General features: G+C 40.1%; 1 protein-coding gene and 1 long non-coding RNA gene across 4 annotated transcripts; one reads left to right on the plus strand and one right to left on the minus strand.

Annotated features, from left to right (window-relative positions):
• Positions 1–21,219: 21,219 nt before the first annotated feature.
• LOC125318170 lies at positions 21,220–109,214 on the minus strand. Of its 3 annotated transcripts, XR_007200292.1 has the most exons (8): positions 109,116–109,214; positions 108,250–108,314; positions 107,986–108,161; positions 27,589–27,705; positions 27,353–27,482; positions 25,599–25,763; positions 23,895–23,998; positions 21,220–23,074 (listed from the first exon to the last, which is right to left on the minus strand). It is a non-coding gene; the product is annotated as an uncharacterized LOC125318170 (long non-coding RNA). The 3 variants fall into 3 exon arrangements; XR_007200311.1 differs by lacking the exons at positions 107,986–108,161; positions 108,250–108,314; positions 109,116–109,214 and adding exons at positions 44,712–44,858; positions 46,227–49,539; XR_007200306.1 differs by lacking the exons at positions 107,986–108,161; positions 108,250–108,314; positions 109,116–109,214 and adding an exon at positions 44,712–49,539.
• A 1,378-nt stretch (positions 109,215–110,592) lies between these two features.
• On the plus strand, positions 110,593–113,892 carry FZD8 (frizzled class receptor 8). Its single transcript, XM_048288556.1, has one exon. It carries the CDS (start codon positions 111,247–111,249, stop codon positions 113,248–113,250), a length of 2,004 nt encoding a protein of 667 aa, XP_048144513.1. The 5' UTR covers positions 110,593–111,246; the 3' UTR covers positions 113,251–113,892.
• The last annotated feature ends 608 nt before the right edge of the window (positions 113,893–114,500 follow it).

The raw sequence follows: 114,500 nt of genomic DNA on the forward strand, positions 1-114,500 counted from the left end.
AAAGCTGCTTCTTAAGTTTTACCTCTATTAACTTTTGCTGGATTGCTGTAGTCTTCATTACTGTTGTCCCTCAAAATATCACCTTCACTTCAACTGTAAATAGCCCAGGAAAATAGTTCAAACCTTAAAGGAAAACTTCCAAAGAAAAGATATTTTTTCCCTCATAACTGAGACCTTTCCCAAGGGAATAGGCCACTTTTGGGAGTGTTAGTGCTTCATGTTTGTAGCAATGGAAAAAAAGTGTACAGAAATAATGGGTTGGCTGAGTTTATTATGAAAGGATTGCTCCTATTAGGAGATTCAGGGCAAATAATAGTCAAGATAAAACAAAGTTATGTGGGGAAGCTTGGAGAATTTGTACTAGTTTCAATATCTTTGCTTCCATCTTCTAAATTGCCAATTGTCAAATGTCATTACTGCTCAGGCTGCTGGCTGCTCATTTGATTACAGCGTAGCTCCCTCTCTGGAGCATGGCTCTGTCAGTGTATGAAATCATAAAATGTCCTTGTGCAGGTGCAAAAGCTCGGGAGAGCATGAAGATGATAATTAAAGTATTTTGTTGCCTTTTAAATACATAGTTACATCTACAACAAAACACAGAAATACTAAGCTGTTTGCTTCTATTTGTCCTGAAAGGATTTGAGGCTGCATGTTCATCAGTAGTTGCCAAGAGTTCTTGCGCAGTTTAATACTAATTTATGATGAAGCATACTAAATGAACCACAAGTTATTTAAGAAAATGAAATAAGGAAACTTTTTGAGGTTTTAGTAGGAAAACAGACTGGAGTGCGAGTAGTCTGATGTAAATGAATAGATGGCTTCAATGAAAATGAAAGAGAAGAAAACTCCCTCCTGGGGTTCATTATGCCTCTTGAGCTGTTGGTAGTAAAGTTAATTTTTAAATGCTTTGAGGTGATTAAGAACTCAGGCATCACTCTAAATGTAAATAAGTCCTGTTTCATTTCCTTGCAGTTAACTGATTGCAGCAGTCACCAGCTACTTAGCTTGCTGATGTATTTGAGATCTGTAGTCTAGTTCATAATTAACCCTCTTCATATGAAGTGAAAATGTTAGCAAGCCTGTTGTTGAACATATATAACCAGGATGTGACATATTCACTCACAAGGGAAATAGAACGTTTATATTTGTAAATCATGAGGGCACCATTTGAAGCAAAAGTATCACAGAACAAAAACCAACATAGAAATTGAGTTTGTTTCCTTTCACACTGGATGCAGCTTAAAAATGCAACCAAACTATATGCAGTTTAGAACCTACAGCATAAACAGATGAATTATTTATAGTAAAGTTAAGAAAACCAAGCTTTTAAAGCTTTACCTCTTCCTCCCCATCAGGTCTACTAAATAGAAAATTTCAAGAATCTGTATATGAATATCACAAATGAAAAATCTCAAATGATAATCCATTTTTGTAATGCATATATATACAAACAATTAAGAATTAACATGAATAATCTTGCTCAAGGCAGTGACTGGGACCCTTGAAATCCGTATTATCATTCCTATAGCTGGAATTGAGATAGTTTCGTGGCTAGGCAAAAGCTTCAGAAGTGACTAATTCTGTTCACCAGTTTGTAATTACCTAGCGTAGGACATTCTAAGCCATAAACTGTCAAAATAGCTCTACTGGATACTGAAATAGTGAGGCAACCAATACTCATCTCTGGGACAAGCTCCCCAGCTTGTGGCCATGGATCCAAGCCTGTGGGGGTTCAAGAGGCGTTTGGACAATGCTCTTACATAGTCTTACTTTTAGTTTGCCTTGTGTGGAGTCAGGACTTGTACATGATAACCCTCATGGGTCCCTTCCAAGTCAGGATAGTCTATGATTCTCTCTAGAATAAAGACACAGGCTTTATTAAAACAACACAGGTCTTCAAGTAGTCCAAAGGCCAGAAACATTGGGTTCAAATCATAGCCCCAAAATCTTGTAGTGAAACACCTGCTAGTCTATCACCTGCTACCAGGCTTCTTGGTGATCCACAAAGGCATCTGATATTTGTCCAAACATACTATAAATACTTAAATATTTCAAGACAAAGGGAGACCTACAGAGACTTCTAGTTCAATGTCTACCTGCTAAGTCAGTCATTTCACATGTTTAGTCAAATCAAATTTAAGCCTTTTGTTTAAACTCAATTCCTTTTATTAACTTGAACACCAGAAGAACTGTCAAAGGAAAATGTACACAAAATAGACATGAAACTTTCATAGGTCCCCTCTAAATCAAAAAGCCAGAAAAATCTCACATCTGATAGGTACACATTGTCGCTGTTATCCCCAGAGAACGACAAAAATCACGATGTAAATCCAGGTCAGATGGTATGGCCGAAGCAAGGGCTCCGCTCCCTTTAATGAGAAGCTCATCTTTTATAGTGTGGTTTGCAATAAAGAAATTACATGATTGGCCTATTCACCCACCACCTCTCAAGGTGATAGGTTGAGCAGTAAGACACCCATTTCCAAATATTATTCTCACAAGACTGAAAACAATTCCACTGTTCCCACAACAACCTGCAGGTGTAGAAATGGTTTACATTCTCTCAAACTGCTGTCCATCCAGTTGCATGAGAACAAAAGCTTTCACAGAGAAGCTGTGAGAAGCTGGATTTCTCTAACTACTTTCTTATGAGAAAGAAAAGTTTCACAGGAAAATTCCTCTGCCAGCCCTTGCTGGCATCCACAACACATCTGCCTTGCAGAGAAAGAGATTGTGCATGTAACCATGGCAGATCAGAATGAACAAAGAAGGAAAGTAAGATCCATCAGCAAGTAAACTAGCGAGAAACTGGTAATTTCCAAATGAATAGCAAAATGCTGAAGTCATTATAAATAAGGTCTACAGAAATGCAGTTGCTCTTTTCCCAGAACAGGTATTTAACCCCAAACAGCTGAAGTGGAAGAGGGAGAAATGTCCTAAACCAATTAGGATAAAGACTTCCTAAAATTGCTGACAGTCTGAGCTTAGGTAGAACCTGCACCACCTAGAATCCTATTTCTGCTCCAAGATTGTCACAAATTCATTAGTCAATTTACTGAACCAAAATTGACTACAACCATTTTGGAAAGAAGATCTTTCCAGTGAATTTTACTCCCAATTTCCATTCTCCTACTGAAAATTTTCACTCAATCTTGTTTTCAGATTAAATATTTCATTCCAGTCTTACCTGACAAACACCTTGAATACGAATTAACAGCTGGATTGCTAATTCTTTCCCTCAAGAAACTACAAAACAACATAGTAATATCCAGCTAATGAGTAATCTTTCACCACATTTTAACTACTAGCTTTTACAAAAGCTACCAGAAGAGTTTTTCTTCTCCCCTGCTCTTCTCCAACTTCTATATCAAATTACAGCTAGTATTACTTATGTGTCTATACCTCACACTTGTAGCTAGAAGAATATAGGGAGGGGAAAGGGGTTGATCCAGTCGTTTATTAATGTCAGGGAGCTTCAGGCTAGATCTATTCAGTGGGGGAGAAACATTGTTATTGCTCTCGGTAAATTGGGGCATGTCGCGTCAATCTTGCAAACAAAATTCTCCAGTTGTTCACATTTGCTAAATAAAGGTTCTCTGGCCAGCTGCCTGCTGACAGCCACAGAATTACAGCAGCAAGAAACATTGCATATCTCTCAGGCACCCGCAGGGAAAGCAATGTTGCCCCATAAAAAGGTTCACAGCATTTCCAAGTAGTAAACAAAAAGGCACGAAGGAATCACTAGAAAACACACTTGAAACAGGAGTCTGATTATATAGTTACATACACATAATATTTGTAAGGAGGAGCTGGCTGTAACATCTCCAGCAGGCAAGGTCTTTTCTTTACTTGAATTCCATATCCTAAATATGGTTGACTTCATAATTTATTTTTTAAATTATGCCAAGTTTGGAAGTTAGGCTTGAATATACCTGTACATGGATATGTGTATTCAGCGATTGTGAAGATGCAAATTAATCTATGATATCTAGATTATAACCAGAAACTGATCTTTGAAAATAACTCTCAAAGCAAGGTAATACCTGCCAGACAGCACACTTCGATATTCATTTTAGCAAGCACAGCAGTTACTTACTTCTATGTTTGAAACTCAGGCCCTCTACTTTAAAATCACTTCAGAATTCTACATCAATGCCCTTATTTGAATCACATTATTAACAGGAGGATGTTCTCTCAAAGGCCAGAGTCGTAGCCCATAATAATACCAATCAATAAATGTGGATTTAGAAGGGTAATTTCTGCTACATTCTGCTTACCAGGGATCTGATAAAAACTTTCAGTAACTGTAGCACCCCATGAAAAGCTATGCAGGCCAAAAGCAGGTAATTTTGCTTCTTTTGCTCTGAATTTTTCATAGGGCTTCTCTTTTGTGTGCTAAATGAGGACAGACTCTTTGCATGGAAATTCCCCACTCCTCAGTCTCCTCCACACACTATGACAGACCCATTCCCACAGAAAACAGATCACATTCACTGTTTTCCTCCACAGAATCATAGAATGGTTTAGGTTGGAAGGGACCATAAAGATCATCCAGTCCCAACCCCTTGCTGTAGGCAGGAACGCCTTTCAGTAGACCAGGTTGCTTCTCTCTGGAGCTGCTCAGTAACAGGCAAAAGTGAAGCTAAAAGTCTTCTCATCTCACTGACTGCCAAAGCAAAAGTACTGGAAATCCTGGTAGGCCTTTTCACCCATCTGGATGGTCAGCTTAAAGCAGAAGCAGTCAGGAAGCCACACAGCAGGTGGATGGACATGAGAAGGGCAAGGTCCTCCCTGTGCTGTGGAGCAGGAACCGCAGTCCTGGGGTGTGTTCACTGGCTGCCCTCACAGCTCAATCCAAGACATGGCCAGCTCCCCACTGGGAACAGGGTACTCTCCCTTCACTACTCCCTAAAAGCAAATAGTCATCCCAAAAAACATATATTATTTTAAGCCTTTAGATTTTTAGAGCAATCTTGTTTTTCATAGAGCTGAAAAAGGTGTCTAACCAGTTTTGAAAGTTCGCAAATGGCAACCAGTATGAAGTGTACAAACCTACAGTAAGTGCTAGCACCTTGGTGTAGTTGAAATAGTCAAGTATTCTTTCACAATACCTTGGCATGGATCACAATTTTCTTCATTGTACCACTTCATTAACCTTTCCCATGCCTTAGCTGTCTGGGGTAACAACACGTGCTTGTTCAGAGTACTGCTGACATTAATAATGAAATGCAGTAAGAACAACATCCCTTCAGAAGGGCAGGAGCACACAGCCTTGATGCAGTGCCCAGGTTTGGCTTCCCCAAGTGAAACTCTGGGGGAACGCTCAGCCTCAGCAGCCCTCAAGTGCAGAGCATTAGTGGGTGCTCAGCACCTCTCACAGTATGAGCAAGACTGAGCAGCTCTAGCCCACACTGACTGCCTGAGTTAAGATTTCCTCATCTTATCCTCAAAGCTTTTAAAACCCTGATCCTAACAGAGGTCTTAGGAGACTTTTTAATCTTCATACTTCTCAAACTCAATTTAATTTAGCTGCTTCTCTCAATCAAGTCAAAGACTTAGAGGGATTTGAGGAGAAATACAATCTTCTTTCATTAAAAGCAGGGTCTTATCACAGATCTTTGTGATTTGTATTGTCCTGGCAATAGGGGAGATCATGTAACTGGGAATGTTTATTTTCTATGAGGCAATTAAGTTGGAGAGATATGATTGTAATTCTATGTGCTTACTTGCAAAACTGTGTACTCACTTACACCTGGGCTGGGCCTGGTCACTCTGGCACCAGTTGCTGAAGTTACTTGTGCGTGCACATATCAAGGGCTTTGCAAGGTCAAAGAAGACCATTCAATTGAGATTTGAAAAACCTTGTCAGTGTAAAAAAAAGTATTACCAATTTAAGAAAAATATTGCATTTTTCACATCCCATTGCTCTTTTCCCATCAAATCTACAGAAATGAAACATGCACAGAACAGAAACAGAGCAGAACAGAAAGTTCATGATTACATATGAAGTGCTCTCCTCTTCAATTTAGAAAGATAGAGTTTTTTCTCATGTTAATTATTATCTGAATTCATATCCCCTTTTATTCTGCACCCTGTTTTAATATCTCCTGAGCAAAAAAAAAAAAAAAAACAAACCCAAAACAAACAAACAAAAAAACCACCACCACTACCCCCCCAAAAACTCCCCAACAATTAACTTACATGACAGAGAGAAGGTTGCCTGGACAAGGCTATGACTTGCCAAGTAAGGACAGCCACAACTGCTGATTACAAAAATGCAGTTTTCTGTTTTGACTGAGGATGAGCTTTTCCAGTAGAATATGATGCCAATTAGCATTTACTGTACATCAAAAAGACTGGTTCTTAACCTTTTGTGACACTAGAAAGAGCTGAGGACACTTCAGTTAGTCATATGATATACAGGTACTCAGTTAATCATAAAGCACAAACACCCTCCTCAGATAATCACAAAAGAACTGCTAATTATGAAAAAAACAGATTCTAGTGGGGAAAAAAAAAACAAAAACAACCATTTATTCTAAAACTTTTCTCCTGGGCAAGGTGATTTCTTCTCTTTTCTTATACTGATGTTTATTACATTCAGTCTTTGCTCAAGGGATTTTCTTCCACCAGCTTACTGTTCTCAGCTACATCTAATCTTTCACACCTGTTCAGATTCTTTAACCCTTAAAGTTAAAAATCCTGCACATTCATACCTCTCTTAATTAACTTCACTGCTTGTATCTGAAATCATATAACTAGGAGGAATTTGGTATGAAAGTTGGTTCTTAATCACTTTCATCTATACCTCCTAAAATATGATACAAATCAACCCGTATTTCCTGGTTACCTGCTTACCTGAGTTCTCCCACTCCCAATAACTTCCACCCAAAGACAGGCAGATGAAACTGATGCCAGTGAAGTTTCTGGTGACAAAAAGAAACAAAGCAATCAGAAGCATTTTTAGCCCTAGTGCGTTCTCCTTAGGACAGAGGACTTATACTATTGAATTAGGATTAATTAGTACAGAATTATATACTAGTGCTGAATTAGTAGGTCATGAGTTCATCAGTGTCAGTTAACATCATCTTCAACATAGGAAGAGTACTTAGTCCTGATCAGCTGCAAGCTGTCCTCAAATTCAAATACCAGTGTTGTCCTGCAGCATCAGAAATGTTCACAGAATCTAAAAAATTTGCACTACATCTTGAAATGTTTAACAAGAAATGCTGCATTATCCCAGATTTGTTTGCCAGATTCTACAAGCATCCCACAGAATACTGAATACAGCTAAAAAATGAAATGTTGTGGTCGAGGTAAGATATCTAGAAGATGGATTAAAACCTCTAGGTAAAGATTGTGGCCAAAACTACCATTTACGTGGCACATTGGGACTTCCACCACAAGAGTAAATTTTGAAGGTTACAAAAGACTACAAGATAAAACTCTCACAAGCCTGACTACCTCCTGAAACCCTTGTTTTCCAGTTAGCAATATATGTGTACATGTGTAGGGATGCTCATGTACTTCAAAACAAAAAAGAATTCAAGACACATTATTGCTTCACCTTTTTTTGGAAAAAATTTAATTCAGATGCAGCAGGTGTTACTTATGTTGGTTAATGCGGCTGTGGAAGGCAGGACGCTGGGTGGTATAAGGAACCATATGATGCACAGTCTAAATTGAAATGAGTTTATCAGGGTCTGTCTCTAGAGACAAAGTGATTATTCCATCAAAATGATTATTCAAAAAGAGCAGTCTCTGACAGGGAAAAAAACAGATTGAATGAGGGTCATAGGGGGATAGTGTGCATTGTTCAAATAATGATAAATAAGCTGCACAAAAGGGGGTAGAACCTGAGGTACCAGTCACAGCAATGGAATTGCCTATTTACTGGAAGAGGAGAATTACCGAGGTGAAAATCCCCTGGTAATGGACAGGGCAAAAGAGTGCAGAGAGACAGACAGACCCATGTGAAAATCTTAAGAACTCCCTTGACAGGGATGGAGCAGTAACTGCTGTCTCCAGATTTACAGGCAGTAGGAATGGAGCCACACCAATCAGCCAGAACCCCTTTTTTCCAATCAAATTAAGGTTTAACAGAGTGCGTGTGTGTGTGTGTGTTTGTGTGTGTGTGTGTGTGTGTGTGTGTGTGTGTAAAATGACAGATTACATACAAATTGCTCTTCACTTCTTAGAATTACAAAGTTGGGGTTCTGTTCCTATTAGTGCCTTGTTTTCCAGCACACAGTTACCTAGAGCTACTGGTGTGTAATTACGTGTTTCACAGAGAGGCACATTTACAGGAAGCCATGACTAAATGTTCCTACTAAATTAGCCTCTCATGCATTAGTCACTCTTTTCATACAAGAAAAATGGAGTTTGACTCTTCCCTCGTGTTAACACCTGTTTTGAATTGATCTCATCTCACTGCCTCTACATGTGATCTGCCATTGCAAGTAGAAGACTCTGATCTGCTGTTTCAATTAACTTTTCAAGATACATATTTTCCTCCAAATATTAATGGTATACAGAACAAAAAAAAATGAAAAAGTGATGTTTATATATATAATGTCATATTTCAAATGAATGAATGATTTAACCAATGTAAGCATAAGAATAAACTTCCACTATGCAGCAAAGGAATGCAGAATATGAGGGAACTTTTACATCTTTCACATATATTTTTATGTACATAGCAATGCAGGTGAAATTTATATAAATAATAATACAATTCTTATGGCCAGAGAGAAGAGAAAAAAAAAAGGTCTATAAAATATTTTTCCTCCATCACTAACCCAATCCAATTCCAATAAAGAGACTAAGAGGGGCAGGGTGGAGAACCTTATTCAAATACATTAGGATTCCCACTTTTTTCTTTAATATGGCTGACTCTTACTATAGAATTCCCATGCAACTTGTCAGCTGCATACATACTATATGCTATCAAAAGTTCCCCTTTATAGCTACATCATTAATTTTATATGGAGGAACTTTGCTGATCTCACCTTTATATGAGACTTTGCCTTGCATAGGAGTAGGTAGAAGGGAATGGTGAATACAGAAGACAGACAGTTGTGTTATTTTGTGTCTGCACAGCACAGTGGAGTCATTACCACTGCAAAATGTCAGCAGCCTGCAGGAGGTTTCTCTTTCCCCCACACAGTAAAATGAAAGCAGATCTGCACCTCCAGATTGCATCCTTCCAATGAAGTAGACAAAGAAAATATTACTTAGCAATTTTCTTTCTCATATTAAAAATAAAGAATGGTAAGTCTGGAAAAACATTTGATTCCATAGGAGTTTTTTAAAGATGGCAGGGCAGACTGAACTGTCATTGTGACAGTGCAGTATTAGTATATTTTTTAAAACTGCTTATGTTAATCAATTGTGTCAGTGAAGGAGGAAAACTATGCAAAGAACTATTGGCTAAATCACCTGCAAAGGGTTTATATTGACAACTGATACTTTTCCCAAACGAAGCTCTGAGCTGAGCATCACCCTTTGCAGTTTTTCACAGCATAACTCTGGGTTCCCTCTCTTTTCACAGGGAAACAATGGGTTTCAGTGTTGCTCCTCTTCTAGCATTACTAGGATTTCACTTTATCCCATTTCAGAATAAATGGAGCTCATTAAAAATATCTTGTGCTGTGACTTCAGATTAAAGATGAACCCAGAAAACCACTATATCTTAAACAGAAAGATAAGTAGGTCTAGAAAAATAATATTTCCTCCTGTCTGCTCTCTCTTCCTTTCTAAGATAATGAGTCTGAGGAAAAAAAAGTTATCTATTTCCATAAATGAATATAGGAGAGGGACAGTGGGCCTTCTGTGAATGTAAGTTGACTAGTTGGGCGAGATATGTTTCAAAGACCTTGAGTGCAAGTCTTTGTTTTTTGAGAATAAGCAATCAATCAACCAGAGCACACAACAAGACCTTGTTCAAACAATGGATAATGCTGAGCGCTTCAGTCACACAGCTTAGATTGGACAAGTAAGCTTGACATTACCAGCAAAAAAGGCAAAGTCAACAGCATAAAAGTCACCGAATAAGACAGTTCAGGGAGGTCTCAAGCACAGGAATGTTAATATACGTTCAAATGGACAGAGGGCTTTCTTGAGATTTTTCTTAAACAAAATGTTTATTATTTAAAGCTATCAAAACTTGCCTTGAAAACTAGATTAAATAAATCCCTCATATTTGAAATCTCTATGACTAAAGGCCCACTTGTGTTAACTTTCATGAGAGTAATAGTATCAAGATTATTTTTTCTTTCTGAATGTATTTGTATATGTTTTCTAGATTTCATTTACAGCAATAGCCCTCATTTATCAGCTGCACTTGAGAGCAGGCCAAATATGAACAACAGCACAGAAAAGAAACGGTTCACATGATTAAGAAAAAATTAATGTAAAATCTTGTAAAAAACAAGAACTAATTATTCTGTGTAATACAAACATCTCTTCCTATTTCTCTGTCCAGCAGTTTCTCAGATATGTCTTTCTGTATTACAAATGAAATTATAAGTACTCTCAAATTTTGCAGCCAGTAGGTCATGACAGTTTTCTGATTACCTGGTGATGGATGAACTTGCACTATTTACACAGGAATTCAGGGTGGGAGGGAGGGAGAAAGGGAAGGGGGTGTGTGGTGAGAGGTGAGAGACCAGATATAGAGAATGATTTCACATATTTGAGTTAATGAACAATAAAAAGATGAGATCATTTGCAGCCTGTGAAGTATACTTGAGAACAGAGCTTTGTTCAAGATAAAATTTATGGGTCTGCTTTACTTGGTGCTAACTGAAAGTCCTACCACATGTAGTCTTCTTTCTCTAACATTTTCTGTGAAGGGAGTGAAAACCTTCAGATTAGACAAGCTATTAAAGACCATAAGATCATGTCAGCAGTGGTAAAAAACATCTATTCATAACCCAGACTGTTACTGAGAACCATTTGTGCACTGCATACCAGCAGCCCATTCCTCAAACCTTTAGCTGCTCGTATAAGTTTATTTTCCTTGAGCCCTTGCACAACTTTTTTGCTCAAAATTTCTGTTATGTGTCTGCTGAAACTCATGCATTTATCTTATTTATGCATAAAAAGAAAAGACTCAACCAAGAATATCAATTCGATTTTTTTTTTAATACGATCTAGTACATCTTTTGGTTTTGATAAACTCAGCATTCTTGCAGCTACACAAACAGAGGGCATTACATCTCCATAAATAAGTATCAGTCTTATCTCATTTATTTCCATGTGCACAGGAGAGACAAATGCTGGAAATGGAAGTCTGAGGTATATTTCACAGTGGACAGAACCAGGATGTATTTCCTTCTCCTGTGCTGCTCTGGAGCAAGGGCTCTCCCAAGTCCTCAGCCTCTGTTGCGGTTATGAAACATTCATTTTGCACAGGTAGAAAGGAACTAAATTACACACTGATCACTGCATTCAACTGCTCCTTCTGCCAAAAGGGAAGGCACTGTGCTGAATTTTAAATTACATTAATTTTGTAGATTTTCAGAGTATGAACTGTTAGATGCCCAATGCACACCAGGGGCTGCAGAAAGGCAACAGATTTTTGGTTGCTTGAGATTTCAGTGGGTGAATGGCAAAAGCAATAAAAGCTAATTTTCCTCCATTTAGAAAAAAAAAAACAGACAAAAAGGAAGTTACTGCCTATGATAAAGTCTAGAAAATTTGTTGTTAAATGTATATTGACCTCTAGGTATTTTGAAGCATTCTATCAATTGAAAGACATAAATATACAAATGGAAAAGGTTCTTATCCATTTAAGCACTAATGATAGACATTTTTTTTAATGCAATTTTTAAATTCTAAGATGACAGTGATGATTGTGATGAGGATGATGATTAATATTATAAGCTAATAGAAAAATTTTTGTGGGATACTGTTATTCTGATCCATAATCAACTCTCCAGGATTTTTTCCACTAATTGAAAACTTTGGCTAAAGTATTTTCAGTTTCATCCCTCATTTCTTCTGGCTGGTTATAGGGCTTCCCCAAATGATTAGCATGACACACTGGCAAATGGGTGACAAACAACACAGTAGATGAAAATTTGTCTACACTCACAGAGGAGTAGTCAACAGTTCAAAATCTAAGGGCTAATTAGTGGTGGTGTACCCAAGGAGCCAATATGGAGGATGACATTATTAAATGTCTTCATCAGTGAGCAGGATAGAACAAATAAAAAGGCTGATGGCTGATGTCAAGCTATGGGGAAAAGTTTCTATGCTGAGGGGCTGCATTGCCGTGCAGAGGGGCTTCAAAAATCCAGAGGGCTGGACAGAGAGGAAACACATTATGTTCAGCAAAGATAAAGATGGAAATGTCCCTTGTGGCAGTACAAACTGGGCACGGACTGCCTGGCTAATAGCGCTGCAAGAGGAGCCTGGGAAGGGGTGCAGAATAAAATGCTGCCTTCACAGAGAGCACAGCCAGAAAGACAAGGGCAATATTGCTCCTACTCAGCTCTTGTGGAGCTGCATCTAGGTCCAGCTTGGGGCTCACCGATATATGACATACATTTTCAAACTGGAAAGAGTCCAGAGAATGGTCATTTAGCTGGGGGCTGGAGCAGATTAAATCCAAGGAGAAGCTGGTGGAACGTGTTTGCTCAGCCTGGAGGAGTGTAAGGGAATTTAATTAAAGCCCCTGCTATAGGAAAAGGAGTTTGCATGAGGGTGGAGCCAAACTCTTCTCTGGGGTGCTCAGCAAGAGGCAACAGCCACAACAAGTTGCAGCAAGACAAGATCTAATTGGACATAATAGGATAAAAATGTAGACTGAGAGTGATTAAGCACTGAAAGAGGTTGTCCAGGGATATGGTGGAGTCTTGGGAGATTTTGGAAACATGACTGGACAAGGTCCTGACTAACCCGGTTTAAATCTGAAGTTATTTTAACTTTGGGTTGGACAGTGTAACCTTTGGAGGCTTATTCCAACCTATCTCTTTGACCCCAACTCATCTTATGGTTACCACCATCTCCAAAGGTTGGAGATGGTCTGTGGTTCCTCTGGCATGCCAAATGAAAGCACAAGAGAGAGCTGCCTTCAGGAGACTGAGTGCAGCTGCAGCAGGATGCAACAACACTTTCAGACGATCAGCTGGGCCAGAGCCCTTCTATACATCCACTCTTCTGCAGTACCTGAAGAGCATCAAACATTTTTGGAGTTTCTGTAGAGCACAGAAGATTCTGCTATGTACAGGGGTGAACAGAGCCAGCACAGCGGTTTGCCCAGGAGACCTGAATTCTTTTATCCTGACCTGTTGTCACAAGTTTTGTTCAATAAACTCACTGGATCTCTCTAGGAAGCCCCAATGAGACAGTTTTCACATTTACTCAGAGATCAGTCCAGTGAAGTCCAAGTCCTTTGGACAGCTTAATAAGATAAATATTTATTAATTTGAGTTACTATAATGGCAGAAGTGTTTACTGTCTGTGAGAATTGCTTCCTTTTGGTCTCCTCCCTGCAATTTTCTACAGCTGGAAGTTGTTCTTTCCTTCACATTGCCTGACTGCTCTCTGAACTCCCCCTCACCTCTCTCCATCCTTCCTGTGCAACTGGCATTATACTCTAATTTCAGTTGGTTTTCCACTCTGCTGCTACTTCACCCACTCTCTTCTTTCCACAGCCAGCCTGGGAGAACACCCACCTGCATTTTTATGGGTTTCACATGTATCTCTCATGCCCATAATTCCTGCTACCACTTTCTGCATTATTTTGCTTTGTCGGTTTGGATGGTGTGTCAGACCAGGTGCTTGGATGCTCATGGGAATGGGTGTGGTGAACAAAATTTATAGCTTATGGTAACGGAAACCTCTTAACAGCACTGAATATCCAAGGTTAGGTAAGTGCAAAATGCAGGAATTACAGGACCAGGCAAGAATCCATGAGGGAGTAAAAGTAATGAGATATATTTGTATTTCCAAGCCATCCTTCCTTTGAGCCTGACCCCTGGCAGCCCCTGCTCTGGTGCACAGCAGTACCAAATAGCCATGGGGCATGCTGTCCTGCAGCAGAATGAAGAAAACTCTCCCTTCTGCAATCTGCAGCAGGACTCACACAGGCACAGGAGGGCTTTCTCGCTTCCCCATATTGTATGCTCCCCTAATCAACACACAGTCAAAAGTTACTGGCTTTTACAATTACGTTTTTTTAAAGAAAAAGAAATAAACTATAGCTTATTACTCAACACCAAATTTGTGGAATTGTCTTTTTATTAGCAAAAGTTAATAAAATCTCTGAGAGCCCAGATTAATGCAGCCTGGTGTTTTAGAGCATGACAATTGTGACTGCTATTGAGTGTTAGAGTAGGCATGAGTTGCAGATGAAGCTTTCTGCATGATAGAGACATTCAGAAATTTTCTCTTCTGATTTTGCTCACTCCATGAGTGAGATCATCTTGCAATCACACACACATACACAGAGGATGAAGACCTAAGCCTCATCTTAGGAAATCTGGCTAAACAAATGAAAGATGGAGAGATGGAGCAGAGAGGTATAGTTAGTAGTCAAACAGATTTTTTTGCTTGGCCTTTTTTTTTTTTTTTTTTTCTTTTTAATGAACACATAAATTTAGGACACTTCATCCTACTTGTTTCTGGGTAGCTGGCCATTTTCAAAACCCATGACTGTATTCATTTTTGCCTACCACTCTACAGGATTTGTAGGTGGCAACAAAAGCTTAGGAATTTCCTCTTGCAACCCCAAGTTTCCAGTGAAGATAGCAATATATAAATGCAATAGTTTGAACTTCTTTATAAAGCCCATGAATGTAACCGGTTCTACTTTGCACCTATCAGTCTGTCTGTTGTTATAATTAGAGCAATTTTTGAACATTAACCCTCTGAAAACATCCATCTTGTAGGTTTTGAAATAAATACAATAGTATGTTAATAAACTCCAGCAAAAAAAAATCCTGCTCCCAGCTCCTACACATGTTCACAGTTGTATTTTTAGGTATATATAATAGACAGCAATCTTTGTTTGGAAGCCAACACACACTTCCCCAGTGAACTGCAGGATACGCATAAATAATCAGGGCTGGAGAAAGGTCATCACACGGCTAGAACTGGGGTTAGCAACAGCACCAAGCAAACCAATTGTTCAGAAAGCCTTAAGCAAAGCAAATCAAGCTAAGTGCAACATAACTGACTGTGCTGAAAGCTGAAAAGACTTTATCATAGGGATGAGCCAACCCTGAACCTTAACGCTAAACAAATTTTATTAATAGACAAGTTATGAGAGAATTTACACAGTTAAGCTGTAGCTCAAGGGAATAAGTGTGCAAAAACAAGACAAGGAGAATTTAATAAGGCCCAAGGACCACCAGCTGAGCCCATGAGAATCAGTCAGTAAGAGCTTGGTCCCAAGGTCTCCTTGTTACTGCAGTAGGGAACATATTAATGGTATATATTGACTTGCAATAAGAGATTTCTGGAAATGTTTCCCTTTTAACTTTTGCAACATAAAATTTACTTAACAGCAAACTGTGTCTGTTTCCCATCAGAAAAATAAAATAGATTTCATCAAGACCTACTTGCCCAAAAGCTCGATTTCTGAAACTGAAAAACTTTCATTACAATGCATTTGGGCACTGACTCGTGGTCATGTCATGATCTCTGTGTTGGGCCAGAATCCCTGGACAAATTTACCTGCACTCATACCTAGGGACTTCCATGCTACAAGCAAAGCCTCTGCCCAAAAGGGGGAAATGTCTTATGGAAGGCACAGGTATTTTCATAAATAATAAGCCCCTCACAGCAGCCCATAAATTGTGCCCAGAGTGTATAGCACACTGTGAGTCACTGCTCAGCAGGAGGAAAGGTGGGAGAGGAGAAAATAGGATTTTTGGAGATGTTATACACTTTGCAACTGAATTGCTGTATGTTTTAAACACAGCTTCACAACACTAATTAGCAAGCTAAGCCTTGTGATTTCCTGATAGATTCCTAAATATCTTAGAAAACCCCTTAGGGAGAATTGTAAAAGGAAGCAATGCCACAAATGGACTGTAACGAAACAGAATGAGTTTTGAATATTACTCCAATCTGTCCACAAAGTCTGCTTTCTGTCTGAAATTTCTTCTGTATGTTCTATATGAAGGAAACATATTTGCTTGGTTTTTTGCTTTTCTTTTCTCTCAAAAGTTTCCTGTAAACTAGATAGCACATCTTGCCCTGACTTCTGAAGGCATTTTAAATTAATACTGCATACTTAATCTTGTCTTAACATGCCTTTTGTTTGGTTTGTTTGGGTTTGGTTTTTTTTCTTTTGGTCTCGGAGCTACATTTGATGGGATGCAGCAGTTGTACAACCCTGCTGATTAACTGACATTACAGGAATGTTATGAAACTTAGGTAACTGAAGTTTGTAAAAAGCTTTACAGAACTTAAAACGAAAGCGGCTTTAGTTTAAGTAAGAAGTAGTGAGTAGGAGGAGAAAATGGAAGGACATCTGATGAAACAATGTATAGCAAAACTAAAGAACAGAGGATCAATGCAAATCATAACTAGATGAACACCCATTTTAGCTCTTTTAACAGAATAGAGTGATTGAATACCACATGCTGGAGCCTGATCTCATTTACCTGAACAGCACTGACAGGAGCAGAGTTACTCTTGATTTACACCAACACAAGCAAGACCAGAATCAAGCCAGGCAAGAGCCCTAGGGGTACCCTTAGAATGAGAAGAAAAGGAAAGAGCTCCACACTAGACAAACCCACCAGCCCAGGGGATTCCTAGCTTGAACTACTTTTTATATGACAATTGCCAGTCCTGTGGCAAAACTGCCACCTGGTATGTACGAAACCTTCCAACCATGAAGAAGAACAATTTTCTTCCACAAAGGAAAAAGACAGTGTTTGGGAAAAGACAATGTCTAGTCATGGTCAGAAAAAATGATCTGGTAAAAACAGTTCCTCCTTCCTCATCAGTTGAACTCATTTCCCGTATACCTGAAGGAAATCTGTTTATTTTACTGACACAGGCTATTTTTCTTAGTCACTTGCAAGCTGGATGTTCTTTTGAGACAATTCTGAAGCACAATATGAACATTATTTTAAATCCCCAACAACAATCCTGGTGAAGCTTCACCTGCAGCCCAAACAGCAGTTGCATGAGTTGTGATGGAATTACAGCACAGCTGGATGTGAAGAACATGATTGCACTGAAAGGGGCACTTGCAGCTCTTGAATAAAAATTAAATCTGCACGTGTCTGATGGAAAGGTCACTCAGAAATAGCCGTATGCTGGCAAAATCTTTCTAGGGTAACTTCAATGTATATTCAACGCCATGGAAGACAGTAACTATTGAAGAACTGTGAAAAACAGCAAGTCCAAAAGGGAAATATTTGGACTTACTGCCCACACAGGTCCAGCTGGTTTCTGAACTGTTGTTTGACACAGATTTCATCTTAACATTTAATCTGCAATTTTTAAGTGAGTATTCACTTAGTTCTTATCACCTGTAGCAACTACCTGCTTCTTATTACAACATAGCATGGAAGAAAGTGTCCCCATACAGTTATCCTTGCCTTACACTCCAGAATTCCATTTTCAGCCTCAGACTGCGTTGCATGCTACAAACATATCCACAATAGCTTGACCAGACAGTGCCAGTCTTGAAAACAGAAATCTGGGGAAAAGCCAAGTATTAAAGACAGATCTGCAAACTTCTATTCAAATATCCATATTTAGGGGTCATTATTCTTCTTCAAAGGCTGTCATAAAAATTGAAACTATTTCAGATGCCTGACAACAGTTGTATAAGACAATCTAATACTGCCCTCTGCAATACCTTTGTTCCCTTGATAGCTGTATGTGGCAGACAAAAATATTTACTAATTCTGCCTGTTGCACCTATAACTGATTTGAGTTACTCTGCCAGAAAAGTAACCATCTGGGGAGGAATTCTTGAACAGCAAGAGAGTACCAAGAGCAGGGACCAAATGATCAGACTAAACCCAAAGCAGGATTCACTTTTCTATTATGGTGTTTTTAACACATTCCTCACACTAAGTCCAGGATAACATAATGTAGTTTTCTTTATTAAAAATAGTCTTTAGAAACTATACTCTGTGGGTTTTGTGTCTACCAAAGTACATGAGCACTAAATTCTATGTCATGTTTTTCACTTTTAAGACCCCGATCAGCAAACAGTTAAGATCACTTGCTTCAAACTGTCTGTCATTTGAAGACTTCTTTTCCTTTGACATACAACTCTAATCCTTGGAGTATTTTTCTCCACTAGTCCTTTCTTGTTCTTAATAATAAATTTTAACCCTTTCCGTCGTGCTTATTTGAATCTCGTGTATAAGGAGATTGAAACATCTGAAGTCTGTTGCTTCTCACCACAGGCGAGGCAACATTGCCAAAACACCCCTCCTGCTTGCTCAGTGCATTTCTGCTCATCACCTTGTGTCTCCTGCTGTGTGTTATAGTACCCCCTTCTCCTGCCTGGGGTGATTAATAGATGACTACTTTCTTCTTGGGTTTCAATTTATTTGGTTCCTCAGCAGTCAAATCCCTTCTTCATAGACCTGGAGAGCTGCTCCCAGTCACAGCTCTTCAAGAAATGCTCACCTTCACTCACATGCCATATTACCTTACCTAGCCTTTCATTTGATTTTCCTGGTCTTTATTCACTAGACCCATACTGCTGTATTTGAACTAAGGTGGCAGCAAAAAAAGGGACTGATTCATATCTTGCTCCCTTCTAATTTGCCAGAGTCTTCATACTTTCCGCCCTTTGCTCTTTATTTGGGGAGTTCTCTTTTCATGAAGACAGTTCTTATCAGCCAAATTCAAAAAAGCCCAGACATCTTCCTTACATAGCTGGCTTACTATTCACAACAATCCATCCTTGTATCTGAGATGTCATATAGTGTGGTTCTGATTACACTTGCACAGCTGTAAATATATTTTCTTAAATGGAGTTTTTTCTGATATGAACACATAATTTCATAGCACAGCTATTCGCTTTAGCTAAAATAGGGATTTATTATTGTTTTGTAAAGAGAAGATGCTTTCATTCTGACCTAGATAAGAATCTCTTTCTCTTCCCTTCTTAAGACAACTATGAAAATGAGATTGTAAATCTCCTATGGAGAAGAGACTTGGACAAATCAATAATTTATGTTATGATTTTGAGAGACTTTCACCTTGAGGAATTGCCAGCCCTCTCGTAATTCTGTAGATCTTGTTTGAAAATGTTTTCCATTACTAATCGGGAGAACCTTTTTTTTTCTTTTTATTTATACAAGGCTCCTTTGATTTTCAGTGTGTGACACTTCAGAATGAAAACGGTGTCGCATTAATTAAAAAATGAAGAAGAGAACTCTTACCTTCCTTCCCCTTCACTTAAAATCCAAGTAAAACGCTGGCAGGCAACACTCAGCATGTAGTGCTCTACTTCCAACCATGAACCCCTTTTATAGATTTCTGTCATTTTAGCTGCTTCTGGCTAAAATCACTGGTTATAACAGTGACTTGGAAAGAAAAATGAGCAGAGAGTTAAGAGCAAAATGGGGGGTAGGTACACATAGCAATTAAAAAACTTCTACAAATCTCAGGCAGAGAACATGACAGTCATATCATTCCTAAACAAGACCCTGGCAGTGACAGGTTTATGCTGAGGCCTTTGGGGGGAAAAAACACATGAGTTTATGTCCATGCACCTTTCTTTTAACCTCCACAGCTTACTAAAGAGCAGATTGCTACATCAACAGCTCACTTCACCAAATCTCCCATTGTTTGAAGAAATCTGCATCATGACTTGCAGCAGCTCATTCTAGCCACTGGCTTGCTTTGTCCTAGAGATTGGGTAATTAATTAATGGTCACCCATTCTTACCCATTGCACCATAAGTTCAAAGCACTCGCTGCTGAGGTCTGCCCACACGAAGTGCACACACAGGAGCTGCTGGAATGGCATAACCAACAGCAGGGCCGGGACCAGCCTCATGGGATAAGTTCCACATTTCTGCCTTGGCCACTGCAGGCAGCTGTGACACTTCTGAACCATGCCTGGAGACAGCAGATGACCTTCAGGCCTTGTGGAAGTTGTAGAACTTGAGCCTTACTGCTCTATGCCAAGTAAATTGACTCCCTTACCACTTTATATCAAACCAAATCTAAGACATGACAAAGGGCTAAGAAATCTGGAATAGGAATTAGGGAGGAAGAAAGAAATTAAGGGCGAGTTCTTTGAGCTAGGATTTTGAGTGTTAGCACTAACTTCCAACTCCAGTGGATTTAGACTTTGTTTAAAATGAAGCACCACTCTGCAAAATTTTTACAGTTTTCAGGGATGAGATTGCTTCCTTTGTGCAGATATTTGACTATCACTCCAAAATCTTTCTCATAATTCACTGCTATCACTGTGGGGAAAAAAAATTCTGAGCTACATGATGTTGGAAATATTCATCTATTTTGGTTCACAATCTGAAAAATGTAAGTCCATATAGTATTGAAAGCAAAAACAAAAAAAAACCCAAACAAACCCATTTATTTTTCCCAAACCTTCCAAGTCCTGATGAAGTCTTTATATTGTGATTTTACGTAACAGGACATCACATCTAAAACAAAATCCAGAAACACAACTTTTCTTCAAAACAGAAAGCATGGTTTTATTCAAAAATTCTCTTTTTCACACACTATTAAAACACTGTAGGTAATGAGTGAACTGATAGGATGACAAAGTTTCTGGTCCCTGGACAATGTAAGATAATTCAACCCTTATCTCAAGATGGAAAATAATAACTGTTGGGTTTTAAATAACACCACAATTTGATCAAAACTCCCAGGGCACATCAAGTTACACAGGGAAAGGAAACCCTACAATCTTTAAAGATTCAGATGTATAGAATGGGAGCTGTATAGCTCAGAGTCCCTCCTAACTCGTAATCTCACTTATTCCCTCCCGACTTCCATGTTAGAACTTTCCTTTTTTCCTTACCTCCCCGCTCCTACAAAGCATCCCAGATATCCACGTACATACAGAGCATTTATGGCAACAACTCTGTGACTAAGACAAACTGATTAATGTGTAACATGATCTTAAAAAATGCATGTGAAATCTGCAAAAGCATCAGTTGATGAGTAATGAGTACTTTCATTTTGTCCCTTTTTTGCATTGAATGGTCAGTTTATCTAACAAAGAGCATCAGAATAAATCACTTGTATTCTGAAACCTAGATAATTCATCTCGCTAAACAAGAATTATTTGAAATTAAGCAAAGGACTGGAATTCTCCCACCATATGATGGCATGGGATGTACTGTTTAAATATCAGGGCATCCAGGACATTTTGATATGTCATCTGAGGCTATAAAAATGTAACATAAGAAGTAAGCTTCCATCTTAGCAGTCACCAACCAGAAACTTTTTAGGACTCTTCACTGACTTTAGAAGACTGGTGTAGAAATTATTCATTTTGATATCTGGAATTGAAATGTGACTATTTTACAAAATGTAAAACCAAAAAAAATGTGCCATCCTTTGTCATGCCTTTGTTATTTCACCTACCTGCTCATTATCAGAAAAGTAATATTTAAAATCCTAAAGAATCCTTAAAGGGCTCAAAGCATCCTTTAAGAGTGACAGAGATGGGCTTTTATTTGTGCAGTGGTGCATGATGAGTGTTCATATAGGCAACCATGGGTATATTAGAACTACTCATTCAGAAACCTCAGGCATTGGTGTCTTTGGATATTGTCTATGAAGTGCAACTTTAAAAAGAAAAACATGAAGGAACTATCTACAGTTCCAGTCAGCCTGGTAAGATGAACAATATCATGTAAGTTGGGTAGTTATCTCAAAACTTCAGCACTTGCAAACACTAGGTTTCGGAAACCACACTGAGTAAAATCTAACATAAATTGCATCTGCATGAAATTGTTCAAGTAATTTTGAACTGACACATTCCTAGTAATTCCCAGCCCAATGTGTTTTTGGAAACAATTAAACAAAACTTGTTTAAAAATAATCTGTTGATGCATTTTTTCCATCTCTTCCAACAAATATTTCCACTCCAGAAGTTTCACCGTGGTTTTTATAATGTATGCTTTTTTTTCACCTGGGTCATTTCTTACCTATGTGAAAGTTCTACTATCTCACTTTCTGCCTTCAACAGTCTGAAAACTTTAGAGAAATCATTAATATTAAGAAGAATGCCAAAGACGATAGTTTTCTCGTCTTTGTTTCTCTTTTCCTCTGGGCCACATAAGAATATTCAAGTCAGCAGAGACAGTGTTGCTCTTTTAAAAACCTGCTGATTTAATATTTAGTAGGTGATGGATTCCACCTCAACAATCAGACTCAGAAATAAAAATAGTCTGAATCCCACTCAGTGCCATCCACAAATCCATAGATAGAAACCCAAAGTATTGTACAGCACAACATTTCCTGCTCAGTAAGCTTGAGACAGGCTGCTGTGATTCCCTATATATACACATATATTCTGAGCTGATACCTGTCAAACCAGCCCCTGGTTAAGTGGCAAGTATAATATAGCTTCCTTTCCCTAGAGGTAACTGTCCTCATTACTGAAGCGAATGAACCCCTAGGTATATCTTTAAAATATTCATCATAAGACAGCTGATATTTCAGCCATATTTGGCTGGAATGCTACTTTTTGGGGAACTTAGGACTCCGTAGTCAATTAACCTAATATTTTGGTCACCATCTAATATATCTTTTTAATCATAAATCATTAAACATTTATGTTAGTCTGTAACTTGTTATTCTCCTGTTCAGGACTGAGCAAGACATGGAGACCAGGGTATCTCTTACTGCAGCAATATCCAATAAAACATCTGGACTAGCAAAGCTGAAACTTTACACTTTTCCTCCGCCGGAAAACACCAACTTCTCCAAGGTGAGTCACGTTATCCAGCACAGTTCTGTTTCCTTCACACTTCTCAGAGTCAACACTTCAGGCTGTGCAAACCTCCCTCTGCCAGCAGGTCTCAGGAAGACCATGGGCAGGCAGGGGGAAATAACACAGGGGCCAGAATACTCCCCCAGAAATCAGAACAGAGAAGCTATGTACAGAGAGAAAGAGACAAATAGAGCAGCAAGTTATGCACCCCAAACATTTCTATGTTCAAACACCAAACAACGTTTCTCCATTCTTACTTCTTTCTTAAAACAAATACTATGTTTTCCCCTGCCTACTCTTCCCAGTTTTTTCCCTACCTGTTCTTAATTACAGCCACAAACTTCTGTAGGTCCTATTCCACATGTCCTTCCACTGTATCTCCTGGCAGCACAAGTGCCTGCTCCCTCTTCACTTTAACCTTCCCCAAGCCTTCCCTGTCCTGTTCCATGCAAGGCACATAAGGCAGGCACACAAATGAGACGAGCCCCACCAATGCAGGGGGAGAGTGTCACCGACATGCAAGGCTGCACAGGAAGTTTACACAGCACTTGCTCAAACTCTGTAAGCCTTCCTGACACCAGCTCAGCATTCCAGCACACCAGCATCATTTTTAAGTGATTTCTCATGTGATTAGTGCTGTCTCTCCATTCCCACGTGCTACTCAGACATTGGTGGCAAAAAAAAATTCATTCTTACTCTCATAAGGATTTGTTTGTCAGCAGAATCCCTCTTTAGTTTTAGTCATTTGCTTTGTTTTAGCCTACTTATCTCATTATGCTGGTCTAATTAAAATCATTTGCTGACAAATATTGTCAGTAATGTAACAGTTGGGTAAATTAACACTGGCTTAACCTTAGCTTTGTTATCAGCTTAACTACACAGCACTGATTGATGAGCATTTTAAAGCAGGAATTCCTTTCTTCAGGTCAAACACAGAGAAGGCAAAGCTGGAGATTTGAATGTGATACATCAACAAGTTTTACCAGAAGAAAGTCAGATACAGTTGTGCAGAAGTCAAACCAAAATCACGGCTCCACAACTTCCCTTTCAAGCTTGGTCATAAAAACAAAGATGCATTTGGCCCAGCCTGTTAAAACAGCAGGAGCAGAGCTTAATATCTTGTTCTAAAATTACTTTTATAAGAGTATATCTTGTAGTCCAATTCTTATTTATTGTTTTGGCATAAATTGAGTATTTCTAGACAACAATTATTCCTACAGACAAAGCTTAATTGCAATATTCATCACCATATATGTCTAAATGATAGGGATGCTGAAGTGTTTTACAAGCACATCCAATTTTAATGAAGTTCAAAAGAAGAAATGTTTATTTATGGATTAAAGTACACAAAGATCTGCTGCTCACACTTTCTGAAATACTGACAGCTTTTTTTTTTTTTTTTTAAGAGAGAAAGAGAATGCAAGGGAAGGAAGGCTTCCCATCTTGTACATAGCTGTGGTGAGTGGATCAATGTTCCCAGCAAACAGGCAGAGATCCTGGGTCTTTTGACACTAGTTGAGATCAGATGATATACAAATGAAGTCTGAAGACAAAGTTGCCTCTAAGAGGTTGCATCTGGTAAAAGGGTGGAGATGTTGTGCTGATAACCCATTACAGCTGCAGGGGGATGTCTCAACATGTCTTGAGAAAGACTGCATATTTCTCTGTTTGGGGCTGAGGTTTGCTACTGTTCAAATTAAGTGACATCATTTTAACACTCCTAAAGAAGAAAAACAGGTAGACTCCAAACCAGAACAATATCCTGTAGAAAAGTGTGTTCTATTTAGTAGGTTCTTATGAGAAAAAAAAAGCATAACTGCATATCTAAAATTAGCCCCTCTACTGAAGACCTAAATTGAAAACAACTTTAAGAGAAGATCTGAAGGTTTCAGAGCAACATATAAATGTAACAGAACTATGAAAAAAAAAATCAAATACAGAGAAAAATCCAAGTTTTGGATAAAAATTTCAGAACAGTCTTCCTCACTTCAGGAATTTGCAGCCACCACCTACTGAAGGAGAGCTGTTGCTGTTGGTCTTCAGAGTGATCTATTAGATGAGGGTGCACAGAAGTATTACCGGGGGAATACCAACCTCCCGGAGATACAGATTCAGCCTGCTTGGAATCAGATATTCGAAAAGAAACTAGAAAACTGTGGCTGTGCATAGACTTGACAGTGCTCCACTGGAACAACCAGAACCCAGGTTTGCACAAGCTCTAGGAAGTTAACTTGCACAAGAAATCCCAACTGTTTAAAAAAACATAATTCGGCTTGGGGAGCAGAGTAAGTGGGAAAAGGGAAATATAACAGACAGATAATCCTTATTGCTCTGACAACCACTGCTATCACTGACCCGCTGTCAAACCATCCAAAGCAAGAAAATATACAATCTGCTGCCATTATTACAGTCCAGTTCTCTATGGATTCAACCACAGGAAGACAGTAAGTCCAGAGTTAGGCCTCAGCTTACACTACATGGACTGAGAAAGAAAAAAAAAGACAATTTTTGCTAAGCCCGCTAACAACACGTTGCTGCTCCAACACACTGCCTCAGGCCATGCAGCCTCAGCTGCACCATCTGCCCTGGAAAGACTCCAGGGAGGAAAGAGTAGTTGAGAGTGTAACAAGTTGAGGATCCAGTGTAACCATGACTGTTCTGTGCTACAAGTTTAGCTTAAACCTCACCTCCCCAGTTCCTGCTTCTTGTTCTCAGACACCCACTTTGTTAAATTGTGGGTTTTGATGTGTCTTCCTCTATCCAGACGTCTTCATTACTTGTTTCTCTCTAAGAGCTGGTTTCATATGCCTTCCCAGTGTGTAACCTTCTCGCTGAATTCAAGGGACAGCATCCTGGGTAACAGCATAGTGAAATGCCACTTACAATGGAGGCATTAGGCACCAGAAATAAAACACAAGTCGAGACTGTTTTTAAGAGCAATACAACCCCCTCCAAGATCTTGTGACATCAGTTATCAGAAACAGAGATAAAATGCTTTTCCTATTTTCAGCAGCAACATTCCCATTGATTTTAACACTGCAGGATATGCCCCTGTGCACTGAAACAAATCACCTGTACATGAAGGCAGTCAGGAAGAAGTGGCCTCCAGCAAAGCAATTTCTTCTCTTTTGGTTCTGAGGAGTAAAAAGATCTGTCCCTTCAATCTGTATCTCAGTCAAGTCACCCAAAAAGAGATGTAATGTCCTGGATCACACTCTTTTGTTTCCCTTTCCTTGACACCTTACCATGCTTCCCATTTTGTTTATACATCTCCATTTAATTCCTGACATGCGAAAGTTACCAGCTTTTTATGAGGCCATAATGCAAAGACTTGTGTGCTTTTTGAAGGTAGACAGTGTTAGCTAAGGAATGAAATCTAGTGGTCTCCTAGGGGGAAGAAGGCAGTATGAATCAGCTGCAGACTTAATGTGAAAACATTTTGGATAATGGATCAGGGAGCAGATTGGGGATGTTTGTGTGCAAATCTACAAATTCAGGTGGAGAATGTGACTATTGTGCTGGCAGTGCAACAAGACACACTCGCTTTGTAATGCTCATTCACTAGAGGGAAAAAATAAGAGTGACTTGTGAGCTGCCCTGCCTCAACCTGCACAGCAGAGGAGCTGTGGCTGTCCCCTTGTTACACACTGTACACCCTAACGCCCCTTCTACTGACATCAGAGGCAGCAATTCCCGTGAGGCATCTCCACGTCAGGCCAGGAAATGCTCCTGGCAGTGCAGAGACTGTTGTCCTAAAATCCCTCCATGCTCCCAAGCTATACTCATCTCCATCTGACAGGGATGGATCCTGAGGTCTGAGTGTACACCTGAAATATTTTGCTACTGTCTCCCTGACATCAATGTCAAATCTTAAATTGCCTTGAGCAGAAGCAGGATAGGAACCTTGCACAGCATCACATGAGTTGCTGAATGACAAATGTACATTACCTGGAAACTGCCTTCAAAACTCATCTTAAAAAGAGACTTTGGAAAATTCTGACATTGTTTTCATCTTTACAGATGGATTTAAAAAGACACCTGAAAATAATTTAGAAAGCTGCCCATGTTTTTTACATAAATATACATTATTTTCTGCTTTTCAATACACAAATCCTGATTATTTCCACTGGTCTTACTGCTCTGCAAGCAAGAACTGCTTCTCTGCTGCTAGCTCATCACATCCCCAAGGTAAAGGCAGGACCTGTTCTTACATGTTGAAAACTAGCACAGAGCAGAATTTAATGACCAGAAAAGTACATTACACAGGCAATTGCAAACATTTCAGTACTCAGGATTTTGAAGGATGTTATTTCTATAGTACAGTTATGTGGAAAGTTTTCTGAAATATTCACATGTATATTTGAATCCATCCTTGTGGCCTGGATGTCCAGCAGATGCATTACAAAATGTGACTTGCAACTCTTTTATTATCAGTGCTTACCACGGCCAAATCCATGTCCTCTGACATATCTGGTAGAATCCCATCATCAGTTCAGGGAATATGAAGTGATACCCAGCAGACTAGAAAGGATACAGGTGTTCAAACACTGCAGGAGACAAAGTCAAATTTCCTAGGCCAGGGAAGAATGTAAGGAGACATGAAGGAGAAGGAATGAGCAAAATGTCCTCTTGCAGGAGATCCATGTGGGCGTGGGCACATCCCTGCCCTTCACTCACAGTCAGTTTGCAGACTGAAGCCACTGTTGCCTCCTTTCTGCTCCTGGAGAGGGATATGCAGCTTCACATGACGTCTGTCAATGAACATCAAACATGCCGTGAGGTTCAGAAAGGTAACTGTAGGGGGGGGAAAAAAAAGAAGAAAGCAGCATAAAAATACTCTCTCAGAACAGAACAGGTCGGAAGAGCAGTCAGAGGATGCAGACCCAGCCATTCACTGGCAGTTCTTACCCAGTGGTATTTATCCCCTGAGGGCCCTTTGGCAGCTTCTGCTGAAGTGACCCATTTGTTGCAGCCCATATCCAGGGAGCATGACCTGGTGCCACCACACCAGCACCAGCTGAGCACGATTTCAGATGTATCATAGAGCAGAAGAGTGAACCAAGCAGGGAGACCTAATTTTTATTGCTTAAAGGGAGAAGACATTAGGAGAAGCTACCTGTAATGACTCTGTCCTCAGCATAAATGGAGGGGTTTACAAGGGCTTTGCTCTCCATAAACATATTTAGAGGGAGAAAGTTACCAGTTTGGCACATTTTGCCAACAGTGTGACCTATTCATATTCCACTGTATTTTTCACAGGTGCAATGTGCAAAAGGCAGACATCTGCCCATGTGAACAAAGACAGTAAGACAGAGATGTCCTGTGACATCACAAGGTACTCCTCAGAAAAACCTATTAGGAGTTTCAGAGGCTGTAAGGAGGAGGAGATCCCCTGCTCACAGCATGCTTGCTTTCCTCTCCTGTGATCATACCAGAACACTGCAGAATGTGTCTATGGCTTTCCATGCATGGAAAAAACAATGCCAAGAACTCTTTTAAGATAACAGTCTCACCAAGTGCAGTCAAGAGCTTAATGAAGGCAGCTTTCACAAATAAAGTGAAGAGCTCTGGACACAATCCAGAAGAGGATGTTGGGAAGCAAATTACTGCACTGACAATAAATTGGGTTTCTATGTCCAAATTTTAAAGTAACTAATTGTATTTTGTGGTTATTTCCCTCTGTAACAGCCAAGAAACATGAAGGGACTCTGCACAGAAAATTATAATAGTTGCTTTACAAAGTGTATCTGAAACTCCCATTTCTCACATTTCCATCCTTATGATTGAGATTCACAGTCCCAAATCCTTCCATTAAATTACTAACCAAAAAATTATGCTATTGCAATTAGTACAAGCAGTACAACAAAGTCTGTGCAAGTTTAGATGCAATTTAAAAAGTACATTTATTAGTATGTACCAGATGCTTTTTAACTTATCTAATCATCTTAAATAAACAGCATTGGTCAACTACCTATATTTAAAAGCAGTACTACCCATGACACAAATGGTGGTATCCAGATTATGACAGGCACTGAAATCTGTGAACCAGGTTTCCAGGTTCCTGCAGGTGGAGATCAACACGGCAAGCCAGACACAGCAAAAATCTGCACAGAACACAACCACAGGATGAGGGCAGGTTGGATGGGGCTTTGAGCAACTTGGGGTAGAGGAATATGTCCCTGCCCATGCAGGGAGGGTGGAACTAGATATTCCTTAACATCCCTTGCCACCCAAAATGCTCTATGATTCTATGATTCTATTGGTATCCTTTCGTTTCCTTAGCTGACCTTTTACATCTGTCTATTCCTTTAGGATCTATTGCTTTTAAGGACCACTTTTATTCTACTTTAGGGAAAAACTATTCTTTTCCCTAATGAGAATAATCTGTTGCTACCACTAGTCACCTTTTTAAGAGATGCCTATTCAAAGGCATGATCCAGAGACTCACATTAATCGCATGAAAAAATAGTAATCTCTGGCATACTGCAAATGCACTGAATGCTTGACATTTTTATGATTATGCTAATGTTGTGACATTTGATGTGCTTGTTTTTGAAAAAACATCATGCAATTAAGTTCTCTGAAAGAAAACCAGAAAGAAACAGATCAATCACTGAGAAGGCAGAAAGAATGAAAACTGCTTCTATCATCTTTAGAAACAAATGCCTGCTAGTTGATGGCAAACATTTGAACTAGATATTTCAGATTTTTCAGTTTTACTCTGAAAGTAAAGAGCACTGATAGGGTGACTTTCAATTTTTAGCACAAGCAGTGGCTTCACTTTCACCTCTTCTCTCTACCTTTGAAGTATAATAGCATTTGTCATAAAATGACTCTTTCCATCACTGAAAGAATTACAACTCTTAGAAAACTATTACTTCCCCTTAGTCAATTCCAAAATATGCATAACCCAGTTAGGTCATGGAACCTTGCTTTTAACTTCATCCCCTTTTAAAACATGTTGTCTGTCTCAGTTATATCCCAAATTAAAGTAGGAGAGAGATAAGATTTATAAATGCTAATATAAATAATTTCATAATTCCTCTCCCCCACCTACAGATCCGAAGATAAACAGGAAGAACCGGAGAACTAAAAGATGCTCTACTGAAACAGCAGAGCGTTTGATGGCAGGAAGGCTACATGGATCCGAGCTGTGGAGTCAAGAAGAAATACAGAAGAGCAGCAGACACTGGAGGAGAGCCACAGGGGGATCCAACTGCTTATTTTTGGTAAAAAGCTACAGAAGACATAAGAAATGGCTAAAGGTTAACTATAGCAATGCTAAGAAGCAAAATCCATCTCCTGAGCCAGATCCTTGGAAGCAGTTGCTCACTGAAGACCTGAAGTTTGCCAGTTTGGCAAGTAGAAGTAAGCAAGTAGATGGACATACTAGAGAAAGTCCACTGAAGGGCCAAGCAAACTTTTGAAGCAAATTAAAAGCACATTCATAACCTCAGGGACTGTATATATTTTAATCTCTTGCTAAAGACAAGTGTTAGTCAGATTGAGTTTAAAAAGAAATCTAACTTGATGGAGATTTAGTACTGATGAAATCAAGAATCACCTTAATTCCAAGAAATTCAATTCCTTATATAATACATAATCAAGGCAATATTAGCAAGCTTAGGAAACTGCAAAAAGAGACTACATAAAGGTGTTTGTTCAAAAAAATTGAACGCATGGTTAATTATTGGCAAATCCTGAGTTAAACTCTGAAAAGGAAATTATAAAGAGGACTAAGCTAGAAAACTATAGGAGCAGTTTCAGCTGTTTTTCCTGAGACAGTGCAAGATAACAAATTTAAGTTAAAGAATTGGTCTGAAATTCAAGGGAAAAAATAAAAAGGGTATTCAAAATCAAGAGGAATGAACCAGCAAAACACAAGGCCTAAGAAAATTATCTTCAGCACACTCAGAGACTCTCACACCTTTTCTGTTCCTCATAAAATGTGTACACCTGAACTTTACTGATGTTCTCAGAATTTGGCTTTTTCCAGATGCATGCACATTAATAATGTAGAGCCACTTGACCTACAGAAAGATCTCCTTATATGATTGACATGGCAACAGATGCAGCATTTCTCTAACGAAGTGACAATTAGTGGGTCCCCCTTTTGCCACCCCTCCAGTATGACATTAACCTTTCCTGAGTTACTTTCCTACAGTGTAAAAGTAAACCCAAAGCTTCCCAGATCAAACACCCTTCTCTTGGGATGTTTTATCTTGGAGACACCTCAATATCCCAAGTGTTTCTGTCCTTGGTCATAGTCTCCAACACTTTCTGCTTCTGCTGGCTGCAAACAAAGTCTTTGAGAAAGCTGACCCACTGGCTAGTGGTGGTCAGAAGGGAAACAAAATCCGGAAGGAGGGAGTGTTTCTTCCTACTGAACTAAGTGCCTTAGGTAGGTCTATGCCAACATGTGAGCCCAACTACAAAAACACTGCTCACCTGCAGGTATGCACTTAGCAGAAATATACCCCAAAATCTTAAGCTTTTAAGGATGGCAATTAGCTTTTCAGTTCAGACCAGTGTCTCAGCTACGTGACCTGTAAAGACCAAGACTAAACCAGACCAAACATACTACAGCCTATTTTATCTAGCTGGGACCAAACTGTGAGTGGTTTGGGTAGATTTCATCTTATTTAATCCCCTGGAGTATAGATGTCTATATCTGAACTAGTTAATCTGTGTGTTTTGGGGTTTTATTGAGTTAATGAAGAAAAACAAGCATTTAAAGGTGATTTATCTGACCTATTTTTGCTGCTCTACACTACAATGAGATCAATCACAACTTAAATTTTGTTAAGTCAAATGACTCAATCTCTGTCTGACTTGATAAATAGAACATAATTATTGGCTTAGAAATTTTGAACACAATGCAATCTTCTGCTGACAATGGAGACAAGACACTGCAGGCTACTAGACTCAGTACACCTAAATTATTCTTCTCCTAGCACTCCACATATACCCTACGATGAAGCTACTTTGTTTTCCACCAGTAAAGAGGACCTTTGGCTTTTTCCATATTAGCTTCCTCGTCTGTTTTTTTTGTAATGCAGAGAAGTAAAATGATATTTTGCTTAAATATTTTCTTCAACCTTTGAGAATCCAAATCAGAAATGGAAGTGTGCCTAAGGCATTCACTCTTGAATATCTGGATGTTACAGGTTCTACTAGGTACAAAAAAAATGGCACATCTGAATCTTGAATTCATTTTCCTAGCCAAGATCTACTAGCAGAAATAAACAGGATCTAACACAGTAGAATATCAGCCTTTAGACCCACCATAAACTGATGTGTTTTTTTAAACCCAAACCTGACTAAATAGGGTTTTTTAAACCCATGCTCATTATAATTAAATGTAATTACAATATCCACAGCTTTAAATTAAGGTTCAATCAGAATTAAAACAGCTTCTGCTAAATTAAATTATTTTAAAGTATAAGTTGAACTAAATAAGAAAAGCATGTAAAAATACCAAAAAAGCCCAAGCTCACAGATATATGTCTTTTCTTTATCAAATGGTATTGTGAAATTGTGAAAATTAATTAATGAAGTAGCCATAATTGTAACAGTAAGGTCAAAGAAGTAAAATTTAAAATAAGACCAATACTTTCCAAACTCTCCAAGATTTTGGTTACTTTTGCATTGCCAGTTCCCTCATTTCAAAGTGCTGAATTCACAACCATGAAAAGTAACGACAGCTGGGGTTACCTAGCATCTCTGAATACCAGATCCAGAGCACCACACCTTCCAAATTTAGAAACTCCTTTTGACAATATTTGCCAACACAGTTTCCTGCTATACTATGCAACTCCTTAAACTACTCACAAGTCATTTCTTAGACCAAAGAGATCAAACCTCAGTTCCACCAAACACTGAGGGAGTCCTGACACTGATTGCAATGAGTGCAATTCCTTTTTCTGCAAAAAGAAGTGGAGGGGGTGTATATGAAGTTGTTGGATTTCTTATAAGGAGCCTTCCTTACCTTTGAGTCATTCTATAGTAAATACCATATCATTGCTCAATTGTATGGAAATGGTGATTAGTGGTTCTGCAAATGTTTTGTTTAGGATTTGCATTTTCTCATCAAAGGGTAATTCTCTGCCTTCATATGCTGTCAGCCTCTTTCAGATGAGACAGCTCAGCACAGAGATGCTCAAATATATCAGGAAGAGAAGGAAACATATTAAACCACAAAAAAATGTACAAGCTAAACACAGAGACTCTGAGTTCAACCACAAGGGCTTGGAAATCAAGGGAGTTGTGGCAAAATATTTTGGGTTGCCCTAAAATTTAAGCTACTTGCTTTAAAGAGAAATTTCAGAGACTAAGGCAGAATGAAAAGCAGCAGGGAATTTTAGCTTCTGCTCCCAATTTCTGACTTCAAAATCTTTTTACTTTATTTTACAAGTGAAACTTGGGGGTTCTATATAGTTTAAACAGCTGTCCAAAACACGTGCTGTAGACCCTCAGCCATGAGGAAGTGGTTGATAATGGGGAAGGGATAATAGTGTGGAGCCACCATCCATTTCAGAGATATCCTAAGATATCCCTGGGTTTTGATAGGTCTCTCCCACCATACTGGTGTGGTCAAGGAGCTCCAAGCTCATTTGCATTGTGATGATAATGCTGAACAGAATTTTCTGTACCCAAAACCAAAAGACAGTTCTTTGGGTTGCATTGATTTTGTTAAGAGGGATTTCACACGCATTTACTGCTGGCTGTCACCATAATGCTATGATAAGAAATATCTATTTATAATGCTTTTTACCCTTACTGCAACACAACAAAATGCTACTTTTCCTTCAGCATGTCCAAAACTGTAAACCTGCAACAACTCATCACATCCTTTGTATACACATTTAATCAAACTACTTCAAATATGTATTGTGTAGCCAGTATGATCATAACAACAGTTTGAAATTAATGGACCTTAGCTGCCTTTAATTCTAATTTCACACCACTGCAAGTGTGAAATAGCCCTACAATTGAAGAAGCAGGTGTCCATACAGAATAGAAAGAGGGCTGAGCCACAGACTGTGGATATGGGACACTTCTGATTTGAAAAAATCCATGCAGGGCCCATTGCTTACTTAGGCATGCAGTAGAGTAACATAAACAGTATACATGTGACAAATGTTGGTCTGTCTTTGTAGAAGTCAAGGCTTCAGTTTTGTGATTTACAATGTATAAAAAACTTTGATGAATCTAACAATTAAACTAGATTATTGATTGTTTTTTTCTATAAAAGGATTTTCTTGACCGCTGTCTCTAGATGTTGGCATCCTATACACAAAATATAATATAAGCAATCATTGTGTTTCTTACAATGTTCTTTAAAGATGGAGGACAAGTTTACAGAATGCTGAATTTTCTAGTACCAGATCTAAGTCTGAGAACACCAGAAAGAGCATCATTTAGAACTAAATGAAATGTAAATTTACAGTTTTAGGATACCTGTCCATTAGGCGTGAGGTAAACTCATTCCACTACACAAATCTGAAGTAATAACATCCTTAGCCAGACTAAAACTAGCAGCCCCACATGGCATATTCTTCTTTGTAAGGTTTCCATTTCTACTCAAGACTTGGGCAACCATTTTATTTCACATGATCAATAATGGCTGCTCAAACAACATAGTCTACTGATACAGCCTTCATTCGGTCTGTCACTGGATTCACTGCCCATGAAAGTCTGGAAAACAAATACAAGCACTCATTCAGATCCACAGAATGGTTGAGGTTGGAAGGAACATCTTGAGGTCATCCAGTCTAACCCCACTGCTCAAGCAGGGTCACCTGTAGAGAGTTGCCCAGGCCCATGACTAGATAGTTTTTTAATATCTTCGGGGAGGGAGACTCCACATGTTCTCTGAGCATCCTGTGCCAGTGCTCAGCCACCTGCAAAGTGAAAAAGTGTTTCCTCATGTTCAAAAGGAAACTCCTGCTTCAGGAGCCCATTGCTTCTTGTCTTGTTATTGGGCACCACTGAAAAGAGGCTGGCACCCTCTTTGTACCTTTCCTTTATATATTTAGTAATATGGATAAGAGCCTCTTTGAACCTTTTATTCCCTAGACTAAACAGTTCCAGCTCCATTCAGCCTTTTCTCACAGGAGAGATGCTCAAGTCCCTTATTAACCTTCAGTGGACTCTCTCTGGTATGTCCATGTGTCTCTTCATGCTAAATCAACAAGTTATGGCTTGGGAGGCCATAACTGGACACAGCAATCTAGAGTGGCCTTGTCAGTACTTCAGAAGTTGGAAGGATCTCCTCCCTTGACCAGCTGAAAACACTTCTCCTAATACAGCCCAGGATACATTTAGCCTTTGCTGCAAGGGCACACCCATAGCTCATGATAACTTAGCATCCATTAGGACACCGGGTTGTTTTCTGCAAAGTTTCTTTCCAGCTAGTTAGCCCCCAGCCTATGCTGGTGCATGGGGTTGTTTGCCTGCAGGTGCAGGGCCTGTCACTGCTCCTTGTCCACCTCTGTAAAGTTCTTGTCAGCAGTCAAGTCAGGTCATTTCTCCAGCCTATCCAGATCCCTGCGGATGGCAGCACCACCCTTTGATGTATCAGAAGATAATCTTGTGCCTGAAGTGTAAAACTTGGGACTGCTTCCCCATCATTTTTTCCAGCATCTACAACTACAAAGCCTCTTCAGGTGAGTTACCAGACCTTTCCTTCTTGGGGCAAGGGATTCCCAGGTTCACCAGGTACACCTGCTAAGTTCTGTGTTGACTCCAACAGCACAAGGGACAGCTGGAGTTTACAGATAACCTTTTTATTAGGCAAATTACATTCCTCATTAGAATGACATAGTTAAAGCACTGAAGTAAAAAAGGATTGTGCCTCACACCGACATGTTGACAGCAATTTCTCTTCTATCAAAACAAGCATCATAAAGACAGATTCTTTCTCATAAGTACCAGCAATTTTTTAAGAGAAAACAAAAAGCAATATTTGAACAAGGGGAAAAAGGTAGATTTATAAGAAAAACAAGGAGCTTTTTCCTATGGAAAAAGACTAGTGTCACAAGGTTCAAATATTTTAAAATATTAAATTTATTGCCAGATTGAAATTTTCTATAAAAATATTATTCCAGGGAATTGATTAAACCCCTTGCCAAATGGTAACATATACATAAAAAAGGGAAATCTTTGATTTTTGCTAACAAACAAACAAAAAGAAAGTTGCTTAATACCACTCTGAGGCTTACTCCACCTCTTCTTTATAGCTTTTCATTAAATTCCATTAACTCATGATCAAATCTTGAGTTATATTTAAGTTTATTGAATTCAAGAATGATTCCAACAGCACCAGACTAATGAGAGGATCAGGCCCTAAGAGTTGCTTGTATAAATATTGTCATGCTTCTATATAGCAACTTTTTCTTCAGTTTTTAACATTATTACATTTAAGTAGGAGGGCTCTTGCAGGCTACATATTCCTCACTCATCACTTCCACTTTGCAAAACATGTGTTTAATAGGGCTGTGATCAAAATCAATTTTACAAGTTTGCCTGGGTATGGTAAGCAAAGAGCTTTTGGACTACAGTGGAGCGAATGACTACAATACATCAGGCTGCAAATGGGGCTCCAAAAGTGGAAAGACAGCCAAATACTCAAAGGACCATCAAAATTAACAGTGCCCCAAAGAGAAGCTTTTATGATCTCTAGAGGAGACACTGTATTAAGGCAAATTGAATTAATCCCAAATTTATTTGACAAGGCTGGAGTGATATGATTCTTTTACTGTTTACTTCACAGCTATTAATCATTAAACACATTTTAGACAACCATCAGATATTCATTTTACATGCAATAACATTTTTATTGAAGTTAACATAATAGTACATCTTAAGAATTCTTTTGAAAATGTTCCCTTAGGAAAAAAAATTATCTGCAAAGTAAAGACACAAATTGTATGCCTCATGAGTTAGCCAATTTTGTAAATAGGTGAACATATATCATTATGACACTATTCTAATGCCACACATATCCTCCGCTTTAATATGCATAGTAAATTATTTGCCCGGGTTTATTTTATGAATATCACTGATTTACTCATCCTGGACAGGTCAAAAGAGGAACTACAGAGATTGTAAGCTACTGTTTTACAGCTATCATTTTCTTTTCTGTTTTGAGAAAGAATTTTTCAGACTGGATTTTCTGCTCCCCTAAGATCCTCTTTGACTTCAACGAAACTCCTCCCAGAAAAATTACTTTGGCCCTAACCCTGAAAGCTGATCTGTATCAATAGACATCCACAATATCCCACTGAACTCAGTGGAGCTCAATATGAAGATATATGAAGGTTTTGTTGATTTAGTGTGAAAAGTCACAGGTTTCCAAGGTAAGGCCTGTACTTCCATGTACAGTGATTAACTGGCTCATGTTTAGCTGCAAGTCACACCAGCCTACTTTCCTAATGAAATGTAGCAGGAATTCAATAAGAACAATAAAATTGTTTCAAATTCTCAAAGTTTCTTTTCTGTCCTGAAAATATATTCATTTCAGTGACTTTCTGACAATTTTGCTTATAAAAAGATTTCAAAATTACTTTATGGAAGTAGATTTTTTTGTAAGCCCTTTTTCTCTAAATCACCCAATTCTGTTAGACAAACAGGAATAGCCCCACTTTGCAGTTTGAGTAAAAATTTGTGTTCTTCTAGTAATAAACTTCATTGATCAGAACAGTGAAGATTAATTGCATGTCACTGTCCTGAGATGATTCTTCACAAAATTCTACCCAAGTTTGAAAGTCTCCTTTGGCAGAAATTTAATAAACCTATAGCCACAAAAAAAACTCAATTTTTTCAAAGACTTTAACAAGCTGCTTGTAATTTTTTTCTGGTTTATTGAAGGAAAGGGAGTCAAGAGGAAAATTCCAATAAAACTGTATGTAAGCCAAAGGTTTGTTTATGTTTGTATGGATTAGCATTCACACGTTTCCTGTTACTAGACTTCCTATTAGCAATGTTTAACTTTAACCACATATCCTGGGTTAAGGAATAGCTCCTGAAATCAATTTCCTGATTAGGCTAAGAAAGGTCAAAGAGTAATTTTGAAGCCACATGATTAAGCTACCAGCATCTACTGCATAGCCTTGTTTTAGCATATAAAGTTACTGCAAATATTAGCTAAAGGAGGTGGCACACTCTTGTGAGTACACAAAACTGTTGAGGAAAATAATCCCAGAGTCTTATTCACTCAAAGTGAAATTTACTCTCTCCACATGCACACATAGAATACACATCAGTGGAGACATCTCTCAATTATGGTGAGGCCAACCTGGCAACCTCTTAACATGTTCATAATTTTAAACATGGCTGTGTGACCACTGCCAGAGCTCAACTTCCAGCCAAGAAACTTCCTGCTGTACATCCCATCACAGACTTCCTTCATACACTTGCTACAGACCTTAAAGAAGAAACAAGGTTTATGGTAATATAAGAATCCACAAACTTATATTTATCGTATTCTGGAACAAAAAGCACAGTGATTTCTGCTTCCTTAGGAAAAAAAAAACATCCAACAGATGGATGACGAATTTGCAAACAACTCTGCAGCAGATACTGCTGTGGTACCAAATCAGCAGAAAGTAATGCATCAGTATTTTTTCTGTTTAAATACAAATGTGAACAATCTTCTGCCCAAACACCTCAGATAAGAAATATCTGAAAAAGTTTGTGAAGCTTCCTCCTGGAGGGATTCTTGTTTCCAGCAGTAAAATTGATTCTTTTTTAATAGGGGCATGAGTAGTGACAGCCTATTGACACATCTCAATAGCAATGAGGAACTCTAGAGTTAAAGTTGGTTGTCTGGATTCATTCTCACTGCAGAGCATTGCCCTTTTCTGCTGAGTTCTCATCTACAAATTTTTTCACTCTTATTCAGTTTTGGTAACTTGATAGAATAGAAGATGACAGTCAAATGAATGAAATCCCATGTTCTGACATCATCATTTTCTTTTAGATCTGTGAGACAGGCTATGGGATTTAGTGAGCAACATTGGATTTAGTGAAGATAGTGTTGGTATTTAGTTATCTCATTACAACTACAGGAGATTTAATAGAGGGCTCACAAGTAATTAAGCAACTTGGATTGCAAGTCATAGTTTTAAAAATAAGACTTGGTTTGACCCAAGGCCTACCATTGCTAATACAAATCACTACTCTGTTGGGCATTCCTCTCTGTCTATCATTTATGTTTATGTCAGTATGGCAGCATTTTACACTAGTTTTACACAGGGAAGGCTTCTAGATAAGATGCAAGATAGTGGAGACAATCAGTCATCAGTCTTTACTCAGGATTTCCTGACTGCATGTGAACAATAACAAAAGCTACCTCTTTTTCTTTTGTAAAAACTAATGCATTTCAATATATATATATAAATAGAGAACATCTGTTTCTTACACTCAAAGCTAGTTAAATTCCAGTCGCAAGAAACTGGCTCAATTTTTACATTTAGGCTGTTTGCAAGACATAATTTTTATTAACCCTTCATAGTAATTTAGCCTTCACTGCTCATACACAAAACAAATACAAGTGAATGCACATGAGCTGTTCTTCATTCATTTGTGGACTTAACATTTAGAATTAACTTTTCCAGCCACGTGACCGGTTCTACCAGCCAGACAATACAACTTTTGTTCTCTAACTGGATTTCTTAAACTTTGTAAGAAACAGCATAACACTTGAAAAACATGTTCCAGCATCCTATAAAAACAATGAAGATTACCTGAGAAATAACAACTTTGAACAGAAATAACAATCTAATGACTTTTGTTATATTTAAAGAAATCTTCTCTTTCTTTTTTCTTTTTTTTTTTTTTTTTCCAGAGGGATACTTCTGCCTGGCTAAAGGTATCCTTTTCAGATTTTAAAATACTCTCTTTCTTTCCTAATATGCAGTGAGCAGGGGAGAAGGATTTCTCTTGTCACATTCAAACCAACTCATCACTACAAAAGCAGCTTTCCTGTCTGCCCAGGAGCTGCCGTGTTGCTGACCTCTCCTCCTTTTTCTCCACATGTCCCCTGACTTACTTTGGGCTTTTTCTGGTCAGCAGCTTTGACATTTTACCAGCTGATTTTGGTTATCTGAAAACATAAAATTCTAGGACCGTTTACATTTTAAATTGTAAACTCTTTTGTAGAACATGTGCTGACCTTTCAGCAGCTCATGCTCCTCTGATGTAAATCCTCCTGTCTCAATACCTACATTGCAGGTACAGATTCCCTGTATTCTCCAGTTGAAATACAGCAAGGTCTATTGTGATACATGAAGGGACGAGACCCACCAGCAAGAAAATCTAAGGTTTTATTCAGAAGCGTCAGTGTATATATATATAGATAGATAGATAGATATAGATATATATATATAAAATTCTACTCCTAAGAGCTTTTTTTTGGTTACAACACACAGGCTTAATCACAGTTCCACAATAAATCAGCCCTCTTGACATCTTCTATTGTTCTCTTCAAAGCCACAGCTAGCAGAGTGCGAAGTGTGTACTTTTCCAAGTTTCTTCATGGAATAGAGGAGATGGTGTGCTGTTCTGTGTTGATGTCAGCACTCGTTCATTCAGTTCTGTCTCAGGTACACACTGTCCAGGGATGCTGCTGCTGCTGTCGGCACTGCTGCTGTTGCTTTCTGTTTAACTCTTTCCTTACACCAACACCTGTTACCCCAACAGTCTATGGCCAAGGAATCTCGCTTTCTACAGTGCGTTTTCCCTATTCTTTTTCTTATTATTGGGAGTGTTTGTGCTGTGGCACCTGGAAAAATCACTGCGTTTTCAGTCTTTTGTTTCCTTACTGCTTATAATACCTGCATACAGGTACAGAATTACTGCGTAAATCACCTTGATAAAAACACAGTTTTTGGCAGCCAAACTCATTGATGTTCTGTGCCATGTGTCTAGTGGTTGTGTAAGTGTATTCTACGAGTTCTGAACCTGCAACCCAATAAATGAACATAACTATTTTGATGGTAACATTTCTGTTTTAGGGGTTTTTTTCTGCCTTTTTGGTAACGGAGAGTTGAATAACACAAGTTCAGTCATATAGAAATATTTCACACCTCTCAACTCTATTTCTTTGTAATCCCAGACAAATGGCCACTGCTCATGAATGGTGGGACTCTCCACCTCATGGGCAGTGAGGTAGATTATCTGTTTCTCTCTGGTGAGAAGAAATACTGCACACTTTCAGCATTGATGGAAAAAGTGTCAGTGCCCTTGTTTTAAATGACAGTAGAGCAACTAAAGTATATAATCAGATCCTGGGAGATTTGGGTAATATATTCTCCTGAGATAAAAGGTGTTCATCCCCTATTTTCAAAGAAAGTGCCCTAACCGCTAAATTAAAGCTTGATCAAAGTACCCTAGTATGGCTCTGCACTGCATCACAGAGGAATACATGAACATCCACTGGATTCATCTAGAACCTGACTCTGACTTTATTTTCCTATTGGAAATGAAGGGAGAAATCTGGCCTGTGGTTAGATATCACTATTCAAGATTTCTTAGAATATACAGCAACTATACTCCTCCTTAATTGCTGTCTACTTCTGTCAAGATAATACCACAGTAACTCCAATGAAGTTACGGCACTTACAGTAGTACAGCTGATAGCAAAACTTGGCTCGATATCCTCAAACATAAATGGATATTTTATCTGTTTAGTGCATGCTGTCTCTTTTATTGAAACTGAAACAGTGAGACAAAAGTCATCCTGAAGAGACCAAAAGAAACTTAAACATGTATTTTTTTCTAAGCATATGAATATTTTATGGTTTATGGTTTCCATAGTGCTTATTTACTTTGTTTGTTCAACATTCTGAATTGTCAGAATAGACATTAGACAGAGCAACAACAGAAAAATGGAAAATAAGTCAGTAACAAATGGAGTTCTTACATTTTTCTTTGGGACGCAGACATGAGGATGTACACAATATCAACGCTTTGCAAATAACATACTAATCATTCACGTGTCCCAAACTTAAACCAGGACTTTAACACTCCCAGAAAGTATTTAATACACAATTCTAAAATTATTCTGGTCACATTTAAATGTAGAAAAGCCTCAATAAAAATAATCATAGAAGAAGAAGACAAACCAGGTATATTTTGAAAGGAAACAGTGTGTATTCCGTACAGCCAGTTTATCAGACTAGCAAGTTTCTTACTAATATCTACAGTCAGATATTTTCAATTCACTTATTTGTGCAATCAGTTTTAGAAAAGGTTAAATGTTATGAGGGATTTCTTTAAAATCTGTATTAATAATATTTCCTCCCTTTATCATTCTTTATTCATCAGAATTAAAACCCTATTTGTATTTAGCATTTTGGTATTGGTTTTAAATGTATCACAATTTGCTTCTTCCTCTTAGGTAATGACAAGGTAGGAAACAGCAAAGACAGACTTGCTTGGGAAATGCACAATATTTTTGACTGTGTTTTACAAACTCTGTGCTGTGTTCCAGTGAAAAGCAAACAGAAATATTTAAATTACTTCATTGCCTCTCTAGGCTCTACCTAAACTCTTCCTTAAGTCCCACTCTTTCCTTTCAGTGAACCTCAACAAGGCAAACTGAAAGCTTCCTTTGTTATCCTGGTCTACAGCACCTGAATGGTGCCAAACAAAACTAATTCAGAGCTCTTAGCAAAAGAGCTTCTTTCTCTGACTCCTCCTCAATATCAGATAGAGAAAAAAATTAGTCTTTTTCTTTTCTCTCAGTATTAACTAACAGCAGAGAAAACAAAAACATCATCTCCCTCACGTACACTCATCTTCCTCCTTTTTTATTTCTTTTGAGTCTCTTTGATTTCTCATGTTTATTATTCACCTACTTAAAGATGTTACCCTTGATGGTATGAAGTGGTTTTACATGGAATCCTTGTAATGCACCAACTCATAACTATAATGTAGGCTAAAAGGTGTTACCCAAATTGCTGTGGTTTCAAAATTTACAAAAAGAATGTATTTCCTAGAGCAATCTAACCTCTCCTTTTACTACAACAACAAAGTAAACCCATTAGGAAGACTGTGAGTTTGAGCAATTAATTACACACTTAATAATATTTTATAGTTTTCTAAATACTTTAAAGTCCTTTCCAAACATTATGATTCAGTTCCTGCTACCACTCCTCATGCAGACTAGGAAAATTAATGGTATTACTCCAAAAGCAAATTTCATTTAGGTTCTGGGAAAATTTGGGGTTTGATTCAGGTTTTTTTCTAAGAATTCAATGAACCCTGACTGTATGCATTTTGCAGAATGGGAAATGGAAACTCAGACACTAGAGAACTTCATGTAACATAACAGTGGAAAGACAAGATTATTCTTTTAAAAATAAAGTTTTTGCTCTTAAGTATCTCACACAGGTGAAGTGTTCCAAAGGCACAAAATGTGGTCAGCCACTAAATCATTATGGAAAACCTCAGAGCTGTATCCTACCTCACATTTTGTTTCTTTTTTTCTTCTTGTTATGTTACTGCACCATAAGAACATAAAGAATGGATAACTAACTATTGCTCAGAGTTTCATATTTATTGCATAACCAAAGCCATAATCACATCAAAAAGTTACAGAATTAGAAGAGTATAATCATAATATCTGAAAATCTTAAACATGTCAAGCATACCACTGATGTGACAAAGACCTTAGCAGCTACTCAAATCACATGGTTTGCACAGGCATCCTTTCTCAAACAAAATAATTACAATTTACATTCAAAGTTTAAAACAGAAGACAATGACAAATACCAGTTCTGTTATACCTGAGTTAGAATTTTAAAATTATGAGGCAAATATTCATGATTTAAAGATGTTGAGTCTGAGAGTATGAACTACTAAGTGAATGTTTAATAAAGCCAGGTACAAATTAAAAAGCTCAATATGTATTTCTCAATTCTGCACAGAAATCCTCAGTTTGGTGGTTGGAATCACATCAAATCAAACTTTTACTAGGTTTCAAAAAACCCTGCATATATTCATGGTTTCCAGAGGCTAGTCAAGAGCTTGAAATATTGGTCTTGACTATCCAGTCAAGACCAATTCTTTCCACAGGAAAGTAATTCTCAGAGGAAATTATTTGTCACGCTACTTCCAATCTAAAGATCTAAACACAGTCTTTCGTCTAGCCTTTGGCACAACTCATAATAATTGGACCATGGGAGAGAGCGACAAAAAAGTGGATCCATAAGATGCATGCCAAATATCACTACCTGCTCAATCATTTGCTTTCTCACCTTTCCTCCCCATCAGGAATAATCAGTAGCTGAAGTATTAAATGACATGTCGTAGTCATTCACTGATGGAGGAGCAAGACAGAATGACATATTCTGCTGATCATTTATAGCTATTGGTTGTTATATGATACTGACTTGCAATACATAGCCTTGTTTGAATTTCAGATGAGCAGATGGCCAGATGGATTAGCCTGTAAAATTAATATTCCAAACCCATACACAGCAGGACTTTGTATGGGAACTAACTGCTTCAAAAATCCATGAAGTCAGTTTAGTGGATTTTATTTTTCAAGCCTCATTTATTATTTCCTACACAAATACTGAAACTTGTAACAGCAAAAGGCAATACTGGAACACTTTGGTATTTTGGTGCCATGGCTTCCTTGAATATTTCTTTCACCATTCCAGGAGAACCCATTTCCAATGCACACTTGGTAAAAAGACCAAAATTCATTTATCTAGCTTACATTGAAATATTTGCGTAAACCTACAATGAGGTGCACAGTACATGGAATCTAGAGATATTTAGGTACCTACTTTTGGCAACAGGCTTTAGCAACAGTATTGAAGTTATTCCCAAAACCAGTTCTCTGTGCTTTTCAGGCCTCTCCCTGTGTAGGACTGTATGTGTACAGGCATCTGGCAGATGTCATCTTCAGTTCCCAAAATGACCAAAGCACAGACCTGCTGAAACAGGAAGGAGTGACCCACTTGCTGGTGATCATAGTGACAGAGGGTACAGTTAGAAACCGCAGTCTTGAAGAAGGGGACAAGATCCAGCTAAAAAACCTGTATTTTTTATGTCCCCTGGATCTTTCTGAAAAGCTTACCTCAACTGCAATTAGTCTGTCTTGACCTCTGACCCACTGCAGAGGAACATAATACAAGTCTTGAGGGAAACTTCTGTATTTTAAAGCCACCAACTTGATTACTATTGATTACCTACTTGCCTCAATGGTAATTTCCTTTCGTCAGTAACATTTCTGCCTGACTGCTCCTTCTGGGAATTGGTTTTTCTGTTATATTCCTCTTTTTTCCTCAGACTGATTTAAAGAAATATATTTTGGTTATTGTTTTGGGTCAAGCAAGCGAGGTAATAGAAGGGAAGAGCTCAGCTCTAATCATAGTAGGAACTTATTAAAGAAATCTCTCTTTGTTCCAGGGTAACCATAAAGGTAACTCTACTATTGAAAATTAGACTGTCTCATGAGGTATGTTTTCCTTTCCCCCTTTGATGGGAGAAAAACATAATAATTTAAAATAAATAATATATGAGCCATTAGAATACTTCCATATAGTTACAATCTCGCTACTTAATGTGAAAACTGAAGGGATTCCTACAGTTAAATTACTGTGTGGTCAAAAACTAAGTTTAGGGCTGACTCTCAAATATGATGACCCAGCTGAGTGGCTCAGTAACAATGACGTTGGGACTCCAAGTGGCGGATGAGGCTTTTGTTTTATTTGTTTGACAGTAAATATCTGGGCTGTTGCTTAGCAGCCACAGAGACAGAGGCGTTTCCAGACAAAATAAACTACACTGCAGCAGGTAAACCTTTCACAGCAATTACCAAATGGAAATGAGATCTGATCACTGCAAAGCAACCCAACTACTTTGTTTCCTGCAGATGTTTTAAGCACACAAACAGCAATTTGGGATTTCTCGATGCCAGTGTGAGAAGGCTTCATATGCTAAAAAAAAAAATACACTGATTTTGGAAAATGGTGTGCTGAGAGTCCTAGAAGCAGAGACCAAAGTTTTCAAACTTCTGTCAGCTGTTAAATCCATATCTAAATAACACGTTAAATAACTAGATTTTCTCTCAGAGACAATGAACACGTAAAACTGTTGGTTCCAGGGAATTTTTGTGTGTCCTAGGAGCATTGCACTCATCCAGAACTGAAATACAAATAACAGAGCACCAGACTGAAAAGCTTTTGTGGATGTTTTAACTTGATATTAATTCTGATAAGCCTTATTTCTACATTTGCTGTCACAAAAGCATCCCCACATCCTGAGTTCTCCAGCCGAGACTCGTGCATGTCACCTACCCCTGTGTGCTTCATTTCCACACAAAGTCTTCGGCTTTCACAGGACTCACCTCCTATACCAAAAAAAAAGGAAATGCCTAAGCTACTTTTGCATATCACAGCTGTACAGCTCTAAGGCAGGTATTTCACTGAGAAAGCAGCACTTGGCCTCAGTGAGCAAACAGAAAGGGCCAAATTCTGCTCTCATTACCCTGGGGCATTCCACCACAAGGAGGAATCTGCATGTGAATAACCCTAGAGAAGAAATGTGTTTCCAGACGCTTGAGCTTAAAGACTAAAAAAATGCTGTTGTGAATTCTGTCATCTTATATTTTCATTGGCGGGTTTTTGGGGGTGGGTTTTGTTGTGGGATGTTTTTTTTTTTACTCTCAGAGTTGATCCACGGGGCATTGTTATTATGTTGCTGTCTCACCTTTCAGTTGACAGACAGACTTCCTGCTGGAGAGACATTATTATTTAACCGGATCCACTCATCCTGCCACTGATTTGTTTTACTTTTGTTCCTGGCAAAGAACATCAAATCTAGCTAATGTTTCTTTTCTCATTTGGGCAAGTCCTTCAGAACACTTTAGTAAATTAACCCTATGTAGTTCACTTAGTAAACACAGGATCTCCTGAAAGGATTTATAAAACTAAATTACTTTAGAATTTCCAGACAATCTTTGTTTTTCTTTCGTTTTGTCTGACACAAGCTTAAGAAAAGACTCAGGAAGCAAATGTGAATGTTTAAGTCCTCAGCAAATAGAAATTCTAAGCACAGCATGAGAGAATCAAAGCAAAAAGGAGAGGTTTTAATAAACAATATAGATGAAGACATGCCAACTCTGTTTCTGAAGTAGAAGTATTATCAATGAATATGAAATAGTCTCTTTTAATTCTATTAATCTTTTCTAGCTAAGGTTACCCTTTAGACATTGTAATCCCTCTGGAAATTCACATCTTCAATTTGACCGCAATCAAATTTTCATTCATTGAGTTTAGGATGCATGTACTTATACTTGTGCATAAATATTTATGATACATCCTGTACTATACACCACTGTTCAAAGAGAAGTAGTAGGCTTCCTAAAAACATTACTGAGTAAAATTTGTTCATCTTGGTAACATGAGGCCAGACAATTCTAATAGCCTTTTATATTCATCCACAAATCTATTAAGAAAACATCTTCAGCATAGCTGTGTTCAATAGAATATTCTCCCTCCCACATTGTCAGAGTTTTGAAACTTCTATCAGATGTTGAAAAGGCTTTAAAATATTACATTATAGATGCCATTCATAAAAATTTCCTCAAGGATCCAATTCCAACTTAGGTAGTAGATAAGGAAAATTATAGTTAATATAAACAAGCCTTGGTCTGAAATGTAGAGTGACAGGTACTCACCACTAATTTCATACATATTTTCTTCTTTCTAACTAGAAAATTAGGAATATAGTTTGCTCGGGGTGCCTGCAGACTAAATGAAGTATTTCTCTTACTACTCACCTTCTTGTTTCTTTACTCCCCAAATGTTCCAAGAATCACCGAGACACCTGCCGAAGTCTTCATTAAAAAAATTAATTAAAAAAAGAACAAGGATTTTTGCCCAAATGCAGAACATTGCAATGATTAACTATTAGACACATGAGCACAAGAGAAGAATCTAGAGATTCAAAGGCTCAGGGACTTGCTCTATATGGGAAAAATTAGATGCCTCTAGAGGTTAGAAGTTAGGCAAGGTTATTTCCAGGCTCCCCAGGTAGGATTTAAAAACATAAAGCAGGGACAGAGGAGGATCACAAACATATGTGTAACCTACCTGCAGTCTGAAAATCAACAAAGCAGCTTTCAAAACCTAGTACCAGCACCAAGAACAGTTCAGCTCCAGAGCACAAAACTCTGCAAGTTAATTTGGAAGGGGACAACATTAACCTGTGCAGAGCTCTAAACTGGATTAAACCAGTTAAAATTAGCTCAGTTAAAACCAGCTGAAATACCTGAACATTCACTCTCCTATAGTTGCCCTCCTGGAGAATAGCCTAGGAGCTGTACCCAGCAGAGGCGGCAGCAAGGACTCTGTACCAGATAGCTGCAAAATGGAGAGAGGATTTCTCAAGCAGGGTTAGTATGTTCATGCCAAAGCAGCATTAACAAAAACCACCAATAGCACAGAAAGCAAAGTGAAGTGCAAGCAGATGGGAGCAAGTACTGCAGATGGCCTGTATGACCATCCTGCTCTGGAGGAGCCACCAAGGAGCAGACGGTTGGGTCTGATTAGGAAAAAAGGTTTTGTAGTCACTTTTGAGAGCAGCTAGGCAGTGTTGCCTCTGTGTCAGCTTCTTGAGGCCAAAGATCTTTAATATAGTGACCAAATGTGCAAACAAAAACATTAAAAATAGTCCCTCTGAAGTCCCTTGTCATTAGTTTCCTGGGCTCCCTGTACATATCCTCCTAGACCTCTGGGGTTCAGCAAACTCCTTCCTCTTCCAAGCTACTGCAAATCCTCTTTCAGCTGAGCTGACCTTATTTGCAGTAACCAACCCAGAGCTGAACATCAGTACTTCGGCAAATCCAAGCTAACAATGCACAGCACTAAAACCAGTACGAGTTCCCAGCCAAAACTGTTGTGTGGGTGAAAGTGCTTAGGAACCTGTGCAACAGGAGCAGACACCCCTTCAACTTCAGCATTAAATGCTAGGTATATCCATAGAATTTCAAATAGTGTGGCCTAGCACCCATAATGTCTCTCTGCACACAACAGTGCATCCATACAGGTTCTTTTTCCCTTGTAAATACTCTGCCTTGGTGCATTTAAAGCTGTGAATACTTGAAGTTAATAGCTTTTGACTTCAATCCATAGGCAGTACAGGATCAATAACCTAATTACATATATAAAAATCTGTTTCCCCCATCACAAAAAAAAAAAAACAAACCCACAGCACAAAAACCTATCCACATCTGAATAAAGTACATTCATTTGTTTATAACTAAGTCAGGACTGCTTAAAAAGAGAGATTTGCAGCAAGGTTTTTTTTTAAAATATAAGCTTCTGTTCCCTTCATTTTCAGTCTTCCTGCTACCGTTAACAATTATTACACTTAAAGACAAAGCTGCTCTGAAGGAGAACAAGAGCTGGAACTGCCAGAAGTGAGGCTGAGATATTCAGTTAATAATTTAGCAGCAGCTACTTATCAGGATATACAAGTTCACATTCCTCCTTTTCCCCACAGAAATGTCTTCTTCATGAAGGAATTTCTTTGGGAGGTCACTATTAGAGAAGAGAGTGAATAGCACTATCTGCGAGAAAATGCCTATTTCCGTCTCCAAGAATAATTCTGGATAACTTGCCCAGACTTCTTTAAATGAATGGTAATAACATTTTTTAAAGAATATTAAATCCTCTATGCTGAACTCTTCTGCCATGCTGCTGCATTTCATCTGATTTGAAAACAATCTAGGTTTTGCCCTAGTGCAGTTCCAGTAAGAGATCCATACAAAACATGAAAATTAAAAGAAAAAATATAATTAAGCTCTAAACTATTTAAATTTTAAGTTAGATAGAAGAAGAATGAGAGTGATTAAAGTATGTCCGAAACATAATGTCAAATTTTGGATTTCTGAAAAGAGTCCATTCATAACTTGTTATTAAAGAATGTTTATTCACAGGCATTATTGCCTACTAAATATTACTCTTTTTTTCAGAACTTTTCAGTTGCCATTGCAGGTAAATGGTACCATTACTTCTATTTCTCTGTAAGAGAGTCATCCAAATTAAACAAAATTTCTGCAGCGAATTATCAAATATTATATACTCATCAACTGTGATACCCACATGGAAATTTTGAACTTCAGGCTGTAAAAATGTGCTCAAAAGTAATAAAGGTAGTGCAAATGAAAATCATCTGGCAAAAAAAAAAAATCTGTTTTGACTCATCTCCTTTGCCAAGCAAGGCAAGGCATTTAACCAAAGTAAGTTTTAGTGATCAACTCTCCAGATTAAAAATACACTTTTCTGCAAAAATTAAATGCTTGTATGTTCTTTTATATCATTTTTTGCTATGTACAGGAGATAAATTTGAGGAAGTTTTATTTCACTGAGATCCAAATTCATACCACTAACTGCAGGAATTTCTCTGGGGTGCCTAATTAAGAGGCACATCAACAAAGGTTGCCTAAATAAGTCAATGCTGAGAGACATCTTTAAAGGATAATTCAGTGTTGCTACTCTAAAATTGCCTCTTCTCATGCTCTATAGAACAGGGCTCCTAATCTCAGCTGGGTATTACAATTAGTTGAAATTAATTCTGGCCCCATCCCTAGGGTTCTTACAGTAAAAAAAAATCCTTTTTTCTTTCGTTCCGAAGGAAAAAGAAACATTTTTTTTTTACTCATAAACCCAAGAAATACATAGGACAGATGCTTCTGTCTTTCACTTGGCCCTGCAGGCTTCTGAAAACCTATGGAAAATTCCATTCTCACTGGTGTTATGGTTTCACAAAGTCATAACCACTGCCACTGCCTTAGACTGTATTCAGTATTCCCAGTAGACATTTCTAGCTATCTCGCTTGAACTTCAAATTCACCCCATTTCTAAGCCATTCCAGTCCCCAGGAAGGATCTTCAACAGTCTAAAGCTGAATAAAAAGAACAATGACGTGGCTCCCCACTGCAAACCTGCAGTGGTTTTGAACACAGATGGAAAAAGTAAAACAGAGACCAGAGTAACTGTCTACATGCACGACCCAGGAGTCTGTGCCCCCTGGAATCCTGAGGATACACAGCTCTCACAAAGGCACTCTGCTCTCCAAGTAACCTGCTTGTGAATTTGACACAGGAAGAACATAGAGTCATGAAATTTAAAAAAAAAAATTAAAAATCAGATCCACGTGTTTATACAACTTCATCTCAGGGTACATTTTACCTCAGTCAAGGGACACAAGCTCCATTAACACAGCCAAGTTCAGTATTTTTTCTATAAACCAGGTTTAAAAAAATCCAGGCTAGTGACATTCAGATTTCTAGGGTTCGGATGGGGATGGGAAAGAGACAAAATTATATTTCCCAGTGCTTCTTGCCTTTAGAGACTAATTTTTTTTTTTCCAAAACAATGCCTTGTTAAGGAAAAAACAATGGTTTCTTACCCTTTCATACAGTTCTACATGATATATGAAAAACAAAATGGAAGAATCAAGAAGGTGTTTTAGCTTGGTTTTACAGCCAAAAATCATGTCTGTGTACTCTGGAAAGGCTGCAGTGACTGAAGAATTCATGAAATTGTGATGTGAGAAAAAAGAAACAGGAAAAAGTAAAGCCTGCAGAAATAGCGATTGCATTATCTAGCGTCCTTCAACCAAGATTTTCAAGAATGACTAATCATTTTGGCTTTTAGAGTGCCTGAATTGCCTATGTGGGTATTAATTTCCAGAAAGTGCTGAGTATCTTTCCTCTGAAAATCAAGCCTCTTGAAACTATATGGAGTTGGGAAACAAAAAAAAAGGAGGCATGGAAAACTTTCTTTATATTTAGAATATTTTTTTAAACACCCACTTAGCTACAATGCCCAAAGACACACTTGGAAAAAATAGTGTCACTGTGATCAGATTATCTGATATATAATTACAGTGTTGCAGTACATACCCCTGAGATATTCAGGTAGCTTGTAAGGAAAACTAGAGATGATAATGTATTATCTGAGACATGCAGAGTTTAAAAATAGGCAGAAATAATGCCTCCAGACATTTTTTATTTGCTACACAATGATACTCTCAAGGTATTTTATATATTTAGTAGAGATTGAATTTATCATGTTAGTGATTAGCTATAATTTAAACTATTTCAAAAAAGTGTTTTTGCAGAAATTTGTGGCTTTTTTTCCAAGTGCAGACACCATCCTGCAGTTATAGATGCAATCATAAGCAAACTCTGCAGAAACTGATAGGTTTGATTTGCATTTAAGGGTTCATAGAATTCATGTAACTATCAGGCCAAATGGGATTACACAGATTATTTCAAGGAAGCATGTGCTTGTCTGCTTGTAGGATTAGGACCTTACCCATGACCTCCACAAACATGCAGCTATCCTAATATGTGAACATTCGCTGCAATTCACTTGAAAATATACCACAGCACACTGAATTATTATATGCCATTACTCAGTTTTCAAGTTCCACAGGAATTTATTCCCAGCAGAATACAAGATGCAAGTGGCTGCACACAAGATTAAATCCCCAGCCTCCAGCAGTTTTACAAAACTTTTGCATGAGGTATGTTCATTACACAAAGCTAAGTGCCCACCAATCAAACTGCTATGAATGCCCCCAAACTGGTTATCTCTTTAGAAGATAAAGTGTGCTGTTTATATAACTTATTAAAAATTGCACCCTTGCATTCCTTTTTCAAATAAAAAGTGTGAGGGCACTGCTTTATCACTTTAACTATGTGTTTCTTTGAACATATTTGTGCTTTAAAGTAAACACCAATGCTATTTTTTTACGACTACTAAAATCAAAACACATCTTTTCAAACTAATCTGTACAATGGTTGGGAAGAGCCTTTGATTCAGTACCGTAATTATAAACAGGCACTTAAGTCAGATGTACTAAAAGAGCATCAGTCATTTAAAATCAAATTAACAGTTTGATTAATCAAACACCAGACTGTCAAATCAGATAACATACCTGATGGCTTTGTTCAGTTACCAAAGAGGGTTTCCACTTAAAGCACCATGGAATTCATCAGCAAAACAAATTTTACTCAAGCAAAGAACTTTGGTTTTCTTCAAATGTGCTCTATAGGATTACTAGTAAAATTCTCAGGACAAGCCAAATTTTGATTCACTTTCACGTGGTCACCTGGCAGGAGTGGGCAGATAGATTTCCTGTCTCACTGAGGTCTACTGTCCAGGCAGAAAAGTGCAGTGGGATTCAGGAGGATGTGCATTAATAGTATCAGATCATGCACATGTGGTATACCAAGGTGGGAGAAAACCATTTAAAGGTGGGAGAAAACCATTTAATTGACTTATTTCCAAAAGTTAGCAATTATTTACCAGAATATGCATGAGACGCCAGTGCATGGCATAGGAGACATTGCATGCATTTTCACACCTGAATCCTCCTCCCCTCTATTAGAGTATCTTCTTTGCCTACCATGCCACTGAAAATCAGTCTCCACAAACATTTGGGAAGACCCTTCACATTAGAGATGGTGTAATTGATGCCATTATGTTAAAACCCAAAATGGAAAAGGTCATGCTGTATCATTACAGTCCCAGAGTAACAAAATGCACAGACAGGAGTATATAATTCTAAACAGCTGTGCATCTATAGAACCATTATGGAAAACACCACCCCTGTGTTCCAAAAAAGGAGGGTATTTCTCTGTGCAGCTGGGACCAAACAAACTCCAGAACTTGTGACTGAAGAATTGTCCTCTAAAGTGAAGCAACTCATCATTGATCCTCTGTAAGTACAACACACGGCAGCGCATCTGGCAGGAGGGGTGTCCAGATGTGTTGTATTTGATTTATGAAGAAAAATCATGTTAGTCAACACAGAAAGAAGGCAACATTTCAACTGACCAGAGAGGTCTCAAACAAAGAGAAAGAAAAAGCCATCTTTGGTCTGTGATATCCGAATTCTCCTGGTGTTGGATAATGTTCCAGAATTCGTTTTCAATCCCTTGGGTATCACAAACAGCCTGAAAACAACTACGAAAGAAAAGTGAGAGAGAGAGAGAAAGTTTCTCACTGCATTGGTTTACCCACTATTATTAGACACTGAAGATTGCACCTATGACAAGCACTCTGAGCTGTGAAGCAGCATCAACAAGCAGATGTGTGCTTCTGGGGATAGGCCTGCTTTCAAAAGCATCATTGCAAATGCCTGTCCTTCACAGTGTCTGATCCAGAGCCCATTTCCAGCATGGCAAGGAAGGATAAAATGGAAGCATGCCAAGTATACCAACATAAAACCTCTAAATTCATAGCATACAATTAAAATTAACGGGAATAGGGACCAATTCCAGATTAAACAGCAGCAAAGGAAAAACTTGAAGAAACAAACCCCATCACCTCATACACCAAAGATCTTTCTGTCATGATTCAGTATGCTGCCTGCATATATCTATGGATTTGCAACCAAAGGAAAATCAAAAATGCCTCTTGTAAGTGGTGTTCTGAAAAACTGATAATTTCTTGGCTTCATTCCACAACTGCTTTTGATACTCGTCCATTTATGATTATGATTCATACTTTAAATGCCTGTATGCTTCCAGCCTAAAATACATATTATTTTCTATTTGTATTCTAAATTACAGTTCTTTCAAGGTGTCTGCCTATGGGGCCAGTTGGGGACTGAACAGTCTAATTCAACTTTGTGCATTTTAATGTTCAGTGCTACCCATTGATGGGCTCTATTGAATGTGAGAGACCTAAAAATGTGCAGAAAGTAATAGGCCAGTAGGATATTTCCCCCCCTTACCCTAATTACAAGGAAAACCCCTTAAACCTGCTCTAAAAAAAAAAAAGAAAAAAAAAAAAGAGCAAGGAAAAAAAACAACCATGGGTTATAAGAAATCTAAAGGCTTGTGGTAAAAGCATTTCTCTTGCTTACATTGGCATAAAGACAAAAGGTTTCAAAGAAAATGTATATGGGGTTTGCCAATTCATTGCAGCATTTCTGCTAAAAAGAATTTCCCGCACAGGTCAAAATCCAATGATATATGAACCGCAATGTCTTCTGAGGTTTGGATCATGTATGCCATGAAAATTACAGCTGCTTATCTAATCTCTGAAGTTTCCTTTCTTCCTTTTCCCTTCACAGTCTTGATCTCTCCCTCCACAGCCTCATCTAAATTTATTACTACTCATACCAATCCTTCTCACTGTTTTTAAAATATCGCAAGTAAATCCCACCAAAGTCTTTTTTTTCTTCTTCTAACCACAAATATCAGTCTGATATCTGTTTCAGATACCAAGCCTCGGGAAAATAGAAGAGGTAACCCATTGGAACACCAAGATTCAAAAGCCTGTATCTGGTGGAGTGAGCTCTTTCATGTCCACAGATGTTTCCTCAGGATTGAGTGAACAAGAATTCATCACCTCCATCCCACAGTCCCACTGCAAAGACATGCCCTAGAGATTGTAGATACTGCATACAAAAATTCACCTATGTATTTGCACAGCTATATAGACAATTTGGACTTTAAACTTTTTATTCAAACCCATTACACCCAGAATTGATACAGTTTGTTGTTGTTCCTTTTTAAAGCAAATACTTGATCTTCAAGCCAGATGGACCATCAGATTCTGATGACTAATGAATGGCTATGTATTGTTTCACCTTTAATCCTCATTGATATTAATGGGGGCAGTTTTCAGACTAGGGCACCTAATAGCAAGAAACCTCTTCCCTTTTTGCTTGAAATATCTACCATACTGATGCAGAAAGATTTTAGATGAAATAAAATTTGATCAATGCTATTCTCTGGAAAAAGGAATTTTAGCAAAATTCAAAGTTTTCATGAATTTTGGTGAAAACTTAGATGTGATAGTTTCTAATAAACAATTGCTGCTGTATTTCTTTTTTATTTCCATTATATTTCTACTTCACCACTTCACTTGTTCTATACCTTTATCACAAAATGGTATGTAGCATGTGTCAATACTAACAAAGCACAACCATCTAAATACCAGGTTACAGTAATTCAGAATTTTAAAAATTCAATTTCTCAGAATTTCCATGCCATGAAAAACTTCAAGCTTTTCTCCAAGTTAGAACAAAAAGAGAAGCCTTCACATTTTACCCTGAACAGTAGAAAAATGCCATTTTCAACAAGCAATATAATACATATTTAAGGGACCTAATTCTCATGGCCTTGGATGAATATGAAAATGTTCAAGATAGATATAGGCTTCAATTTTAGAAAATCTCAGAAACATAAAATAATGACCAAAGTTCAGGACTGAATTTCTAAACATTTAGATAGATTCCTTATTTTTATTATATATTTTTATTAAAAAGACAAACAAACAAACAAAACTTTTCCCAACAGTATAATTCCATCTACTGGCACTGAGGAGCCACATCCTAAAGGACATTTGGCTCTGTCACTGACACCGCATCGTTTTGGCACATATATAGGAAATGTCAATATACAGGCAAAACAAGAATGAACTAAACCCTTTAACCTTAGCATCTTGGCTGCATGAAGATCCATACCAATAGATTTTGTATTCCCCTTCCACTGTTCCTTTCCATGCAGACACACTCCACTGGAATAACACAAGAACACTGCATTATAAAATAATAATTTTGCTAATAAACTAACAAATTTTACTCTATAACAGAATCCCTACATAGGTGTCCTGGGTTGCAGTGTATTCTATTACCATCCCCATCAGCTGTTGAAATCAGGTGGGGCAGTGTTTCCTTGCCTCCTCCCCCCAGACTATCTTTCTGTTAATTGCCCATCATTGTCCTGCCACATGACTCAGAGATAACTCCCTCCGGACTATCTTCTGTTAATGAGCCTAATCAACACTTGGCCTCATGACTCGTTACCCCATTGTGAGATGCTCCACCCAGAGGGAGGAACCAAGCATCCCATCGTGGATATAAGCTGAGGCTGAACACCAGAGACACTGGCTTCCCACTGGATTTCCAGAGGGCAGGAGCTCCACAGCCACCACTGGACTTCCTGAGGAAGAGCAGACTGTTTTACTACAGGATCACCGCTTCAGAGGACTGCAGCCACCGTTCTACCAGACTGCTACCACCACCCTGCCTAACAGGGTGTCAGGTTGTACCTTGACTCTGTCAGTTTGACAGTGTTTTCTTTTACCTTTTTTTTTCTTTTCCCCTTTTCTTTAATTTCCATTAAATTGTTATTCTGACTTGGTGCCTCCCACTGGTTTGTTTTCAAACTAGCACAATAGGAAAACATTCTGGAATAAGTATAATAAAATAGCCTATTTTCCTATACGTTGGACAGTCAGTTTACCCAAATTCCATAGAAAAGGCCACCTTTAACTGGCATCCAGGCAAATCATTACCATAGCAACTCCTCCATGATCACTAAAAACTACAATATCTGACTCATGTTTTGCCTGAAGTCTAAAGTCATGTTAAAATAAATAAATAAATATTTACTATATTTCATAATTTTCTAAATCATATTGACTTAAAGTATAAGCATATGAAATGAACACCAGAAGGGAAAAGTTCAGACAACTGAGTAAATTTGTGTCTCTCATTTACTGTAAGCAAAGAGTATACTCTTAGAACATTCAGATAAAACTAATTCAGGTCGAATTAGTTCAACCTCTCGCTCTCAAGTATCTGATCAATAAAACAGAGCTTTGAAATTGTCAGAAAGACAGTGAACTTTTCCAGAAGGTCATCTCAGCTAAAATCTACACTCAAACTCCATTTGCTTTAATCTGGCATGTACAACATAGATATGTCATCCGGCACACTAATGTATATATTCCTCACTATTCACAAGAATTTGAAGAAGTCTGGACCACTTCCTACTTAAATCTTAGGGGTGTGATAAAGAGAAGCTTTTCACAATATGTCACTGTGATTCTAACTCCATTAAAAACTCTATTTCACCAGAAACTGTGACCGTCCATATATGTGCTCCTGAGAATGCAGGAATTTCTTTTAGCCTTTGCATCAGTTTTAAATACAGGCTCATGCAACTGCACAGAATAATAGTACTCAAAGGAAAAAACAAACAAACAAAAACAAACAAACAAAAACAACAACAACAAAAAAAACCACCCCACACCAAATGTTATAGAAGGAGTTGTAATCAGCAAAATTCCAGAAAAGGGGGAGAAATGGGATTAATCTAATAGCTTTTTCATATTGGTACTTGCTGTATCTTTAGAACAAACATTTATAGAAATTAAACCAAGGCTTTCTCAGACTTCCTACTTCCTTTGCAGCATTCTCTCCCTTTCTGGTCTACATACTGCAGAATAGATTTACCTCCCTTTTCACTAGCCACCTTCAGATCATGCTTTCCAAAGATCATTTGAAGGAGAACTGCATCCAATTCAGTCAGTCCAGCAGACCTAAGGATCTGCACAGGACAAGAAGCTCTTCCCACAGCAGATAAACCATTCCATACTGTTCTTTGTATTCTTAATTCTAGCAGGTATTTCTCAGCACTAATCAAAAGGACAGCTCAGTCATCTGCACACTGTTGCAGCATTGTTTTAAACATCTGAAAGGTCAATACCAATAAAAATATGTGCTCACAGTGAAGAGTTCCTTTATTTGACATCAGCTGCCCAACACATCTCACTTCTGTCCAAACACTGCGCAGTCTAAAACCAGAGACTGGAAACAGCTTAGCAACAGGCTCAGCAAATACAATGGAATTCACCCCTTTTCCCCACTTTTTGCTTGCTGCAATGTGAATAGCCACAGTTCAAGTAGCAATTGGGTTCACATCTGAATTCACTTTCCCCCTTCCAGGGCAGTTTTCCCCAACCGTGGGCCTGAGGAAGGCAACTTGACAATGTCAAAATCAAGCCTTTTTTCTTGTACCTCACCAAGAGACAATAACACAGGGCCAGGCCTGCTTTCCTGACAGCAGAGATTCAGGAAAGAGAGTGTATCACTTAAACAAAAGAATGAATTATTTATTCCACTGCTAGCAGAACTCTAACTTACACTTTACAGCCTTGCATAAATGTCTATGATCTGGAAAGAGAAGGTGCATCGAAAGTAGACTGTGTATCCCCTCAGAAAAAGTGGCTTCTACCACCTCAGCTGAAAGCATGGGCATGTGTGCAATACAGCAACACCTAAACACCCCAAGTAAACCTGGGACTACTTGTGTCTGGTGCTTCAACCACAAATGCCAGGGGATATTGCTACAAAGAATGTACTATTAAAAACAAACAAACAAATAAAAAGAAAACCAGAAAAACAAAAAGCAAAAACAGGCAAGGAGAATGAGAAAATATGCTTATTTCCAGATTATTCCTGTATGAGTGAGGCACACACAATATCAGGCTACACCAGAAGGGTGTACAGAGTGAAGTACAACATTCATCAAGGTATCTCACATTGCTTAATCAGAAGGTTACAATTTCCTTTTTACTTCAAATCCTTTTAGAATATGTCAATGTATACTATTTACTTCTTCTGAGTAGGACTGTATATCCAATGGACTTTCATATTTTTGGACAGCACAACATTCCTTGAAATTACTCTAAACCTGAATAACTGTTTTAAAATGAACTCCAATCACAGTTTCATTCTTCCTCAGGGGTGATCCAGCCCTGGAAGGGGCTGGGGATCAAAAATACCCAGATCACACGTATTCTTACATAAGGGTGGCCATGCCGGGTCAGACCAAAGGTCCATCTGGTTGGATATCCTGGCTCTGACAGTAGCAGATGCCTAAGGAAAAGTATAGAAACAAGGCAAGTACATCATGATCCTTCCCCTAGTTACACTTCCAGCATCCTGCAGTTTCAGGGCTTCCTAAGTCAGAGGTTCTGAAAACAGTTTTATATGCTGAATCACAGGACTCAAATCCTCAGCCCTTTATTTTGTGTAACAATGGGAGAAATAAATGCTTTGCAGTTAATTAATTCATGTGTTAAGCAAGATCTGGTTTTATAGCCTCAACACAATTTAGATGCTCCTGCTGCAAAATTACATTTGTTTAGGCACATTTCCATGTCACACATCTAGACACGAATTCCATCAATCTTCTCATTTCACTTGCTGTTTGAAGCTGAAAAGAATCCACAGTTTGTCCATAGCAGATGTCAAAAGCCTAGAAACTTATTACACACTGCTCACAGTGTGGGTTCAGATACATTATCAGCATAAAAAGAAAAAGGCAAATTAGGCCACAGTAGGAGAACACATTTTTAATATTACAGTCTGCAGTTTGCATCTCTAATTTAATGCTGCTGTTTCTCAAAGTTATGCTGCATCATTCTAGGTTGCTGAATTGAAGACATGACTGTGAGCTAAAATTTTGCAAGTGGCAGGGCAGTGCAGATAGTCAGTGCTCTTCATGAATTCCAGAGAAAACTTCAGGGCTAAAGTGAATGAGACATTTTTAAAGAATTCTTTGGGCATTCAAATTGACAGAAATTAGTATGAACATGTTTGTTGTATCAAATTTAGGAAAAAGGAAGGTTTTAGTGCATTCTTCCAAAAGAACAGAAAGGAAAAACACTCAGCACCTGTAAGCAAATTGCATACACCTTCTGTAAATTCTCAGTTCTGTTGGGCAAATACACACACCACACACAAAAACGTCACCCAAATTATCATCTCCAGAAATCATTGCTTACCGAGGGGATTATCTGTGCCATTATGGCTTCTCTCTGGAGCTGATAGCTATCTTTTACATCCTATCTACTCTTTACTCCAGCTACAGCAGAAATCTTGAAAGTAGATATCAAAGAATAGCAAAGAAATACAGTCAGCAAGGAAAAGTAAGTTGCAAAACTTCTAGTTTCATGATGTATCTTCCCGAGACTCCAGTCATCTGGAGCAACTATGTTTTGCTTAATTTAAAGTTTAATTTAAAGATGTGAATCTCCCAACCAAGGATTAGATAACTGATATTGAAGAACCTCGGGGACAGTGAAACTTAAAGTTACACTGGTTTTATGAAGTTAGAGATTTTTCTCTTTAGGAAGAAAAAATCAGACAGCTCATATACATGAAAAGTTTTGACCTAGTCAGATGGAAGCAGAAAGGAAAAAGAGCTAGCACCTGTTTGCTTTACAGAACTTCACTACTTTACTAAACAGAAGTCTTTAATATTAGACAGGTTCAATTTCAACAGTTCCAGTACCCTGAGATTTTATAATACCATTCAGACGAGGTGGACTTATCAGAGTTTACCCACTAAAATTACTTCCAAAAGATGACAAGTTCCCACCTTGAAAGTTTACTTTGCTAGTAACCAGAGGACACACATGTGTGCACCACAAAACCAGTCACAATGAACACTATGTCTGCTGTGGCTGCTAGCTACCAAGTGGCAGGCACAGTAGAAAAGTATTCAGAATTGTAATTAATCTCACGATTATTCAGCCAGTTTTTCATTTAAGATGCTTATAGAAGGTGATTTTACATTGTCCAAAATAAGCAGCCTGCTACCATTAGATACTGTCTTCATGCAAACTAAAGAATTCAGAGTACAGGAGCATTTCAAAAGAGCTACATAATAGTCAATTTCCATGTCAGCAAATTATTATCAAAAATCACCAAAAAATAACTGTTCTTTATAATGGATATTCAACATTTGGACCTCTTCTGCATTTCTTGGCTTGCTCAGGTGAATGAACGGTTTGAGACCTTTAGGTCCAAAGCATTGCATGACTTGAGCAAACAAATTAAACATAGCAATTAATTGGGAAGAAGGTGTCTGTGATTCTTGATATCCTGAAGTGGAATTAAGTTAACACTGGCACTCATATAGCAAACATATTATGTTTATTCAGCAGTACTGCAGGGCTTCAGACCCTTTAAATTAAATTTATGTGGTCACTACTTAAATAGAGAATCAATGGTACATGTCTGTAGTGTTTGAGATATGTATGGTTTGCTAGACTGAATCACCAAGTAAGCTTTTAATTACCATTTTTTCCATTATTTTTTTCAGGAAAATATATAAGAAGATAGGAAGTGTTTAAAGATATCATACTCATTTGTCAGCCTCAGGCTGATTAGAACATAAATTCCACACTGCAGCTAATAATTTTAAAATTGCATATTTAAGTTCTTCTAGAACTCTGGCAATAGCATCATGAATCCTGGGATACAATTTGTCTCATCCTGCTACTGTCATTTGCACTTCCCAGTAGTATCTTGCTGTAGTGCTGGCCAAACTGGGTTTGGGAATAAGGTTTTTTTACATTTTTAATTTATTAGGTGGTACACTGCTACTGTGGGCCTCTAATGTAGGGTCTTTAATCATTTTACCCTGCTGGCTGCTCTTTTTCAAAAAGCTTTCTCTTTTTTACATGTTTTCCTTTTCTGAATTTAAATATTACTACAGTATAAGGGTTTTTTTCCTTCCACAGGACACAAACTTTGAATGTGTCCTGATCTCTTCAGCCTGACAAGTAATAACATCTCGAAATACATTCTCTGCCATGTTGAGGATTTATCCAGACCTCACTTCTTTTTTTGACTTTTGACTATCAGTAATAGATGAAAACTTTCTAGAAAATACCAAAGACAGTACTTCTTAGTGGCAAAAATGCAAGCCCAAACTGCTTCTGGTACATTAGAGAAATTCCTATGCCACTAAGTCAACCTCTGTGAGTGTCACAATCCACAAATCATAGGTGGCTGATTAATAAGGCTTATAAAAATCTTTCATATTATGAGGTAATACTTTTTACATAGGAAAAAAATGAGAATTGCCTAAACTGTTTGCTTATAATCACAATTTTACTGCATAATATTAAGATTTCCTTATTTTTTATATAGAAGAGCCTTAGAGTTATTCCATCTTGCTTATATTTTAAGTATATAATAAGGATAGTCAAGTAAAATGCAGTTTCATATTCTGCTTCCAAGAAAGTCCCTAATGGGTGGCAATTTTACAAGGTAGCAGGTAGACTCTCAAAAAAACTAAACAAATCAGAAGACTTTCCTAAAACTGAAACTTTTACTGCCACAGCTTTGCTAAAAGTAGGAAGGAATTATGCTAGACCAATAGAAGTCCTGACATAACTAACATATCACCCCCACCAAAAATATCCCCTTTTTGTAAACAACAATCAAACTAAGATCTGGCAAAAATTGTTCTCATTTGAAGCTGTAATTATGAAATTTGCAGTCTTAATTATGGAAATTCATAAGTATAACAAAATCAATAAACCTTGCATAGATAATAACAGCCTTAGCAACATCCATAAAATAGCAGTTTTCCTAAACAGTGTTTCCTAAACACAAGTAGAGCAAAGACTAATGCTGGTTTAGCACCAGATCCAATGTCTGTGTGCATGAACACAAGCATGACATAATCTGTATCACACTGACTGCATATTGATTTTGAGACATACTAGAAAAACTAATTTTAAAAATCAAAGGCAGGCAACTACATTTTCAGAAATGTGTGGTGTTTAAATTTAATTAAACATGAGATTTACATTGTTTGGAACAGACTTATATTTGTGTATCTAAACTACAAAATAAATAACCAACTACAGTAGCCCATATATTATTTAGTTCATACTAGGTCCTTCACCTTTGGAAGTGTAATGGCATGTAGGACCAGATTAAAAATACTGGCCCCATGTTATTGTTAAACTGGTTATCAGTAAAAATTACCACTATTGATATTTAAAGGCTAGATTTTCAGGAAAATTCAGCATTCAACATTTAGACACCTAACGCAGCAGACAGACTTTCAAAAGAAATTTGTCCCCATTTTGGCACTGAAATGTATTGATTCGATTTCCAAGGACTCGAGCCTACACAGTGTCAGGCATTCTGGCTCTGCAGCAGTAAAGCACTTCAGCGCATTTAATTTAAACATGTAAACTGTCCCACAGAAGCCACAGGGTTATTTGCACACTTAAAAGCCCTCACAAAATCTGTTGTGCTGCTGGCTCAGGGCCAAAGTTTTCAGCAGCTCACAGGAGTGATCCCAAAAGTAGTGATGAGGCCTGGGCACTTTTAAAGACCTTCCACAGATACTGAGCCTTGATTAAATTAAAGAAAGTTTGTTCCTATTTGTCGGAGAGTTTGACAGTGATTGTGGCCTTGCTCTCTTGCTTCTACTGGGAAAGGAAAGAATGTATAAGAAGTCCTGTTTTATTGAACAGAAAGGGGAAAAAAATCAATACCAAAGGTGAATATAGTTATCTTGAAGTCTACATCTGCCCTTCCATTAAGTACTGTAGACCTAAGCTCTGTGAATACCGTCACAATCTCTGTTTCCATGTTTACTTCTCTTTATTCATTTACCTTTTTTGTTCACTGATGTCCCTCAAACATGGACACCTGCAAAGCAGCTGAACTGGCAAGCATTCCCTCTGAATTTATTTTCCCATTGGTTTTAGTTCAATTTTGGCTTTTCCACAGTCTTGGCCATTGGCTTCTTGTTGTTTCTACCATCACTGCATATAGACAGAGGTCACCATTTTTTCCATTTAGAATGAATGAAAAGTGATTGTTGCTGGTGAAGAGCAGCTGGGAAGATGCCACCTTTAATAAACACAAAATAAAATGCTGCACGGAAATTGCCCTGAGGGCTGTCATAGCATCAGTGTGAACTATCAGTCATAACTGGATCGGTGATCATTCTGCAGATTGGAGAAGGCAGCTGTTCCTGCCAACAGGAGTTGCCTACTCCTATGCTACAGGACCGTTCCCCTCCCCTCAGGCCCCCATGGTCACAGGAATTCTGCAGAAATGGGAGTGTTCCTGCCCTGCATGAGCCATCCCATCTGGCTTTACAGCCTACATTAGCAGCACTGTAACACATTTGCAACTGCTTCTGTGGGACATCTCCTTTTGTTTCTATGAAGCTGACAGCCTCCCAACTGCAGCTCCTCTCTAGTCAACAGTGAGCACTGGTCAGGGATGCCAAGAGGATACTGTCAGTTCCAGCATTACATCTGATGGCATCTCTCTGCTACCATGTACAAAACTTCACACAGCCTTTTATCCAATTCTCTGCTTTTACACACACATTTACAGCCGTTAAAATTGCCAGCATTCTTCACCAAAAGGACACTAACTCCTACGAATTTATCACTTTTACAGAAAGCTTTCCGTATAAAGGGAATTAAAACTGTTCTTCAAAATTATGTGCATTCCTATAAAGTGTAATAAACATCACACTAAAAGGGATTTTTAAAAAAAGAGAATTCCATGCAGCTAACAGCTGTCAAGCATCAAAGATTTCATTTCAACATTATGTCAAAACCCATGACACTTTAAGGTTCATCAAAACATGAGTACATCTCCAAGACAGATGTCGTGACTCCTGAGGCTGTTGAATGGCTGGATTATAGAAAAGTTACCAAAAAAAAAAAAAAAAAAAAAAAAAGAAAAAGAAAGAAAAAAAAGTACCCATGCATCTAAAATTTTTGAGAAAGGAAAAGCATCCATACAAACACAGCAGTAACAGTTACCCTTACTTTTTGCTACAATTCTATTTTATCATCTGCATTTACTATTTCTAGCACTCCTTTTCTCAGCTGCTAAGGCCTCTGTGATTTCACTTGCTCTCCAGCTCTAAGCAATTGTTACTGTTTTCTATTGGCATTTTTCCTTACTTTTCTTTACATAGGTCTTCTAGATTTTCATATATGTTATAATACACATTAATAAACCCTGTAAGAACATATCAGGCTAAAAAAACCTTATAGCTAAAAATAAAAAGATTTAAACAGAAAATCAAACTGTATTTAATCCAACTTTGGTCCAAGATAACATGTTACCAAGCATTCTGGTTCATAGAATCTGTTATGTACCTGTGCTCTGAGGCTAAACAGTGGCTAAAACAGTGTTCTCCAGAACACACAGAGATTTGGTCCTGTGCAGGGCCAGGAGTTGGACTTCAAAAATCCTCCTGCATTCTCTCCAACTCAGGATATTCTATGATCTGTGATCTCAAATAGGTGAACTCTTCAATTCCAGTGGCATTAACTTGGCCTCAGGACATTTAAAACGGGTTTTAAAAAGCCAGTATCAGAAGTGTTAAGATATAAAAGATTTATTAATTGCATAAAGATATATAAAACCAGATAAGACTGGATTTATCAACCAAATTATATCTAAACATCTTATTAACCTCAAGGTTCTAGGGGAAATAGCCATTGACATGAAGAACTATAGCAGCAGCAATCTAGACTCTCAGAAAGCCTTTGACACTTTTTCACGTGATGGATTAGTGCATACAGTATTAAATATAAGCTGCTCTAAGGAAAATTTTGAGACTGGATAGAGAAAATCATAAGATTAAGTAATAGGTTTATAGACAGAAAGAAGAAAATGAGAATTTAAAGTATCCGTTCATCATAATATGGCAAGAATTGTTTTGCATGGGATTTATATCAGATAGCTATTCTTCATATTTTGATTAACAATTTAGGGAAAGAATTAGAAGATTAAACCTGTCTATTGTCATCAGCATCAGAGATTAGGAAATGGTTAAAATTAGATGAAATATTTATATTTTGATAAAAATATAAACTCAAGGTGATATGGGAATTTTAAATTCCACATGTAGAATGATGCAAGCAGAAATGGTAAGTCCTTAATTAAATACAGGTCAAATAAGAGGAAAACATGGTAAAGGAGAATGTGGCCTAAATAGGTATGATCGCAGTTTTTACTTCATCTAACACAAAGCAGAAGTTTAAATGTATTTTGCTTTTCTCTGAAAAGCTCTTTTGTAAGAGAGAAATCCTCACAGAAATCTAGAGTTTCACCACTAATTTCAACAGTCAGGATTTTAGCAGAAGTGTGTGACATTGTTGGTTCTATATAAATAAAGGAACTGTCACATGGGTAAGTGATGCAGTTTGATGCAACAGGAAAGTTTTCCAGCTGAGAGAAAACTGGAGCAAGTGCAGATGGGGGTGGGTAAATTTACCCTGATGAATTTACTTGAGTAATTTAATAATTTGCTTTCTGTAAATTAATCACAGACAGATGCATCAGCTGCAAATGGGCCTGTATGAAATTACTTAACAAATTGTTCCTATAAATAAATAAAGGAAAAGGTATTTTTACATATATACACACACACATATATATATATAAAAATACTCTAGGAAAGTTCACTTTTGTGACATGCTTCTGGTTCACACCCACCTCCTCCCCTTGTGTGCAGAAATGAATGGCTATCACCTTCTGGATTGGTTACAGAAGGTCAATAGATAATTTAGATGAGTTTCATAGTTTTTATAATGAAGATGCTCACTCCTTGACTCTCAAAGATGAAAATACACAGCTGGTCATTGAACACACTTGGGCCTTTAACTGTACTGGTTCTGCTGCTGAAAGCCATGTCCCTTTGTACTGGGGAGATGGGGAGCTTGGAGAGGGGTTGTCTTTGAAAGCTATCACTTTGAAGTATATACTCACAGAGAAAATAAAGCATTTTATAAAAAAAGACAGCAGATTTCCTCAGAAGACGCAGTTCACTGCTACCTTACACCATGCTGTCCCCAGGTGATAGTCCCCCATTCTTCACACCAAGTTAGACCATTGAGTTTGAATTAAGTTTTCAGCTTGTAAATTCTGTCAGATTCAGATATGGAATCAAGACATCATTGCCTCAACTTCCATCACACCTACAGTAGGAATAGAAGTTTCATGAGTTTACTGAGACACCACAACTCGCTATTCAGCATATCTGTGTAAAATTGCAACCAACTTCAGGGCACTGCCTTTGTCTTTTGCTTCTTTACTCTCATGAATCAGCTCTTTTGGTTTTTTCTTGTCTGTCTGTCTTCGGTTCTGCATTTCTTTATCTGTAAGAACTTTCTTTCACATGCACCTTCATTCTCCTTACATACACTCCCTTGTCCCATTCGAGATACCAGCATAAAAGTTTAGGTGGAGCTGAAAATTCATGGAATTTTGGAGTTCCCCCCTACAATGAAATTGAAAGCAGGGCAAAAATCACTGCTTTAGTGATATTCAAACTACACAGTAATATTTTTACAGGAGACCTGGGAAATGTCTTGCTGTCCTAGAGGCTACAAAAACGTATCAATCAGAACATAAATCTGAATACCACCTTCTGGGCAGGTAGAGGTCTTTGTGACCCTGGTCCTGATTCATCCCCAGTAGCCTCTCATCTCAGGAGCGTTCTGCTATCACAGAGAGACACAGACATACATTAGATATCCTGGCTGGTTTTCTGTGTAATACTGATCCACAGGTGTCTAATTGCAGAGGGAGGAGTAAAGAGAATGTTCTTATCAGTAATACCTCAGTCTAGTGCTGGAATTAGCTGTGACGAACACAAGTTACAGCATTTTTCCTAAAACACCTACTAGCAAGCAATGTCACTTCAGGAAAAGATTAATGTTAACTTCCTTAGGGCCTGTTTATGCTTCAACTGGGATGAAAAGAGCATATGAAACTTCAGTGTCTATTACAAACAACTAGGAATAACCAAGAGTATAGGGACATGTCACTGGAACAAATCTATAGGCACACACAATTATTCAGCAAGAATTCTGGAATGGCTGTTCTTGACTAGCTCAATGTATAGTCAAGCCCTCAGTCAAGATGGTTTGCTAGGTCAGGGTGACTTAGAGATGGTCTGTAACAGAGAAGTCCTGTATCACAAACTATCGGCCTTGGTCTCCTGACTTGCCCTCTGCAGGTGCTCATCTATCATTAGGAGTTACCTACACTCATCTGGTATGCCTTGGCAAAATTTACAAAGTTATGTGAAATAAATTGTGGTCATATCAACCTCATAAAAGTCTAGATTAATTCAGAGCAGGAAAAAAGTATAAATTAATAACTCTAATTACTTGAGACAATCTCAAAGTTAATATATCCTTCATGGAATATTCTCCCTTCAACAGAAAGAGCAGTTGCTCCACATATAATTCAACTTCTACTTGACAGCCCACTCCACAATTCATATGGACAGGCTCATTCAAGAATGAGAAAGAACATGTGGTATGGGAGGAGGTTCCTTGACACTTCTGAAATCTACACAGGACCTCTGAAAAAAAGGCAAAATTGGAAGTATTGTTACAGATTATCTATCAATATATTATGAACAAAGAAAGTCAGACAAAAACTGATTTAAAAAAATTGGAAAGGTAAGGAAAAGAGCATTGTGAACAAAGGAATGAATTTCCAGGAAGGAGTGGAAAAATTAAGTGTTATTACTATATGTGAGCACAATAAAAATGGATACCATGAGCAGTGTTCAGTACATTTGTGGCGTATCCATCACTTCAGCACCCACAGAAACCATTTTGCCTTTTTAGGACTCACTGGGGATCTTGGATTGGTCATACATTTCTTCTGCAATATCGGTTATGAACTACTCTGGTGTTCTTTCATTCTTCACTACAAGGTCTAACTGGGACATTCACCCTGCCTTCAGCAGGACGTTGTACTAGATGAATGCCAAAGGTCCCTTCTAACCTAAATTATTCCATGATTCTAGAATGTTTTTAAGACTCAAAATTTCACGAATTTATTAGGTTGGGAAGTTTGTCTCACTGCCCCAGAAACTAAATGCTCCTTGGATCAGGTTCTCTGCTGGGTTAATGTCATTCACCACCCCAAGGAAGCCAATGTTCTCAATAAAGCACTCACACATCCATTGCCCAGAAGCAACAACCTGACCCATAAAAATGCTAACCATGGCTGTGACAGGAAAAATCCTTGGGACACGTGGAGTACTATTCAGGATGGAACTTCCTACCTAAAGGATCTGTTTCAGGGACAGAAGTTTTTGTGAAAATTTTGTTTCTCAGTAAATGCCAGGCCATCCTTCATGTGAGGGTGCACTATTCTGGTTTGGTGCAAAAAGGCTTCCAGGTCACCTATTCTTCTCAAGGAAAAATGGTTATGAAGAGTTGCTGCTACATGAAAACAGTCTATGCTCACTATGAAAGGTTAACCACTGTTAAACTCTGTACACATGTATAATTATTCTGCTCTTTTTTACTTTTAATATCAGATACATGCAAGATACATTCATGTTGGCAGAAATGAACCTCTTTTGCAAGAGAGAATAAAGGATAAAAATACTCAGAATATTTTGAAAAATATGTACATTTTCTTTTTAATGCTAATCCCACTACATAGCAGCTCTTAAAATGTGTTCCTAGAATCATTTGGGTTAGGAAAGGCTTCTGTCCATAGGATTTCAAGGACAACCTAAATCCAAGCTTCCTGCAGCATAATTTCACTAATCCTACAGCATCCCTGACAGATAAGTATCTGGTTGAGTCTTGCATATTCCAGTGATACTGGTTACAGAACAGCCCCTGGCAGCCTTTTCTATTGCATAATTACTCCTATGATGACTGAGTTTACTCTCTTATAGAGTTTGAAACTTGGCAAATATCCTTTATTTTGAGGAGTCAGAAAAATAAAATCTAAGTTTGTGATCCATTTTTGCTGTAACTCAAACTGTTTCTAAAAAGCCATGAAAAATCTAGGCTACCTTAGGTTGGTTGCTTAATATTTTGAACACATGGAAGATTTTTCCTGTGAAGTGGCTGTGTTCTTCCACTTTATTTATGAAAGCAGGCCAGTCTTAACTCTTTTCTACTCAAGTCCTCCCTTCACTGATCATCCATATAAAAATCAGAGTCAGTGGCTGAACCCTCAACTTGACAATGAATTTAAAATTAGACAGGACAAATTTGATTATTCTTAAAATAAGGTTCTTCTCTCTCCTGATGAAGTTGAAGCTTTGTCATTATTGTTGTTTTCTTGTTAAGCAGTAGGAATAATTGATGTGGAATAATCCACAGGTATCCCTTTGAATGCTCACAGACATTATCACATCTGTTTTGGTATCTGTTTGTGGTGGGTTGGCCCTGGCTGGATGCCCACCAAATCTGCTCTATCATTGGTCTTATCAGCTGGACAGGGGAAAGAAAATATAACAAAAGGCTCGTGGGTCAGGATAAGGACAGGGAGAGACCACTCACCAACTCCTGTCATGGGCAAAATGACTCAAGGGAAAAAATTAACTTTTCAGCAATCAAATCAGAATAGGATAATGAGAAATAAAACTAAATCTTAAAACAACTTCCCCCCACTGCTCCCTTTCTTCCAAGCTCATCTTTACAGGTCTGTGGTCAGTCCATCACATGCTGCCTCTGCTGCTTCTTCCTCCACAGGGGGAGACTACTCTTCATCTTCTCCTGTTCTCATGTGGAGTCACTCCCACGGGAAACTGTCCTCCCCAAAAAAGTACTGACAGCAAACCTCCTTCAGCATGAGCTCCTCTCTTTCCATGGGTCCCCAGGAGTCTGTTCCAGCGTGGCCTTCCCATGGGGTCACAGCCTCCCTTGCTCTGCTGTTGGGTCTCATGGGCTACAGGTGGATCTCTGCTCCACCGCAGACCTCCATGGGCTGCAGGGGCACAGCTGCACTCATTCAGATTAAATGACAAGGTACAACTCATGAGTGATTTGAATTAGTAACACTCTCAGGGGGTAGAAGAAGCTACTGCCCCAAGAACCTGTCTTCCTAGGAAGAAATCCATTCCAGTAGTACCCATAATTTTAATAAGAGTTGTTTACTAGACTGATGAAAACATTGGATTAGTATTAGGAATGTGTTAATTCCAATGCTCCTAGAAACTATTTTTACTCCTCTGGAGTAGTAAAAATGCCCAACAAAGGCTCAACTGCTATTTGCAATTTGAAGACTGTGAGTGAATAAATGTTGCAAGGTGTTTTGTTGGTGAACATCAGTGAGCATCATTAAGATGGAGCAATGGGTAAAGGTCCAAACAAAAAAAGGCTGTTTGTCTGAGCCAACATTTTTTTTTTTGCCCTTCAATACAGGAGAAAAGCCAGCACATGGGAAAAGAAAAAATAAAATGAAAGGCTTTACCTTCATGGTACACAACAGTCTTTGCTAATTCTTAGATCTTTCTTCTGTGCTTCCTAATAACATGAGCTGTCAATGTTTGCTCTAACACTTAGATCAGCTCTGCAAATATATGGTGAATTAGAAAGAAGAATTCAAAGACATTTGTCACAATAAATATCATATATAACCCTCAAAGCCCTGAATTTGTTTCAATGTCATGACATTTGGAAATATAATTACTAAATGAAAAAAGGTTATAATTATGCCCTGTTCCATTCTAAAGAAAATCAAACAAAGTTTAAGGTATTCTTTTGGTGATTTGGGTTTTTTCCTCCCTCATTTGACCAAATCCTTGGGCAAGGAGCTTATTTGCTAAGCTAAAAAGCAGCAGAGAGTTTGCAAGCAGGAAACTCTATTAATATTTAACTTGGACTAGAATGCCCCATGTGTTGGTGGAATCAATGCACAGTGACTACAAGAGTTGGTACTGACAATATATCTACCTGGACTAATATCTCTGAAACATCTTGTAGTGACCATGTGGTATAACACAATTAAAATATCTGCTTTTCCAAGTTTAAGATAATACTTCTGGCATCTAACAAAAATGAAGCATTTCTGGTAAATCTGTGGTTTTTATTACTCAAAAACATTTATGAGGTTGATTTTCCTTTGACAAGGCTGAATTTTGCTTTGCTTCTTGACAATGCACAGTAATGCTGCTGTTCTAACAGTGCAAAATCTGTAAACTAAAATATCCAAATCAGTGTCATTTTTTATGAGGGAAACTAAAGCAGAAGGAAAAACAAAATGTTGGGATATTTTTTGAAGACTCCACCAGGTATTTCTCAAATTCCACAAAGGTAGTGGTACCAACATATTTTTGCAAAATGCATTTTTTAAAAATCTTCTCAGTCCTTTAGTCAGTAACAAAATGAAAATGTTGGAGATAAGCATTACCTGAAACCTCACCAGGGTGACCAGTGCACTGTTTTATCATCAGTCACCATGACCAACTCCCAACTCGTGATACAAAGCTAAATTTCATCCTGCTTTTTCGTGAAAGTCAAATATGTCCCTCCTTTTAATGAAATCAATAAAACCTTTATATTAATAGCAAGAACTCTGTCCTACATCACCATGCTTCAACATACCTATCCATAAATAAACAGCTAGAGAACTAAAGAATTCAATTAAGTTTTCATTTCTCTCAGTCAACTGCAGATCACAGAGGAAGTGCCAATGACAGCAAAGACAGATGATGAAAACCTGATCAATTGCTATCACTTCAATTTAGAAAAAAAGTCACTCACTTTTCAGCTGTGCTTGGTGCCCAGAAGAGATTAGATTAAAACTAAATCAAGAGAAAAATAAAAAATCTAAACAACAGCCAAAGAAAACCTTTTCCAGCTCTTGTAAATGTCCTCAGTTAATCCTACTATGTAAATTTAGGCTACCAGCAATGGCTAAAAGCAAATTCCAGAAAGTTATTCCTTTGAAAGTTATCAGTACTGTTGAGCCTTCAAAGAAAAGGAGCATGGAAAGTTAAAGTAGATGTTTGCTTAAGTTGTCTCCTTCTATATGGATTTTGGACTGTATCAGAAAACTTTCTAGAACATGACTGGGGCAAACACTACAGATTCTTGTGTCTGCAATATCATGTACCACCACGTTATGTGTGATTCACAGAAGTTCAGGTGTTATTCAACTGTTATAAAGTCACTGCAGAAATTTGCTAAGATCTATCACACCCTGATTTATTTCAGTTTTGGGAAAATATAGATAAAGCACTGAGATGCAGGATCAGCAACTGACACTTTAATTTGTATTGGATAACAGTTTTGCAAGTGGCTTCATAAAGTGAAATATAAAGAACATTAATTTAGCTCATTGTTACAAACAGAACACAAGTAAAGGGACAAGACATTTATTTCATCACCACAAGGCTGTCATCACATACAAGAATCTATAAAACAGAAGTAAAAATCTTGACTTTAAATAAAGCATGTGTTTTCTTTTTAAATAAAAGCTGAGGAATTACACTTGGTTCATCCTACCAAATTCTGTGTACAGCAGCAGCTCAAATATGAAGAGCATATCTCAGCAGGCAGAATTAGCACGAAAGGAAACATTTTAATGAGAACAATATTAATCCTAGATTTTATCTTTCTTCTGTCAACATTTGTCACCAGTACAAATTATACAGTCACTTAACACATTGTCTTGTGATGCCCAGCCCTGTGGCTGAGCACACACCAAGGCCTTGAGCTGTCTGGAACCAAGTGTGCTGCCAACATGTGACCTTGCACCCCACAGGGAGACCCCCATGGACCTGGATACATCTCAGCTCATCGCTGAATCACACAGCTGGGCTTACTCACCCCACCTTGGGGTTTATTGTGCACCCCACACACGGACAGAGCTGCCCTAGGAGTGCAGCAAGGAGCGGCTGCAGGCGCTTGGGGCAGGTTATACATTGACATCCAGTAAAGCTGAGGGGCCTTAGGAGAGCACAGCGAGCACAGAGTGGACCACAGACTGTGTCAACTATTCTGCCAGGCTGTACTGGGGCTTCTGTTGCTATCTCCATGTGATATGAATAATTCTTTGGTTTAAATTCCCTATTCTAGCTGTTGACAATCATCATAGTACAAGAGAAACAGAATTTTGCAGTAACAAAAAAGGGTCCAAATTTTTAAAGTATCATAAAATATTGCTCTTCTTTGAAAAGACTGTGTTACGACTCAGCCAAATTACGTCATAAGGCCCCATGCTGGCTCAACAATGAGGACACTGATGGAACACCAAATCAGAAAAATTCGAATGCTTTTCTGCCTCTGCTGCTAACATAAAACTGGTTTTCCTTCAAGCTTTCTATTACTTAATTCATACAGGGCCACCATCTTAGTCAGTTGGGGTTTTTTGAGAGTAGGTAAAGAGAGGCAAAGAGCAGTGAGCACCAAGAACCACACAAGTGAAAGTGCTGGCTGTGCACTTGGAAATGTACAGGTAAGAAAAATGGGATAGAAAATTCACTCTAGATAAAGCAACAAAACAGTGGCATCCTAAAGGTCCACCAGACAGAAAGAGGTTACAAGGCTGAAAGGTAGACTCCTTCATATCTCATGGAAGCCACATTTTCCAAACAATTCCTACCCCGAATATTGAGTCATCCCATTCAGAATCCCTCTTCTCCACTCTATACTGGCTGAGCCAGCTTTCATCAGTCATTTGTCTCTCTGGTTCATATAAACTGTCAATTAATAATAACATTGTTAATAAGTCTTCTCCTATGTGGACAATAAAGTTCAAATCTCAGTTCAGGACTGAGAAAATTCATGCAAAAAGTAGGAGGCTTGATTGCACAGTATCCAAGGCTTACATCCCTCTCCACAGGATCATTTCTACACAGAAGTTGCCCTTGCATGATGACCAGTGGTGGTCACAAAAGCAAACAGTAGAGGAAGTCCAACTAATTTTTGCAGGATATCCCTGGGAAGACCTGATAGATGCAAGTTTTTATGTATTTTTAGTAGCTGTTATCTTTATACAGTTTCACTTAGCAGAGCCAACATCTCAACACTTGATGTCATGCACAACAGAAGTTGTCTGGCTGACATGCAACACACTGGTGAAAAGGGATTTAAGCCAACCAGCCACATGTTTGGACAAGTCTTAAATTTCACAACAGTACAGGCACTTGCAAAAGCACTGTTTGGCTGTGAGGTTTTTGCTGATGGTGGTTTCCATATTCTTGTACCCATTATTAGTCAACTATAACAAGAACATGGAATAGCTACAATGAGTAGCATTTCTCTAACAAGGCAGGAAAGGGGGAAGTGTAGATCCAATGGTTAAATTTCCACTGACGTATAATGGCAGAAAACAACAGTTTAGGAAACTGAAGATTGCCAGTTTTTTTATATTTTTAGGAAACCATTGCTATTAAACAACACTTCTCACTGAAAAATGCAGGACTGGTTTCTGCTGCAGTTTGATACACTAATTCCAATAATTGATGGTATTCTATTCCAAGATTTAACTGCACTGCACAGTGCCATGGCTACCAGAGAAAAGCAAGGAAAAAATGAAAATACAAAAATAAAAACACACATCAATATAAATACTTATTTGGAAGTGAAATAATGAATTGTTATTTTGGCAAAGCACAGTAATCCTACCCTCAAGGAAAAAGAGACACCTATCAGTTATATTGTCATTGTTTCCATTCCACAGGAAGACTGGAGAATTACTACTCTAGCAAAAAAGAAAAGCACAAATACATCCCCTAAAAAAAATTTATTATTTTACCCAACACTATACATGCAGCACCCCATCTCCAAACTAAATTTTCTCCCTTTCCCCTCCTATCCCCGCCACAGGCACATGGAAGGGATGAAATCTATCTTCAGACTTCACCATAACCAACAGTTTCGATCTTTATGAAGACCCAGAAGCTAATGTAAGCTTATTGCTGAGATGACAGTTGTGCCTAAGCAGAGGAAACACGGGGGTGGGGGCAGGGCAGGTGAAGAAAGAAGAAGGATAAAACAAAACACCTGAAGTAGAAAGCCTAGCTCAATTGCAGCTTTTTAGATCTTCCGAAAAGAGCAAATGAAGACAGAATATAGACAGAGTAAGCCTTGTCTAAACTAAGGCTGCTCAGAGGATATGTTTTAGCAGACCTGTGACACTTTTGCTTTTTACAGCAGTGAAGCAAAGGGTGCACATATCACAGTGTGATTTTGCATTATGAGGAACCTCTACCACATAAAACCAGGTCTGCTTGGCTGTGTGATTATGTGTGGAATTCTGGGATTTGTTCATTTTTGCTGTGAATTTACTGCTATATTATTTTTCAGAGACATTTCTTTTCCTGGATGCCCAGAGTAGCATTCGATTGATTAGTGTAGGTTGTCTGGCTTACCCACTAAGTTGATTTGAACAATCCATTTGTTAATATAGTGAAACACACATTCACGATTACAAATTGTTTTAACAAGTCTCAACAAACAAGTCCCTTGGTGGTCCTGAAGTTTCTTAAAAGCAGATGGATGAGGTACAATTTTATAGATTCTCTTTCCTATTTGTGAAAAGCTGCTAAGGTCGGAAATAGGCTTTAGTGCAAACAAGGGGCATTGTCAGGCAATAAAGAGACAATTGCCTGTGTTAGCACAACAATTAATTTATTTGCAGAGACCCACTCAGTCTATTTGTTACCAGAAATGTGCTAATTATTCCTGCTAATTACATGCAAAACCTTCATTATCACCTATATGAGGAAGAGGACCCCTCAGGTTTCAGTGACAAATTAATTACTGTGTTTTCCTTCTGAATGTACTTCTTGACAGTCCCTGTTATCTGAAAAATAAATTGGCTAGCAGGAATCTTGTCTCTCAGAGACATTCTGCAAACTAAAAGCAAACATGCAAATATCACATCAAGTCACTACTGCTATTTTTTCAGGCAGGTATATTCTGAAGCACTCAAAACTTCTATATTAATTTACAAGCTCTTAATCCTAATAAAATGTATCATGCACTGCTAAATTCCACTGTGTAGCTGCTTTCAGAGCCTTTTACACATCTCTAAAATAACGGATAAGATAGCAGGCATTACGTTTTAAAAATACAACAAATAAACCCAATGGTAAACTACATGTCAGTAAAACATTGATATAATTTCAGGGAATAAATATTATTTAAAATTCATAACTGAAATAATATAACTATGAAAAGGACAGCAAAGGGTCTGAATTACTCAACCTTGAATTATCACCATTCTAATTCAACGTATAGGACACTTGCCACCTAGACTTGTAATGCATGTCAGGGGCAGGGGAAGTTTCATGCAGAAGGGTGAGGAAGAGGAGGCAAGCAGGATGAAAGTCTTGACTTGAAAGGTAGGAAATATGGTGAGTGAAAGAGTTGCAGCACAATAAATCTGGCAGAGGAATGAATGGAGAGGCTGCAGTGAATACTCAGAACATAAGATAAATTCACTATTCAAAAAAATTTATTTAAATCTCTTACATTTTGCTTAGAACCTGTCAGGTAAGTTTCAGCCATTCCTGTATGACACCTTGCCAACAGCCTGCCTCCACTTTAATTAAAAGTTGCTCTGGTGAGTTGTGCCCACCATTCATTCTGCTTAGAGGTAATCAAAGCCTCCTCAGTTTCTGTGTTTGGTACAATAGAATATCAATACCTTAAGAAATCAGAGTATCAGCAGGGTCCATAAATGGGCACATAAGCATCATCCTACAACTCCAGAATGTGGATTTGCAACCACAACTTTAGGAGCCGCTACAATATGACATTGTACAAAACAACAGCTGATCCGTGTATGGATACAAATGGCATGGTCTTGGCAACATGTCAGGGATGGGAGAGAGTACCTCAGGCAGGGCTACTGAAACGATAGAAATTGTTTCATAATGAACCAGGTGATGATTAACACACATACAAAGTCATATTTCAACAGCCACTCCACCTTATGAAGATAAAGCAGGAGTGGAGGAGTGGATTCAGACTCTGGATGTCTGTAAGACCCAGCCCCACTTCTCCAGACCATCAGCACAGAAAGGTAGTGCCCAAGAGCTGCCTGGCCTTAGAGAACAAGAGAGTCCATCCACTGGACCAATGCCCTTTCTTCATTGTAATCAGGGTATCACTTGTCATACAGCCTGCTCTACTACTTAAAACATAAGATACTTCATATTTTACTTGCATATGTAGCCCATTCCTCAGGCCCTTGTATGTTTTGTGTATCAAGAGGTCTAGACAAGCCCCTAATTCACCTAAGTAACCATGTTGGTGCTTACAGCAATGTTCTCTCTCTGAGGCAGGAAATCACCAGAAATAACTAGAGGGCAACTTTATTATTCTTCAAGTCTACCTTCATCATCTCCTTTCACTTGAAGTCTTCAAAAACCTCAGTAACAATATTGCTAATAATATGCTCAGCTTCCATGCTCTGTACTACTGAATACAGAGTTTTCATCTGTATTTCTTGGTGTCAGAAGGTAAATTCCCCAAAACAAGAAACATCTCTTTCCTGTATTCTTGTTGTAGTTAGCATGTCTTAAACACCACTCAGTTATAATTACTAACAGAAGTAGTAGCAGTAGCAGTAGTAGGAGTATGAGGAGGAAGCACAGTGCAAGTTTTCCAAACCAGAAATGCAGTGAAAGATTCAACATTTGGAGACCAATACTACCCTTCTCATAATTAAAAAAAAAACCAAAAAACAAACAACTTTAATGACAAACCAGCAAAGAAAACGTGCAGACTCTCACATAACTACAGCTGTATGTACTTATAATTTTTATTTTAATTTTAGCCTATAACCCTGACTGAGGTTCTGGCATATATGCCTGTCTTTGTGTTCTCAAGCTCAATATCTACCTCCATTCAAATAAATCAAAAGGACAACAAGTGGATGAAAAGGAGGAGTGCTATACTACATCTGAGTGCTATAGTTTGGGTTTTTTAAAGTCACAGACATTTATATTGAAGATAGAATGTGCATGGTTTTATTTCCCAAAAATAGTAACTCATAAAATTATGCCTAAAGCTCAGTTCCCACCAACAGCATAGAGTCTGCTTTATTGATACGTATTAGTCCAATCCATGAGGATAATAAAAATAACTTTTTTACATATAAAAAGTTCTCACCTTCAAATCCCAGCTTATTCCCAGGGAAGGGAAGGGTTCCTTGGTATAAGCAAAAATTCACATCCCTGAAATTTTGAGCACACTTTTTTAAATCACTATATCACTCTGTATGACTGAAAACCTCAAAAAAAGAAGAGATCAGCATTGCTGCTAGGCCTCTAAAAAGTGCCCTCCAACCACCTGTACCCAAAAGTAGTACAGATCCAGAAAACATAAAATTAACCTACTATAAATCCATTGAAAATTGACGTCAAAAAGCAAGACTTTTGGAACAGAATGCAAAAAACAGGACATAACTTACTCATGATAGAAAGATCTTTTTTAGTTTATTATAGCAGGTCACTCACCAGATTCTTTTAGCTGTTTGTCTACAACAAGAATAGCAACATTTGACTGACCCTGAGAGATGATTGGCAATAGGGATGCCATGTGGCAACAAAGGAGGATTCTAAATCTGGGGGCCAGTTGATGGAGGAGGAAGAATAATCTGAAAAACAGATGCATAAAGAGAGCTGCATAGCATCAAAATTATTGAGAACAGGACATGAAGGGGACAATGGAAAAGCAGGTGATTCTAGACTATTTTTGCTATGACACAGAGGAGAAAAAATACATTGCTTTTACAGTGACACATTTGAGCAATAAAATAATGAGTTTGCCTAGCAGGCAAAACCTTTCTAATTTGCCTGGCCTGAGTTATGAGAACATATTTTTGGCCTGGCCTATACCCCAAAATATGAGTAGGATTAAGTGCATTCAAAGTAGCTGACAAGCTGCTGAAGCAGAAGAGAACCTTCCCACAGAGACTAGAAAGTTGGGGTCAGCACTGGATTAGCTGACACATAAACTGCATCTTGTGTTCCAGAGGCTTAATCACTCCACTTAAACCTATCAGCATGCAAAAGTAGCAATAGAAAAAAGTATAAACTCTTTGTCATAGCTGGCTTTGGCAAATATGTGACAAAGAATGACTCAGTAATATTTCTTACTTTTTTCCCATGTATGAAGTTTTTAGAGACTACCTCCTCCCTTCTTATTCATTTACATCTAGATAAGAATCTCCATAGTCAGAATTGTTACAGTTGTAAGAGTTTGGTAGTAAGGGCTATTTTTTCAAATGTAGGAGCCCAGAGACTTATACACTTACAGCTACACAGGACATGGATCCACTCCTCCTGACACCTACACTGGTGTATCGAGTTTTCCAAGAGAAGTAAATACTGAAGTGGAAAAGAACTGATCTAACTCAGAATTATAGTACTACTAGGAGTTTTCTTCTTTAATTAAAAGCCATATGCACTAAAATAGCATGAAATTTTAAATTCCTTTACATTTGATGAGGAGAGGGAAGTAGTTGTTGGGTATGGGATTTTTTTAGATGTACATTTTCCTTCAGGTTTTCACATGCTCTTGCATAAACATTTCCTGGCTCAATATTGTGTTTGCTCACACCGAAGTTCTTCCACAGACGCTTTTACTTCCTGCTGCAAAGAAGGGGGAGGGAAGGCAATGTGCAGTGTAGCCCCATTTATCCTTTTCAGACAAGGTTTGATTTAGAAAAGAACCAGTCACAACTTGCTGGATACCAGAAGCCAAATAAATTATTTTACCATTTGATTATCCACATCATTCAAAACCTGTGTCAGTGGCAATTGGCTTGCTTTCTGTCATGCTGGGACCTGGGTTGCACAACAAGTTTGTCTCGCAGAGAAATGTGAATTGAAGGCTCCTGGAACAGTTAGCTTTCAGAAATTTTGTCTTGGACCGAGCACCTTAACTCCTCGCTGTTCTCCAGCACAGCGGCTAAAATGGAGCCATCCTGCTGGAGCCTGTACAGCCAGCAGCTTCCCTAGGGATCCCCCACACCCTTCCCCTCACATTAATGAGCAGCTAACTAACAGAGTAAATAGAAATAAATTAGCAACAAACTTATTCTGGTAGATGTCAAGGAAGAGGAGAAATCCAAAGAGGAATTTAAACAGGGAAAAAGATGTATGAGCTTTACAGTTCAGTGTATGAAAGAGTACTTGTGTAAGATACCACATTAAAAAAAAAAAAAGTTCTTAAAAGACATAAGATTTGTTTAAAAAAAAGAGAAAGTAAGTCTCTAAGGCTTGCATGACTAATGGAACTGTGAGGAGGGATGAAAAATGTTAGCATTATCTCTATCTCAGGAAGTCCCAAAACCATGATTCAGTAGAAGGTAGGATAGTACACCAAGAAGGGATCCTTACGTGCTTGACATTTTCTTATTCGCTACCCCAGGCTGCTGTCAGAAATAGGATACCCAGCTAGACAGATGTTTAGTCTGATCCTGTATGACTGTTCCTCCTTTGTGATAGTAAGACATAAATGTGGATAGGAGGAAAGTTATGTGCAACTCAGGGCTCACATGAAACTTGATGCAGGCACAGCAGCTGACATTGAGGAGACTCAAACCGAGGCGTGTCAGCTCTGGTCAAATTCTGATCACTATGGACTTCACCCCTGGGAGAAGTTCATACTGTCCAAAATTCTTCTCATTGATTTTAGGATTTGTCTTAAGGATATAGGGCACCTTTGGAGCCAAACCACTTCCCCTGCTCTCCTCTGGTCTTTCAGTTACATGTTTAATTTGATCTCTGTCTGTAGATTAATACCTGGCATCATGCTATTGCAAATGTGGACATTTTCTGCATTGCATTTTCTAGGTCTTTGCAAGAAAACAAGTCTCCCCAGAGCCACCAGTCCTTCTGATATACAAGTCAAAACTTATTCACAAAGTGCAGTGTTCATTATCCTGCCATCAATCATTTGGGAACTAAACCAGATATGCAGAGAAATTTTGTAATACAGTGACAATGTCACAATGTCAACCATAATTTCTAAGTTGTACATAGATGGTCCAAATCATCACAGTTCAAATACAGCTGCAACAATTCCTAGTCAGGAAGAGTTTTACTTCCTACTTTACTGTAGACTACAGTGAAATAAGGAACAACAGTCACAAGAAATTTTCTTTCAGCACAGCCATCAGAAAGACTACCTGTTCTTGCTCCTGGCCATTTTAATTCGTGCTCTTTCAGTCATGTTTGCTAAAGAAACTGTATCTAGAAAATGTTATACAGGACTTGCAGCAAGTAGCCTATAGAGCAGCTTATTTGCTGTGACAAATTGCACAGAACCTGCTGCACACCAATACTCCATATTCTCTTCTGGGTCACTGAATTGATTCTGGTTCAAATTCCTGACAAACCATGTCATATGTAAAGACATTAAAGGACTAAAACTATTTTCTTTTGCTAGCTCAGGCTAGCCTCTACTCTAGGAGCTGGGGTAGCCTGCAAGGCAATACACAGCATGGATACAAGCCCACTCAGACATTTCTTGGATGACTATCTAGCCACTATAATGTTATGAAAGGAAGCTGCTCCATCTTTCTCACAGCAACAGCTGCTGCCACTGCATTTTATGAGAAATGAAGCTGTCCAAGGATACTGTGTGCTCTGGGAACATTTACCAGATCAGCTGTCCCAGGTAATTCTGATCCCATAACATCTGCTTCCAGGATTCTAGTCAAGCTGACAGAGCAGGGCAACAAGCTCTGCTGAAACAGAGCTGGTTTGGACCTTGGCTGCAACCAGCATGGCAGGCACCCTGGAACAGTAAAGTTGCACATGGAATTTATATGTCACCAGGGTTAGATTGCAGTTAAGGAGGCACTCTTAGAGCCACAGTTTTGGACTTAAATAGCTTACTCTTCCAAATCTCAGGTAAAAAAGAGGTGACTTCAGTGGTATATTTCTCTCAGCAGTATTGTACACTCTACACATTTATTGCTCAACTGACTGAGAAAATTACTTGTGTGCACCACAGCCTGATCCCTAAGATGATTCTCCAGGATAGGTAGATAATATGTGAAATAGTTATAATGGAATGTTTTTCATTATGGAGGCAATCCCCTCATTTCACTTCAGCCATCTTTTAAAACCAGTATTTCTTTCATAATGGGAAGGTGATTTGGTGACAGTATCAGCTTAAGCAACAGCTTCAACAAGGTCAGACCTGACACTTAACAAAAATACTCACGAACAAAGTTTAAAACAGGTGGGGCATCTGGCCAGAAAGCAATATTTTCTCTCTGTTCTGATAACAGATGAAGAAACATAGACAAGTAGCTTAAATTAGAGAGCAAAATCCATGTATTTATGCTATAATAATCAATATCACCTTGCACCAGAAGAAACAATACACATGCAGAAGGATTTCTTTAAAGATAATACACTTTAAATTACATTGGTATATATTTAGTTAACAGCCATAAACTTTTTCTGTTCTGGGACTCTTGCAGATTGGAAACTTGAACAAGCCAGGTACACCAGATAAGATTCACACTATATTAAGAAAGAGAAGTTCTCAAGACAGCAACAGAGTTGTTTAATTTACCTTACCCTACACTGTCCATCAGAGTAACACTAGTTCTTATTGCTAAGTAATAATATACATGTGTCTATGTAAAGAGAGGTACAGAGATGGATATTCTGTTAATTTACAAAAAGGCCGAAGACTTTCATCAAGTTTTACATATCAAGGAGTGCTTATAATTTCTATCATCATGCCCATTCCAGTCATAACTTTGTGGTCTTATGGAAGACCATAATTAATCAGCTACCTCTCCAAATAATATTTCAGTGACATTGGTTTAAGACCCCTTCCAGATCAATAGTCCCTCATGACTGAATCTGTGTTTCAACAGGAAAAACTTTACTGGGGTAAGCAGAGGGGAGGCAATTTCCTATAACTAAACCTATAATGTTTACCAGTGATACTAAGCAGCAACATTTTGGTGCTCTCTGACACCAGATGAGAAACTATGTTCTAATTAAATGGGAAACTAGCATATATATGAGGTAACAGCCAGCTTCTGAGTGTGGAAGTAATACCATTTTCTCATTTTGCAGGGTAGATCTTCCCTGCTTCTTTAAAAGAAGACATTGTTAAAAAAAGAAAAAAATATGACCTTGGAAAGATTTGCTATGTATGGCATATAGAACCTGTTATTCCCAAGACTCCACAGCTCCTAAGTGTTTCAAAAACGGGCAAAGAAGAATGGGAAAAAAAGACAGGTGACAATAATGGCATCAGCAAAATACCTTATGCCTCACTCAAGCATTTTATATTCAAGGCACAAGTTACAACTCATAAATTTCATTAAATCTACCTAATTTATACCAGAATCCATTGCCTCTTTGTATTTCAAGGGAATAGAAATGCACGAGAGATTGCGGACAAAAGTGATATTTCTTGTAGGAGTAAAATCCAAACAGAAAAAGAGAGAGACTTAGGCTTAATCTTTCTTATTATTTGATAAAAAAGAATTTTCTGAGTAAAGGTACAAGTTATTTGTGGTTTTGATCACTCTGGTACACTGTTCCATACCTAAGAGTAGAAAATGTTTCAAATATTTAACAAATCAGGGCTAATTATACAGAATAATTGAATCCTTAATATAAAGCCTGAGAGACTTTATTCTTTTAATGTTACTTGCTGCTGATGTGAATACCATGAGAAGAGATAAAGCCACAGACCTGTTAATACAAAGAAGACAGTTAAAAATGACTTTCGGTTTTGAGAAAAACACTAGGCTCTGAATATAAGTTAATTATTAAAGTTCAATTCTCTTTTTTTCCCCAAAAAAGTTATTTTAATTACTGCTTTTTTATGCCAAGTGTCTGCTTAACTTAAGAGAAGAAATTACTTTTTATTTGAAGCATTGCCTACTAGAAATAAGAGTTACTCAAGGGCAGTGTTTTATTGATAAAGCTTTTTTCTTAATAGTCATCATATGTCATAACATTTCACAGGATTCATGAGGTTCATATTCTTTCAAAGGCAGAAACAACTGGAAGTTCTGATCTGAAGCTAACAAAAAACCCTGAAGCACTGTCTAAAGTTGGAGTCATTTTTGCATTTTAAACCCTAGATATAAAATATAGTAAAAGTCAGGTCTTCATAAAATTAGGAGAGGTTATTTGTTACCATAAGAGCCACCATTTTTAAACTGTTATGAGTATTTGCATACATTTACATACACTGAAAGCACAGCCATTCAGAACAAACAGCACAGCCATTCAGAACAAACAAGGTTCATTATGAAGACAAACATGCTGAGTATGACTGACTGACAATCTACACAATGGCTGATTTAAACTTTACATTCACCGACCATTTTTCTGAGGAGGAGGAACAGCTAAGGATATCTTACATCTCTTCAGCCACTTTTATTTTTGGTAAACCCTGGGGCTGCCTCTGTTAAGGTGAGAGAATACTCTAAGCAGCCCATTCAGCCTGTTGAAAACCTCTGCTATGGTCTCTGACTTCTAGCGGGCAAGCTTAAATGAATCTCTCTCAAGTAGTGGAATAGGTAGGAAAACTGGTTTATCAAAAAGACATACACAGTTCCCTTAAACAGTTCAACTTTAAGGCATGTCTGCATGCATTCCTACTGCCTGTGACAATAGTAACACTTCCTTTCAGCCTAATAGGTCCTGAGCCCCATCCTTTGTCTGCTGATTAACTGCTCTATTCATTGACCAGACCACTAATTGCATGCTCCTTATAGTTACCCTACATTACTGTAAGAATTAATGAGACACAATTACAGCTCCCAGAAATCTCAGGCCTGGCCAACTGCAAAGCACTCCAACTGAATAAGAACTCCCCAAGAATAAAGAGAAAAATTCAGCCCATTGTTCACAGGAAGCAGAATGTTTTTTGTTAAAAAATTGTATTTATTTGAAGCTGTTTCATAATTAGGCCCTGGAGAAAAAAAAAAAGGAGAGAATAGAGAAAGAACTTGGGAACCAGCATTCACCGAGAAATCACAGCGGATGCAAAGAGACGAGCACACAGTTCAGATATGAAGAGAAAAAAGCATAAGGAAGGAGTGCATAAAAAATTAGTTCTATGAACACTACAAACATCTGTAACCAATCAGCTGTTTAAACAGAGCATGTCCCACTGTATGGGAATTACCACTAATGCAACCTTATATTTGATAGCTTCAATCTTGAACAATTTAAAATAAGCATATGGCAAGCTTCTGCAGTCATGTCTCTACTATGAGATGGAAGAAGAAGAATTTAATTTCCCACTCTCAGAATTTAATATGCATTAGAAGTCAATGTCTTTAGCCATGAAAGTCAAAATGAAGGACAGAAAATTAGGTTTTTTTAAATCACCCATATTGAAAACTGGACTCACATTTAATCTGTGTAATCAACAGCCACAGCTATTCAAAGTCTTAGTGACTACAATCACTACCTATTAGCCTGTAAGTAGTTCAAAAGCTATTATTCTCACTTGAACAATTTTCCAATACACACGAGACAGCATTAAGTTAATGAAGTTAATATGCAAAGTCAATATTCTTTGTTATGAAGTCATCTTATTCCACTGGTTCCTCTTCAACATATTTTCACCATATAAATTCAATTCAAATTACGTGTACAGTTTGACAAAGCCACTGATACTTAAAATAGAGCTTGAAATGCAGCACTATACTTTATAGTCCTAGTAACCATTTTCCAGGGTACAATTTATAGCAGCCACTGAGACCCCAAACTAAGCATGTCAGACTAGCACTGCTGCATTCCATAATCAACATCTTTGGACAGAGACAACATTTTTTGTATGACTCTACAGGGATTCTCAATAATTGCACCTAACTGCGGTAATAGTTTAAATTCGTGGAAAGTGGATGTTCTTCTGATATTATCGCTCACTGATATCACAGCAGAACGCTTTCCTGCATGAAGCAGACAGTTACCACCATGTGGTGCTGAATCCCAAGCAGGAAACAAGGCACAAATATGGATCAGAGACCTTTGTGTTCAGTGTATAATAAGTCCAATATCCCTGTCATAGAACAGCAATCATTAACTCGGGGATCTTTTGTTAAATGGCCCCTGTGGCTGGACTGGTAACAGCAGGGATCGAATTTGCAGTCCTCAAGACTAGATTCATCTGTCAGGGAGACTGCAGGCCTACAGATTCATGCATTTCCAAAGTCTCTAGGACTTCACATGAAAACACCAATTTCAATTAACCTTGGCTGATTAATCAACCTCAGTGCATGGCCACAGAGCTTACATATGCAGCTCTGGCTCTGGCAGTATTATCTGAAATGGGCTTTCCACGTGTCTGGAAAAAACCTTTGAGGAAAAAAGAAACTTTTGTCTCGAATAAAACATCACCTAGCTAGTTCAAGCTATTCCCGTTTCAAGGCCAAAAATAGAACAAGTCTGAATTCCTGCAGAGTGTGATGTGAAATTATTTCTACTAGTGCAAATAATGTATTCTGGATTCTGGTCCAGCCTTCATTTCAGATGTTATAAGTAACTTAACCAATTCAAACAATTCACACACTGGAGGCTAGCTGTAATTTCTAGTTAGAGTGTCTCTCTCTCTGTAAGAGAAATGGGAGCCCTTCCTGCAACAAACATTATGAGCCCACTCTTTAGGGCATCAATTCCAAGTAAGGTAGAACTTCCAAATGAAAGATAGTTAGAGGCATGCAGGAAGAGCATCAGAAGAGACAAGGGAAGGTTTCGAGTCATAACCTGAGCTCACTCAAACGATTTCTACTCTCTTGTTCTGTCACATGGACCAACATTGTTCCACTACCAATTTCTTTAGAACTACTTGTTATTTGTGGTAGTTCATGTAGCACCAGCAAACAATCCTGATCCACCAAGTGTTCCCATGTGCTTATTTATCCTGGAACTGGTTCACCCAAGGAAAATTCCACTTTTATACTTCTCATCCTTTAGTTTGCATGTTGCACATCATAAGCTTCACTACTAGGGAGTTTGCTTCCCTCCTTTTCATTGTTATATCTACATCCATCCCCCTTTCTTCCTGCAAGTAGTTCAGTTAAGCAATGGTTTTGTCTATAGTGTCTCCTAAGTGTGGTCCCAAAAGTATCTTCAAGACTAGAACCACCAACAGGACAGGTGCCAAAAATAAAATTTCCTGCATTGTCAGGAACTATTCATGCAACTTGCAGCTGTAAGACAAGCCTGTAGTCAGAGGATGAACAGGAGACAGTGACACTTTTCTTAGGGTTGCTCTGGAGGTCATCCTCGGAAGCAATGTAAGCATAAGCTATTGTAGGTTACTGGGGTTCTGGGGTCCAGTCGGGACGGCCGGACATAGACGGTGACGGATGGAGACGAGAGATCTCTATAGGCAGGTCTTGGGACACAGCCGGTTTATTGTAAAGGGCGTGGGTATTGGGGCACTGCTCAGAGCTGGTAGACTCAGCTCTGAGCAGGCCCAAGAGAGCAAGAGAGTGAACGGGTGAGAGAGAGAGAGAGAGAGAGAGAGAGAGTAGGAGCATGGGTGGAAGTGGAAGAGAGAGAATGAGAATGAGAATGAGTAGAAGAGAGAGAGTGAGAATGAGAATGAGAATGAGAATGAGAATGAGAATGAGAATGAGAATGAGAATGAGAAGAGAGAGAGTGAGAATTGAGAATGAGAATGAGAATGTCTGAAGTCCTGGTTACAATACAATAAATCATCTTCTGTACTGAATATTCTAATTGTCACTAACCAATCTAATACAAGATACAAATCCTATAGCATTTACATACAGCCTATAAGAGTTCTTATATTACCATAGAGTGTTACATCTTAACTTCTAAAAACTACTCTTTGGACCCCTTCTGCTGAGCTAGTAGGGTCTGCTCTGACCCTTGGACCTGTTTGCAAGCAGAGGGTATTGTTCCATCAAGAGGGGATTACTTCAGTCGGCCATACCATTGTTTTCTAGTTGTTCAGTAACTAAGACCTGGTATTTCAAAAGTGGCTTTCATTTCGATGTTGCCTGTAGTTTTCATATTCCCAAAATCTTTTGTCAGGCAATCATATTTCCAAGGCTTTCCTGTTTCATCTTCCCCAACATCTCCCCCTTTTCGACGGACAATTAAGATATTAGACATAGTCTTACTCGTCATTTTTTGCACACACTGAAGTATACAAGGTACTGCTACTAAAACTATAATTATTACTACTAAAATAATCAAGCCTATTTTACAGAGTTCCCTTAGCCAGGGTGCAAAGCTCCAACCATCAAACAAACTGTCTAGCCAAGACGAGTTATCTGTTGTAATTTGGTTAGCTAGGTCCCTTAGGTTTTGTCTTTGGTTGATTTACAGGTAAAGCTTCATTATAAAAACAAAAACAAAAGGTTAAAAGCAACATGCATCTACACAAATAATGCTAAAACTCCATTCTTTTCTCGAGCTGTTTCTGGCAGACAATCTTCTCTCAGTGGTTCTGCCGAGTTCACATTTCAGTGCCGGCTTCTCGGCTTCTACTCGCGGGGTCACTGGCTGGTGTGGAACAGACAGTGGGCTTTGATGCGTGGTACAGCTTCACGTTCTTTGCTGGAATCCACTTGGTTCCTTCACCTGTGGAGAGACATGCAAATCCCTTTCCCCACATTATAAGATCATAAGGTCTTTCTATTTTTCCTGATGCTAAATTCTTAATTAAAACTGGAGGGTGCTCTTTCAGTTTTGCTTTTTTGTTGTTTAAGAAATGTCTGAAGATGGGGGGTTCAGGCTCTTCTGCAGAGCTGTTCAAGAAATTAAAAACATACAAGGCTTTATTCAACCTTCTTTGAGGTGTAGCCTGGGCTTTTCCCCTTTTCTGTTGATTTAAAATGCGTTTTAAAGTTTGATGTGTTCCTTTTAGGGTACTTTTTGGCAGTTGTTTAAGATACGGTGAGCAAATGCCACTGTATCTTACAGCACTTTTTAGTTCTTTAATTTGGAGAGTGGAGATGGGAGCCCACATTTTAGGACTGTCAGGCTGTTGGCTAGCTATCACAGGCTTAGTTAATAGACTAAGACTTTCATCTTTATAGATTTGGGGTCTTATTTCATGGCAATCTGTTAATTTAGAATAATCTGAGCACTTTGGAGGATTTTTTGATTCAGAAGGTAGCGCTGACAAACTTTCAGAATTCGTTTTCTCTTTCTGGGTTGCAAGATCCCCGCCGCTTGCCGGCGGGACTCTGGGGCTTATTGCAAACAAATCTGGCTGCTTTTCAGAGTTCACTTGTGTTAGATTTAAAGCATCAGCTCCGGCAGAGGGGCTCTCCGTCTCCCCTGCCACTGGAGCTGCATTATTGCTCTCGGTTCCCCCCCTGCTCGCAGCTTCTGAGGCAAGGCTGCGCTGCGCGGAGGGATACGGCTGTACGGTGTCGGGGGACCCCGGCGGGGGCGGCTGCGGCGCGGGGATGGGACCCGGCAGGGGCAGCGATGGAACGGCAGAGTTCGGGAGTGGTGCAGCCGATCTCGGTGGCGGCGGGCGAGGAGGCGGGGTGGAGCTGCGCGGCGGAGTCGCGGGAGGATGCGCGGCTGGTCCCGGGAGCGGTGCTGAGGTTGGAGAAGTCTGAGCGGACTGATACCACTGGTCCGGGAGTTGCAGCAATGGCGCATGCGCGTGTTGCGTCATCAGGTCCGCGCGGTAGGCTGTAAGGGCAGCAGTCCGTGTGGCGGGCGGTTCGGGCAGAGCGGGAGATGGCAGGACTGCAGAACCAGGGGCTGGGGCTGCGGTCGTGGGAGGCAGGAGGGCTGGTGGCTGGACCGCGGCGTGCTGCTGCTGGAAGCTTGTAGGCTGGGCTGGGGTGGGTGGTGGTGCCGCGGGAGATGGGGCTGCAGTGCCGGGAGACGTAGCTGGAGCAGGGGCAGGAACGGAGGAGACTGCAGACATCCGTGCAGGCAGCGCGGCACCGGCATCAAGTGGCTCGCGGAGCTGGGGCGCTCCCAGCGCAAGCGATGGTGTGCGGGGATCGGGGAACAGCACAGAAACGGCAGCAGAGACGGGAGTAGACACAGGCGGCTGCTGTGCCGCCACGGGGCCGGGGGACCGCTCGGGGCGTGCTGTGCGCGCTTGAACGGCAGGGTGGGGGGGTATGGTTCCTGCGGTAACGTGCACAGGGAGTGCCGGAGACAGCAGGACAGCCGTGGCCGGCGCTGTGGGCACCAGTGTTTCGGGAGCGGCAGGGGACTGTGAAGACGCAGCAGCGGCGGACGGGGATGGAACAATGGCTATCATCAGCGCCGTGGGGGGGGGGGGACCTGGGGGGCTGGAAGAAGGGTCGCCGCTTGGCTTTGGGGGGGGCCGGCTATAATGGCAGCCATAGCCATAACCGGCGCGGCTGGGGGAGGGGTAACACCCGTAGGTAGCAGGGGGGTAGGCGCTGGCCCCGCCGGGGTACCGCCGGGGGGCGGGGCCACCATGATGCCAGCAGCGGGGGGTGGGGTAGCAATGACGGCAGCAGGGGGGGGTGGAGCCGCGGTGACGGAACCGGGGGGGGGGCACGGAGGGGCAGGGGCAAGGGGCGGGGCCGCGGAGACGCTGGCACTGAAGGCGGGGGCCGCGGGGGATGGGGCAGCGGGGGCCGCGGGAGATGGGGCAGCGGGGGCCGCGGGGAATGGGGCAGCGGGGGCCGCGGGAGATGGGGCAGCGGGGGCCGCGGGAGATGGGGCAGCGGAGAGGAACAGGATGGCGGGAGGGGCGGGAGGGGCCGTAGGGTCCGGTGGGGTGGCTGGGGCCGGGGTAACGGGCGCGGGGGCCGCGAGCGCGGGGGGCGGGGCGGCGTGCGTCAGCCGGACCGCGGGTATCGGAGCCGCGGGGTCCGGCGGAGGGGCGGGGGCCATGCTCCGCTGCGGGCTCGCCACGGCAAGGGGCGGACTCGCAGCCGGAGCTGGGCTCGGCGGGGTGACTGCTGCGGGCGGCGCCACCGCAGCAAACAGCTCTACGAGCGCTCTGCAAGCTGGGATCAGCTGTGCAGCTGCCATATCTCGGTAGGAGATATTATTAAAGAGCTTAACTCCAACTGTGTCCCAAAAGTCTCTTGTAAAGACGGCTGAACGGTCAGCATTTGGGAAATTAAGTCGGGTCCATTCTAAAAGATTTTTTAGCTCGTGTTTAGGCAACTGACTTGGACCAGAGCTTATAAGTAAATGCTTAAGTTGCTTATAGAGATCTCTGTCATGGGCAGAGTGGGTTTGTCCCATTTTTTAGACCAGTATGATACTCACTTAGGTGATGTCGCAGGAGCAGCGTCCTTACTCAGATGTCTGTCGTGCGGGGCTGGCCAGGCACTCCACTCAGCACTCAGGACGCCGCTTTTAGGTCCTTTCCCAGAGCTCCGGTTTCAGGCGTCGCTTGGCAACGGCTTTCCGTGCTCAGGACCTCACGGGTGGGTCCGCACTGAGCTCCAGTGCGGGCGGTGCTCAGCACTACTCGCCTGTGCTCGGGGCGTGCGGCAGATTTCCCTCCGCAGAGCTCCGGTCAGTACTGCTTAGCAGCGTGTCCGTGCTCGAGGGGTGATACGGCAGACCTCCTCAAAGAGCTCCAGGGGGCCGCTGCGCAGCAGCGGCGGCCCGTGCTCGAGGACTGCCAGGCAATTCCCTCCAAGAGCTCCAGGTAAACCCTGTGCTCGAAGGCTGCCTCAGCAGAATTACAGAGCTCCAGCTATTACGATGCGCAGCATCGGTATGCCGTGCTCACGACAAGTTCTAGGTGGCTATAACTGGTCTTTTAGTTACCGTCCATGGAGAAAAGTCCTACAGATGGAGAAGGCTGAACCGGGCGTTCATTCACGTTGTGTGCCAGGCTGCAGGTGCTGGGTGTGGGCTCGGCAATCACGGTGGGCGCCAGACTGTAGGTTACTGGGGTTCTGGGGTCCAGTCGGGATGGCCGGACATAGACGGTGACGGATGGAGACGAGAGATCTCTATAGGCAGGTCTTGGGACACAGCCGGTTTATTGTAAAGGGCGTGGGTATTGGGGCACTGCTCAGAGCTGGTAGACTCAGCTCTGAGCAGGCCCAAGAGAGCAAGAGAGTGAACGGGTGAGAGAGAGAGAGAGAGAGAGAGAGAGTAGGAGCATGGGTGGAAGTGGAAGAGAGAGAATGAGAATGAGAATGAGTAGAAGAGAGAGAGTGAGAATGAGAATGAGAATGAGAATGAGAATGAGAAGAGAGAGAGTGAGAATTGAGAATGAGAATGAGAATGTCTGAAGTCCTGGTTACAATACAATAAATCATCTTCTGTACTGAATATTCTAATTGTCACTAACCAATCTAATACAAGATACAAATCCTATAGCATTTACATACAGCCTATAAGAGTTCTTATATTACCATAGAGTGTTACATCTTAACTTCTAAAAACTACTCTTTGGACCCCTTCTGCTGAGCTAGTAGGGTCTGCTCTGACCCTTGGACCTGTTTGCAAGCAGAGGGTATTGTTCCATCAAGAGGGGATTACTTCAGTCGGCCATACCATTGTTTTCTAGTTGTTCAGTAACTAAGACCTGGTATTTCAAAAGTGGCTTTCATTTCGATGTTGCCTGTAGTTTTCATATTCCCAAAATCTTTTGTCAGGCAATCATATTTCCAAGGCTTTCCTGTTTCATCTTCCCCAACAAGCTATGATGTATCATCTCTGTGTGCAGTGATAAACTGGCATATGAGTCCCTGCAGGATGAGGCTTACAGCTGATTTACACTAGAAAGGTTAATATAGAAATTACACTAACAAGACTCTTCTTCTCAAGCAACTTACACCTATCCCTCAAGAGAAGTAAAATGTACAGGTAAAAGAACTCCTTACGCAGCTTCTGCACGGGGGTTTTTGCTTGCATAGCTATGTCAGCAAAAATTCATATCCCTCCCTGACAGGCCTCCTTGATAACACTTTCAAGTGCAAACCAGGTGTCAGTATTTCTGTTATGACACAAAAAGAGTTCTACACTAGTCATGAGCTGAATATTTGGCCTTTCATGACCTGGAAAAGTCCTTGCTTCCAAGAAGGTCAAATCTCAAGATCATGTTTTCCACCAGCATAATCTCTCATGAGCACTGATTAATACAGTACTAGTATGGTACTGTATTAACACATATAGAGTAGGAGAAAATATATCAGTAGCCAACCATTTATATTCTGCATTCCCATGTAAAAACTGTTTATCTACACTACATGAATGACACAAAAATATCCAGTGAATGGGAGGCACCAACAGTTCTATGTAAAAAATTGCTGTGATTTTTAGATTAGTCTAAAAATCACTTTAAATCTACTAATCTCTGGACTTTTCAGTTGGTTATATTTCGCACTCAGAAATATTTAGATAATTCTAAGAAGAGATTCTATAGATTGAATTCCCAGATGCATCCCAGATCATGGAAGAAGCTGACCAAGTACAAACATCTTTCATTTTAATCAGCTTAGTTAGGTAGAAAGTTAACAATACTGGTTTGAAAGCAGCTAGATAGCTTTAAAGACAAGACAATTAAATGCAAAAATCTACCACATAGCATTAGGCAAAAACCCCAGAGCTGAAGAAAAGACTGGAAGAAGACATGTTCCACAGGCAATGTTACAGAGGGTCCCTCAAGGATCACCAACCTTGCAGCTGTCCCTAATATAATTTACCATATTCTCTCCAAATACAGTTCTGGGATGGCAAGGGCCACGGTCTGCCTGGGGTGTTCCTCAGTACAAATTAAGATGTTCTGTGATAAAAGTCAGCATGAATAAAACAAAGTGTTTCTAACTACTTAATAGATGCAACACTCATGGTCAGCAATTAGCCAAACAGCCCGAATCCCTGAGCCACAAGAAACAGTCAATCACATTAATTTCTTTAGTTAATTAATTAATTAATGTTCCTTTATTGACTAGAAAGGAAGAAAACGTATTTTGGAAACAAAAAGCAATCTGTGATATCTAAGCATTAAAATCATTACTCAAACCTCAAACTGCACCCTACTCCTAAAACTAAGATAAAGCTTAGCATGGGAAAAAAGTGTTATGTTGCTTTATGCCCTGGTTTACTATTGCTGGTTTCAGAACAGCAAACAGCAGAGCAGAGAGTAGTTGCTGTAACAGAAGCATTAGACTAGCATAAGGTTCTGCATCCTTTAACTATCTGTGACACATACCCCTAGCCCTGCACTTTCTGTCAGTCAAACAAAGTAGAATTTGGCTAATATGCAACTTGAATATTGGTCATACATTGGTAAAAAAATAGACTGGACAAAATAGTGAAATCCCTGTCAATTTTGAGCCCTAATGAGCATATTTACAAGGTGTTTTATAAATACCAGCAGTCTTATATTTCACATGTGAGGGAAGCCAGTCACTGGAAATTAAGTGCCTTTATTACAAATAGAACGTGTAAGAGTGGAAATAGCTGAAAAGGAACAGACAGTCCAAAGAAATACAGGATAAGACTAGGAAGAAACATCTCCCAAAACAGAAGCATAATTAAGCATCTAAACTGCCAATTAACAGTAAATAGCCAATGAGAGAAGCATGTATGGAAGAATGCAGGGATATGTGGGGAATTAAGAAGCTATATTGCAGCTAGGCTTTATACATGGAGAGTTCTAAGGTATTTAGGCTCTTGAATCCTACTTAGGAGCATAAAGTTCCACTCAGTTCTACATGAAATTAGGCACCTTCACATCTCTGACAATTGGGGTTCAGGACTGCTCCCATAAAACATCAGTGTCCATGCCTCTCATGGGCCTGTCTCACTGTATTAGGGAACCAGACGCACCAGTGACTCAGAACAAAACTCTCAGTCTACCATAAATACATTTAATGTCCTACACATAGGACCATTTAATGAGACTCAGTAAAAAGCAGTTGTTTGGTGGAAATGCAGAGTATGGGGGAAGGGATGTTACAGGCGATTGCATATTCTGAACTTATGTACAGGTTCAGAAATTGCCTCTGTAAAGCTGCCAGCCTTTCTCCGCACAGTTATCATGTACCATCTGCACTACTGTAGAACCTGTAAGATCAAGCTATGGGTCAGTCTTACACAGATGCTATGAAAAAAAGAACATGTCTACACACCTGATGCAAGTCATGCACCCCAAACAGTATCCATAACATAATTTTTTAAATTTTTATTGGCTTAAAGCTAATTACTATCATCCATAGTAGAATTATCATAAAAACATTATTCATATTACATTTGAACAGGCTTAGAAAGGAGAAATATGCATTGAACTACAAGGAGAAATACAGATTATTATAGTATTACATAAACTCTACGTAGACAGGAGAAACACCGGCTTTGAAAGCAGTGGGGTTTTTTTACATAGCTAGATAAAATGTATTCCCTGCAAATGACTTACAAAAACTAAACATGTGGGAACCACACCAGCAACTACAGTCTTGGAGGGTTTTCTGTTATAAACACAAGAATATGTTTGGATATCATTTATAACCCGTACCCCCCAGAAATAATTTACCCTTCCACTCAAAAACCTTGTATAAAGGTACTTCACTGTTACCACACAAAAAATCAGAATAACTTCAGAGAGAGCAACAAAGGAAATTTGCATCTGACACTAATATCTTCATAGGATAAAGTATATTTTAATGAAGATATTGTCAGCAATACATGTGTTTATGCTTCTTTTTTCTCTTTACACTTGGATTTTATTTCATTTATGTCATGATCTACCTTGAAAGTTTAAGAAATGCATCATTTATTCATGACCTCTACTTTCTTTCAGAACCTCTGTTACACAGAAGACCAGGTTAAAGAAAAATCAAGTGGTTTGTCTGATAAAGTTAGTGTCAAAACAATCCATGTATGTTGAATTTCTGTTAGCTGAAGTCATAATAAAAAAACCCCAACCCAAAAACCAGTGCTTACTTTACCTTTTTCCAGAATAAACTCTCATAATTCAACTTTCTACTTTTCCAAGTAGCTGACTATGTATTCCTGCGCAGCGGGTGGTTTTCTCCACAGACATATTGACTTGGACAATAAACAAAGCAAAAATCCCTGACTGGAATTTACAGCTAAATTTAACCACGCATATTGTTAATAAAATTTGCATATATGTCTTTCAACATTAAGAAAAAATAAAGTTGAAATTCAATTAATTTGGGCACTGCACTGCTTTGCAAGAAAAAATATGAGATTTAAGTTGTAATTTCCATATTTATTGAGGCTGTACGTCAAAGGAAATCTGCGCAAAAAAATCCTGGTGCTGCCTTGATGAGATTTGAAAGATGACAGCATATTAATAGTAAAGGAGCTTCTCCTTAGCAAAGATGGCTTAAACAGTACCTATAAAACACCAACGAAGGGTCACCTAATTTTAGAAAACATTTCCAGCATCTCTTATTTCTCTGTCCTTCAACCACAAACGAAGTAAAAGCAGTTAATATGTTTTGAAGCAATATCACCCACCCTTGCCCCTCAGTGCCAAGTTTCCCCATGAAACATTAACAGATCAGTCAGCACTGACTTCTTACAATTAAAGGAGGTAATGGAAACTTTAATTGATACTTTTTCATTGATTTTTTTGTCACAACACCTCACCACCATGAGCCCTCCAAAGCCATGAACCATCAGTAGCAAACACTCACCTTCTATTTTTAATTTTTATGTCTTTTTTTCACAGCATCCTGGACATTTGATTTAAAGGAATTTAGGTTTCTAGTTCCTTTAAAACTAAGTTACTTTGCCTGGATCTGCCTAGCCACAAAAAGTAGACAATGGAATGCAGTTCTGCCAGCATAAAACCTTTTAGATAAGCAAAAATACTTTCCCACTAAAGAGAGAAAGAAGATCATACTCCTTTGAGGTACTTTTCCAGTACAAAAGCTGGATGTATTCCAGGGATTATGCTGTTGGTTGGGTGGTTTGGGTTTGTTTTGTTGGGGTTTTTTAATTTTTTTTTTAAACTGAAACAGTGAATTTTTATCAGTAAAGCTCCCGTTAAATTATGAAAAAATGTTCACATTACCACAGCATGTACTTTATTACTTTAATACTTGCACTTGCTCTGGGCAGGATTTCAGGGGCACCTGTAACCTATGCTTAAGTCTTTAGAGTTTGGCTGCTCCTCAGCTGGAGGACGGAGAAGGCAGAAGTGAAGAACTTGGCCATCACTTAAGGCATTATCTACAGCTGACCATGCAAATAAGTGGCCCAGTCATTCTTTTTTTAGGTTTCAGGTGAAACAAACAACAATTAACACTGAAACAAGATTTCTAACACCCCTGTAAGATGCACAGATCAGCTCACACCTCTCAAAGCGCTTCTAGCACATACTGTAGGCCTGGGCGGGAGATCTCTGAATCCTGGTCCTGAATTTTTCCTTCAAATACAGCTACAACGTTTTTCTTTTCTAATAAATAAGCCATGCTGTGAGAGAAGTGCACTACAACAAGCACCTCTAGCACTCAGGCTGTGGCTATAAACAGCTTCATATCATCACAAGGTCTAACTGAGACTCTGTAAAACAGTGTGGTATCCTCCAGAGTACCCTCTGGAGATTACATTACTTCATTTACTGAACATTACTTCGGATTTTTTTTTGCAAAATGCTGCATTCAGATGTTGTGTGACAGACATAGCTGAGGAAGTGGAGGAGTAATTTTATTCTGCAAATGTGCAATGAAAACTAGGTAAATAACCTCAGTGACACAGAGGAAGCCATAAATGTCTTATCTGCATTCTGGTCCAATCATAGGAAACCAAAAAACTACAGGAAAATAAGACTCCCAGTCAGGTTACCCATGAGAAGCTGATAGCTCACTGGGATGTGTTCATGACATTGAGGTCAGCAGAAGTCAAGGATCACAATTCTCCAAATACAAATTGCTGAGCAGGAAACCGAGCCAGCAGTTAAACATTGCAGAATCAGGCACTGAAATTAATGAGTTAAAGATTAATTCACTCACAGACTGTGTGTACATGGTCACCTCATGGGGCCATCACCAGGAAGACAAGAGATCTTCTTAGAAGAACTGGCTCTACCAGAGGCTAATTAACAGATATGCTGACTGTAAATAAAAGCAGGAGGTGGTAAACAGAAAAGAATAGAAAGTCTGATGGGGCTCCCAACGGATGCTGTGTGTCAATAAACGTCAGTTGAAACTTAGATGCTGCTTTTGTGCTCTCTTAAGGAAATCATTATAATCACATTATTCTGTAACAGAGTCTAGCCTAATCTCCATGCATCATACTAGAGAGGATATTTTTTATCAACTACACATTTGTTAATTACAAAACCAAGCATTTTGAAGCTATTTTGTTTTACATACAGAATGAAGCAGCTTATTTGAAAGTGAAAATTATTACTCAGATTTACTACGCATAAAACTAACAATACCCATAAAGCCAACACTCTTTCTTATATGCCAAACCAAATTAGTGACTCTTATAAAAATACTGTTTGTTACAAAAATGCCAGTTAGAGAGCACAAACATGTCCACAGTACAGACAAGAGACTGATATATACAATGACAATTAGGCTTTTTAAGCGCAGAAACACTTTTTCAGTTTATCCTCATAATTTACTAAACCCGTAGATGTATACCTCAACTCTGAGTTTCGACATTCGATTCTTCATATGTATTTTACCATCACATTTGCCTTCACTGTCTGTTTCACAAATTTTCTACCAATAAAGGACTATCCATAAGGAAAACAGTTTTAATAGTACTAAACACTTAAAAGATGGTGATATTCATTGTCCATTTTCCGTCCCACACCCCCAAAAGTTAACTGCCACTACAAACCAGATTTTTTGTTTCCTAATCCCCTTTCCCATTTAACAACCTGATTTGACAAACCTTTTCTCAAGCAAACCGACATTTTAAAGTAACCAGCATCACTGACAGGAGGACAGACTATTTTGCATGAGAAAGTTTACAGGACGTAATCTTCTCTTTTTCTTGAAGTTAAAGTAATCACTACCTAGTACCGAAATGAAAGAAATTTAATAGTGTCAGTCCAATTACTTGTGAACACATGTTTATTTTGCACCCAATTACTCCCCTCAATTCTTCCAGTTTCAAGAGTGGACAGATTTGGCAACTCTATTTGCTTCTCAGTTCTTGACATTATCACAAAAATTCTGATTAAGGCATACAAATGATGTGAGTGAGGTTGCACTATTCTGCAATTCTTGACACACTTTAAAGACAGGATTACAATATCTTCTTTCACGTCACAGAATTTCTAAGTTAATTTTAATAGAATTTACATATTTTTACTGCATTTCTGGGAAAACACGAACATTTTTTTTTCTACTTTTTCCAACTCATGAACTCTAATGTACTAAAATTTCTTCCTTGTGCAATGATTATTTGAAGTAATGCTAATTGACTGTGGAGCACTATGCTTCAGCAAGTATTTAGATTCCACACATGAGCAGCTGGTACCATATGAGCTCACTCTTATATGCTTCAATATTGTGCTTTCCTTTCTCTGTTGTCCTTCCTGCCACACTTTGTGTTGATGAATCTATTTCTCAAGAATACTCAAACTATTTCTTTATTTCAAATGTTGTATGGCTATTATATTTTCTCACAAATACTTATTTTAAATGGCTATAAAATAATAAAAAGGCAACTTCTAGTACTAACAATGTACTATAATAAAATTGTGCTGACAGAGATCTGAATAAAAAAGCGTCTGTGACGTCAGGAAAAAAAATAAAAGAGACCCCACCTATTCTGGTCAATATAACATCCAGGTAAATTTAAGTACACAGGAGTAAAACTAAATATATCTATTTTCAGGAAATCATAAAAATTCTGAAGAGTTTATTAAAAATATAGAAGAAAAAAACCTTGTTGTCTTACTAAGCATATGCTCATTTACAGATTTGATCATTAATGCCTGTGAAGACTAAAACAGCATAGTATTGCTTACCAGTCATGAACTAAATTAAACTACCATGAAAACAAAGTTAAGAATATCTGGAAAGATATTTCTGTAAAGCTGTTATGATACAAAACAAGCAATAAAGAATAACAATCAACTTTTGCTTAAGAAATGCCACGTGTTGCCAGTTGGTAGTAGCTCCTGGCTACAAGAGGCATTCTGACACTGAACCAATGACAGAACATAACATACTAAAACTAATGTAGCTCATACTAATAATTTTCCTCCCTGATTTTTAATACTTGCTTTGTTTTCTCTTCTTGTCATAATACAAGGTCCAGTGAACTCTGCAGGAGTCTCACACTAATGTTCTACCCACCGACTTTGGAAGAACACACAAAAAGGTTCACAGTTGTATTTAAGACATAGTTGTTGCAAATTCTTACTTCTACAAAAAGCAACAAAGGAGAAATGGAAGATGCAAAACCTACTTAAAAAAAAAATCAGCAGAAAGCTTGGGACTCCAGAATCACAATCTATTCAGACAAATTTCTCTATCCCTATTCTCATATATTTTGTGATTGGCTTGCCCTTTTCTTGAAGAATTTTATTTCTGATAAATTTTGCTGAATTCCAGATGGCCAAAGCCCACAATTACTCATTCATCAGTGTACTTCTTCTCATCCAAGGATGGCTATGACAATTCAGATCAAAGGTCCATTTAGCTCAGTATCCTGCTTCCAAAAGCAGCCACAAGTCAGAGTCAAGAAAAGAGAGCATGAGCAAAGAAATCAAATACAGTATTTTCCTAGAATAACTCCCTAGCCCTTCAACTATATTCCACTCAAGAATTCCTGAGACTGATGTGATTTATCTATTTATCTAGCCCAATGGACCTTCTCTTTCAAACACTTATCCAATTATCCCTTAAACTTACATATACTTTTGCATCCACAACATGACAAAGCAAGGCTACTCTGGGTAAAGAACTAGGAACTGTATTGTAGTGATACTGTTTTATGCACAGCCAGTGCTCAGCACTCACATTTTCTTATTAAAACACAGCCAAAATTTAAAAAAAAAAAGCAAGATTGATGCCCCCCCCTTGAAAGAAACTGAGTTTGCACATACCCCAGCAAGTTGAGTCCATTGGGAATTAGCATTCTGAACACAGTGAAATGCTGCAATAGCAAGAATTATAACAAGGTTGAATATAGCTTGAAAAGCAGGCAGATGTCATGAGTGAAAAAACAGACACCCTAACAAAAGCAGCCAAAAAACTCTGTAAGCCTCCCTCAGTCCAACAACCAAATTCTGGTCCAAGGAGGTTAAATATAGGGCTGCTTGAAAATTTTCCACTGCATCTATTTTTGATGGGAAATGAGGCTTTCAGCTAAACACTTTCTGGTTGGATTGTTTGGGGGTTTTTGGCATGTCTAAATATGTGCTTCTGCAAGTATACTTTTCTTACCAAAAAGCCAAACCTATCAACAAAAATATTTTGATTGAAAACACAGTGTGTTATTAAGAAATGCTAGTGTAGCATTTCACTGTATCTCTAGCTTACCTGCTTTATGTGGCAGATCTCTATCAACTAGACTTATCATTTAAATGAGAATTCTAACCATAGATCACTTTGAGGGATTCCCCACTTCCAGTACTCCCTTCAAAGAGGAAAGATCATGGCATAGTGTCAAAGGTGGTAGGCAGCCTCAGCCTTGCAGAGCAGGGCCAGCAGGCATCCAGGTTGTAATGTCAGAGGACTACGGTAACATTTTTCAAACTGAGAAGTTTTAGTGTTCAGACAAAGTCTTCCAGTCGTCTGAATTCTGTCAAAGTATGTGGTGTTTCCTGGAAAATTAAGGCCAAAAAACCAAAAAAACTTTGTATTTTTTATCAAAAATTCATGCAGAAAATTCCATGGGTCAAGAAAGGTCCTCCTTACTCATTGACCTGCAGATTCAAACCCATCATCTGAACCCATCCACCCACAAATCAGAAAAACTTTAAAACAGCAGTAAAATGTTTCAAATTTTCCATCACGGTTCTGTTAGCAGGACTGTTCAAAAGCCAAGGAGCTAAACCCAAACAAAAACAAACAGAGTTCAATGGATGTGATAATTTAATGTATGAGCCCTTACTTACAAAAGACCAACCAGTCTACCTTACAAAAGCAAAGGATGAAGATAAGATTCAAACAAAGTAAGAAATCTGTAATACAAAAATATGTATAGCAAAATTAGCAAAGTGGCAAGGAAATAAGATAATCCACTTATTTTTTATATATATATTTTATATATATTATTCCCTTTCAGGGTGCTCTATTTCAGTAAAGTAAACCAGAAGGAATAAATCCCATAAGATTAATATAATAAAATGTAACAGATATCCCAACAGGATTATTATCATCCCTTTTCCTGGAACCCCACAATCCCCTGAAAGAACTGAAAGCTTTTCATCCAAAACCAGGCCCTGACCAGACCAAGACAGAGAAACACTCAACTAATACTATCAGAAAAAATGTTAAAACTAAATTTCTAGTGTTTCTCTCCCCTTGTGGCTGTTTCCTGATGTACAATTGCATCCCCCTGACCCCAATGGCAAAATAAATGTATAAAGAAAATAAATAAAAGACAAGAAATCAATCAAGACTGCACCTTTTGTAACACTGTTGTGAACTTACAAAAGACAGCTGCAGAAAATCTCATGCCAGTGGGGTACTTCTTTCTTTCTCCTCACCACACACACAGAGGACTACTCCTGCCATCATTATGCCAACTAAGAACCAAGAAAATTCAAAGGAACTGGCAAAGGAATAACCTTACTTAAGAACTCAGTGAGTAAAACTAAAGGAAGGACATTTTGCTATTACAGTGAAATTCCTTTCAACACCTTGCTTTTCAGTCACACCATTCTTTTACTAAAATAAAAGTAGAGAAAGGTTTTTAGCAGACTCTGCTGAGACCAGGCACCTGAGAGCTCCCTATAAGCATCCAAACACTGCCTAATTTTGATTCCCCGCACAGTCTTTGACTGTCTAATGTTATAAAGTGAAAAGTGCTAACACAATTTGTCATTCTCAAGGCAAATTTATTAATCAAAATTAGTACAAGCCCAAGCCTGCTGTCCTTACTCATATTTGGAATAACTAACTGCTGTTGTCCCAGAAAAATTGGTACAGTGAAGGATTAGTCAGGGTCTAACTCTAGTGATAAAAAAATTGTTTAGAATAAATTAAATACAAAGAATAAATATTCAAAGTGAGTGATGAAAGATACATCTGTTATTTCCATTTTATCTCCTGGGCAATAAGTAATTTCAGTAAGAATTTTTCAGTGTGATTTTTATCATTCAATATTTTAAAAATTACTACTGGGCATCCATAAAAAGTTGGGATTGGAACCAGTGAAACTTGAAAAACATTTACTTCAAACACATGCAAAATATTATTCCCTTAAATTACAGTATTACTGACCTCCAAGGTGCAAATAGTAGCATCAGAATTTATGACTAACTTCCTATTGTTCAAGGATTTAATTACACATTTCTCTTATAATCAGTTATACAAAGTTTTGCTTTCTCATATCTGGGTTTTAGCCTTATCCATACCTTTCAAAAGTGTCATTTTTTCTTCAGTTCACTTCTTACTCATAAGCATATCACCTCGTTAGTTTCTCATTTAACTTACAGCATGTGAGAGGGCATACATGTAAGATAATGTATCCAGGTAGCTTATGCAGAAGTTCTTAAAGTGGACTACACTGCTTAATCTTGTCTCTGCATCAACCTTTTTCCACCAGGCTGGATCAGCTGGCACGGAGCTGCACACAGGCTGGACTGGACTTCTTGCCAGGAGTCCCACAGCTCCTTGAGTGTGGGAACTGAGCCATCCCAACTCTGACTTACCCTACATGAGAGAGAACCCTGCACTCCCCACCTGCTCTGTTGTGGCTCTTTCTTCCACCCCGTCAGTATCAATACTCAGAGCTGGTGAGAGTTAAATGTGCTGTTCACCTGTCTGCTATCACCCAAACATGGATTAAGTAACAAAGTTCAGGAGGTCAAGTTAATAGATAGAGTCCCCTTCATTCCCCCAATAGATAGGACGTTAAAGTCCAGATACCCGCATGTCATATCATCTTAAGGCCAGGTGGGAGTTGTAATTTAGAAGCTGCCCATCCCAGATGGCCACATCCCAGACAGGTAAGGCAGGTGGCAATGCAACAGAAGGGGATATTTACCAGAAGCTTTGCAGGGGTTTATACCCAAGTTGTTAAAACTGAGGTGTCCATAACTGAAGACTGACCAAATGGACTTCCCAAGCCATGCTGGGAGTAGTGATGGTGAACGTGCCATTTGAGCATATATGAGCATTAATTACATTTTGATGGAGCATGAAGAGAGAATCACAAACATGACTGCGGGAGTCACTGGTGTGCCAGAGACCTGGACATGCTTTCATTTTGAGAGAGGGTGGTGCATGTTTATACTCTCATTAACCCCCTGAGACCAAACCTCTCCTTGCCAACCTGAATCTACATAACCTTCTTGAGATTCAGGAGTGCATTTACATACTAATGTTCTAGCAGTGGCCCAAAAGTAAATTCATGGTTACCTGGGTAATCAGAGGAAGACAACACTACTCACTATGTTCATACATACCTTACATACATTATGGTTAGCAATTTAACTGCATGAAATTTGTGTTATTCTCCAAATACAGTGACAGTGGATCAAGAGACTGTTTAATTCAGCACAATTTGTCTTCAAAATTCACATGATTTATCATGTGTGAAACATCACACCATGAGGTATTACAGTCTAGCACAGGTGGACTATAAATGCAGCCTGCTAAATAATGGTGGGAAAAGAAAAAAAATAATATTAAGGAAAAAGCCCTCAAGAACACTTATTTTCCTTTATAATTGTATTTTCTTGCATTCCTTCCTGCTGCTTTGTTTCACTAATGAGAAATGAAGCAATATACAGTTGAGAGAGCCAATACTTTGCAGCCCATTCACCAACTGCACAGTGTGGGAGAACAGGGCTAAAGCCCTTCAATAGGAGCTCATCTTATATTGCCCTCATGCTAAACTGCTGTTCCCACTGACTTTTTACACTCATTCTGCTGCTCATACTCCTTCTCTAGTGAAGCCCATGCACTCAAAGCTGCCTCAGGAAGAAATTTAATCATGGTCTGCTCCTATGTCCAGCAGAAAATCCTCCAGTCACGTTCAGGGCCACAACCCGCAGCTTCACCATTGGAGCAATCCTCAGACCACAGCATTGATCAATCACTTTGACATCATCCTTTATGGCAAAGAGGCAGCAAAGTACTCTTCCAGAAGTTTCTCCCCCTCCTCTGTCACCTGCTCACTGCACTCCAGGAATAGCTATTGCAGCACATTGTATTCAGCCTATTTTCCTGTTGCCTAAAGTCTCTCTTGTATCTCACTGAACAACAGTAGCATCATGGTGCTGTGCCCATCCCTGATCAAATCTGACATGCCTGAAAAAATGTAAGCAGAACATTGTTCTTGCTTACAAAAAGTTCTCATGAATCACAATAAAGTACAGGCTGACTCAGAAGATGTATGAATACCATTTATTTATTTATATTTGTAAAAGGAAAAATATCAAACTGTAAGACAGATATACACACTGTATTCTCATATCCCTATTTCTCTCCAGGTTTCACAGCACTGGATCTGCTTTTCAGACTTGCAGAAGTACAAATCTGTTAGTTCCTTCCCATATTTGGATGTCCATCATGTTGCTCAGTTCTGGATCACATTTGGCAAGTGAGAGAAAAGGATAGACTGGAAAAAATAAACAGTTTCCCCTACTTTTAATTGGAACATTTTAGGGGAAAGCTGAACATAGTAAGATAACAACAACTCTACCTCACTCTGTTTACTAAATGGCCTGTAAAAATACTCTTTCTTTCTGCTCCTATTTATCCTGTCCTCAAAAAGTTCCACAGTTTCTAGTTTCATGGTGTTGTTCAAGGTATTGTCCATGCAAAATCCCCTATGTCTTGCAGCTAACCAGCATTTGCGTAGACAGTCTCTGCATAAAGCTCTGTGGCCTGTGATAGGAAGGAGATCAGCCTAGCCAGCCCTTCTGGGTTTAATCCATGAAATTACTGCCTTCAGTCAAGGCTTCATTCTAACAAGATTATTTGAACAATTTCCATGGACCAAGTTCTTCTTTTCAAGCATTTTTATAAAAGCACCATTCAGTGACCTATCCAATGCAGACAATGTCACACTAGAATTTACTGGAGAACATTTAGTGGGAATTAAAAAGCAATTTTTTTTCAATCTAATAAACTAAACATCTCTATTTTTACATAAGCAAAATAGCATGTTAAATGCAAAATTTCATGTGGTATTTTTATTTCCAGTTAAAAAAAAAAAAAAAAAAAAGGTGCAAATTTGCTTATTTTGACCTAAAATGCCCTGTAGTTACCATTACCTGGTTTGGTGTGATCCATATAATCCCCAAAGCAAAGCCTCAGATGCACACAAAAATTAAGCTTATGTTAGAGGGGCCAGTGACAAACCTAATTGTTTGAATAAAAGAGGTGTGAGTATCTGTGGCAACAAAGACCTGAAGTGACAAAGACTAGTCACAAAGTGACTAGATTTGACAAGTCAAATCTAAAACTCTGTAAAAAGTTACAATATCTGCAACATTCTTGCCAGCTTTATATTTTTGCATGATTTGATGACTGGACATTTGCTGTGAAATCCCTGGGAAAAAAGGTATTCTGCATTGCTATAGCAAAGTTCAGCTTTTCAGAAAAAGCAGCTGCTGAATTTTCTGGAATAAACACACAAACCGTTTTAAAGACTTGACCCTTGATTCCTTCATCACAGGACTTCTAGGGACTTCAGGGAAGTCTGCAAGTATGAGGAACACACAATGGGCTCTGATTCCACAGTCTTGAGCTAACCAGGCTTCTTTTCAGTCACATAAAGGAAAGCAGCCTCCTCACAGCTGTGCTGTTTTATATACCTGAAAGACAATTTTAAAAATTATCATGGTCTTACTAAGGAATTTGGATATGCAGTCATTACTAAATTGCCATAAAGTTCCATATTACCAATTCTGTCATTACTCAACAGCTTCAAGACACACAGTATCTTTGTGCTGCATCTCTTTTTCTCACTGTAAGAAAACAAGAGCATATGAATGACAGCAAAAATGAAGCCAAATGTACTGTTGAGAAACTTGGTATTCTCTTATTTCTAGGAGAGTTATAGTGTAATTCTAAACTGCAGCATTCAGCATGTCTCCTGAGCTTCCTCGCTGAAATATAGCAATGGAAATTTTACAGCATCTGTGTTGCTTTTGGAAGCCATCACCTCACATCTGCTGTCTCCGTAGTGTAGAGTTTAACTTCAGCATAAAAAGGTACTTTGTAATAGGCAAGAGAAATCCTGACAGAGTAGTAATTTACAGACTCGCCCGGCTCTCCTGACTAGACTCACTCAGTTTTACATTCTGTAGAGATTTTTAAATAAGGTGCGCTTCAAGCAGCCACCAGCTAAAGAGTCGCTTCTTAAAATGGAGCGTCGCATCCAGGACTGGAGACTTTTTAAACCTCTGCCAGTCACTGAGTCCTCTGCCAGACGTTTTCCTCACCGGGCATTGTTCGATCTCGTAACGCTTTCCACAATGGTGTTAACTAAATTAGGGCTAAAATAACCACCTGCTACTTTTGGAAAAGTTCTGATTTTGATCAGAAACAGCACTGCGCGTGCAATAACAGGAGCGGTTCCACAGCCCGAGCACGCGGAGGAGCCACGGCCTCCGAGAGCTTCCCAGTCCCGTGTGACCTGGGGTGGGCGCCGGGGTCGGGAGCGGCGCTCGGTCAATTGCAAATCAACTGTGATTACACAGCGGGCGAGTTTATCGCCCCATCATCGCCCATTTCCTCCTAACGGGGTAATCCGCGCGTCCGCTCACACGGCGACAGGGCCGGCGACAAGAGCCTGTTGGCTCAGCCAACAACCCGGGGATTGTTCCTTGTTTGGCCTCACGCGTTCCATTTCCTCCAGGCGCCCCGCACCGCCCCCCGGGGCGGGCTCGCTCCCCCCCCCCCGGCCCCGCTTCTCCCGGTGTGACTCCCCGCGAATCACACGGTTCCCGCCGCCGGCAGACGAGCCCCGCCGCGTTCCCGCGGTTCCAGTCATTAGGGCCGCAGCGGGAGCGCCGCGCGAGCGCCAGGCGCAACAGCGCCTCAATTAACAAACAAACGCCCCGTCCCGGGAGCGCGACAACCCCCCGGGACGGCCCCGCCGCGCTCGCAGCCCGCGCCCGCCGCCGCCGCTCCCCTTAAGGTGGTCTGGCTACGGCGGGGCCGCCAAAACACCCGCCCGCCCCTTCCCCGCGGCGGGTGGGGGAAAAGCGGGGACTCCCCTCGGGGCCGTCCCGCGGCCCCCGGGAGCGGAGGGCGGGGGGACCCGCGACGTGGGGCGGCGGCGGCCGAGCGGGCATCGAGCCGCAGATGGCTCCTCTGCCGGCCAGGGCGGGACACGCCGCTCTGGGCGGCTGCAGGCGGCTCCTCGGCGAGTCACCGCCGCGGCGCCGGGCTGGCGCGGGCGCTCGGCAGCCGCGGCCGTGACAGAACCGGCCTCCCGGCGCTGCTCTTGGGCTGCGGGTCAGTGGCCGACGCGCCTAGCGCTGGCCGCGGAGCTGCGCCCGTGTCCTTGCCCGGCTGGGAGCCGAGTGTCCACCTGCGGGCCGAGTGTCCCACCGGGAGCTCGGGGTGCCGGCCGGCGTGCACACACGGCACCGCCTGAGCGCTCCCCGGCGAGTGCCGTGACCCGCAGCTGTCCGCGCCTCGGGGATGCCCGTGTCACCCGTCACACGCCGCGGCCCCGGGCAGAGCATCCAGCGCTGCGTTTGCACCGCGCGGGGCCGGGTGTCGGCTGCGGTGCTGCCGGGACCCCTGGCTTCACCGCGCTCCCATCCCCGTCACCAACACGTGCAAGGGGCAGGACGGCGGGGATGGGGCAGCGCGCACACCGGCACGGGCGGCGAATCCCGCGGGCATCAACGAGGTGATAGAAAACCCCTTCCGGGGGACTCCCCAGCGCTACTTAAACTGCTGCTGCGGTTGACTGTGACTCGGCTAGGAGCCCTTGCAAGGGGACAAAGGTCCCCTGCGCAGCCCGGGCCGGTGCCTGACTGCCGCAGCCCGCGCACCGCGGTGCAGAACCGCGCGTCTCCGCACGGGCAGGGACCGACCAAACACCGCCACGTCCCCGCAGCCGCTGCGACCCAGCAGCACCCACCACAGTCCAGCGCCGGCTCCACCTTAAGGAGCCCCGGGGCCCGTCCCCCGCCTCCCGCCCGAGTGCGGCTGATAGGCGGACGAGGCGGCGGGGGCGGGGCCTGGCGGCGGCCGCTATAAATATTCATGAGAGCGCGGCGGCCGGAGCGCCGCTGCCGGGGCCGGAGAGCGAGAAGTTGGCGGAGGCGCTGCCGCGCTCGACCCGCGGCTCAGGTGGCGCGATCGCGGCCGGGGTGCCCGGGCAGCCAGAGAGGGACCCAGCGCAGGGCGAGGACCGGCCGGCTGGCGGTCACCCGCGGAGCCGTGCGCTCGGACGGGCGGCAGAAGGAGCCGCTCCGGCCGCCCCAGCTCCGGCCCCGCCGCTGCCCGCCCGCTCGGGGCGGTGGGAGCCCGGCACCGCCTGGTCCCCGGGACGCCTCAGCCTTCTTCACCGCGCCGCCCGGGGGCTGACGGCGAAACTTCTCTGCCGCCGCCGCCCCGTGCCCGGCCGGCGCTGGAGCAGCGGCGAGAGGAGCGGCGCCCCCCCCTGCGAAACCGGCCCCGCGAGGAGCGATGCGACGGCGGCTGAGGGGCCTCCCGTGAGCGGACCCCCATCCTCCGGTGGCTCCCCTTCACCGGGTGCCCGCGGACGACGGAGTCCGGCGGGGGCTGCGAGACCTCTCACCTGCGACCGGCACGGAGGGGCCGCCCTCCGCCCCCCCGGGGGTAGCCGGGGCGGGGGGGTGCTGTGGCGCCGCGCTCCCCGCGGCTGCTGAGCGGGACGGGAGAGGAGCCGGGGCCACCGCCCGCGCGCCGCCGAGCATGGAGTGGAGTTACCTGTTGGAAATCACCTCGCTGCTCGCCGCCCTGTCCCTGCTGCAGCGCGCTGGCTGCGCCGCCGCCTCGGCCGCCGCCGCCGCGTCCTCCTCCTCGGCAAAGGAGCTGTCGTGCCAGGAGATCACCGTGCCCCTCTGCAAGGGCATCGGCTACAACTACACCTACATGCCCAACCAGTTCAACCACGACACGCAGGACGAGGCCGGGCTGGAGGTGCACCAGTTCTGGCCGCTGGTGGAGATCCAGTGCTCCAGCGACCTGCGCTTCTTCCTCTGCAGCATGTACACCCCCATCTGCCTGGAGGACTACAAGAAGCCGCTGCCGCCCTGCCGCAGCGTCTGCGAGCGGGCCAAGGCCGGCTGCGCCCCGCTCATGCGCCAGTACGGCTTCGCCTGGCCCGACAGGATGCGCTGCGACCGCCTCCCCGAGCAGGGCAGCCCGGACACGCTCTGCATGGACTACAACCGCACGGACCTCACTACGGCCGCGCCGCCGCCCGCTAAGCCCCCGCTCCGCGGCTCCAAGCCCGGCACCCCCGCCAAGGCGCCCCCCGCCGCCCCGCCGGCCGAGGCCCCGCGCAAGCCGCGGCCGCCGCAGCCCTGCGAGCCGGGCTGCCAGTGCCGGGCGCCCATGGTGTCGGTGTCCAGCGAGCGGCACCCGCTCTACAACCGCGTCAAGACGGGGCAGATCGCCAACTGCGCCCTGCCCTGCCACAACCCCTACTTCAGCCCCGACGAGCGCGCCTTCACCGCCTTCTGGATCGGGCTCTGGTCCGTGCTCTGCTTCCTCTCCACCTTCGCCACCGTCTCCACCTTCCTCATCGACATGGAGCGCTTCAAGTACCCCGAGCGCCCCATCATCTTCCTTGCCGCCTGCTACCTCTTCGTGTCCCTCGGCTACCTGGTGCGGCTGGTGGCGGGGCACGAGAAGGTGGCGTGCAGCGGCGGGGCGGGCGCGGGCGGCGCGGGGGCCGGGGCGGCGGGGGCCGGCGGCGGCGCGGCGGCGGGGGCGGCGGCGGCGGGGGGGCGCGGCGCGGCGGGCGGCGCGGCCGAGCTGCAGCCGGAGCTGGCGGTGGCCGAGCACGTGCGGTACGAGAGCACCGGCCCGGCGCTGTGCACCGTGGTCTTCCTCCTCGTCTACTTCTTCGGCATGGCCAGCTCCATCTGGTGGGTCATCCTCTCCCTCACCTGGTTCCTGGCCGCCGGCATGAAGTGGGGCAACGAGGCCATCGCCGGCTACGCACAGTATTTCCACCTGGCCGCCTGGCTGCTCCCCAGTGTCAAGTCCATTGCTGTGCTGGCACTCAGTTCTGTGGATGGGGACCCCGTGGCTGGCATCTGCTACGTGGGCAACCAGAGCCTGGAGAACTTACGGGGCTTCGTGCTGGCACCGCTGCTCATCTATTTGGCCATCGGCTCCATGTTCCTGCTCGCTGGCTTCGTCTCGCTCTTCCGTATCCGCAGTGTCATCAAGCAGCAGGGTGGCCCCACCAAGACCCACAAACTGGAGAAGCTGATGATACGCCTGGGACTCTTCACTGTGCTCTACACTGTGCCAGCTGCCAGCGTGGTTGCCTGCCTCTTCTACGAGCAGCACAACCGGCCACGCTGGGAGGCCACGCACAATTGCCCCTGCCTGCGTGACCAGCAGCCTGACCAGGCTCGCCGCCCTGACTATGCTGTCTTCATGCTCAAGTACTTCATGTGCCTGGTAGTGGGCATCACCTCTGGTGTCTGGGTCTGGTCTGGCAAGACCCTCGAGTCCTGGAGGGCCCTCTGCACTCGCTGCTGCTGGGCCAGCAAAGGTGCTGCTGTGGCTGGGACCACAGGGGCAGCAGCAGGTGGACAGGCAGCAATCACTGCAGCAGGAGGACTTGGGGCCGGAGGTGGTGGCTCCCTCTACAGTGATGTCAGCACTGGCCTGACGTGGAGATCAGGCACCGCCAGCTCTGTCTCCTATCCCAAGCAGATGCCCCTGTCTCAAGTGTGAGGAGGGGGAAAGAGGCCAAAGGTTACGGAATGAGGGACACTGGCCTGCCTAAAATGCCCCCTCACTGTTTGGTGCCATTAATGAACCCTTAATGGTCCTTATTAGCCACAGCTTGTATAGAACAATGCAGCTGGCAGAGGCCCCAGGCTCCAGCCCCCTCCTCCTTCCCCTCCATTCATATGCAGGGAGCATGTACTTCAAGGAGCCAGCTTATTATTTTGCTGGCAGAGGAGGATAGAGGCTCACCCATGTCTTGCAGAGGGCAAGGCACAGCGGCTTCTGAGTCACTCTGGACTAACAGCAGCTCTTTACTCATGGGAGGGAGGGTCTTCCTCCCCCCCATCCTGAGGTGGGAGTCTGCCAGGGAGTGCAGGTTTTTGGGATGTTGATGACCAGGCAAATGCCTTACAATATAGACTGAATCAAAACATGTCTTAATTATACACCCCAGCTAAATACGGGTTTCCTACATTAAAGGATGTATTTATATAATTATTTGTTACCTTGTACAGATGTGTAAAATATGTATATATCCAAAGCTATACAGTCTGTAAATTTTTTTGTATAAAAGTTTAGAGACTACCCCTGTAAGAGCAAATATGAGTATTCTATTTTGTCAATAAAATGACTTTTGATAAATGACTTTTTCAAGCTTTTCCCCTACTCCTGCCCTGGTTATTCCAGCTGCTGTATCTTTAGGTAGTTCCATAAACTATGAACTACATTCATCCTCCAGTCATTACCTGTTAAAGAAGTGAGCTATGTAGACCCAAGAAAATAAGTCATTCAACAAGTTCTGAAAAAGTGTTTGCCAAAACTGGAAGGTGCCTTACCATACTTCTTTCTTTTTTTGAAAGATGACAGTGTCTTTAAACTGAGCCTTTACAAAAGAGTCATCTCCCATGGCATGTTAAGTATCCTTTTAAAACGGGTGTTATTTTAGGAATGTGCACACCCGCCTCTCATATCTGTTGTCTACACCTCTGTAAGCACCTGCCTTTCCTGGGATGCATACTGAAGTGTAAAAGGTTAATGTTTTAAATTCAAAGACCATGTACTATGGTGGAGCAGTGAGTTGAGATTTGTTAGATCAATCTCTTCTTAACAGATTAAACTAACATCTTAACTTTTGTATATCAAATATGGTCCTTTTTCGAGAGAAAAGGTACTGTTCTTCTGTCAGGAGTAAGCTAATTTATTTGAGCAGAAGGCTGTTGAATTAACAGAAGAATGCTTTGGCAATTGTTGAA

Source organism: Corvus hawaiiensis, chromosome 1 (assembly GCF_020740725.1).
Source record: "Corvus hawaiiensis isolate bCorHaw1 chromosome 1, bCorHaw1.pri.cur, whole genome shotgun sequence".
NCBI lineage: Eukaryota > Metazoa > Chordata > Aves > Passeriformes > Corvidae > Corvus > Corvus hawaiiensis.

Bases quoted from the DNA above. Each gene is read 5' to 3' on its own strand.
- FZD8 (XM_048288556.1), top strand. From the start codon at position 111,247: ATGGAGTGGAGTTACCTGTTGGAAATCACCTCGCTGCTCGCCGCCCTG.